This window comes from Eleutherodactylus coqui, chromosome 8 (assembly GCF_035609145.1).
Source record: "Eleutherodactylus coqui strain aEleCoq1 chromosome 8, aEleCoq1.hap1, whole genome shotgun sequence".
NCBI lineage: Eukaryota > Metazoa > Chordata > Amphibia > Anura > Eleutherodactylidae > Eleutherodactylus > Eleutherodactylus coqui.
In genome coordinates, this window is record NC_089844.1 from 136,347,614 (window position 1) to 136,488,678 (window position 141,065).

The window sequence follows — 141,065 nt, forward strand, 5'->3', positions numbered from 1 at the left end:
CATTTGTATAAAAATATTTTAGTTTGTGATCGGCGTCTCTTGCTCCTCTACTTGCCTTCTGAATTTTTTGTCATTGTTCTTTCTTTCCACTTCTAACAGATGTTTTCACTGTAACCTCGCATCGCAAATAATCTGCGATATCGCCCATTGTCTTCAATGGGGCCAGCGGCAGCAGCGCTCAGACAGTCAGAGGCAGCACTTTCTGGAGGCGGAGATTTTCACGCCCCGACCTCCAGAACACAGAAGACGACTGCTGGGGCTGAAGAGAAAAGCTGGAGGGCTCTTCCAGGTGAGTTATTTTATTTTTTTTACAGCTAGCCATGATTTTCAGGAAAGAGCTTACATTTCAAGCCATTCACCGAAAATCATTGCCACAGTGGTAGCCTTCATTCCATTGCCTTCAATGGGGCTGCAGCAGCGCCCGCCCCATTGAAAGCAATGGGGTAGCATCGCAGACCTCTGCCACAGCTGTGACAGGGCATCGCAATGTACTCCCTATGTTTTCAATGGGGCTAGAGCTGCTGGCGCTGGCCCCATTGAAAACAATGGGCGTTGCCGCAAATTTTTCCTTACGATGCGAGGTTACAGTGAAAACATCGCAAATGAGAATGAAAGCACTGAAATTCATTGGTTTCATTATCATGCGTTTTTCACTCACTCTCGCATCGCAAGGATAATGGATCGCCAGTGGATGTTCATCCTTACCTCTATAGGCATCTCATGACAGCGCGCCCAATAACAGCACATAAAAGACACCAAGTAGTCTAAGTATTTCAATATCTTTATGTACAATAGGAAAACAATACCAGCTTTTACAAATTCAAATGTACCCCCCTCCCCCCCAAAAAAACCCAGAAATCTGAACCCCCTTTTTTGCGCGCGAGGTAACAGCAGCGTTAAATAGCAACCACTTTTATTAAATAGCCATCACGGCAAAGGCGATAACGAGTGAATAACTTAAAATGTACAATATGGTACAAAAACCCCAAAACATCATTAAACCCGTTCTTGTCATTCAGAGGTTGAAGACGGTTGTGATACACTATACAGATTAATCTTATATACTAGATTATATTACAGACGCGTCCCAACAGCTTTTAGCATTTATTGTCATTGTTACAAACCTTCAGAAACCTTTTATCAGATCCCATTACACGTACAACCCAGAAGAAGCGCGGTCATATTATTATAGTGTACCTGAAACCTATACATGGTAGACGTCGCCATCCTGTGGCCGAATTAGTATTTGTGTATGTAGCTCACCCAGTTGTACAGGAGTTAAAAAAAAACAAAAAAAACAAACAAACATGGCTGCTTTCTTCAAAAAACTACCACTCGCTGCCTCCCCCATTGTCCTGATGTCAGTGCCAGTAGCTGCGAAATCTCCCATACTTTCCATGCGCCTCTCTGACTGCATCTTCCCAGCACATGCATTGTGATGAGGTGTGTACTCCTTGACTTCACCTGCGTATGTGCTGGAAGACCTAACCAGAGGGGTGCATGGAACGGGGGGGGGGGGGGGGGGGGGGGGGAGGAGAGTTGGACGTGGGGGTAGGAGATAGTGGAAGGAGAGGCCAGGTTAGGCAGTAACTGACTGAGGGCTCATGGCATCGCCTTTGCATAATTGGCGGGTAGCCTTCAAAGTAAGATTTGCAGAAAATACAACGATGCTTTTTTGTATACAATCACTCGTGTCCCGCTTGTCTTGCACCCCTTAACGTTATGGTGGCGGATTGAAAACGATTTTCCAGGTGACAGGTTCGCTTTATTGTAGTAAACCAGGTTTCTTAAGAGGCTCTAACCGCTGGTCTACTAAGGGTTATCAATTCTAATTTCCTTCTCATCTGCAGCTCCTGCGGCCGACCGTGTTTTACTCACTCCATCATTGTGATGGGTGATGAGGCGCACTAAACGGCCAAAGATAGAGCAGACAGCGCTTGAAAATCAGAGCTGGAAAGTGCCGTCCAGTGCCACGATCGAACGCATGTCTGAGAGCGTTATACCGCGGCGTTAAAAAAAACATGGTAATTGCAGTAGAAAAAGTGCCTGTGTGAGAGAGGCCTAAAGCAATAGGAACGTAAAACAGGAGTATTTATGTTATAGCACACTACATACTAACAGTCACATGTACGAGTTTCCACTGTCCGTATTTCTTACCTATACTCAAAGTGTCAGTTCATCTCCCACCATGGGGTTGTCAGGAGGCCCCTCTGCAGCCAGGTGGTAGATAAAGTGGCACTGTGTGTTTCTAGCGTTCCAGTCATTTCGGTCTAGCAATTAGTGGGATTATAGTAGTCTGACTAGACATTAGTATTATATAATAGTAATGTGCTATCGCTGTAAGGGTTGTTCCTAGTCTGAAGTCAGTCCCCTCCATCCAGCAGTATCATGTAAATGGCTGGTCAACCATCAGATGGGTTGTTCATCACCCAAACTCATCTGGGCTCTCCTCCCCTTAAACAAACCCATCCTAACGCTGATCTGGCTTCAGTGCCTTGTCCTCCAGATGGACTGCGCACGCATCGTTCTGCGGTTGCAGCCTGCGGACTGCGCACACATGTGACGTCATTTCGGACCATGAACAGCCAAATGCATTACGCCTGCAACAGATCCACAAGTGCGGCACAGGCGCAGTCTATCTGCAATGGACGGCAGAGACGTCAATCAGCATGTTTAGTGAAAGAAGGGGAAGAGTCCACGCAAGTTCAGGAGATGAAACGCCCCTCGGACGGTTAACCAGCAGCTGAGATACCGCGCAGGAAGCGTGGAGAAGATCTTCTGGATGGGAGGATCTGCTGTACAATATAAAGGTGCAGTCAGTTTCATCACTTTATCCCATACATTATTATAACAGGATTAGTTTATAAGCCTAGAATCAGGGGATAGACTTCCTTTAAGAGAAGGAGGTTGTGCAGCAGTTCCTTGCACAGTAGGGGGCGCTGCTATGCAGGTAATAACTACAGGCGCTCGCAGGACTAAAGGCCCTCTTACACAGGATGACTGTACCAATGCTTTCACACAGGGTCGCTCAGTGAATGGAGTCGGAGCGCGCTGGACATCCTTCTGACCGCCTCCATTCAACAATGATCCTAACAATGACCATGAAACCGCTGGCTCTAACGAGGGATCTACACAATTGTGCCATGTAAAAGGGCCTCCAGACAGCGCTATGGCCCTTCAACCTCAGGATAAGTGGGAATCCTTGCAGTCAGACCCTACTGATTAGAAACAGATGACATATCCCAGCGATAGGTTGTTATCATCATCTGTCATGTGGATAATCCTTTATACAATATGTCCCGGCAACTTTGTTGCAGAAGTCTCTGTGTCCATCCTCTTCATCTGAACAGGTTTGCAGAAATCCAGGCACATTCTCCAGAAATTACCCCATTGAGGTGGACGACACCTAAATGATTAGGTAACGGCAACTTTCCCCGGCAAAACCAGCCACTTGCCCGGAGGCCCAGAGAGCAGCAGCTCATATACTGAGAGGGTTCTCTACCTCCTTGCATCACTTTACTTGGGATCTCCTTCCCTATGGAACGCAGAGAGGAACAAGTAGCACGCTAGGCAGTAACTTACAGGGGGATCATAAGTAAAGTATCCCTATAGAGAGAAGTCTAGAGAGACATCTACTGGGTGTAATAGAACCAAACCTGGGAATAATAGCACTCGGGACACACGGAAGCCATCCATCAAGAGCGAGAGGAGAATTTTTCTGAATTTGACAAATGTGAAGAGTCCCAATAACACCAAGTGCTCTGGGAATATTGGTGAAATCTGAAGAAACAGGAAGTTTGGGAGTCCAACCTGGATGGGAACCAATCTGTCAACCAACAGAAGACACTGCTAGAGCTGTTGTTGTGGGGCCTAGGGAGAATCTGCAAGGAACAAGCAGCGCCCGTCCGACTTCATGATAGTTATGGCCCTTTTATATGGAACGATTGTCATGAAAAAAACTTGGATCGTGCAAAACTGAATGATAACGATAATTAGTTCGCTTATTATGTATCGCTCATTTTATGCAGGCATAAAAATAATCGGTCAGTTGTTTGCCTTTTACATGTAACGACTTAGAATCGTTCAGTCATTCCCATTCTGTGGTACAGTCCCCTGAAAGACCAAAGATGGAGTTAATGAGTGCATGACGGAAAATGTGAACAATTATCTGTGTGTGAGGGGTTAATTATAGTTTTCCCTCTTTCTCAAATAAATAAGAGGAAATACATTTAATTTCTCTTTTACTAATATCTGACTTTCTCTCTCTAATCTTGTTCTCACATGCCTTATCTGTCCCTCCTATGTCATCCTGTTCTGGGAACTTAGTCAACTTTCATAAAGTTGTCACAGAGTGTTGATATATTGTTCTTGTAGGAGATGTCTTTTGAAAGAAGTATTATTGACTCTTTTCTCCAGATGTCCAGCGACCTTGGACAGGCGCAGTGATTAAATCATTACGTAAACAAATTTCCTCTATATTTTCTGTACTCTGCTGAATAAACTCACTTCGCTTTTGGCATGTCATATGTGGTCATCCATTTGCGTCGTCTACGAGTACTCATATCTAAACCTTATTGGGAAGCAGACAGCATCAGCTGAACGGTCTGTTTAGACCCCCCACATTACTTGGCGCCTGAAACGTGGGACAGAGGCTAACTCCTTACCTGCAGCCGATATCTGACGACCCTACCTGCCGACCAGCCGGACCAGAGGCCACGGGACCCCAGATCTACAAAACACTGGTGTAAGGTAAGCCCTTGACTTGCCACTCCAGCTCTGGGCTCCCCTGACTTCAGTCCCGTGTTGACAGGAGGTGAGTCGCTACATGTTATATAGGACGCTTCTGCCTGTTATTTACAGTGGTCTTAGTAACCGTGCTAGACGGAAGAACCCTTGTGTGTATATTGCCATGCTGTCTGCTGTAGAAATTATTGCTTTTATTCTTGCTTTAACTGCCGGACTCATAATGTTAGCTGTAATTTGTAATAAGATTACTAAAAGCCGCCCAGCGAGGCAAGCCGTGGTCCCCCCCTATCCCCGTAAAAAGGTCTATGTGACAAATAAGTGTCCTGCCAGTTGCAAACTTGGCAGAAGGGGACTAAAAAAGGTCTGTGTGACCGTATGATTTACCCGAAGGAAGCTGTGTGCATCCTTATACTGCGTGATTGAGGTAAAAACAGGTAAGTCCATAAGTGTCCTGCCAGCCGTGGACCTGGCAGAAGGGACTAAAAGGTCTGTGTGACCGCCAGATTTACCAGAGGAAGCTGTGTGCATCCTCAACACTGTGTGATAGTGGTAAATCAAGAGGTAAGTCCAATAGTCAAAATGGGGTCCGACCAGTCTAAGACTTATCTGACACCCATCGAGATAATACGAGAAAGGGAAGGGAAAGACATCTGTAGGCAAGCCTATAAAATATATAGACAGATAGGACTTAAAAGGCGGGAATCTTTAATTATGAGTTCTGGCAATAGTACGGGAAAAAGCATGAAAGATATCAGAGACGCCGGTTTAGAAAAAGGAACAGGTTTGCAGAAAGCGTCTAAAGGGGCAGTAGTGAGCCCTGGAATTCCCCTACTGACCTCTATACAGGTACAACTTTTGGGTTGCGAGAAGCCTAGGTAGAACAGGACTAACTTTAAATACTAACTCCTGGGGAAATCTTTTGTAAAAGAGGAAAAATAGAGTCAGGGAAGGGATAAGAGGGCTTTAAGAACAGACAATATGGGAAACGTACAGGGCAAGGAGTATATGGAAAACAGCTAGAGAAATAGCAAAAGAGAGAAAGCAAGTTAGTTGTGGGGAGAGAATGTAGTAAGTTGTTGAGAAAAGCAGGTGTTTAGAATTTTGGGAGTCTTAGACCAGCAAGTTTGGGAAAGATTCAGAGATGGACAAAGGTTGGATAAAAGTATGTTAGACAGATGGATTGAGGCAAGTGTAGATACGGCAGTAATGGGTTATCAGAGAAAGGGAATCCTTTTAGTCTGTGTTCCTCTGTGACAAAGCCAGTTCATGCAGAATCTGTGGACAATTATGTGACAAATAACCATTATTGTTTGTCTTGTATGTCTTGATGTTATGTAATCTAATCTTTGTTGTACGTCTTAGTCTTCTTCATACAAGTGTAAGAACGTTATACCCCACTCACGTCTGTGGGGGCTTTTAAGAATACAAGGGTTAAAAATGCGGAAAAATGTTGCGCTGTTAGAAGCGCTTAGTTAAACACATAGAAAAGACAACATGCTATCACCTTCCGTCTGTGTTTCATATCCTCAGAGAAATATACCTCTTGTAATTACTAATGATTAATGCTGTTTAAAGTCTGAATGTTCTGGCCGCTTTCTAAAATCTTAGTTATTGTTCTGTTTCATAGAGAGATAAAATTCAAGGTCATAGAAAGAAGGAAGACAAGCGTTGATGAAGTAAGAAACTTGTAATGAATTACGTGAATTATACGGTCTTAAAATCCCTATATGTTTTCTATTTTTAAGGTATATTTTTGCTTTTTGTGTAAATGTCAGTTCTGTGATTGGTTGGACGTCTGTATCACTGCTAAATGCTGTTAGTACTGTACTGTCTCTGAGAGAATGTTCTGTAGGAGACACGCAAATGACCAGTATCAAAGGGGTGGAGCTAGATGATGTAAAAGTACGTAATGTTTCATCCCTCTCTTCTCTGAAAGGAGGCGTGAGAAGCTTGGGCAGTTAGGAAAAGTTTGGTTTTTTTTCAAATTTGATGAGACATTGCAGGCAGGATCAGATTAATAATGAATTTGCTTAAAGATCATATTCCAATGTGGATAGATGTTTGTGGATTATTCTGCCTTGTTGTAATTCATGTCTCTGTTTGTACTGATATCTTACAAGCCTTATCTGCATCCATCAAATTCTCACCAGATGGATCGGTACGGGTTGAGACCTCAGGTGACAGTTCAGAAGAGTTTTGTAAACTAACTGCTCTTGGTGGATCCAGCTCATGTATTTGTCTTGGCAGCTACTGCAGAAACTCAGCTTTCCACAGGTCCTGACGAATAGTAAGCCACCTCCAAGACAGAAATAGGGAAATTGAATATACCCCCTATGATGGTAAATCTGAAGCCAGGATACACACCCCTGGGTCAAACAGTATCCCTTTAGTTTCCCACAAGAAAAATGCAGATTGGGGAACAAGTGGGAGACTTGGTTCCGATGGGGCATTTGCGTGAGATACGTTCTCCAGCAAACACCCCTCTTTTTCCAGTAAAGAAAAGACGCTAAAGGGTCGCGATGCCTCACATGCTTCCTTGTGCTGGAAGGTCCTGAAAGCATATTGGGAACCGATGTGATGCGACCCTTGGGATGTTGTATCAAACTTCACCTGTCCGGTGAGGCTCGTATACACCCCGGGTCTGAAAGTCACCCGCCCTTCTGTCGGATGGCAGCAGACCTAGCGACACCTCTCCCTGTCCTCACTCTTACGCACGCAGAGGAACAAGCTCTTAGTGTCGTTCCTTCGAGCCTTTGGGCTACCAGTCAGATGGACCTCGGCAGACTGTCAGCCCCACCGGTAATGGTTTACCTAAAGGAAGGGGAAAAAGCCCCTTGGTCTGTCAGTACCCCCTGGCACATGCCCAGGAAGATGCAATTGCAGACACTCTCTTCTTTATGTCAACCTAAAGCCCTTAAGGAATGTGTCTCCCCAGCCAATACTCCTTTGTTCCCCGTTAAGAGAAAGAGTATAAAGGGCCAGCCAGACTGTCAGTATTTGCTTGTTCAGAGGAAAGCAGTACTGTTGGACAGTGCTGCCACAAGGGGCACGGAATAGTCCAAACCCAGTTCACCAGATGCATGAAGCTGGTATTAGATGCCTGGCCAATTCTCAAGGGCACCGCCCTCTTGTAATATGTTGATGACTTACTTTTGTGTGCTCCTGACCCAAATAGTTGCCTCAATGCATCAGTAAGCCTTTTGTGTTTCCTCCATCAGAGTAGAATGGCTGCAAAGCCAGCAGAGAGAAACTTCAGTTCTGCAAGTCTCACGTAGTGTTCCTGGGCCACTGCCTTGGTCCAGGTACCAAACACCTGACGCCGGAACGCAGGAAGGTGGTAAGTGACATGCAACTTCCCACCTCCCATGCTCAGTTGCGTACCTTCTTGGGACTGGACTCATACTGTCGGCCATGGATACGCTCTGCCTCCATGACCATGCAGCCTCTGTACGACTGTTTGGGTTCACGGCCATTTGCCCTGACCCCACAGGCCGTGTCAGCCCTCCATCAGCTGAAAGTACAGATAACCAGTGCACCCGCACTGGGGCTGCCAGACTATGACAAGCCTTTCCAAATGTATGTCACCGAGATGGCGGGACACGCCACCGCTGTACTGACACAAATGCATTGTGACAAAAAGCACCCTGTAGCATACTACAGTGCCCATCTTGACGCAGTGGCTAGAGGGTCTCTATCATGCGTCCGAGCGGTTCTAGCAGTTCAGGCGCTACTGGACAAAAGTTCTGACGTTGTCTTAGATCACACCATGGTGATCTACACCCCACATGACATACATGGTATCCTGACTCAGGTAAGCCGTCGTCATCTGTCTCTTGCCAGACAGATAAAAATGGAACTCGCAGTGCATTCCTCCTCGAACATCTCATTCCAAAAGGTGCACCACCTTGAATCCAGCCACCTTACTTCCATTAGGTGACGTAGATTCAAATGGGGGAGTAAGTACAGGGGATCAGTTGTTTTACAACTCCCTGACTGACGAGCAGGAGGCATTTGACACCGAAAGCCAGCATGACTGTGTGGCCCTTATGGCCCAGGAAACGGCCGGGTTCGCGCATGTCACAGACAAGCCCCTGCAGAACCCCCAGTTTGAGCTGTTTGTGGATGGATCCAGATACCTGAATGACGAAGGAAGGTTTGTAACAGGTTTTGAAGTAGTCACACTGAATGAGATACTTGTACAAAAACCACTGCCGCCACACATGTCAGCGCAGGAGGCTGAGCTCCGTGCTCTAACTGAGGCCTGTACGATTGCAGAAGGTACCACTGCTAACATCTACACTGATTCCAGGTACGCCTTTGGTATTGCACACGATTATGGACCCATCTGGCGGTCCAGGAGCTCTCACGGCACAAGGCAAGCCCATTAAGAATGGTGTATCAATAGGTAGATTAATGCAGGCCATCATGTTGCCAGAACAGGTGGCCATAATAAAGGTTAAAGCACACACGCAGGGGCAGTCACCGGAGAGCAAGGATAGGGCAGCCAAGGCTGCAGCTCTCCTGGACAGGACGCAAGACCCTGTGTGCTGTAAGTTGGATCTGGGTCCCACCACTCTTGTTGATGTGGGATTTGGCATCCTACAGGATGAAGTGGAGCAGTGGACCAAGGCAGGAGCTAGGTACGTAGATGATGTATGGAAATTGGGAGACAGTGTATTTACCAGCGGCTGCCTACCCCCACCTCGCCGTCCTAGCTCACGGAAAAGTGCATGCCTCTCGGAATGCCATGGTTTCTGTTGTGGACAAGGTATGGTATGCTCCAGGGTTCGACAGGTTGGCGAAGGCATATGTGAAGGCATGTGAAGTGTGCACCCTGCACAATCCAGGTACCCCCCCCCCCCCGGAAGTGCACACCCAGACCACTGTATCCTTTTCAGAGATTACAAATCGATTACATCCAGCCTCCCAAATCAGGCAGGTATGAGTACGTCCTTGTGTGCGTGGACCTGTCCAAAGCCACCGCACAATGCACAGCGACTAACTTGTGTCAGAACTTGTATGTAGATTTGGGGTACTAGAGACAATTGAGAGTGACAGAGGTACACATTTTACAGGTGAAGTGATGCGAGAGGTGATGTCAGCCCTTGGGGTGGAACAAGCGTTTCACACCCCATACCACCTGCAGAGTTCAGGCAAAGTGAAAAGACTAAATGGTACGCTTAAAGGGGTTGTCTCGCGAAAGCAAGTGGGGTTAAGTACTTCTGTATGGCCATATTAATGCACTTTGTAATATACATCATGCATTAAATATGAGCCATACAGAAGTTATTCACTTACCTGCTCCGTTGCTAGCGTCCCCGTCGCCATGGCTCCGTCTAATTTCGGTGTCTTCTTGCTTTTTTAGACGCGCTTGCGCAGATGGGTCTTCTCCCTTCGGCTCGGAAGCAGCGGCGATTTGGCTCCGCCCCCTTGTACGCGGCATCGCGTAGCTCCGCCCCGTCACATGCGCCGATTCCAGCCAATCAGGAGGCTGGAATCGGCACATGTGACGGGGCGGAGCTACGAGATGCCGCGTACAAGGGGGCGGAGCCAAATCACCGCTGCTTCCGAGCCGAGCCGAAGGGAGAAGACCCATCTGCGCAAGCGCGTCTAAAAAAGCAAGAAGACACCAAAATTAGACGGAGCCATGGCGACGGGGACGCTAGCAACGGAGCAGGTAAGTGAATAACTTCTGTATGGCTCATATTTAATGCACGATGTATATTACAAAGTGCATTAATATGGCCATACAGAAGTGTATAAGCCCACTTGCTTTCGCGAGACAATCCCTTTAAGTTAAAAGAAGTTTTGTTTGGCTCTGTGCCAAGATTGGGGCTGTATCATCCACAGGCCCTACAGCAGGGCTATGACACAGTAGCCGGATATGTAAAGCACCTGTGTGACCAATTAAAAGTAACACAGAATCTAGTCTTTTCTTCCATTCCAGACCCAGACAACTTAAAGGGATCTCACTCCCTACAACCCGGAGACTGGGTGGTCGTAAAGAGGCGTGTCCAGAAATCCCTAGGGCCCAGATTCGAGGGGCCCTATCAAGTCCTGCTGACCACACCTACTTTGGTAAAAGTTGAAGGAACTGTTGCTTGTTTTGGGACTAATGGGACTTTTCACGCCCTGCTTTGCCCCCCCCCTATGAGAAGGAAAATGAAGGACATTTTATTTATTATTGGACCTTTCGGACTCCTCACTCCATGCTTCGCCCCTATGAGAGGGTGCAAAATGACAATGCCCAGAACTACTTTGTTAGACACCACCAAATACTGATAGATGGACTAAACACCTCACAGGCGAAGGACTGTTGGACTTGCACACACGCACCTGGGTACCACTAGTCTTTTCCTGGCTGTTCCTGTTCCGCCGAAAGAATTGCTTACATGGACAAATGAAAACTCAGAAACCCAGGATAGCTGGTGGGGTAACACATTTAGTTCTTTGAACCCTGCCAATTGGTTCTCTGGTCCAGGAGGATGGTTTATGGGAATCCTACAAAGTATATTTCAAGTAGTGATTATTTTGCTCGTCATATATGCTGCTTTAAAGTTAATCATGTCTTGTATCACATGTTGTAGTGAAAAGGCTTTTGCTAAACTTTAACCCAGATGGACTTCGGGACCACCACATGATTCTAGGGAATCTGGCAGGAGCTGGCACCACTCGGGTGAACGTACCTGTCAGGGAACCAGGGAAAGCAGGAGTCGGGGGTCCCTGCAACGTAGCCCACAACCCCTGACCCTGCCTACTTGCCTCCACTCCTGGCTAACCCCAGGCGGGCAACTGGGCGATGGTCCCTACACTGGCTAGGGGAATGCTGGGGAAATCCACAATCCCTGGAAACAGAAAACAAATGGACAGACAAACAGACAACCACAGCAAAGCACAAGGGAAAACCGCAAACCAGTCCAGGAGCAAGCCAAGGTCAAGCACTAAAAGTCAGTCCGGAGAAACGCAGTACAGAAGGAGGAGACGAAGTCAGGTCAGGGGAAAAGCCGAGGTCACAACACTAGTAAACAGGAATCCAAGGTAACGCTGGTGAGTGCAAGGAAGCCTATACAAACACTGGCAGTGTCAGGAAGCAACTGAGGGGTTTAAATGCTGTCAGAGCTCCCGTCCCAGCAGCTGATTGGGGCGGAGCACCTGACAGCAGCAGGATGATCAGAAAGTGCTGGGGGAACCTCCCTCAGCACTAGCAGACCAGACTAGGTTAGTGGGGATGCAACAGGCTGCCATGGAAACAGGAACACAGCGCCGGGCAGCAGCCGCCATGCTCCTAGCACCTCTGCGCCGTGTAGGAGCCGGGCGGCCAGGAGTGATGACCAGCGTGGGAGTCTCCCTGCGACGCGCACTCGCAGCAGGGGTGACAGCGTCCGCCGTGCGGGCACGGCTACCCCGATAGCCGCCCATCCTGACAGTACCTAGCATGATGGTGGACCCAATGTCCAAATGGGGGAATGTGAGGGGTTAATTCTACTTTTCCCTTTTGCCTTGAATAAATAAGAGAAAAATAAGCTTTAATTTCTCTGTCTGAAATATTATCTTTCTGTATTTCTTTCTGTTCTTGTTCTCACATGAGTTCTTATCTATCCTCCCTTTTTCTTCCCTTCTGGGAAAGTATCCTTGAATACTTTTTACTTTAATAAACTGATCATAATATGTTGATGTACTGTCCTGGGAAACCGGGTGTCTTTGAAAGGAGTATTAATAATTGTCTCCTCCAGATGTCCAGCGACCTTGGACATGCGCAGTAATTAAATCACTATGTAAACAAATTTCCTCTATAACTTCTGTAACTCTGCTGAATATCGCATGTCATATGTGGTTGTCCATCTGCGTCGTCTATGAGTACTCATATCTAAGACTGATTCGGAAGCAGACAGCATAAGCTGAACGGTCTGATCAAAGACCCCCCCCCCCCCAACACTGTCAAGGAGACGTTACAGGTTTCGGAGGAGCCAGTGGAGGCAACCCCGGCTACAGTATCTTTCAAATGCCAGAAACGGCCTCGACAGGTGTTCCCGGACCACCAAGACTTTGCAGAGGTCATCGAAAAAGAGTGGCAAAACCCGGACAAGCGGTTTAGGCACCCGGGAAAAACCTGGGAGGTCACATATCCCTTCCCAGATAGCCTCGTAAAAAAAATGGTCGGCACCCCTAGCGGTGGATCCACCAGTGTCTCGTCTGTCCAGGGATACGGCTCTACCGTCAGCCGAGGTCGCGGCATTAACAAACCCTCAGGATGCACCTTCCTTTTGCCCAACTCCGATGCATGCGAGGGAGAGAGCGCTGCACCGCTTGGACCTGGTAAGGGCATTGAAGATATACGTAAAGAGAACTAGAGAGTTCCGGAGAACGGAGACACTTTTTGTGATTCCGGAGAGGCCCCGCAAGGGATCCGCGGCCTTGAAAGTAACCATTTCAAAATGGATAAGATCGTTGGTAACGGAGGCATACCGCACCTCAGGGCGCTCACTGCCATTTCGGATTATGGCCCACTGCACGCGGGCGGTGGTGGCCTCTTGGGCAGTTCGCCACGGGGCCTCAGCATTACAGGTGTGCAGGGCAGCCACTTGGACGTCCTTGCACACATTTTCAAAATTCTATAAAGTCCATACGTCTGCTTCTTCAGACGCCGCTCTTGGCCAGAAGATTTTGCAGGCAGCGGTCCTTTGAGTGCTTGTGACCATTCTTGTAAATAGCCCACCCCATTCTTTTGCGGGACTGCTTTTGGACGTCCCATGATCTGGCTGTAGCCCCCTATGATACGGACGAGAAACTGATATTTTTGGTATAACTTACCGTAAAATCTCTTTCTCGTCACGTTCATTTGGGAACACAGCACCCACCCCTTTCTTTAAAGAGCGGTTGCAGGAACTTTCTGTTCTTCGATCACAGATGGCGTAAGATTAGCCCAGAACATTATGTTTGGTGTGTAAAAAAAAAAAATAAAAAATCTCTGTTAATATAAATGTATTGTTTTTTGGTCATACTTTCATCGTGCTCAGATGAAAGCATCTAGCGGCCAGACTTGAAAACACCGGTCGATATACGCTTGTGTAAATAAGCCCTCAGGAAGAGGTCACAGAGCTCACCCCTTCAACACATGGTTCTAAACTCTGTTACATTGTTTATAGTTTTTGCTTTAACTGGTTTTTAACCTATTTCTAGTCTACTTGCTGCTCCTACTGCTTGCATACAAACTGGCTAGCTTGGTGCCTGCAGGAGGGAACAGCTGGTAGGAGGAGCTAACACTTTCTTGCTTAGTGTCTGCCTCCTAGTGGCAGTAGCTATACTCTATGGTCCTAAGCTGTCCCCCCCAATAGACAAGACAGATTTTATTTTAGAGGATTTAGTGCTTTTTGCTTTTATTTCCTATAGAGAGAAGTATATCAAACGCCATACCTTAAGTATGCACAACTTTAAAAAAAAAAAAACACAACATGGACCCAAAAGAAAATATATACACCAAATGTAAGGGAAACACAATAAAATAAAACACTGAAAGAGCATGGCATTCTGTTTGAGGTCCCACTGTCCACTTGTAGAGCCCTTGAGTGGCCAAAACGACAGAGAACCTCCACAAATGACCTCATTTTGAAAACTAGACCGCTTATCTAATTCATCTAGGGGTGTACTGCGTATTTTGACCCCACAGTTTTTGAATGAATCTAAGCAAAGCAGAAAGAAAATTGCGATTTTCATTTTTTTGGCAATTATCATTTCAAAAACATTTTTTTTTGTACAGCACACATCAGAATGAAGACTTTCACCCCAAAGTGGATCGCCCTGTTTGTCCTGTGTTCAGAGACATACCCATTGTGGTCCTAATTGTATGTCTGTATGCACAACAGGGCCCAAACTGAGCAAAGTATCAAACTTCAACTGTCTTAACTTTTACCTGATCGCCATTATCCACTGAGACCGCTCACCGCGGCCCTCGGTCACTGCTACAGGCTCTCGGCTACCTTTAGCAGCCAGGAGCAAGGAGATTTTACATTTCCCAGGCCCTCCCCAGCTACTGCACTTGAGTCTGCCATTTTGGCACTGGTGCATGCGCCAAAGCTAGGGAAAGGACCACGGATAAAGATCAGGGAACCTCACCAGAGACCTTAGGTACGTAACTCCCCTCATGGATCGGATCAGAGATGAAAAGTGAAACGTTAACTTTTTTTACTTTTATGTGATCGCTGTTATCCATTGGATAGCGACATTCACGTGTAAACTCCAGACTCTCAGCTATATTTGGTAGCCAGGAGCAGGGAGATTTTATATTACCCTGGCAATCCACGGCTTTTGTGCATGCGTCCACCATTTTGGAGATGGGCACATGCGCAGATGCTGGGGTAAGGTCTGCAGATAAATCCGGGGGCCTTAGGTATGTAATTTCATCTCCCCTCATGGATCTGATGCACGAGGGGAGATGAAACAAACTTTTTCTCTTTTTTAAACTTTTACGTGATCGCTGTTATCCATTGGATAGCAGTGATCATGTGACCGAGAACCACATACAGCGGCTCTTGGTGACAGCTCCCTGCTCTCAGCTACTCATACTAGCCGGGAGCAGAGAGTTTTTAAATTTCCTGAGCCTCCCTGCCCTGTGCACAGGCGCCGGCATCACGTCCTAGATGACCTGAACGCCGCAGGACATCTCGGAGGACGGGGGGTGAGTATTCTCTCTAGATGGCAGACAGCGCCGAACATTGCACAGTGGTCTAGATTGGTACTGCATGCTGAGTCTTATTAAAGGGTTCAAGACTTGGCCTGTATCACTGCGAGTCACTGTGCAGTATACCAAACTATCTGTTTCCTGCAGCCGAATGGCAAGAAGAGGGACAACCCCTCTAACTTAGTTGAAACAACTCTAACTGCTTCTTGTTTTGTCAGAATTACTGGAAATAAATTTGTGCTCCGTCACTTCACAGGAGCTTCTGATAATCATCTCATCCTCGTGGACCTGAGGAACAAGAAGACAGATGGAGGAAGAGCAGAGAAGATCCTTGAAGCCTGCACCATTGCTTGCAACAAGAACACCTGCCCAGGTGAGTGCACCTCTGTTGGAGGTGTGAAGTAAGCGATACAACTATGGAAACAGGGGGCAGCGGATCCGTATCCTGTGGATTCACGAGGAACTAAACCTGATTAATGTCAGTCAGAGGTTCAGATGTGAAATCTATTTTGAAGTCTGTCTAAGCCACGCAGACTGCACCATGTCATTGATGAATGTTTTTCGCTATCTGTGCCCTCGGCAGGTGACAAAAGTGCTCTTCGTCCAGGATCCCCTGCCTTGACTTACCGAGGATTCCGAGAAGACGACTTCAAGAAAGTTGCACATTTCATTCATCAAAGTGAGTAGTTCATGTTATGTGGATGTTCCTACACATGGGCTGCATTCAGACAACTCTAACGTGAATGGCAGATGCTCCCAAGTAGCCTTACTAAGAGTCGCTGCAGGAATATGCTTTATCAGGCATCTGATGAATTGTGTGAAGTTCACCGTATTTGGTGCACTTTATTTTGTGGTTATAGGAAAGTACTAAATCTGCCAGCATCCTGCTACAGTGGCTGGAATCAGAGTTCTCTACTACACCAAAATCCTAATGTTTCGGAGAAGAAAGATTAGCACATTATTTAAACCTCGTGGCGTGAAGACCATTGTTACGTATATACCTGCACCCATACGCAATTCTATTGCATATGGGCGGCGTGTATACGCATCATCGCGAAGCAACGTCATAGGTAATATAAACACAAAAACCCCCTTAAGGTGTACTCTTCATGACTGCCTGCGTGAGTACAAGGTCATGCACAGTGCAATTTTGCCACCATACGCAAAGCTACATAGGATCACGGCCAGTAAAATGCCGCAGAAGCCCTGTGGCGCTTAACGCTTTTGGCCGTGTGAGCCCGATCATACATGTAGATCACGGCTGATGCGATGGCTTCCGTGATGCCGCTGATCACACATAGTGGGTGACAAGGGGGCATATAAACAGTAACACTCCCCCAGAGAAATCTAAGGGAAGGTCCGGGGAACGTGGAGGCCAAGGAAGCAGTTCACTGACGTCACCATGTGCCTGACCAACCCATTTGTTTGGTAGTCGCCTATTGAGCTGACTTCTCACTGTGCCCCGTCCTGTTGGAAGATGAACCCTGGGATTTCCTGTTCCGGCTGCAGCAGAAGCCATATCCGTAGTGTCCAGGTACGAAATCCCTAATTGTTTCATCAAGAAAGAAGAAGGGGCCGTAGACTGTCCTGCAGGTTATAGCGCACAACACATTCTCCTCGGGGGAGTCCTTACGTACGTATTATAGTTATATTCTTGTACACAGAGGGCAGTATTATAGTAGTTCTATTTTTGTACAGAGGAGGCAGTATTATAGTAGTTATATTCTTGTACATAGGAAGCCGTAATGTAGTAGTTATATTCTTGTACATAGGGGACAGTATTATAGTAGTTCTATTCTTGTATATAGGGGGCAGTATTATAGTAGTTCTATTCTTGTACATAGGGGACAGTATTATAGTAGTTATATTCTTGTACATAGGGGACAGTATTATTGTAGTTATATTCTTGTACATAGGGGACAGTATTATAGTAGTTATATTCTTGTACATAGGGGACAGTATTATAGTAGTTATATTCTTGTACATAGGGAGCAGTATTATAGTAGTTATATTCTTGTACATAGGGGACAGTATTATTGTAGTTATATTCTTGTACATAGGGGACAGTATTATAGTAGTTCTATTCTTGTACATAGGGGACAGTATTATAGTAGTTATATTCTTGTACATAGGGGACAGTATTATTGTAGTTATATTCTTGTACATAGGGGACAGTATTATAGTAGTTATATTCTTGTACATAGGGGACAGTATTATAGTAGTTATATTCTTGTACATAGGGAGCAGTATTATAGTAGTTATATTCTTGTACATAGGGGGCAGTATTATAGTAGTTATATTCTTGTACATAGGGGGCAGTATTATAGTAGTTATATTCTTGTACATAGGGGACAGTATTATAGTAGTTATATTCTTGTACATAGGGAGCAGTATTATAGTAGTTATATTCTTGTACATAGGGGGCAGTATTATAGTAGTTATATTCTTGTACATAGGGAGCAGTATTATAGTAGTTATATTCTTGTACATAGGGAGCAGTATTATAGTAGTTATATTCTTGTACATAGGGGGCAGTATTATAGTAGTTATATTCTTGTACATAGGGGGCAGTATTATAGTAGTTATATTCTTGTACATAGGGAGCAGTATTATAGTAGTTATATTCTTGTACATAGGGAGCAGTATTATAGTAGTTATATTCTTGTACATAGGGGGCAGTATTATAGTAGTTATATTCTTGTACATAGGGGGCAGTATTATAGTAGTTATATTCTTGTACATAGGGGGCAGTATTATAGTAGTTATATTCTTGTACATAGGGGACAGTATTATAGTAGTTATATTCTTGTACATAGGGGACAGTATTATAGTAGTTATATTCTTGTACATAGGGAGCAGTATTATAGTAGTTATATTCTTGTACATAGGGAGCAGTATTATAGTAGTTATATTCTTGTACATAGGGAGCAGTATTATAGTAGTTATATTCTTGTACATAGGGGGCAGTATTATAGTAGTTATATTCTTGTACATAGGGGGCAGTATTATAGTAGTTATATTCTTGTACATAGGGGGCAGTATTATAGTAGTTATATTCTTGTACATAGGGGTCAGTATTATAGTAGTTATATTCTTGTACATAGGGGGCAGTATTATAGTAGTTATATTCTTGTACACAGGGGGCAGTATTATAGTAGTTATATTCTTGTACACAAGGGGCAGTATTATAGTAGTTATATTCTTGTACACAAGGGGCAGTATTATAGTAGTTATATTCTTGTACACAAGGGGCAGTATTATAGTAGTTATATTCTTGTACATAGGGGGCAGTATTATAGTAGTTATATTCTTGTACATAGGGGGCAGTATTATAGTAGTTATATTCTTGTACATAGGGAGCAGTATTATAGTATTATATTCTTGTACATAGGGAGCAGTATTATAGTATTATATTCTTGTACATAGGGAGCAGTATTATAGTAGTTATATTCTTGTACATAGGGGGCAGTATTATAGTAGTTATATTCTTGTACATAGGGGACAGTATTATAGTAGTTATATTCTTGTACATAGGGGACAGTATTATAGTAGTTATATTCTTGTACATAGGGAGCAGTATTATAGTAGTTATATTCTTGTACATAGGGAGCAGTATTATAGTAGTTATATTCTTGTACATAGGGAGCAGTATTATAGTAGTTATATTCTTGTACATAGGGGGCAGTATTATAGTAGTTATATTCTTGTACATAGGGGGCAGTATTATAGTAGTTATATTCTTGTACATAGGGGGCAGTATTATAGTAGTTATATTCTTGTACATAGGGGGCAGTATTATAGTAGTTATATTCTTGTACATAGGGGGCAGTATTATAGTAGTTATATTCTTGTACATAGGGGGCAGTATTATAGTAGTTATATTCTTGTACACAGGGGGCAGTATTATAGTAGTTATATTCTTGTACACAAGGGGCAGTATTATAGTAGTTATATTCTTGTACACAAGGGGCAGTATTATAGTAGTTATATTCTTGTACACAAGGGGCAGTATTATAGTAGTTATATTCTTGTACACAAGGGGCAGTATTATAGTAGTTATATTCTTGTACATAGGGGGCAGTATTATAGTAGTTATATTCTTGTACATAGGGGGCAGTATTATAGTAGTTATATTCTTGTACATAGGGGGCAGTATTATAGTAGTTATATTCTTGTACATAGGGAGCAGTATTATAGTATTATATTCTTGTACATAGGGAGCAGTATTATAGTATTATATTCTTGTACATAGGGAGCAGTATTATAGTATTATATTCTTGTACATAGGGCAGCAGTATTATAGTAGTTATATTAATGTATATAGGAGACAGTATTATAGTAGTTATATTCATGTACACAGGGGACAGTATTATAGTAGTCCAGCTTCACCGACCGGATTTCTATTGCAGAATTCGCAGTTGGTGTCCGCATAGAGTATCCGCAGCAAATTGCATGCATTGAAAGGTAGGTACTGTCGTTCCCCTCCCCACCATACTCGCAGAACTGAATTGCATATTCCATGAGCAGAGAGGGAAAAAAAAATATGCAGCTTGCTCTATTTTAGTCATCCCAATAATAATCGATCATGTGCTTTTACACATGGACATGGAGCAGATTGGAGATCTCAGCTCCATTCACTATGAACAAGTGTTCAGTTGCAGTGTCCAAGGAGTGGGCCCCACAACCAAGGAGATAGCGGGGTAGATAAAGACCTTGTGATGGGGCTCTACCATCTCCTTCCCTGGGAGCCGAACAAAGTTACTGGTGAGGAAGGTCACAGGGAAAGTAACTGGAGGTTACCTGTAGTCTTTGTCACGAGTGATGCCACCATTCCGTCCTCTGTGGTGTACCTTGACAGTAGAACTAGGCTGGCTATCCACGGACATTGCAATATGCCACCGGGGAGCAGCATTATGTCACCACAATTTTCCGCGATGAACCCATGTATACATGTGGTAGACTGTAAACTTGTGAAGCCACCATTCCTTACACACCGGTAGGATTTTCAGCGGAGAAATGAAGGAAGTCCACACACACACACAATTAACTTTTAGTACCTCAGTGACTGGGAATGGACAGTGACCGGAAAACTAGACTTGAAACTCGTCGGGTTACACACGCCACTGCAGGAGAAAGAATGTGAGGTCAGGAAGGAAACATAGAATGACACAGGTTCTACAGGCCAAGTTATCTGTAAGGTACCGCTACTGAAAGGGGAACACTCTGGAGGAGGATGGGAGTAGGAACACTCCACAGACACTCTGTATAGCGGATTCTCTGCTTCAGTCGCTCCTTAGAGGTGGTACCTGGAATAGCAGCCCTCAGGATACCTTTCCTCATCCTCCATCACTTCACCACATGAAGATTGAAGGTACCCCAAGTGGCCGGCACTCCACACTCAACCGTTGAAGATGATGAAAGACTGCTTTCCCACTCTCAGACATTCACATTTATAGGGTTTAACATAACACATTACAGGGCATAAAATGATACTTTTCCAGACATATCCCAGCCACATTCAGACATTAACCTCTCATATGCTGCAGCTGTGCAATACAAACAAGAGACTAGACATTTTGCACAGTGCATCTACACAAAAGACATTACATGTATGATAATTATGGAGGGGCCACTACATCAGGATTCAGTGTTTCAGCTCCTATGAGTCTATAACATTACTCGTAAAAGCAAAGAATGGGAGGTCAGACTGCTGCCAACATGTAGAGAAGTGGACGAGGAAGAAAGAGGGTTGGAGCAAAACCGATACAGTCATGTTTGTTGTGAACAATGATACTACATATGCGGTCAAGAGAGTGGAGTGGTAACTTCAATAATGGAGGTGCTGCCTGACCAGATGATGCACCACCTGGGTGGGCGTGATAGAGCAAGACAATAGGGAGAGATATAGTCAATACAATGAGTGAAATATAACGGACTTACCAATCAGTGGGTCCCAAAAAGGGTTAATAATGAGATCCTGTTTGCCTAGAAAGATTAGAAATATGTTGGGACAAAAACAAGCCCAATGCTATAGGTAGAAGATATGAATGGAATAATGGTGTAAGTTTAACAAGAATTAGGCTATCTGGATAGAAAAAGAGGAAATGGATGGTGTGAATTACTCCAGTAACAAGCGAGGTGGGAGGGTTAATTTGGGAATGTCATATGCCTGCATGGGGAACTGGGAAAGGGGAAAAGGAGAGGTGGCAATTAAATGAGAATACTATAAGAGCCATTTACCTGTGCCATTCAGCCAGAGCAGGGGCAGGAGAGGTTCTGGGGAGCAGAGAGCGAGTGAGGGTATATATGTAGGGGGAAGAGGGCGGGGAAATGGGTCCTTGCATTCTAATTGGTCCTGGGTCTAAGGGGGCAGGGAAATAAGGAATTGAAAAAATAAGGCTGAAGGGGATGTAGGGAAAGTGTGGAGCATGAACTGAAGGACACTGGTATTGGGGAAACAAAGAACTGGAATAGGTGAAAAATCAGGACTGGAAGGGCAGGGAACTCTGAAAATTAGAATGGCATAAAAACTGGAACATTGGCTGCTTTGGCATTCGGGTGTAATTTGCAAAGGGGGGAATGGACGGGGGTTAGGAGGGCGGAGTATATGATAATAGGGCATGCGGGGGGAGAGGGGTGGTGGGAAGAGGGGAGGGAGAAAAAAAAAGGGGTTTAAAGGAGCGGAGTGTGCAGTTACCTTCAACGATGTTTTCCAAGGCTTTCGTTAAGGTCTATGGGCATAAGTGTATTAAGTTTTTAAAGATCCAAAATATTTCCCTTCTTTTTAGCGTTACAAATCTATTGACTGTGTGGAGAGGGACCTATTCTAAAATAGTAATAGAAAATAACCCAAAATTATTGCTGTGGGCTAACGATGCATGTCTAGAGACGCTATGGTTTAAAAGGCCATTTGTACTGTTGGACCTGTGTTTGTTAATTCTGCATCTTAAGGCCCATTTACACGAGCAGATAATCGCGCAAAGATCACTCAAAGAACAGTCTGAGGACAGCTTTGAGCGATTATTTTGCATAAAAAATAATTGGTATTCAAGTAGCTTTTCAGCTACTTAAATGCCAATTATGTATGTTAATGAAGCCTTCCCTGAGCTCAGCCTAATAGCCTAAGGCTATTAGCTGGGCTCAGATCCTTTATTCTCCACAGGGGAAACCATGCTATCAGCACTCCCCGTGGAGAACGACTGATAAAACTGACTGCTAAAATCAAATCAGCTTGATTTTAATGATCAGCAAAAAGTGCCCGAAACTCGGGTGCCCTGCGCCCATTTACACGCACTGATTATTGCTAAAATGATCACCGATAAATAGGCCTTTAGGGTGCATTCAGACGACCGTATATCGGCCAGGTATTCACGCCCAGCCGATATACGGCGTCTCTCTCTGCAGGGGGAGGAGGCTGGAAGAATCGGGAGCAGTGCTCTGAGCTCCCGCCCCCTCTCCGCCCCTCGCCACTATTTGCAATGGGAGGGGGCGGAGTTAGGTTCCTGGACGTAGCTCCGCCTCCGTTCCACTCATATATATATATATATTTTCTGTGTACTTCCACTTTTATCACATATTTTTGCTGTATAGTCTTTGACTATACCTGTGGTTATTGATTTTTTTAAACAGATTTTTTTAATAGTCTTATGCATATTCATTTTTTCCATCTATCATTTTCTAAATATACTAATGTACTAAGGTGGTGTATGACTGTATGTGTGTGTGTATATATATATATATATATATATATATATATATATATATATAAAATTTATTTATGACTATATCATAACAAATGCGTATAATGTTTTGTCTTTTCTTCTACTCTTCCACCTTCTACCTCCTACTCTGCCTTCTAATGTGTACTTTATAGCCTGTATATTTTAAACACCAGCCGAACTGATGAAGGGTTCTCCCCGAAACATATTTTTATAAGCTGATCATGTACTCTATTAAATAAAAGGAGAAGTTTTCCACACCTTTGGTCACTTCCTACTTGCTATATTTTGGAGTGTTGCTCTTTTTCCACTGCCAGTTTTAGTCCTATTCTCTAACATGTAGAGGAAGCATCTATATGATATATTCTAAGAGGATGGGGCAGAGCATCAAATTCACAACAACCATTTCCTGGTACAGTCGAGCACTTGGTGGTCACAGTAACTGGACTTCCTCTGATCAGATTATTTGGGGTGACCCCTTTGTGCAGAAAATAAATTTACGGACTACTGAATATTTCACCAATCTTGCCTCGTTTAGAAGGTTTCACTGTGATGTATAAGGCATGAAGAAGATGATGTCTATAACTGTGAGTTGTGTGGGTAATGCCCTCCATTGCAGATCATGCAAGCGTGCAGGTAGTCGCCGCCTAAAGCTCATAGTCTTGTGACGGCACCGGAGTCTGCAGTGCAGCAGCTCGTACACATTTAGGTATGTCTCCTTCCTCATGTGGTTTGCTACATCCTGAGTGTGACCTGTGTCAGACGTGCAGCTCTTCTTCCTTCATTATATTTTTATAAATGCAAAACCCATGCCATACAGGGCCAGATGACAATGACTGTGGGGCAAGACAACTACTACGTCTTGAGAGCTTTCAGTAGGGTACCTTCACACGTAGCGGAAATGCTGCGGATTTTGCAATTTGGAATAATCTGCAGGATTTCTGTATCAAAACCCACCGCCGGTCATATGATGTAGAAGTGGTTGCATCACCTGACCGACAGCAGCGGGCTCGTTAATGGTTGTCGGGTGAGGGCTGTGCACTGAAGTGAGGGCTCAGTATTCCAGAGTGATATGGGCAGCGTAGCAAACTGAGATTAGCTACGGATCTGCAGCTGAAATAGTCAGAATCTGCACCAGTGGTGCACATTTTGATGCAGAAGTGCGTTGGATTTTGACATGGAAAATCTGCGGCATTTTTGCTACATGTGAACATACCTTTAACCCCCTTATGACGCGGCCCTTTTTCTTTTTCCATTTTCGTTTTTTCCTAACCCCTTTAAAAAAATCGTAACTCCTTTATTTATCCATCGACGTCGCTGTATGAGGGCTTGTTTTTTGCGGGACGAGTTGTATTTTTCAATGATGCTATTTAAAGTACCAGATAATGTACTGAAAAACGTTTAAAAAATTCTAAGTGGAGTAAAATTTTAAAAAAAACCACATTTCGCCATCTTTTAGTGCGTCTTGTTTCTACGGCGCACAAACAGCAAAATAAATGACATGATAACTTTATTCTATGCGTCGGTACGATTACTACGATACCAAACTTGTATAGGTTTTTTTTTTACTATACTCCTCTTTTTTTTTTTCAGACATTTAATTTTTTTCAATTATTTTCTGCCGTCATTTTGTGCGCACAATAACTTTTTATTTTTCCGCTGACGTAGTTCAGCGATGGCTCATTTTTTTGTGGGACGTCCTGTAGTTTCTGATAGTACCAATTTGTAGTACATACGACTTTTTGATCGTTTTTTATTGCGTTTTTTCTGGGAGACAGGGAAACTAAAAAAGTGTATCTCTGGCGTTCATTTTTTTTTTCAAACGATATTCACCGTGCGAGAAAAATAATGCGCTACTTTGATAGATCGGACTTTTACGGACGTGGCGATATCAAATACATATTTTTAATTTATTATTTAGATTTTTAATAATAGATATGGCAAAAGGGGGGCGATTTAAACTTTTGCAACTTTTTTTTTTCAATTAAAAAAAACTTTATTGATTCTTTCTTTTACATTGCTTTGAAGTCCCCCTGGGGGACTTTAATATGCGATGCTTTGATCACTCCTGCAGTATGACGTAATGCTATAGCATTACATCATACTGCTTTTTGACAGGCATCCCACGGGGATGGCTTTATAGGCAGTCTGTTAAGGCAGCCCTGGGGCCTTTCTAAAGGCCCCCGGCTGCCATGACACCTGCACGGCTCCCCCGATCTCACCGTGGGGGGGGGGGGGGGGGGCGTGTGGGATCCCCGAACATCGTTCAGGGGATTTAAATGCCGCTGTCACAATTGACAGCGGCATTTAAATGGTTAATAGCCACGATCGGCCGCTGGCGGCTATTGCCTGCGGGTGTCAGCTGTTATAAATAGCTGACGCCCGCACTGTATGAAGAGAGGTTGCCACGCAACCTCTTTTCATACATACCCCGCGACTCAATGACGTACCAGTATGTCATTGGTCGTTAAGGGGTTAATGTATTCCTATGGGATGCTGCTGCTTCACAGCAAAATGTGCAAGCTATGAAAACTGGTGCAAAGGATCATGGGAGTAGTTACTCATAGCACCAGATTTCAGCTATCATTTTGCAGAGGCTCTTTTGAAAATTAAAGAAGCAATCTTGTTTTGGGCAACTGATCCTTTTTACATTTACACAGAGGCGTAGTTTAAGGGTCATGGGCCTGGGTGCAAAGGTTTATCTTGGGCCCCCCAACCCTTTAATGCAGATGCGTAACTTGAAGCTCCCGGGCCCCAATGCAAACCTGTGACAGGGCCCCAACTGTAACGCATTATTCATATTACTAGGCTCCCTTATGGGCCCCCTAAGGCTCCTGTGCCCGAGTGCAACCGCATCCCCTGCTTCGCCTATAGTTACGCCAGTGTCTTTACATCAGTTCCATCTGATTTAGCACTCTTGCCCATTCAGCAGGTGCCCAATGTGCCTCTTTGCAGGGTAAAATAGTTTATGGGACATGGCACTAGGTCAGCGCTCCAACCATCCATTATCAGGGCTGTTCGGAGGCCTAGAAGTCGGACACATACAGATCTTATGTTTCAAAAGAATTTATTGAGATCTAACTAGTAAAATGGCAACATTCTGCCGCAAAGACCCCATGGAGGGGGAAAAGACAGTTTTCAATGGAGTACAGAGAGTTATCAGAATTTTAACAGAAAAAAAGGGAGAAAACAATAGAAAAAGTATGAATTGTATTCAGGGAATATTATAACTGACCCTATATATTATACAAGGAAGGGATATATCAAAGTGTCTCCTTTGTCTGGGAAGTTTCAGTCGAGTAGGTCCAGTTCAGCTTGTATATTACCGTTCATCTCCGGGTGATTTGTTAATCAATTCTCCCTATTAGGCCTTAGTCAGACGGGCGTTTTTTCGCGCGATTTGCGGATCGCATGACGGATGCGCATCCGCAAATCACGTGACCGGTGCCCGAAAATCGCCCGAAAATCTGCTCCTAGCCGCATTTCATTAGAAACGGGCCGGAGCTGTCCAGGGCATTGCATTCAATGGAGCCGGCAATACAGCCCGCTCCATTGAAAGCAATGCGCTGCGGGCGAGTGTGGGATGAATTGTCGGGAAGGGCTTAAATATATAAGCCCTTCCCTGCAATTCATCCAGAAAAGTGTTAAAATAAAAAATATATATATATACTTACCTGCTCCCGGCAGCCGGAGTTCCGCGCGGCCGGCCTGCAGTGGGTGTGAAGGGGGTGTGAGTCAGACCTGCCCCCTGATTGGCTCAGCGATTTCTGTTCTATAATTTATCGGACGAGCGCATAAAAAGCGCTCATGTGTCCGATACCATTGCAAAGCAATGGTTTTATAAAATCGCCGGACGCATGCGCATGCGCAAATCGCGGCAAACAACGCCCGTCTGACTAAGGCCTTAGAGTCTCACTAAATAATGGAGGTTTGGCACATTAACATAAGCAATCCAAGGATCCCATATACTTTCACACTGAATGATTTCATCCTGACGTATAGCAGTAAGTTTTTCGTTCCAAAGAGTTTTGTTTATGTGAAATATAAGTGGCTCAAATGGGGGTGCTGGTTTTCGGCACTGTTGTGCTATCGAGATATGTGCTGCCGTTGTAATGTACTGCAGAAGTTTAAAGGGGGCATTGCACATACCTGCAGGTTTGTCTCCTAGTAATAAGACAATGGGGTTGAGGCCAGGACTCTTCCCAGTAACAGAGGCTATGAGGTGAGAGACTGTTTTCCGGAAAGTCCGTGTAGTTGGGCAGGTCCACTAATGTAGTGTGTGAGCCCTCGTCATCACAGCCACAGAAACATAAACTGGAGACCTCTGGGTATGTAGCATGAAGCCTAGTGGGAACTAGATAAGCTCTGTGCAGCACTTTTAACCCCTTTCCACTCCATGACGTACCGGTACGTCATGGCAGGCTGGTACTTCGCGCAAAATGACGTACCGGTACGTCATCGGAATAGCGCAAGATCATGACTGACCTCGTGCTAGCTGGCAGCGGGAGCCGGCTGTCAGTCACAGCCGGCGTCCCGCTGCAACAGCGGGGGGCATCGGACATGCGGCCCCCGCTGTTAACCCCTTCCCTGCCGTGATCTAAGTAGAAAAGAAAAGAAAAATGTAAAAAAAAATGTTTAAAAAACCATTTTTTTGTGCTTTTTTAAATATTAGCATAAAAAAAGGTTAAAAAAAATTTAAAACCCCACATATTTGGTATTGACGCGTCCGTAATGACGTGTACAAAAAGTTGAACATGCTTTTTATTTTGTACGGCAGAAAGCGTAAAAAACCCGCTAAAAAACAGAGGCAAAATGCTAATTTTTTGCATTTTGCCTCCCAAAAAATGCAATAAAAGTGATCAAAAAAGCCATACATTCCCCAAAATGGTACCAATAAAAACTACCACTCGCATCGCATAAAATAAGCCCTCATAGAGCTCCGTACATAGAAAAATAAAAAAGTTACAGGACTTTGAATGCAGCTATAGAGAAAAAAAAAAAGATTTCCCAAAAAAAAGGGGTTTTATTGCAAAAAAGTGTAAAAACCTAAAAAAAATAACAATTTTGGTATGTCATTGGTGTGTCATTTATGCTGCATAATTAACGCTGTAAAAAAAAAAAAAACTATGTTAGAATTGATGCGTTTTCTCTCTCTGTTATCATAAAAAAAATAATAAAAGTTTTACGATATAGTCTATGTACCCAAAAGTGGCACCGATAAAAACTACAGTTCGCCACGCAAAAAACAAGCCCTTATACGGCCGCGTCGACGGAAAAATAAAAAAGTTATGGCTTTTGAAATATGGAGATGGAAAAATACCAAAAATCGCTTGGTCCTCAACGCCAAAATAGGCCATGTCATTAAGGGGTTAAGGATGTCTCGGTCAGAGAGACTTGCCCGCTGTTTTTGCTCATAGTCTCACAACAGTGGTGCCAACGCTCTAATGTCAGTGAGGAGTGTAATTCTGACTCCCATTGAAGCAAGAAGGGAAGCTTGGAGTCCTGTAACGTCTCATTCAGGATATTATAGAAGTGAGATGAGGTGCCTGGATGTATGGGGCAAAATTTACATATGGCTTCCATGCAGTTCATCTCTACTTTTGCCGATGATGGCATAATGGAGGACCAATAATGGAAGACCTGCATTGTTCTCCACCATTCTTCCGGAGGGGGTTTATAACAAGATCAATTTACCATGTATGAGAAAATCATATAAAGAGGTAAGCTTATTTGTTTGCCACCACATAAAGTGTGCAACATCTAAGGCAGGTGAAAAGGCCAGGTTATACAGCAGTGGGGTGAGAGGGGATGGGAAATTACTGGGGGACAATTTGAACCTAACCTGTCTCCACAACAAAATAGAGAAAAATGAAAATGGCGCTATGCTTCTAAAATTAGGCGGGAAGGGTAGTTTAGTCCAGAGTAGGGACGGCCAAATATAAGGAGAGAATTGCGTTGCCTCTGTGTAGGTCCATAGTGGGGCCTGGGAGCCAGCATAGATAAGTGGAATCTGCTCCAAGCGGGCTGCTTTATAATATTTAAAAATACATAAGGGACCACCAAACTTCTTATGCAGATACATTATGGATTTGGATATTCTGGGGTGTTTATGTGCCCAGATGAACGTTAATATTTTTCTTTGAAATAGTTGGAGATCCGTCAGGTACAGGAATGGGAAGTGTTCTGAACAGGTAGAGCAGTTTTGGTAGTAAGGTCATTTTTACCCTATGGATACCTCCCAACCGTGAAAGGTATGGGCATTCCCATCTGGTTAGATCTAGGCTTAGTTGGCGGAAAAGTGGCTCATAATTCCATTTATAAAGGGTTCCTAATGTGTTTGTAAGTTTAATTTCCAGATAAGAAAGATAGTGGTGCTGAGTTTTAAACTGAAAGTTAAGCTCAATCAGCTTTTGCGTATGGGAGGGAGTGTTACAGAAGAGGATTTCCGATTTTGATTGATTCATTTTAAGGCCTGAGATCAAACTAAATTTTTCAAGGAGTGTCAGCAAATTGAGAAGGGAGGTTAATGGTTTGGTTAAAGTTAAGAGTAAGTCATCAGCAAATAAACTGAGTTTATGGTTTATATTATCGTCCGATATACCAGTTATATTAGGATTTTCATGGATAGCAATAGCTAGAGGCTCTATTGCGAGTGCAAACAGTGCTGGAGAGAGCAGACATCCTTGACGGGTGCCTCTGAGAATTCGGATTGGGTTTGGGTGGGTTGATGGTATTTTAAGACACGCTGAGGGGTTAGAGTAAAGGGCGGATATTACATCTAAAAATGGACCATCAAATCCTAGTTTGCGAAGGACTAGGCGTAGGTAAGACCATGAAAGAGTCAAAAGCTTTTTCTATATCTAATGCTATAACAGACATTGGGGTTTTTGCATTGTTTGCGATATGATTATAAATAAGGCTGATAATTTTTTGTACATTATTGGGAGCTTGCCTACCTGGAATGAAACCCACTTGATCTCGATGTATTAATTGGGGTAATAATCTATTGACTCTGTTAGCAATTATTGAGGTAAAGAGTTTAAGATCAAATTTTTAAAATGGGAAATGGGCCTGTAATTAGAGGGAAGAGTGTGGTCTTTTCCTGGTTTGGGTATGGCTGTGATCAGGACTTGCAAAAAATCTGGATGGATGTGACCCCTGTGGAGAATATGGTTAAAGAGTTCAATTAGATGGGGTTTTAATACTATTTTTTATAGTACAGAGATTTAAAGCCATCAGGGCCCGGAGCTTTTCCTTGTTTACGACATTTAATGGCCCATTTTATATCCTCCACAGTTATATCAGAATTGAGATCTGACAGAGCTGTCTCAGTCAGGTGGGGTAGCTTGAGTTGGGAAAGAAAGTTTATATTATGGGCTTCTGGAGGGGCCTGTGGGGCTTTATACAATTTTTGATAGGATTGCTGAAATGTATTATAAATTTTATCAGGATTAGCAATAAGGCATCCAAGTCTAAGTTGTATTTTATGAATTGTATTAACCAATTGTTTCTCTGAGTTTCCTGGCTAGAAGTCGATCAGGTTTATTTGCGTATTGAAAATATGTTGCTTGAGTCCAAGCAAGTGCCTTTTCCGTTTTATGGGTCAGTACAGCATTTAGCTCTAATCTAGAATCCTGGATGGCCTTCTGCAGGTAATGTGAGGGATGTCGAATATAAGCTATTTCTAGTTTTTGGATTTTGTGTTCTATGTCGGTTTTGGCACAGGTTCTTTCTTTTTTTTGTTGCGATGCCAGGGAAATCAAGATGCCCCGAATCACAGGTTTGTGTGCTAGCCGGCAGATATCCACCTCCATGTCATCAGAGTTATTGTAATGGAAATATTCCTCTAGTTTCAGTTGAATGGTGGACACCAGAATAGGGTTAGTGAGGAGAACTTCGTTAACTCTCCATGTATATGGAATTCGTGTATGAGGGGTAAATAGAAACTCAGAAAGGACTACATCATGGTCTGACCATACATTTACTATATGGCGGGAAAAGGATAAGAGGGGAAGAGACAAAGAATTAGTGAGTATCCAGTCAGCCTAAAGTGGTGTCTGTGGGCTGGAGAATAGTAGGTGTAGCCTCTTTTATGTGGATTAAACTCTTGGCAGGTATCTGATAATGATAACATCTGAAAATTTCTTTAAACTTAATTCTCAAATTTCTATCTTGGGAAGGGGGGGAGTGGAGTTGATAATGGGGTCATGAGTAAAGTTAAAATCTCAACACCATATTATCCTACTGTAGTCTAAGGGTGTGAGGATGTCACATATTGATGAGAATTCTATTGGGGTATCATTTGTTGCATAAGTGTTTAGGATACAAAATGTATCATTATACAGCTCTCCTAACAGAATTAAATATCGACCCTGATCATCACACAATGATTTGGTGACCCCATGCGGATCTTAAAGCATGTGGCTCGGTGCAGCCACTCAATCTTGTGCACATCTTCCACTCAAGCTGCCGATTGAACCTAGGTCACACCCCACCATACTCTCGATTCCACCACTTCTAGAGTAGGCCAATAGACCTGTATTCACACACCCACACTTCTGTCCAAGAATTTAAGGGTTAACACAACCAAAAGCTTAGAGTCAGAGCCACAAGGTCCACACTTGCTAAAGTTTTTAGACTTTAATACAAAAAATGAAGTGCTTACAAAAAAGGATACAAGGAAGTCAAATCAATTCTGAAAATAAAATGGAGAAATACAGAAACCTGAAACTTACAGCAGTTCTGAATGTCTCTGTGTTCCTGAGGGTAGATAAAAAAATGGCGCACATTCAATCTGCAGGCTGCTCTCACATCAAATGTGACACATTTCTATTGTCCCACACAATCTATAATAGCAATATGTTGGTTTATAAGATGTGAATACCCTCTTTAAAGTTTTTGTTCTGGCTGGATGGAGGCAACCTGAACTAGAACCCGCACCGTCGTATCCCCTTCTACAACTGTTCTCAGTAAGAGATTCCAAGTAATCTTGCAGATATGATACCTTTACATGATGTTATAGTGAGCTTTCGGACCTACACAGGGTACACACATACATATGACAAGGCACAGACATGGTGTGATTAATTTGCACTTAAAACAATATCAGAACAAGATGAGTAGAGGAGTAAATACTTAATTAGTCCACTGATAAGGGATATGAAAGTTTTATGGTCCCTAAATTGGTTTTAGGGGGTCACCAGGCCTGTGTGTTATCTCTGCTATCTATAGATTTCTCATATTCTCCACTGATGCATGAACCAACTTGAGATGTTTATTCCTGTCTTGAGAATCAAAGGTGGTTATAAACTTGTACTCCCAAATTCTTCTATGATGAGATTTGAAGTTGCCTTTTAGGCCTCGTTCACATGAGTGGTATTTTAGCGCAGTATTGGCATGTGTAAAGATCGCCACTATACTGCACTAAAGATTGTGTGAATGGGTGAATTCCAGCTATTTTAATTAGCTGTGAAATTGCCCGTTTACATAATCGGAGCTGTGTGGTGCATGTTATCCAGCTCCCATAGGAGTTAATGGTCAGGTCTAGAGATGAGCGAACGTACTCGGATAAGCACTACTCGTCCGAGTAATGTGCTTTATCCGAGTATCTCGCCGCTCGTCCTGAAAGATTCGGGGCGCTCCGCTGCTGACAGGTGAGTCGCAGCGGGGAGCAGGGGAGAGTGGGCGGGAGAGAAGGAGAGAAAGATCTCCCCTCCGTTCCTCCCCTCTCTCCCCTGCAGCTCCCCGCTCCGCAGCGCGTCCCGAATTTTTCAGGATGAGCAGAGAGGTACTCGGATAAAGCACATTACTTGGACGAGTAGTGCTTTACCGAGTACGTTCGCTCATCTCTAGTCAGGTCCTATCTTTTCTCGCACCATGGACCTCAGATGCCAGCATTGCAGTTGCATATCCTATCTGGGTGCGAGTATTTAGCGCGTCTAAAATTCCTTTATCTGAACGCTTCTATAGGAAACCCTTGGTTCTAATAAAAGCACTTTCTTTGCGATCCTCTAATGTGCTAAAACAACACTCGTGTGAATCAGACCTTAATATAGGAACTTTCATATGTTCTATGTTGTGTCCATGACTAGAGAAATAATTTGCCACAAGTAATTCTGCCTTTTGTTCTCTAAGGGCTCATTTACACGAGCGCTGTGGGCGCACAGTATAGCCGTGCACAGAAAGCGCTTCTATAGGAACCATTGGTGAATGTGAATGGGCTAATTCAAGTAGCTGGAATTAACCCATTCACACGATCTTTAGTGCAGTATAGCCGTGATCTTGGCACACGGCTATACTGCGCGTCCACAGCGCTCGTCTAAACGAGCCCTAATCGTGTGGTGATGAGATCTCATCTTGGCTTTCAGTTTTTGTCCTGTTTCTCCAACGTAAAGCCCCCCAACAGGACATTTACTGCACATGATCAGGTACACAACATTGGACGAGGCACATGTGAATGTCCCTGGGATCTTATAGTCCTGCTGTGTGTTGGGGATCCGTATCCTGTCTGTGGTCTGTACCTGTGAGCAGGTCTTGCAGCTCCTTACATTACAGGGATAAGTTCCTTTTTGTGTGTCAGAGGGCAATGCACTCCTGATTATAAAGTTTCTCAAATTTGGAGGTTGCCTGTAACACAGAAGGGGAGGGTCCGGGAATGTGGTTCTCAAACGGTCACTCTTGTGTTCGGTATGATGGAGTTTCTTTTTGGTTTTTCTTAGTACCTCCAGCTGTGAATTGTCGGTCACTACTAGAGGCACACAACCGTTTTCTTACTTTTTTGTGTATTGGAGTAGTTGACCTCTAGGTATCTTGGTGGCTCTGGTGATTTGGTCATCAATTACTGTAGTATGTATCATATCTACAAGATTACTTGGTTTCACAGACTGAGAACAATCACATTTTGTTCTACTGGCTAACACCGTACCTAACTTTTTTCTTTTTAGCCGCTTCTATGGCACATACATGATTTGTTCATCATCACAGTTGAACATGGAAATGAATAATGATCTAAAATGGAAAGGAAGAAATTTCTAATATGTTGCAGTTCTTTACTGGAAACAAGTACCGTATTAAAAGACTTTCTGGATTATTAAATGCTGGATTACAGGAAGTTCACGGTAATACATATTTTTTATGAAACTTTTGACCTTCTGTACTCGCAGTACATGATTTCTTCTGTTTTTTGTAAATTGTTTCCAATCAAGGAGCTGTTCTTTATTCTCTTTTCTTCTCAGTGTAGTTTCAAGACCTAAAGACAGGAAGCCAGAGAGTGTAAGACGCTGAGCAGGAAGAGGCGAGATGCTGAGATCAGTGGACCAGACTGAAGAGCACAGACGCATAGCAGGGCTCTGAAGGTTGAGACATCACTGTAAGTCGGATGGCTGGAGAAAACCTGATGCGTTGGGAGCTGACAATGGGGACATGGTGATTACCAATTAGATAGAATCACAGCCAGTGATGGGTGACAGAGGTCTTGAATGTTGCAGAAATGTTGACAGTCAATCAAGGCCAATTAAATGAAGCAAGCAGAGACCAGCGGTGAAGATAGAAGACAGCCACTCATACATCACAGAATTCAGCAACACATCCTGGCTCATTGCCATCTGGTAAGATTACTTAGTAGCAAGGGAGTCCATAGAGTCTGGTAGCCCACCGTGGGGCTGGCACTACCAGATGAGCAATGTGAACCTGGGTAGCGTTTCACCACTGCAGCAAAAAAAGTTTAACCAGCCTAAGAGCCACTGTGCCCTCTCCCTCAAGGTATGAAAACATGGGTTTTACTGTTACTATCAGCTCTGATGGATCCCAGAAGGTGAGGGAAGTTGTTCCCGTTTGAGGGAATCATTCACGGTGGTGGCTTCTATTTGTAGATTTTTCGTTATGCAGGAATTCTGATGTATGATACTGTACTTCAGGTTACTGTCAATGTGGAGGTGGTGGAGGCGTCTCATTGCGGGTAATGGCTTTGGGCACTGCGAAACATGAAGGTCAAAAATTGCACCTATGGATTGGGGCTGTTATGGAATAGGCTGGCAGAAGGAGGAGGAAATCATTTTTTGTTTTGTGATAGACCTCCCTGTTCTGCATAAACCTTGTTTAGGTCCTATATCTTCTGATGTTCCTCTATACATGTAGTCTCCTGGCAGTATTGGGTTTTCTGTACATCAGTGGTCTACAACTTACAACTTTTGCTGAATTGCTTCTTCCATGATGGGCAGGGTATGTGTTGAGTTGTAGTTTTAAAACAGCAAGAAAGAAACTGGTTGGAGACCCCTGATGTAAAGTGTCATGATGGAAAACCCCTAATTTTATTACATATAGTAGTTTTATCTTTTACCTTCAACCCACCAGGAATGAGACTGACGGCCCACCATCTACCATACAGAAAAGTTACATTTGATTGAATTGCAAAACCCACTGAACCTCACGGATCCAGTTGGGGTTATTGCCCATTATCATGTCAGCATCTGGACCCATTGATGATTGTTCTGTTCCCTGGTGGGCTAGTTGAATCTGCAAAGGGAATTTAACTTTTCGCCTTGTTTATTAATTACTATAACCTGTGTCATTAGTGTATGAGAATTTGTACTATTGTAAGCTTAGAAGTATAAGAAATATTCCATCCCGTGTTCTAATTTTTGTTTCTTAATGGTTATGGTCAATTACATTTTGGATTGTATCATCTAGTATAATATATTCTTGATGACATTGCTGGGTCTGATTACTGTATCAGATGGAATGTTTCTCAGTATTATCCATTTTGAGAACATTTATTACTATTTCTTGGTGCCAAAGGGGCATTTTGACACCCTAAGGCCCAGGTGTGACTCCTACCTCTACACCCAATACAAGATGCATGCAAGTTCTAAGGTCTCCTAATTTTTTTCTAAAAGATTACTTACCCCAGAAAGCTCAAAGTGTTGTCACTTCTCAACACAATCTCCCTGTCAGGACAGTGTCCGGGATATGGGGGTCCCTGGGATATCCCGCAACCCCTGTCCCTGCCTACTTGCCCCCCTGGGCTAACCCCCAGGGCGACAACTGGGCGACGGTCCCTACCCTCACTAGGGAAGCGGGACACGGGAGACAAACAGACACTGAGACAAGCAACGGTAGAATGGTCAGACAATCCGGGTCGGCAACAAGAGGGTACGCAGTACGGAGGGGTCAGGCAAAACGTAGTCAAGTCCAAAAGCAGGTGTCAGAAAAGCCGAGGTCACAAGAGCAGTCAGGATAAACGCGGGTGCAGCTGGAGAACCAAACTAACACTGGCGAGGCCTGAGAGGAAAACACACCTATTTAAATGCTGTCAGCGCTCCCGCCCCAGAAGCTGATTGGGGCGGGGAGCCTGACAGCAGCAGGGCTAATCAGGGCGGTGCTGGGGACACGCCCCCAGTCTAGCTGCACAGACAGTTACTAGGGAAGCCAGCCTGGTAGTCAGGACACTAGAAGCACCAGCTGCCTCCCTAGCAACCCGGCGGCGACCAGTCTTACAGCGGCCCGGGGAGATCACAAGAACCGGGGTACCTCTGCGCCGCGCTCCTGCACCCCGGGTGGCCGGACCGGTGGTGCGGGCACGGCGGCCCCGAGAGTTGCCGGTTCTGACAGTACCCCCCCTTCTACGGGGGTACACCGGACCCCCATGGCCAGGTGCGGGCTTAAGCGGGAAAGCCCTGTGGAATGCCTGGACTAGGCGTGGCGCATGAACGTCCCTGGCAGGGACCCACGTCCTATCCTCAGGGCCAAATCCTCTCCAGTGGACCAGGTACTGCAGCCCACCTCTAACCCGTCGGGCATCCACAAGCCTTTCTACTTCATACTCCAGTTCCCCCTGTACCAGAGAGGGAGGAGGCGGGTTCTGGGTGGGGAGAACTGGAGTCACATACTTCTTAAGCAAGTTCTTGTGAAAAACCTTGTGGACCTTCCAGGGGTCAGGAAGTGCCAACTTATATGACACCGGGTTGATAACCTGAGAAACCGTAAATGGGCCAATGAACCGAGGAGCAAGTTTCAGGGAGGGAACCTTAAGTCTCAGATTCTTAGATGATAATAAAACCTGCTCCCCGACCACAAAAGGTGCAGAGATAGTACGTCTTTTATTTGCGTATTTACGCAGTTTCTCTTGGGAACCCTGAAGGTTCTTACGAACCTGGGCCCAAACTGTGCACAGTTCTTCGGCGGATATGTCGGCGGCCGGATTGTTCGAGACCAAAGGAGTAGAAAGCGAGAACCGGGGATGGAACCCATAGTTACAAAAAAAAGGTGACAGTTGGGTCGACGAGTTACCATGGTTGTTAATAGCAAATTCGGCGAGAGGTAAGTAGTTGGCCCACTGATGCTGGTTATCCGAGACAAACAGTCGCAGATACTGGATAAGTTCTTGGTTCATCCGTTCCGTTTGTCCGTTACTCTCGGGATGGAAAGCGGAGGAAAAGGACAAATTAACGTTTAGATTTTTACAGAAGGCTCGCCAGAAGCGAGCGACGAACTGAACCCCTCTATCAGACACAATATCCTCGGGGATCCCATGTAACCGAACAATCTCCTTGATGAACATCTCAGACAAAAGTTTGGCGTTAGGCAACTTGCCAAGTGGAACAAAATGAGACATTTTGGAGAAACGGTCAACTATTACCCAAATGACCGTATTCCCCAGCGAGGATGGCAGATCAGTAATAAAATCCATGGACAACTGGGACCATGGCCTGGACGGAATGGGCAAGGGCAGAAGAGGCCCCTCAGGACGTCTCCTGAGGTTCTTCCCCCTTGCGCAAACCGGGCACGCGGACACAAATACCCGTACATCCTTGGCCATGTGCGGCCACCAATAGAGTCTGGCCGCTAACTCCAGAGTACCCCTGATACCGGGGTGTCCAGCTAGGACTGAAGCATGTGTCTCCTCTAACACTTTCAATCTCAGTGACAACGGGACAAATAATTTGCCTTCCGGAAGGGCTTCAGGAGCAGATTGTTGAGCGGCGTGAATGAGAGGTGAAAGGTCGGAGGAGACAGCAGCGAGGACCACCCCAGGGGAGAGAATGCTCTCAGGCTCGGGCTCGGAAGGTTCCGGAGAACCAAAACTCCTAGACAGGGCATCAGCCTTGACATTCTTAGAACCGGGTCTATAGGTAACAACAAAATTGAACCGAGAGAAAAACAAGGCCCAGCGGGCTTGCCGAGCATTTAACCTCTTAGCGGAATCTAGATAAGTGAGGTTTTTATGGTCAGTGAGTACCGTAATCTGGTGATGGGCTCCTTCCAAAAAATGCCTCCACTCTTCAAAAGCCCACTTAATCGCCAGCAATTCCCGGTTGCCTATATCATAGTTCCGTTCGGTGGACGAAAACTTCCTAGAAAAATAGGCACACGGTCTAAGGTTGGTGAGAGTGGAGGGACCTTGGGACAGTACCGCTCCCACACCAAACTCAGAGGCATCTACCTCCACCACAAAAGGACTGGACAGATCCGGTTGTACTAGGACAGGTGCAGACGAGAACGCCGCCTTTAGGGTATTGAAGGCCCTCAGAGCCTCAGAAGACCAGGTCCTCACATCTGCCCCCTTTCTGGTGAGGTCCGTTAGAGGTTTAGCCACCACGGAGAAGTCTTTAATGAATTTGCGATAGTAGTTGGCGAAGCCGAGGAAGCGTTGAAGGGCTTTCAACGACCCTGGCTGGGCCCACTCCGTGATGGCCTTCACCTTTTCAGGATCCATCTGGAAGTCGCATGGCGTGATGATATACCCCAAAAATGATATCCTTTGTACCCCGAAAACACATTTCTCGAGTTTAGCAAACAGCTTGTTATGTCTGAGTCGAGCTAGCATAGTCTGAACGTGAGTATGGTGACTCGGCAAGTCGGAGGAAAAAATCAAAATGTCGTCTAGATATACAACCACGAACACCCCCATGATATCCTGAAACACTGAGTTCATGTACCCCTGAAAAATGGCGGGGGCGTTACACAATCCAAAAGGCATAACTAGGTATTCAAAATGCCCGAGGGGCGTATTGAAGGCGGTTTTCCACTCATCCCCCTCCCGAATGCGGATGAGGTTGTATGCTCCCCTGAGATCAAGTTTGGAAAACCATCGGGCACCAGCGACCTGGTTGAGGAGGTCAGGAATGAGTGGAAGAGCATACTGATTTCGGACTGTGATTTTATTTAGCTCTCTATAGTCAATACAGGGCCGGAGACCCCCATCCTTCTTCTCAACGAAGAAAAACCCGGCACCCACCGGGGATTCTGAGGGCCGGATGTGCCCCTTGGCCAGGCTGTCCTGGATGTAGTCCCTCATGGATTCTCTCTCTGGAACCGTAACGTTATAAATGCGGCCCTTAGGAAGTTTGGCCCCAGGAATCAAGTCTATTTTACAGTCCCATTCCCTATGAGGGGGCAGAGCTTCAGATAATTGTTTGGAGAACACGTCAGAAAACTCGGAGAGGTATTCTGGTAGGGGGCTCCCCTCGCAGGTGGAGATTCCCACCTTCACCGCACGAAGGTGGTTGGCACAGCGGGGACCCCACTTTACCAGTTCCAACGTGTCCCAATTTACTACCGGGTTGTGCTCCCGGAGCCAGGGGAGGCCTAGGACGACGTCCACAGACAAATCTCTCATCACTAGAAAGGTGCAGGTTTCCACGTGTAAGGCTCCTATAGTAAACCTTACTTCAGGGGTCACCAGATTAACCACCCCTGCTTGCAAAGGAGTGGAGTCCACTCCTGAAACCAGAATCGGAGTTTCTAAACGTAACAAAACCCCGGACAGTTGAGCAACGAAATTAAAGTTAACGAAATTAGCCGCAGCCCCCGAATCAACAAAGGCTTGCCCAGTACGGTGGAAAGCATGAAATTCTAGGGTGCAAGGCACTAACATTTTGGACAACACAGGGAGTACCTTGGCTCCTAGACAGTCCCCCCGACAACTGCCTAGGAGCGGGAGTTCTTCCTGCCGTGGCTTCTTAGCGCAGGTAGCAATGCGGTGACCCGGCTCCCCACAGTAGAAGCAGAGGTTCTTCTTCAGGCGGTGTTCCCGTCGTTGCTCGGGGTTCACGGCTCCCAGCTCCATGGCCTCGGTGGTGGGAGGGTAACAGGTCGGGTCAGTCGAAGAAGTAGACGTGGGGAGTGGGGTGGTCCGAGCGGCGTGTCTGGCCCTCAAACGTCGGTCGGCTCGAATAGCCAGCGACATGGCTTGCTCCAGGGTTTTAGGCTCTGGGTGGGCCACAAGTAGGTCCTTGAGACCCTCAGACAGACCGGTCAAAAATAAGTCTTTTAGGGCGGCATCGTTCCACCGGGATTCCGTACAATGTTGACGGAATTGGGAACAGTAGTCCTCCGCCATCTTACAACCCTGGCGCAGGGCCAGAAGTTTGGAGACTGCGTAGCCCGCCCGGTCGGGTTCGTCATAAATTTGACCCAGGGCGGAAAAAAAGGCGTCAAGGGATAGTCGGGCTGGAGAGCCAGCTGGTAGCGAGAAAGCCCAATTTTGGGGCTCTCCCCTCAGGCGGGTAATTACGATTCCCACTTTCTGGTATTCAGTACCAGAGGAGTGGGGGCGGAGATCAAAGTAGAGCTTGCAGCTCTCTCTAAATGCAAAAAACTGATCTCTCTCTCCGGAGAAGCAATCCGGAAGCGTGGCTCGAGGTTCTGACATCGTTCCTGGAGCGGACGAGGGCTGCATGGGACCTGCAGCTGCCACTTGTTCCCGTGGCTGCAAGCGGGCTGTTAGGTCCTGGGCAAGGGTCGTAAGGACCTGGACCTGGTTCGCTACAGCCGCCACGGCCTCCATCGAGGGGCTCAAAGTTGCCGGGCGGATGCAAGGGTCTGACCTTAGTTCGGCCAGTGTTACTGTCAGGACAGTGTCCGGGATATGGGGGTCCCTGGGATATCCCGCAACCCCTGTCCCTGCCTACTTGCCCCCCTGGGCTAACCCCCAGGGCGACAACTGGGCGACGGTCCCTACCCTCACTAGGGAAGCGGGACACGGGAGACAAACAGACACTGAGACAAGCAACGGTAGAATGGTCAGACAATCCGGGTCGGCAACAAGAGGGTACGCAGTACGGAGGGGTCAGGCAAAACGTAGTCAAGTCCAAAAGCAGGTGTCAGAAAAGCCGAGGTCACAAGAGCAGTCAGGATAAACGCGGGTGCAGCTGGAGAACCAAACTAACACTGGCGAGGCCTGAGAGGAAAACACACCTATTTAAATGCTGTCAGCGCTCCCGCCCCAGAAGCTGATTGGGGCGGGGAGCCTGACAGCAGCAGGGCTAATCAGGGCGGTGCTGGGGGCACGCCCCCAGTCTCACTGCACAGACAGTTACTAGGGAAGCCAGCCTGGTAGTCAAGCGACTAGAAGCACCAGCTGCCTCCCTAGCAACCCGGCGGCGACCAGTCTTACAGCGGCCCGGGGAGATCACAAGAACCGGGGTACCTCTGCGCCGCGCTCCTGCACCCCGGGTGGCCGGACCGGTGGTGCGGGCACGGCGGCCCCGAGAGTTGCCGGTTCTGACACTCCCTTCTGTCATCTTTTTCACAACGTTGACGCCATGATTGCATGGCTGCTGCAATTGCTTCTTTAGGAATCTGTTTTGCCCACTGAAAAATCACTGATTTCAAGAGCGGCAGAACTGGAAATTGTGAGACCACAGAGAGCGCAATTCATCCACGTCTAATCCATTGTGACAATTGAAAGAATGAAGGCCCCATTCATGCCATCATCATGGGTCAAGATTGCCTGACACATTGCCATTTGTACAGTCTTGTGATTGTTAGTCAAAATTCCGCACCCACCTGGAAAAAACTTTCTACATCTTCAGGTCTTCACTCAGGATGGTGTGCACAGATCCTGGAGAAATGCCAACTTTGCAGGCAATCTCTAGTCGTAACCAATCATGTTGTCGGACCGGCTTGTGCGAGGCTGAGGCTTGTTCATTCTTACAAGGCATTCAACCTTCTTTGAACTGTCTTACCCACAAACACACATTTTTCACGTCCATGATGCCTTCACATTTCTCACTCAACTGACAATAAATGTCGATGGGTGTCAATCCACGAAGAAGACGGAGGATTACACGTTCTTGGAACGTGAACGTGAACATTTTAACTACTAAAACCGCTTCTAACTTGAGCCGCTGTCACGCGGGGTCAGTGCACTGGACGGTGCTGCCATCTGTCTCACTCGAAGAATGCCACATCTTCTAAAATGTGTCCCAAGTATCTATCTGCTCCAATTCCTGAAAGTGTTTGCTACGGTTCTTTGAACACGGTATGATAGTATGCCATATAGTAGAATGTAGCCTAAAGAAAGTAACTCCCAAGGAACCATCCAACTTTTAGCAGGCTTTGCCAGAGTCCAGTGCAAAATGGATCTGGCATATATTTTATCAATCCTTTAAAGGTGTTGTCCCACCAAAAGAAGTTACCCCTATCCACAGAATAGGGGATAACTCACTAATCAGCGGGGATCCAACCGCTGGCATCTCCGCTGATCACAAGAACGAGGATCCTGAAAGTCATCATTGATCATGTGCACCACCGCTCCATTAATTTCAGTAGGACCACTGGAGATGGCGAAGTTCAAGTCCTTGATTATCTTTGGCAGTCCCATTGAAATGAATGGAGTCGCAGTGTACATGCTCGACTGCCCCTCCATTCATTCAAGGACCTTGAGGACCCCTATTCTCATTCTTAGACAGGTTCCTGTGGATAGGTGGTAATTTCTTTTGGTGGAACAGCATCTTTAAATACAGAAGCTATGACGCCTGTACTATTATCATATCATTAGCAATAGGGGTTGCAACTGCAACTTGGTCCCTAAGTTAGGGGGTCCCTGAGGCCCCCCTTACTACTTATATTGCTGCAAGGCTCCTCCACGCTCTCCATGTGGCTGAACAATTAGTGCACAGTAACATCTGCTTTACAAACAACAGTCTGGCACACACTCACATGTTGCTTGTTGCCCGACTCCTACGGTTGCAGCGCTGCACACTCTCACGTGATCCCCACGCTTGGTTCGGTCATTAAAGTTTTTGTGAAAGGGGGAAGGATACGGGTGGAAGGGAAGGGGGGGGGGCTTATTACACCGTGGAGTCATGGCGGCTCTATTTATAGGGACATAGGGGCTCTATTACCTTAAAGGCGAACATGGGGGCTTTATTACTTTATAGGGGTATTTTTACTATTGATGAGCAAGAGACATCCACTACTAGGATCCCCACTGATCAGCTGATTCCTAGTGCCGCTGTCACTATGGTCAACCAAGGAAGCATCTCCTATTGAATTCAATGGGAACTGCGCCTACAATACCAACTCGAGCCACTGCACTGTGATCAGCGCTTTCTATATCCTGACTGCAATGACAGTAGCCCCAGTAATCAGCTGATTGGCGGGAATCCGAGGGGCGGATCCTCACCAATCATCTATAAATGACCTGTCCGTCATCAATAGCAAAAATTTAAAAAGTCCTGAAATCCCTTTTTAAAGGGGCACATGGAGGCTGTATTACTTTAACAGGGCACAGGGGGTTTTATGTTAAACTTAAAAAGTCCTGCCTCTCATGTATAAAAATAATGAACAGTTGTATACTCACCTCTTCCAACTCCGCACAGCTCAACATACTCAGGTCTCCACTATGGCTTTGTCTGTGTCAAGTCTGTCAGTCTGTCTCATGTCCATCTATTTATTTTTTAGGGCGGACCACTGGCAAAGTAGCTGCAGGGATTGGAGGAATAGTGTGGGGCCCAAGTTGAACTTTTGCACCCGGGCCCAAGAGCTTTTAACTACGCCCGTGATTACAGTCTATATGTAGATAGTCTGTAGATTTCTGCAGTGCTTAGGATAATGGGATGGATGAAGATGGTAATACATAGAATTGTATAAATAGCGCTGGGCAGTATATGAAGCTGGCAATATCAATGGTAAATGGTCAAATGAGATAAAAGCATGCATGTAATTGGCTGTCACATGCAAAACCCAGATTGGTCCTTTCCCCTTTGTACTAGTTTTCCATACGTGACCCCCATTGAGGGGAAGCAGCTCTCTTACCTGTAAACTACCTTTGTGGACAATGCAAGAGAAGTGACTTGTAGGCTGCGGCGTCACGTATAACCGCACATAAGTTTAATTTAATTCTTCCTTTGCCAAGGTCTCATTATTATGAGTGTAATATCAGAAAACGGGAACCTAAAAACACAGTTTCTGACTAATCACTGCATGGATTCAACCATTTCATAACCGGGGTACTCTGATTCAATCACTAGTGGCCAAATACCGTTCAGTTTTAGATCTTTGTTTTATAATCTACAGTGTTTTATCCTTGGAGGATCAGTATTGAAATATTGTTTTGAGGTTTTTTTTGTTTGATTTGGGGGAAAAGTAAAAGAAGCTGTTTTTCATATGTTTTAAAATTGATTTTTAGTAGTATAAGGTGATGAAAAAGTTAATAAAAAGATCTTAAAGGGTTGTTCAAGATTATAAAAATATGGCTGCTGTCTTCCCAAAACAGCGCCACATATGTCCACAGGTTGTATGGGGTATTGCAGTTTAGCTCCACTCACTTCAATGGAGCTGAGCTGCAATCCCAGTCACACAATCCATAGACAGAAGTGGCGCTGTTTCGGGAAGGAAGCCGCCTTGTTTCTCTAGCCTCATATACTCTCTTTAATGTGGCTTCCCATTTCTGTTATAGTCGTGTATATAGGCGATGTGTAGTTTTGGGTTAGTTGGGGATGAGGATCTTGCTGTGGTTTGTGCATCAATTACGTTATTGTTTTGGATTTTTCTGTACACTGTGCCCCTCATAAGGGCATTGGAGATTTTGGGGGAGATTTATCAACACCTTTTTGGTGTAAAAAAAAAGTTGCACATTTTCAGCTGAGAGGTTTTGTACACACACTGACGCCACAGGTGAACGTATTTGAGCCCCCCACGGAATTTGAGCGATTGTGTCTATCTTCCACACTCCCCAGGCATATGATCTCTAGACTCTACAGTTTGCTGATGTCTTGGAGGCGGAGGATGAGGACCCTGATTATGTGGGGATGTGGGAGAGGAAGCTGGATAAGAACTTTTCCTCTGAGAATTGGAATAGGCTTGGCTCTTGATGCATAAGCTCTCCTCGGCGTGTAGAGTCCAAGACCTGAATTTCAGAATACTGTCCAGGTGGTATAGAACACGGATCGGCTCCAGAAGATGTCCTCCCAGACACCCTCCACTTGTTGGAGATGCAATAGCAGTAGAAGCACAATGACACATATCTGGTGGGGATGCCCTCCGGTGTCCAACCTTTGGAAGGAGGTGATAGAGCTCTACAACCATATCTGCCACGAGGGGGTGACCCTTACCCCAGAGCTGGCACTTCTCCCCATGTTCCCCGGACTGATGAGAGAAGCTAAGAGGTGCCTCTTCTGATTCTTCATCATAGCAGCTAGAAGGATCATCTTGAGATTGTGGCGCTCCACTACCACCCCGACCCGGATAATGTGGGTGGAGTAACTCTAGACGCTCATGCACTTTGAGGAGCTAGGGGCGGAGGAGCCAGAGGCTTGGGAGGAGAACTTTCACATCTGGTGGATGTGGGAGGCCTTCAGGTCCTCTGATGGGCTTGGAAGGTGGATAGATTCGGGCATCCCCTAACAGGGGAATTGGGCTCCAGATAGCAGGCCCTGCCAAGGAGGAGGCCTGGTCTTGGACCTCCGTCCCCTCCCCACTTGAACCTTCCCTATGTGTCTAATCCTGGGTGTGACACCTCCACCTTCCTTCCCGGTCTGTTTACTTGTCTGGTGGTTCTTCTGTTTACTTGTTTGGACCTTAACTTGGGGCTCATTGCCGGAGGAGTGGGCCCGTGGGAGTCTGGTCGGGGGGATGCTTACTGGGGGAGACAGGGAAGCCATAGTTATCAGAACTCATATACAATAGATCAAACGAACGCTCTGGATGCCTCCATCGATTTTAATGGGCAAATAAGTTTAATTAGTTTAATATGTACTATTTTTGTGTGCAATACGCACAAAAATGGAACATGCTGTATAATTTTTTGCGAAAATGAAATGCACGCACAAAATACACTCATGTGAACGAACCCATTGCGATGAATGTGTTCTATTCACTGAGTATTGTATGCGCAAATTTTGCACTCGTAATTCTCCGTGCAAATGTGTTTGTGTGAATAAACTCCAAGACTGGCGTTAGAAACTCTGGTCTTAACCAATTTCCCCCCCCTTTTTTCCCACATAGCTTTTTTCCTGGTGACTGGTGCTGGCATTTCAAGGGGAACCTAACCTCCCTGCTAAGAAGTGATCGAAGTCTGCTAAGACCCAGCAGTTTTACCCCATAGAGGGTACAAGGTGCTCAAAGTATCACGTGATCTTTGGGACTATTACCGATTAGCGTCACGTACACGGGGTTGTTCGCATTCATCAATGTGGAGATAAAAAGCCTCTCACTCTCCCTTTCAGGACTATCCATCACCCACTCTTGTGCCCATTTAAACTTGAAGGGGTTATACAGGATTAGAGAAAGATGCTGTATGGCTGCTGTCTTCCAGAAAAAGCACCACATTTGTCCACAGGTTGTGTCTAGTATTACAGCTGAGCTCCATTAACATGAATGAAACTCAGCTGTAATACCACAAACAACTTGTAGCCAGGTGGGGTGCTGTATTCTAATCCTGGATAACCCATTTATTAATAAGCTGCACCATTTTGAGAGCAACCTCAAGGGGCAAAAGTAGCTACATCGTTAAAGAGGATCAGTAATGTTTACCCACAAAGACTATCAATGGCATCTTGGGCTTCCTCATAAAGATAAAGTGACATTTACAGAATTGAGTCTTCACCTTTTATATCTGAGGATTTGGGTGCATGAGGTATCTTGTGTTTATTATGTTCATATCTTTTTTCCCTTCCATGTCCTGACTTATCTGAATGATCTTTGTTATGATAGGTCAGTGTCTGAGGGGTTTTATGTGCCATCAGCCTCAATGAAGAGATGACATGGACCTTGATCATGTTTGGAGTCCTGGAGCTTCATGGTATAGCGAAACAATGATATGGAAGGTTTGTAAATAGACTTATAGAAACTACAAGTTTTGTACCTTTTATGGGTACAGTATATGTCCTTTGCCAACTTATTTACAGTCATAACCCACCATGGATCCAAACCCAGTTCACCCACTGGTAGTGAAGTTACTTAGGAAAGTTTCTTTTGAAGCATCATTTCCCCATAATGAGAACAATACTGAAGTCTCTGGGTTCTGTATAGTCCCTGGTTCAGGGCAGGTTGCTCAACAACCACTATAGTTACCATTATTCATAAGGTCATATCTCAAATGTGTGATACATCACTGCTTAAATAGGCAAATTTATTGTGCTGGGGTCTTGGGCAGATAGTTAACAACAACTTGACTGAAGAGGACAACTTAAAGGGGTATTTCCATCTTGTAAAGTGATGGCATATCACTAGGTTATGCCATCATTTTATGATCACGGGGGTCCGTCTTCTGAAACCACAATCCACCTTGAGAATGAAGGGTCCAGAGCACTGATTCAGCACTGCATACCATTCACTGTTTTGCCCTGCACTGCAGTACTTTGGCCTCCTGCTGTGCAGGAAATGGCAGCACACCTTCATTCACTTCTCTGCACAGCCACGTGACTTGGAGTGCCGCTCTGCTTGGAAAGCTCAAAAGGGAAAGCAACACTAAATCAGCACTGTGGTCCCTTCATTCTTACGATTTATGGTGGTCCTAGAGGTCAGACCCCCATGATGGTAAAGTGGTGGAATAACCTAGCAATAAGATGGAAATACCCCATTAAAATGGATTGTCTCATTAGGGCGTATGGATGTCATAGTGGGGTATCCCACACTCTATGGGCCAGAAGGAGGGAAAATGTTCTTCAGGATTTCTTGCGTGCATGGGTTGGCTATCTTCCAGTTTATTTTATTGAACTTTTTGAGCTATCTAGGAATTTCTTAACTAATTCTTTGTAATCTGTTAGGCCTATGGATTGTCCGGTACAGGAGACAGTTGGCATCTTGTGCCTGTCCAGAATCCCTCCAGGAGATCACGACAAAGTTGCAAGAGCTGCAAATGCTGACTGCAGATGAGGTGAAACGCCTTCAGGAATTACCTTTGCCTAAGCGCGGAGAGACCCTTATTGACACTGTAGGCGGGAAGGGCAAGACATCTCTTCAAGCTCTCCAGCATTGCATAGAGAACAGTCATACCTGCCTGTATCTGCGGATGCGTCATTATGGTCAGTAATTTGCTAAATGTGAGTTGTAGGGTTCTGTTGAAGCATTCGTCATATTTACTTTTACCATATTTGTGTTCTTTACAGATCCTCTTGTTCGAAAACATTTGGACAACGTGGAGTATGATGATCTACATCCACTGCTGGCGCAGTTAGACTCTGTTCTAATGGTGGAAGGTCTGACAGATGCCCAACTTCAAGAACATGACATTGTACAACTAGAACTGGGGCAGGCCGGGCAAGGAGGCCATAAAATGCTGTCTCTTGAAAAAATGCTAATGCCATTGTCTCGAGTTAGTCTTCCCCCACGTATCACCCTAACTGTGGGGGTGGCAGGGGCTGGTAAGAGCACCCTCGTTAAACTCTTTGTGGAAAAGTGGGCACGTGGAAAGTTGTGTACAGAGATCAAATCTGTGTTGTCTCTAAATCTGTGGGAGCTGAATATTTATGATCGTCTTTCTGTAGAAAAGTTGGTACATATTGCTTGCCCGGGCACTACCACGCCACCTCCAAGTTCACTTCTCATTTTGGATGGCTTAGATGAACTACGAGCTCCACTCGATTTCTCAGACTCTATTGGCAGCACAGATCCCCAGAAAGAACTTCCTCCTGAGTGTCTCATTACCAATATCTTACGGGGTAACCTGCTTCCAGATGTCAGTGTGTGGATCACATCAAGACCGGGAGCAGCTTCGAAGATCCCTGGTGGGCTTGTGGATCGGATGACAGAAGTAGCTGGTTTAGGGTCAAATGAAATCAGGGATCTTCTAGATCAGCTGATACATGACACCAATGGCACCATGGAGAGGGTCTGGGATCACCTACAATGTCATCGTGCCTTGAAGGCCCTATGTTCGGTGCCCACATTGTGCCATATTATAGGACTTTCTCTTGGGTTTACATTGCATGCTCAAGACTCCATGCATCAACCTCTACCAGATACACTGTCTGCCATATTTTCTTGGTATTTGAAAGCCCAGTTTTGTGACTCAGAAGGATTAGAACAACCGACTAATGCCCGGAGAACGGTGGGCAATTTAGGAAAACTGGCATTTCAGGGACTGCTTAGGAAAAGGACCATTTTTTATGAATCAGATTTGAAATCTTGTGGGATCGAGACCCCTATTCTTCCTGGTAGCATATGTTCTCGATTGCTGATTTCTCATATTTCCCCCACATGTTCATCTTTTTCTTTTAGCCATCTTTTACTGCAAGAGTTTCTGGCAGCTATCCACTACTACTCTGCTGCTAAGCGTGCCATCTTTGACCTGTTTGCCGATGGAGGAGTTTCTTGGCCTAAGTTGGGCTTTCTCAATCACTATAAAAGTGCCATCCAACGTGTTTTACAAGCTGATGGAGTACAGTTCACAATTTTCCTTCGCTTCCTATCTGGACTTCTTTCATCACAGGTCCTACGGGTCTTAGCTGGATGTCTTCCAAGTAAAGAGGAACCAAGCAACCAACGTGGACCAGCTATAGATCATCTGCAGAGCTTGCTGAGTGCAGGAAAGACAATTTCCAGTGGGATGGTAAACTTGGTGTGCTGCCTCTATGAGATGGGGCACAGCGAGCTGATTAGTGCTATGGATGAGGCTCTGAAGACTGGAACTCTTAGGGGTCAATTGAATCCATTAACGTGTTCTGCTATTGCATATTTGCTACGAGTGTCAGTCAGCTATGCCCAAGAAACGAATCTCAACCAATGCCTGAATTATGGACTAGTGCAGAACTTCCTCCCACAACTCCAGTACTGTACTAACCTCCGGTAATTATTGCAAGTTTCGCAACTGCCCTGTAACATGCTCTTACATACGTGTTCTGGAGAGCTTCTATCTCATACCTTTTTTTGTACAGAATGGAGAATAACAACTTTAAAGACGATGTCATGGAACTGTTGGCCACCATCCTGCGTGCTAAAGACTGTGCCATCCAGAAAATCAGGTGACTGATCCATGAGCAAATATCAGTAATACAATTAATAAATTAGTATTCTGTAAAAGCCATGGTGGTGTGATTGGTGTAGGTCCAGCTATATCTTTGTATCTTCCACTGACCTCAATGTCCCAGGTCCTTGTCCCATTGGTAGCCACAAGTGAATAATAATGTCTTATCTCAATGTTCTTCATTTCTAGCCTTGCAGAAAACCAGTTGGGTAATCGTGGTATTAAAGTATTGGGGAAGGCTCTCATGGTGAACCGGACTCTTTCATCTCTTGAGTAAGTCATGATAAATCTGTTGGGAGTCAGTAGTATATTACTGAATAATAACCATATTATTAACTGCTTACATTTTCTGCCGTAGCCTGCACAGCAATATCATTGGACCCAATGGTGTCCGGGCTTTGGCCGAAGCTCTGAGGAACAATCAAGTACTTTTGAGTCTCAAGTGAGTATAATATGTACTATACCTAGCTATGCCATCCACCTCCCTCTTTGTACTGGCAGAGTGGTTATATGTTACATTCTGTACCAAGATTTCTATGCCAAGGAAAGGGAAGATTAGGAATGTCTCATTGCCAGTAAGGGTCATTGATGGCCAGGGTCAGTGTAACTTTGGATGGTGTCTCCATCTCCAAAAGGTGTACTATTATACAATTTTTGCAAACAACTATACCATGTCTAATTATCAGCATCATACTATATGCTGGCCAAATGGTGCTGGCTAAATAACGCCAATGGACAACTGATGCATCATATGCACACGTGGCCCACCGCTAAAGCCACCCTGTTTATGGCCATCTTGAATGCATAATGTCATGTATCTCTTTGTAATGTTGTAGTGCCTCCTCAAGCTTCATGTAAAACAGGAGATTTGGACCTCCATACTTAGTTTGTGTCTACTTGACTGTTTCTCACATAATTGGGGTCCTCCCTCTGTCTTTCTGGCAGTCTACAAAACAATCGCATTAAATCAGAAGGGGTTCAGCTCCTCGCTCAGGCTCTACGAATAAACCGCAAACTGAAGGCCCTGAAGTAAGTGATGTTATTTATGTGATACTTCAGTACAGTGTGTGGCACCTGGGCCCCAATGCAAAATGTGGAAAAAAGCCCCTACCAAGGTCTTATGAGGCAGATGGGCTTTTGCACCATCTCAGGCACTAGGACTTGAGTGAAAATACTAACTCTGCACTCCTATAGCTATATACTCATGAGTTATCTATGGGGCCCATATTTAAAGGTTTTGTACTGTACACCATTGCATTTTTTTAATCAATGTGTTTTTGGAAATTAGGACTTCTTGGAATTAGCTTTAATAAACAAATTTTGATTGCTTGATACCTAGATTGTTTTGTTTTCCAAGGTACTGCAGACTGGAGGGCTGAAATCTTAGCAAATTCTGTCAGTCAGAGTCAACTGACAGCTCCTTGCCTCACCTGCACCTCTGTTGTGAATGTGCATTTACTGCCTTTCCACTGAGCTATTACAGAAGCCTCTATGACGGTGCCAGAGGAGAGTGGAGAAGAGTAGAGCAGAGAAAGCTACTATTACAGAGGTCTATATGAGAATGCTGGGGGATAGTGGAAAAGACCAGCAGCTACTCAGAGGGAATGAGATAGCTGTGTATTTTTTAGAAGGAATGGTAGTGTTACACAGCCTCTGAAAGAGTGGGGAGGGAGCTACTCTTGTACAGGTTCATGAGAAAGAGCAGCTAATCAGTGCTGGTAAGACCTGCCAGCCAGAAGCTTGAATGTAGGAGAGCCTACAAGCTAAGTATGAGGCTTTCTAAATGCATGAGAAGGAAATCTCAATGCAAAAAGCAGATAAGTGTATGATTTTTTTTCTGCAGGGTCTTAGTAAGATATCTGTGTATTGATTTTTCATGCACAAAGGTTTTCATAGCCCTTTAGATGCTGAATCTATCCAGCACTATGAAGATCCTTTCTTGTCACCCAACAGTATTAAGAAGAACTGCATCGAAGCTGCAGGAGCTGAGAGCCTTGCATCCAGTCTGAAGGAGAACCAGGTACTCCAGGAGCTGTGGTGAGTGATCTTCTATGGTGTTCTGGTTCCTCATCTGTCTGTCCACCACACTGTGTTGTATTGAGGAAGTAATGATTTCACATCTATTGTTTTTTCTGTAGGTTATCAAGCAACAGCCTGGGTGACAAGGGAGCCGCATCTTTGGCTGAAGCTCTTACTGCAAACTCAAGTTTAACGATCCTTGAGTAAGTAATCTCACATTGGTGAATAAATGGAAGGAGGGATGGAGAGAAAACAGGACTGATATTTAGAAAAATATTAAAGGGTGTTAGGCAACTTTTGCCAAAAAATGGCATGACACCCTCGCTTCACCCTCCATATTCACCCCATCTTGCTCTGTGCAACTTTTTTTTACGAGTGTTTTGAGCAGTGGAAAACGAAGCAAAATTTCACAGCTGCACGTTGTACGTATGAATCCGCCATCACAAAAGAGGAGCAAAATGAACAACTTGTTAAAAAAAACAAACACTGGAGCTGAACGCAGCCTCCCCAACAACATTGGCTTGCATACAACCACAGGAGGGCTCTATACTAGCCCACCAGAAAAAGATTCCTGCTTCTTTTGGGTACCCCATCATATCCTGAGGATAGGCCCTCAGTAGTTTACAACTGGACAACCACTTTAATACCTCTGTCACCAGCTCAATAACCTCTGAAGTCCCAATGTCTGTTATGGCTACTTGTATGTTAATACCACTAGTTAGATTTTCATGTATTAACCCTTTCCAATCCATTGTCTGACGTCTGAAGACATTATTATTTAAGGCTGTACAGCTCCGATGTTGGAAGATGTCCCTTGAGGTTCCCTTACTGTATATTTCCAGCCTCTCTGCTGTCGGAGCCTATCCAACGTGTCACCTCATGCAGTACTGGCTTTAGCCAGCATATAGCGCTGTTGTATAACGGCAGAAAAAGAGTAAGCCCCCTAGGAAAACCAGGATACAAATTGGATTGGAAAGGGTTAAGGAGCATTAGGTGTTCATGAATTAATGCATAATTGGAATGAAATGAAAAACATAACATCTCTCAGCAGTAGCCAGCCTGCTTGTTGATGGTTTTCAAGTATCAATATCCACAAACTAAAAAGTAAATAGAAAGTGCAAGATGGTAATAATGATATATCTTAACATCTGTTGACCACATAGTTAATACAAATCAGAAGTGGAGAGCTACCTATAAGTGCTCTTAGGCGGCTGCTAGAGCCCACCCTTCTATGAGACGCACATTTCCTAACAGGGCAGATAGACAGTGCAAATAGGGTTACTGGGCAGCTAGTGTCAGACAATTTATGCAAATACTATTTTAGATTTGTGATTTGGCTGTAAAAAAATGAGCCAAATACCAAACAGGTCACAGTCACACGGATTGCATGGCAGTCTATGCTGCAAAGTCGTGTGCGACTGAAAGTCAAACAGTGTTGGATTTTTTGCAACAGTCATGTTGTAGTCATGTAAGGTCACAATGAGACCCTATTGACAATCATTAGATACAATGTTGCAATGCAACAACACGATCTTCATTTTGCTCAACCTGAGTTGCCATGTAGCTCTGGCCTCAAGGTCGCCATACATCTCCAATAGCTGTCAGCCAACAACCGGTTCTCCCCGCACCCCCATACAAATGAATGTTCATTTCAGTTGAGCATTCATATGTTTTCCATGGGGCGTAATCCGCTGGCAGACAGTTCTGGTGATGACTTATCTCCAGGAAGAACAAAAGGACCAAGTATTGAAATTCAACATCACCATTTCTTCTTTTGCCCGAAATCATCTGTATGGGGATATTCGGGGCCTCTATACACATGTGAGAATTCATTTAGTCCTCATATTCAGCAGGTTCAGACCACTGTCATCTACTACTGTATTGGGGCCTTTGTATGTGGTATTGAGGTAATTGAAAATAGGTGGCATGTCCCTTTAAAGGGAACTTTCTGAAACCTCACATTTTTAAGAAATTATACTATTCCTTATTTCCTCTTATTTAGAGCTAGTTTTGTTATTTTCTTACTTCTGCTGTAGCTTCTCATGTATTTTACAAACTGAAATCATTTCTGTTCAGCCTGCAGAGTAATTCTATCAGTAACTACGGCCTAAAGTCTCTGACCAGCGGTCTGAGCCGGAATCACAGTCTGAAACATCTTAAGTGAGTTTTCAACATTTATGAGCCTCATACACCGTAATATATCGATGTATATTATATATGCCCGTGTTTACCCCCTTGTTCCTCAGTTTGCGGGAAAACTCCATCAGCATTGAAGGTGCTTGGGCCTTGGCACAGTCTCTTCAAAAAAACACCACGTTGACACACTTGGAGTAAGTACGATCAACTACTGAAAAAGGTAACACAAAATAGAAAAATGCTTGCTTCGCATTTTCACTGTACTTTTTGGTGTCCGCACTAAGGTTGTACCCTAGATGTAAGCACAAAGTCCTGCTACTGATATAATTGTATGGCTCAGCTAAACGTCAAATGGTGTGAGTGCTGCTTATAGGAATAGCCATAAAAATTACACATAGCACATAATAGGGGGAGAAGGGTACACATAGTTACTTTCCAGTGGTGAGCATGGCACTTTACCTATTACCCACTGATTCCAATAGGGTGTAAGCACAACTTCTCCACTGGGAAAGTCAGCAATAAAATGTAGGGGAAGCTCGTTCTGAATATCGGTGTTCTATTAGTATACATCATATGTGATTTGGTTGAGCAGCAATACGTGGATCAAAGCCGCAGGAAGTTGTAATCATTTTCAGCCATACTGGATACTATAATGTTTGGTCACCAGGTTACTGAGTCTGCTCTTTTACTCTCTACATTTCTTGTCACCAGTCTACTGAGTCTGCTTTTTTCTTCCTGCACCTCTGGTCAGCAGGTTACTGAGTCTGCTTTTTCCTTTCTGTACCTCTAGTCAGCAGGTTACTGAGTCTGCTTTTTCCTTTCTGTACCTCTAGTCACCAGGTTACTGAGTCTGCTTTTTCCTTTCTGTACCTCTAGTCAGCAGGTTACTGAGTCTGCTTTTTCCTTTTTGTACCTCTAGTCAGCAGGTTACTGAGTCTGCTTTTTCCTTTCTGTACCTCTAGTCACCAGGTTACTGAGTCTGTTTTTTTCTTTCTGTACCTCTAGTCACCAGGTTACCGAGTCTGCTTTTTCCTTTCTGCACCTCTAGTCACCAGGTTACAGAGCCTGCTTTTTCATTCCTACACCTCTGGTCACACAGTCACTGAATCTGCTCTTTCCTCCCTGCATCTCTGGTCACCAAGTTACTGAGTCTGTCTATTCCTTCCTGCACCTTTGGTCCCCCAGTCACAGAGTTTGCCCTTTCTTCCCTGCACCCCTCAGTTTCATGTATGTTACACACATATGACAACTTGTATGCTGAAGAAGCAGAAATAATAAATTAAAGCAGTCTATTTGTGACCTTTACAGTCTGACGGCAAACCTGTTGCACGATGAAGGAATTGAAGCTCTTTCAGGAGCGCTGAGGGAAAATCGGAGTCTGGAGTCTCTACAGTAAGGTCTCACAATGGACATCAGCCATAAATGGGCCTTTTCCTAGTTTTCACCCTTTAAAGTAATATGAGTAATAATGTGTCATGTCTATGGCTGTTATCCTAGGGTCCTGTGTCTTGTCCTTCTTCTTCTTGGTCAGCCTGTAGTGTGGCGATCTCTATAGAAAAGCCTGGGGTCCATATCCCCTCTGCTTCTTCTTTGGGGGACAACTTATTAACATCTTTCTCTCCTTCAGTCTCCAGTGGAATTTTCTGCGGGCGGGGTCAGCGCGGTCACTTGCAGGAGCCCTTCGTGTTAACCGGTGTCTTCGTTGCCTGGAGTAAGTATGAGCAGAAACCAAATGTGGACACCATGGGTAAAGCTGTAGTCCTATAGACTTTGAATGGAGTGGTAGTGCACATGTGTGTGACCACCGCTCCATTCAAACTCCTGCAGACTGGGGGCTCAGTACCACCATTCTAGTGGTTGGTTGGGGTCCCAGCAGAAGGACCCTCAGCAATCATATATTTAAATACATTTTGAGGGATAACCACTTCCTGGTATGTCTAGAAGGGGCATGAACACCTCAGATTTTCTGCGACAGGATTGTGTGCAGGAAATTCACTGCAGCCGCAAAGTGGATGAGCATGTCAATCTGTACTGTGGATTATCACCACTGATTTTACCCTATGCAAAGCTTAGCCTATGGTGGATTCTAATGGCATGATATCCATTATCCGCTGCATAAAATACATCCCATGTGTCCATATCCTAAATGTCCTAGAGTTCTGCCTAGGGGTAGAAATTTCTGCACCAAAATCCACATTTATACATGCAGGTTATGGAGCAGAAATCCACAGCGTCTTTAGGGGCGTATTATGGAAATATTCCATTTTTGTGAAAGCACCCTAATAATAAATTGCGTAATAACTACTCCAATCTGATTAGTCTGCAGGAAAATGCCATCGGAGATGAGGGCACGTGTGCCCTGGCTGCTGCCCTGCAAGAGAACGGTGCGCTTACTGCTCTTTAGTAAGTCTTCTGAACAATGTTCTGGCTTTAAAAATGAACATAAGAAATGTGGATGATCATGTGAAAAAAAAAATGTGAAGAAGGCAAAGAATACGTGACATGAAGTCAGATGGTTATTATAAGAAAAAGGAAGCTATACAGAGCCCTATAGATTTGTATAGTGTTGCTTGACTCCAGTAGAACAGAGCTGTCATCTATCAATAAATCCCTGCCTTCTAATGCTGACATGACTCTGCAGAAACTGTCCCAATCTACAATGCAAAGCTGAAAAGTGAGCTGCTGCAGATTTTAAATGTCAGCCTATTGTGTGTATGAAAGGTGCTAGATCTAAGGATTTTGTTTTCTATATGGAAAGTCATAAAAATTAGAACAAACAGTATGATACTGAACACTTACCAGTGTGTAGTACTAGAGCATTCACAGGGTCACACACTTATGAATCCATTGGTAGTGTGTCATGTAAAGACACAATGATTCCAGTTGTTACCGATATGGAAGAACAGTTATCTTCAGATGTAGCAGTACTGCTGCAGATATTTTCTTTGACTGTCCCATTCATCCGGGATTGCAGAAAAACATGTGCTTCACGCCAAAATATCACCATTCAGGTGAATGGAACTGGAAATGCCTGCAGTAAATGTGTCATGTGTGAATATCCTTTATAGGTCAGCACAATATATTTTCTGCCATGTTTATCATTTCTTCATTATTTCACAGTCTTCAGGGTGCAGCAGTTGGACCTTCAGGGGCTCAGTCACTAGCCGAGGCGCTAATGGTGAATAAGACCCTGACCACACTTGAGTGAGTACCTCCAGGGAAGCAGAGGTTTTTGAGAGGAGGTGGGGTAAAGACAGGTTATTTGGCATATAGGCTAATGTTCACTAGCTGAAAAACAACTAAAGGGATATTCCCAGCATTTACTATTGATAACCTATCTCAGAATAGGCAGGGTTTGCCGCTTCAGATCCTCGCCAATCAGCTGATTTTCCAGCCTGCTATCAGTGCAGTGGGATGGACATCTGCATCAGTAGTCAGAACAGGAAGTGTAATAGAAGGCATCATCCCATTGATTTCAATGGGAGAAAAGCCTTATTATCACAATTCCAACTCTCACCATGATGTAGACGTCCAGCTCGGCTGCACTAACTGTGGCTAGAGGATCCTGAGCAGTGGACCCTTCCGATCAATTATTCATGATCTATGCTGAGGATAGGTAATCAATCGTAAATGCCTGGAATACCACTTTAGGAGGGGACTAGCTGTCTTTTTAGAGCACTATGATATTACAGGGTATAGACATTAGGGGGTTGTCTCGCGAAATCAAGTGGGGGTATACACTTCTGTATGGCCATATTAATGCACTTTGTAATATACATCGTGCATTAAATATGAGCCATACAGAAGTTATTCACTTACCTGCTCCATTGCTAGCGTCCTCGTCTCCATGGTTCCGTCTAAATTCGCTGGCAGCTTGCTTTTTTAGACGCGCTTGCGCAGTCCGGTCTTCTCCTTTCAGCACGAGCCGCTTCAGTGTGCTCCCCGCTACAGCTCTTCTGCGCATGCGCAGACGAGCTGTCACTTCTCGGGGGCGCGCTGGAGTGGCCATTCTGTACCATCCTCTGTTAGAGGAAGGTGCAGAGCTGCCGAGCTGTCCGGAGAAGCCGCCCAGCTGTCCCGCCGTCCAGCTGTCCCGCCGTCCTGGTAAGTGATGGGCCGGGGGGGCTGCCGCTGCGCCGGGGGTGGGCTGCCGCTGTGATGGGGGGCTGTCGCTGCGAGGGGGGGGGGCTGTTGCTGCGATGGGGGGGGCTGTCGCTGCGATGGGGGGGGCTGTCGCTGTGTTCCAGGGGGGGGCTGTCGCTGCGATGGGGGGGCTGCCGCTGTGCCGGGGGGGCTGTCGCTGCGATGGGGGGGGCTGCCGCTGTGCCGGGGGGGGCTGTCGCTGCGATGGGGGGGCTGCCGCTGTGCCAGGGGGGCTGTCGCTGCGATGGGGGGGCTGTCGCTGTGCCGGGGGGACTGTCGCTGTGCCGGGGGGGGCTGTCGCTGTGATGGGGGGGCTGTCGCTGTGATGGGGGGGCTGCCGCTGCGATGGGGGGGCTGCCGCTGTGCCGGGGGGGGGGGGGGCTGCGCCGGTTACCTGCTGCCTGGCGGTGGGTGACTGGTCGGCCGTGTTCACTCCAGGGGTCCGGTCGGCGGCTGCAGGGCGTCTGGTTGTCATGGAGACACAGCTGGTAGCGTCTCGGGAGCGCGCACGTCGGGCTGCAGCAAGCGAAGGGAAAAGAGCCGGCGGCCATCTTGGGAAAATTTTTATAAGTTGCTGAAACGCTGGAACGGTAAGTACAAACCAGCTAGAGACGTCATTTACAGGGGGGCTTAGTAATGTGTGCTTAATTAGGGGGACTGGGAAAAAAAAAATCCACTCCTGCCTCGAGACATCTCCTTTAAATAACTAGTGGGGTTGTTGATCCGGGTCTTGGGGTAGGAACTTTCAAACGTTGTTCCAGGGATTGTTCTGACTACCATTATGGAGTCTGGAAGGATCCCCCCAAAATGGGTTAAATTGGCTTCCGCCTCACTGTTTTTTGTTTTTTTTGCCTTCCTCTGGATCAACAAGGTGGGGTGGAAAGAGGCTGAACTGGATGGACATTGTCTTCTTTCAGCCTTGCATACTATGTTACTATGTAATACATTATTTCACAGTAGATGATTTAACACTTACAAGGGGCCATTATTTGCATGACAACCAACATCAAACATTGCAAATACATACATAGATGGAGCAGGGATAAACTTGTCATTTTGTAAAACTCATGTGACTGTCATAATGTAATCTTTTACATGGGACTGCAGGTAATCGGTCTTACCGAGTTATGCTGCAGACATAGAGAGTTGAATGCCCAGCTCAGCTCTGCTACATCTATCTTGATCATTCATCAATTTTATATCTCTCCTCAGTTTAAGAGGAAACAACATCGGTCTTCGAGGTGCTAAGTCCTTGGCGGCTGCTCTGAAGGTCAACAGCACCCTGCAGACTCTAAAGTAAGTACTACACATGGGAGGGTCCATAATGTAACACAGACCAATATAGACTCCGTAGTGTTAAATGACAACTTTCTATACCTAACAACCATCTTTGTTTTTACAGCTTGCAAGAAAACTCCATAGGACTAGATGGTGCCATATGTCTTGCCAATGCAGTTGCTGGAAACTCTTCTCTGGTTTCCCTCAGGTATATAAGCTCATACACGCCCATGTACTAGGATTTTCCTCTATCAGTCACTACAATGACTTTTTTTTTCTCACCTGGAGGACCCAGACACCCATTCGATATCCAGACATCCCATTGATTTCAATGGTACCAGCTTTATTTCTCCTGTGGTGGCGCTGTAGAGAAATTAAACACTTGCTGACCGGTTAAAAGGGTTGTACTAAGATAAGACCATAGGGTAGGTGATAAAAGTCTGATTGGTGGTGGATTCACTGCTTAGACCCCCACAATCCCATGCCCTCCTTCTCACTGCAGGCTCACTTGCACCTTCCCCAGTGACATCAGACTAAACGCAGTGATGGTCGCGCATGCGCGGTGCCACTCCATTCATTTTCAATAGGGCTGTCGGAGATACAAAATACAAACGCTGAGATATTTCCGTCAGTCCAACTGAAATGAATGGAGTGGTGGCAGCGCATCCGTAGCCTTCACTGCAAAGTCTATCTTGGTACAACCCATATAATCACAGATTACTAGGGGGTCCCAGAAGCAGGAAAACCCGTGAACAGGTTATTTTTAGGGGCCCTCCTATCAAAAGGATTGTCCAAAACTGAGAAACCCCTTATAAGAGTGTAGGAGAAGTTGAGATATTATTGTAAGGAAATCTTACTTGCCAAACTAATTGGTCTTTAATGTTTCTATCATTCAGTTTGCAGGGTAACCACATTGGTCAATCTGGAGCCAAAGTCATTTCAGATACACTGAAGAATGATGCTCCACACTGCAAAGTGAACATATGAGAAGCCTTCATGCAGCGCTGTACTCCCAGAGCTGAGAACTCAATAGGAACATTGGAGAAACCATCAGTAGGGCGATGAAACTGAGCAGAGTTCTACAAAACAAATATCAGCAACACCATTCACTTCTTCCACTGCAGGTTCAGTTTTGGGCATTACCCCTTTAAATTATTCACCAATTTCCCATTTTGGCCACCAAACCCAGAAACTTTTTGGAGAAAACTGGTTGTTAACATGCACCGCGTTCATCATAACAGAGTGAAGATCGGTAGAGGTAATATTTCCAACTAAGAAGCCTTTGATAAACCCTCACTGTGTTGATAGCGCAGCAGCAAAGTGTTGGGACCACAGCGCCAGGACCTTCGGCAATCACCACATGGAAAGGACGAAGAGAAAGACATTATACCCATGACCACGCAATGCAGCTGATCAGAGACTTGTGGTTGGGACAAGCTCAGATTCACCCCTTCACTGTGAGAAATATAGTGCTGTGCAATGTTCCACATCCAGGGGCCATGGTGCTCATCTCTTATAAGACATGCATAAGTGCCGAGTGCCAACCCTCTCACATCTATGAAGGCCATTCATCATACAAGCGCTGCGGAATAAGTTGGCGCTATACAAATAAAGATTATTATTATTATTATTATTATTATACTACAGGATTCATTAGTCATCATATTTGTAGGACACCAATGGTAAAACTAGTAGTGCAGAGGCTGCAGCCAGCCCCAGACCTGGAGTCTAAGGGTCCGTTCAGCCAGGTGCTTTTTCCGTGAGAGTTTTATGCATTACAAGATGCACGAAAATACAACATTTTTGTAATGGGTGTATTTACATAGGCAAATTTTCTCTTGTAGCGATGCTGCAAGATCAAAAATTGCAGCATGTCCTACTTTTCTTCAGGTCTGCAGAAATCTTGCCCATTATGTCCAAAGGGTGAGAAAAAAAAAAATGCATCGCACTCACATGTACATGCAGGTGTGGCGCATTTTAAAAGTTTTCCTATTGAAAGTATATGCGATTTTCATGCAAATCTCACAGAAAAAATCAAAACTTGAATAGCCCAATATTGGTCCAAGTTTCTTGATCCAATATCACACTCTCCCCTGTGTAAATACAGCTTAAAGGGGTTGTCCCGCGATAGCAAGTGGGGTTAAGCACTTCTGTATGGCCATATTAATGCACTTTGTAATATACATCGTGCATTAAATATGAGCCATACAGAAGTTATTCACTTACCCCCTCCGGTGCGCAGAAGCCCTGTGCGGCGCGAGCACGCCGGAGCGGCCCCTTCAGCGCAAGCGCGTCTAATCCAGGGAGAAGGCGGCTTTGGTCGGCGCCATGGAGACGGGGACGCCAGCACCGGAGGGGGTAAGTGAATAACTTCTGTATGGCCAAAATTTAATGCACGATGTATATTACAAAGTGCATTAGTATGGCCATACAGAAGTGCTTAACCCCACTTGCTGCCGCGGGACAACCCCTTTAAGGGGTTGACCTGAGATATAGACATGTGGATCCAACTACTGGTACTGCTACCAATAGTGAGAACAGGGTTTCTGTGTCCCCTGGTATGATTAGAGTAGTGCTCGAGCGAGCGCACTGCTGCTCCATTGGACTGCTGAAGAGAAGCAGAGTACAATGCATTTTGCGGCAGGCACAAAAAAGAATGGAGGAGCAGCATTCATATTAGACTGATGTTCCATTCATACCTGTGGACACAGGATGCCTGCTCCCATGGTCAGTGGAGTCCCAGGGGTCAGACACTTATCTCCTTTCCTGTGGATAAATTTAAAGTGACCCTCTGGTTTTGGGACAATATTCTGTCCCCCCAGGACCAGAGGGGATATATGTAGATGTTCTTCTCTGCTGCCCCTATGATCAGCCAGTTCCCAGTCCCACTGTTGGCCATACAAGATGGCCGACAAACTCTTTAGACTTCCTAGATCCCCCAGTGTACATTGGTTGTGTTAGACACTGATGGGCCAGAGGCTCATCACGGGAGCAGTGCAATCAGCTAGTTAGAAAATTGCGTTGGTCATCTTGGATGGTTGATAATGGGGAACCGGTGGACCAGAGGGAAAGCAGAGAAACACTTTTGTCCCGAAACCAGAAGGCTGCTTTAAATCTTGGGATAACCCCTTGAAGAGGTCCATCTGCTCTATGAGATGCTTATGTTATACTTGTGTGTATTGTACTAGTGATTGCCAGAAAGACACTGGTTCCCCATATACCTAAATCACCCCCTTATGAATGTAAGTAGTGGCACAGACTGAGTTACCATTGGAAATATGCCACTTTTTTGGTACAAATTGCACCAAACACTGACTTTAATGGTTTGCACCATATTTATCACGTTTTACACACTTTCAGGCACTTTTTAAACTCGTCTGAGAAAGGGGCGTATCTTTGTGAATACTGGGTGTAACCTAAATGCCACAATTTTTGGCATAAACTAAGCCCACTAATAGGTGGAATAGAGTAAGGCTCCTTTTACAGAGTGATTTATTATTTACATGATGACAGTTCGCTTCTTCGCTCGTGGAGCGTGATTATACAGGCAGATAAATTGTTCACAATCTCACGTGGAATTGCGTTTGCAAATTGTTCAATCACATTCACTGTCCCAGTAAGTAAACAACTAAACAATCGCTGTTTACACGCAAGGACATGCGAACAATTACATTTATGCCTGTATAAAATAAATGAGGAATGAGAAGTGAACACACTCTCAATCGCTGTTCAATCGTTGGCCATGTTTACACTGAAAGAGATCGGTCAAATTTGCAGGAACCAACAATTTTTTGGAACTATAATCGTTCTGTGTAAAAGGGCCCTTATGTTAGAAAACTGAAGATATGACAGATTTCTCATTCAGCAGAGGTCTGTGATAAGGCTGGAACGTCTTACATGAGGGACACCTGTACAGCTGCCATTGAGGTCAACTAGATTTATAGGGCATCACATAAAAGGTTATTGAAATGGATAGAGCAGAGAATGAAAACAATCTAAAAAAAAAAAGCCTAAAAATTTTTTCACTCCCTTTTCATATCCACTGGGGAAGATTTACTACTCCTGTCTAACAGTTAAGACAGTGTAAACTTAGAATAGACAGTCTTAAAAAGTGCCAGATTTATTACAGTGACTGCTGCTGATAAATCTGGCGACTCTTTAGAGTGTTTAGTCTAACTTTATACCATCTATTAGTTGGCTTAGTTTTTGCTATTTCTTTGTGGTAAAATGTTAGTGAATGATGGTGCATTTAGGCCACACCTCTTTCTCAGTAAGCCACACCACTTCCATGAAGCCACTCCCCCTTTCAGAGTAAAAAAAAATGTCTAAAACATAATTAATGTGGTGCAAGGCATATAAACCTGCCGCAGTGTCCATTCATCAGTAACATCCTCTGTAATGACCCCCTCCATTTTTATTATTTCGGTTTGTATTTAAGATACTAACAATTATTAGAATATTTTTATTTGTTTATTTTTTTAAACAAAATGTGAAAAAATTGGACATAATAAACACAAAGGAGAAATAAATACAAAGAATGTGGAGGTGAACGAGAGAGCGGTGGGAAACTGAATTAGCAGTCTTCAGATTGGCTCATTAAAGAGAACCAGGCGATCTCCATACCTGATTTAGTAAATACTTAAATTCCCCAAGAAATAATTGGAGAAACTTTTGTGCTGTTTCTGTTATTCCTCCTAGAAATGTATGTGCTGGCTGCACCCCTGCACAGCTGTCATGGGGTGACACACTCTATTGAGGAGAATGGTAAAACTAAGTTGTTAATTTAATCATAGATTTCCAGGAGGTATAACGGAGGAACCGCACAACACAGGGTTCAGAGAAAAGAGCTTTTAGAAGTGTTATCTTAGGGTGCGTTCACATGTCACTGATTTGCTGCGGATCTGCAGAAGATTTCAGCTATTCAGTTGGAAAGGGGTGGAATCTGCTGCAGGTCTGTGCCAAAATTCACAGCAAATCAGCAATGTGTAAATGCACCCTTAAAGGGACTATATGATCAATTATTTTTGCATTAATTAAAACCAGTTAGAGAAACATTTTCAATTTTTCTAATTTTTTGATTGTAGAGTTTTTTTTATTCAGTCGACTATGGGGGTGGCCATCTTTCCTGATTTACATTTAACAACATTTAGAGAGATGCTTTACAGCAGTCTCATGGCTTATTCACACAATGGACAGGAGACTCATTGACTTGTATGGGAGACTGTTCTAGGTGCACTCTATGGACTGCGCATTTTGCAGGGAGGGTGAGTAGATAGTCACAGCTTATAGCTCTTGTGAATGGAGGATCCTGTGTTATCTACATATAGGGGTTACCTCTCAGTGTAATCCTGCCTGTGATGTTAGTGAGATGACGGCTGCAAAGCTTTCTCTACAAATCAGGAAATGACAGACTAGTATTGAGCTCTGTGGTCTGTGTGAAAAATGAGGGTTTTAGGAGATATATATATATTTTTTATTTTTTAAATACAAATTGTGACCGAAAAAAAAAGAAAAATCCTAAAAAATATGTTTAACACAAAAATGTGATTTATAAAATAGGGCATTTTCTGATGGCACGTTCTCTTTAAGGGCATACAGATATTTAATAAGGAGAAGAGCGGAACGTTCCTCTGTAATAACCGCTGTGATGAGAAAGCGTCATGTTAGAAGTCATTATCACTCTCCACAAACGACTCATTTTGTCGCACTTGTCTTCTGAGTTTACCCAAATCTCTCTTAGGTCCCCTTGCCCTCATGATTTCTTCCTCTTCATCTTCGTCATCATCTTCATCCTCATTGTCCTCATCCTCCACATCCATTTCACTGTCTTCTAATGCATCCTGTGTGAAGGTGCAATTGTAAGTTATTAGCATAAGGATCTCCCAGAATGCAATGGTCTAAGCCTTATCTGACACCACTGCTGCATCTGCCAAGTCCTGTGGGTAAGGGGCATGTACCAACCTGCTTATGGCTGCCCAGAGCCTCAGTATTACTTATATTGGCAGGACTGGCTCCCGCCTCCACGTAATGACAGCAAGGAAATAAAAAGAAGACATGAGATATGAAGAGAGAGAGGAAGAACAAAAGAGCAGCCACAACTGAGAAAAGCAGAGAACTGGAATGGAGAATGGATAGAAATAAGCAGGTACCTGGTGACTCCTCACTGGGAAATCCAGACTATACTCTTCCCAGCATGGTACCCCACATTCCATAGTACTGACTGTATCTTATCATGCAGTAACATCTATTTAACCCAGCAAATACTGTATCTAACCCACTGCTAACAGTTAGTGGATGATCAAATATTCCAATCCACTGCTAACAGTTAAATGGAATATTTGATAATCCACTAACAAAAGCAACTGTACATACAAATGGACTTCCAGTATTGTTCTTTCATCCATGTTCTGGACTATAGGACTACATTTAGGTGCTTTAAAGGGTTTTCTAGGTTTAAACCATAGGCGACCTATCCTCAGAACAGGTCATCAGCAGTTGAGCGGCAGGGTTCTGCCACTCGGAATCCCTGCCAATCAGCTGTTCGCCAAGCTGCTGTCAGTTTGTATGGAGCCAAAAGTTGACCACTCTGTACACAATGCAGCACCCGGGTTGGTATTGCATTAAGTTCAGTAGGAGCTGTGCCTGCATTACCAACCTGGCCCGCTGTGCTGGGGCAAAGAGACCCTCTTGTATGTTCAATGGACATTTTATGTGCTCAGTCAGTATGACAGCCATGATTGTTTGCAAAGTACTAGATTCTGAAAGCAAACTACTAAGATGCTGACCTCTAAAATACATACAAAGATAAGTGCGGGTGAACATACCGATCTCCCAGTAGCCATATCACTGTTGCGATCTTACTGGTCTAGCCATAAACAAAAACCAGATGACATGGGAGTCTTGGGCTGAAATACTTGCTTGTCTGTTGCCAGCAACATGTGAATGGATTAATGCTATGACTGGTTATATGCTAATAGGTTGATATTATATGCTTATACGTTGATACAAATACAAGTTATGATTGGTTGTATGTTATCAAAGAACTTGCTGTTCTTGTGATTGGCCCGCTGTAGGGTGGTGTTTCTATTCAAAATAATATATAACTACTCAACAATAAACATGGGCAAGAATCTGCATGTGAACTCCATTAGTGTGTCATGTGTCTGATTCTTTGAGCTTGATATAATAACACTTATTTAATTTGTATCCCCACAACATATCAGCAGTGTCAATTGTGTTAACAAAACTTGGCACCCAACGTGGGGTATGGAAATTATCCTTTTTTTCTGTACTTTGCTGAGAATTGTATCCAAGAACTAACAGATTATAAGGAGCGCCAAAAACATGGTAAGAAGCTTATTCTTACACCTACGCTATCTGTCTTTCCTTGAGTAAAACTTCTCAATGTCTGGGTGAGTTGGACGGCACTAGTCTTTGCGTTGACAACCTGTGTCTAAAAATTCAAAGAGGGATATGATGTGTGGTAATTACTGAATGTCTTAATATGTATAGATGTGCCCTGTGTGTATGCTCTGTTGAATTGCAAATAACTGCCAGAGGCAACCTTTAATTGAGAAAGAAATGAAATTGGAGTATGAAATAGCATTGTTGGTTGGTTGCCCTAAGATTGCTTTTTTCAATGCTTGATGTGAAAAGCTGTGACTGACCAAAGAAAAGGATAACTGACTGCCCACTTCCTCTAAGACACAATATACGGGGTGCAGAGCGGAAACAACTAGACCTGTATAGTTTTAACGAGTTAAGGTTTCTAAAAGAGTGATAGGGTAAGAGTGAGTTATGGAAAACGCACTTGGAAGTGGAGGCAGGGTATCTCAGAGGTAGACAGCAAGGGAAATAGTGTAAGACAGAGAAGGCAAAAATGCAGTAAAAAGGTGTCAGAGAATGCTGAAAAAGAGTATGCAAGTGAAAATCGGGCATGTGTTCTGAGGATGATCGCAAGCATCGGATGACCGATAGTGGACAAACACATCAAGCCTCAGTGAGTTAAACCTCTCTTGCCTGTGTTTTGTTCACTGTCTGTCGACCTGTGTAGTTAGGATTCTAGTTTTCTACTTGCCAAAGGAAGCTTATCAGTCTGTGTGTGAATGAATAGATGTCCCTGCTGTTTGTGTAGTATGGATTTGCAATTTGTAAGGGGAAAAGCTTTTTTACGTAAAGTCCCTGCATACCAAATAGTTCCTGGACAGGCTGGTATAAACATAAGAGGCGGGCTTATGTATATAACATTCTCAATCTCCATAAAGTACTATTGCCACACACAATTAAGAGACCGTGGGAGTGGGTTTTGAGACGCAGACAACACGCACCCATATATCAAATAGACCTGACGTGCCCCAACTATCTGTCCATAGAACTTCACAACAGATTTTACGGTCAACTTTTAGTATAACCTTTGTCTTAAACTCCTATTACTAGAGAGGGTTAACGATTACTTAATCCTTCTCAAAGATGAGGAATTCTGGAGGGAGGGGCTGTCAGCTTCAGAGGACTGTATGGGAATTTGTGTTACTGCTGCATAGAAGAATTATGCCTAATGAATCAGACAGACTGTAGCACGTTGTATACAATGTGTACGAAGCTGTCAGCCTCCGACTCGATACACACCAACAGTGGCCTGGTGAACTGCTGATCGGTGGGGTCCTGAGTGCAAGACCACCACGGATCTATCACTGACAACGTATCCTGAGGATAGGTCATTAACCCTTTGCAATCCAATTTTGGATTCAGGGTTTCCTAGGGGGCTTTCTTTTTCTACAATTATACAATGGCGCCATCTGCTGGCTAGAGCCAGTACTGCAGTATGGGACACGCTGGAGAGGCCTCCGACAACAGAGCGGCCAGTAATATATAGTAAGAATACCCTGCTGGACGTCTTCCGACATCGAAGCTCTACAGTCTTCAATCAGAATGTCTTCAGACGTCAGACAGTGGATTGGAAAGGGTTAATAGCTCAGAACTGAGCAAACCCATTAAAGAAAGTGGTCTCAGAATTGACTTATCACCTGTCCACAGGATAGGTAATAAAACTCTGATTCATCAGGGTCTCACGGATCAGGCAGCCACCAATAATGAGAATTTGTGTTACTGCTGCATAGAAGAATTATGCCTAATGAATCAGACAGACTGTAGCATGTTGTATACAATGTGTACGAAGCTGTCAGCCTCCGACTCGACACACACCAACAGTGGCCTGGTGAACTGCTGATCGGCGGGGTCCGGAGTGGGAGACCACCATGGATCTATCATTGACAACCTATCCTGAGAATAGGTCATTAATAGCTCAGAACTGAGCAACCCCATTAAAGGGAGTGGTCTAAGAATCGACTTATCACCTATCCACAGGATAGGTAAGAAAACACTGATTGGTCAGGGTCTCACTGATCAGACTGCCACCAATAATGAGAATGGGGATCCCATGTGCCCTTTTTCTCCTCAGGAGCTTGCATGGAGTGAAGGCTAAGCATGCGCAGTGCTACACCATTCATTACCATTTGACCGCTGGATGTAGCCAAGTACAAGCCATCTCCAAGCAGTCCTACAGAGTTGAATTCAGTGGCAGTGCGTATTCTTGGCCAACGCTCCATTCACATAGGGAAAGCAGACTCTTTGTTTTTGTGATTGGTGGAGGGCAAGGGATACCTGTACCAAGAATCAGAAGGGGTCTCAGCAGTGTGCCATGTTTCATCAAAAATTGCTTAAAATTGAGCGCTGTGTGGACACACAAACTACTGGTTGTTCCATCAGGACAACGCCTGAAATGTAAAGAGGCCTGTACTAGTAATGCCCACCCACTAGAAGAAGATTCCTGTTTATTTTGGGTACCCCCTTGTATATCATGATGAAATCCTAGAAATGAGCAGCACACAGGTCACTGCATATAATACATTTCTGGTATATAGACATGGCGCTGATTTCTGGAATAAAAGGATATCTAATCTATGTCAATCCCATGTTCTGGTCACTTACCTCATCGCTGTCCCCTCCGTGCATGGTCCCCACAATACGACCTTCCCTGCCTGTAACAACATAAGTATTTAGTATCTATATCCTATAGTATGCTGTGTCCTCACAACCCAGCATATAACCATCTAGCTTTAGCTGTGCAAATACACCACAGAGAAAGGGTTAATTTTGCTAGCATGCAGTCCTGGGATTCCCCTGTATTCATGATGGTAGGACATGATACCATAAGTACTAGAGAATGGCACCTTGCATGGGAAGGCTGCGCCCCATCTGGAACTTCCCAAGTCTCCTGTCCTCATGCTCCATATCATCTGAGCCGTCGTCATCCTGGATTTCACTGTCCGAATCTTCATTGCTGTCTAGAAAGAAATGTACTACATTTATAATGAAGTCTTAGATGGCACTGCCAAAGCCGGCGCCACATCTATGCCAGGGTGCAAACGATAGTCCGTAGTATTGTAGGTGGGTATGTAACTGAATGGATTACAGGTAGTGTGTGATGACTGTATGTGACCTAGACATAGTGAGGTAATATATAGTGACAGGTAGCAGGGGCAGTATGTAACAGCAGGTATGTAACTTACAGGTAGCAGGGGCAGTAGTATGTAATGGCAGATATATAACTTATGGGCAGCGGGGGCAGTATGTAATGGCAGGTATATAACAGACTGCCCCATTGCCTGTATGTTATGGCAGGTATATAACTTACAGGCAGCGGGGGCAGTATGTAATGGCAGGCATATAACTTGCAGGCAGTGGGGGGCAGTATGTAATGGCAGATATATACCTTGCAGGCAGTGGGGGGCAGTATGTAATGGCAGGTATATAACTTGCAGGCAACAGGGGCAGTATGTAATGGCAGGTATATAACTTGCAGGCAACAGGGGCAGTATGTAATGGCAGGTATATAACTTACAGGCGGACGGGTAGAATGTAATGGCAGGGATATAACTTACAGATGTGTGTGTGGGGGCAGTATGTAATGGCGGGTGTATAACTTGCAGGCAGCGGGGGGCAGTATGTAATGGCAGGTGAGTGAATGATTTAGAGGTCCGTCTTACTTGCTGACTTCTGCAGCCTGATCTCCTCTTCTCTCAGCTTGCTCTGCATCAGCCTCAGTGTATTTTCCGCCTCCTGCAGGACATATCTCACATCATATTACTTATTCCATACACAAGCTTCCAAAAATTTGAGGGGCAAGTAATGCTTCCCATCTCAATGAGGAGCAGAATTCTTAGCGCTAGCTTATAAGTACATTAGTACATATGGAATTTGCACAGCAGAATTACATTTTTAAAGATTTGTCGACGGATAAAAGTGACAATCGGTGCCATCTCGCGAAGCCCGGGTTATTTCACATTTACTTATCAGGTCTTGACAAGATGTTATAGGTCAGTGACACTCTCATATAGGCATATGAATACATACAGCGGTGAGGGGTGGGCAGAGTCCGAGGCGGTGAGGGGTGGGCAGAATCCGAGGCGGTGAGGGGTGGGCAGAATCCGAGGCGATAAGGGGTGGGCGGAGTATGCAGCAGTACATGCTCAGCACTTAACATCTGCCCGGGCCAGAGAACTAAGAAGCAACATGATCTCCCTGGTCTCAGCAGAGATGAACCACACCAAGACCAGAGGTTCTCAGCGCCACTTCCTGTAATCTTTATTTAGGTACACAGCGCTATTTCTGACTAATACAGTTGATGATAAAGTGAACCGAACATCCCACCAACAAACCACAGGCCGGAGGAGATGTGACATCCTCTAATGTACAGTAAGCGAGTGGGACTAGATATGTTCTTCCTTGCTACAGTAAATAGTTCTGAACCTCCAAATGTGTATTTTCTGGATCATCTGAAGGGCACGTGGGAGCAATTTACACCAACCTCATGTAAAAATAACAGCTGGATGTCTAAACGGAACAACCATTTACTAATTATAACCTTTCTAAGTCAATCTTAGCCATTCTAATGACTTTGCTATTGTTCTTACTTGCATCATGATTGTAAAAAAAACAAAAACAAAAAAAACATCTAAAATGGTTGAAAATCAAATCGCGCTACTTGTCCCACCTATGATGGAAGACTCACTGCCTAACCTTCATAAATCGTCACTGCCCTGGCCATCAATGACTGCATACAGTAACAGTAAAGAGGTATGCTTTACAGCAGCCTCATGGACCACAGACACAATGGACAGAAGGGGACCCATTGACTTCTATAAGAGACAGTTATGGGCATACTCTGTGCAGGGAGGTAGAGGAGGTGAGGCATACAAAAGTTGCAATTTTGGCACACATGTCAAAATTGTGACCATTGGGGCTTTTATACTAGGCCCCGATACTTTTACAAGAAGTGGTCGGAGTCTAGTGTTAAGCGACATGGCCTCATTAGCCCATCACATTTTCTATGATCCATGCCATAAACTTGCATATATTATAGCAGAAACCTGTACCAGCTCCTAACACAGGATACTAAAGAAAAAAAAATGTAATTTTGACATTCCTGCCTTTTTATTTATTTTATGGCTTTCACTGTGCTGGATACATTTTTGATATTTTTTTTTTATAGTTCAGGGTTTTATTCATACGGCGATACCAAACCAAAGGATTTTTTAAATTGTTTAGTTTTTTTATTATGGGAAAAGGGGTTTTTAAACTTTAAATTGTTTATTTTTTTAACAGTAAAAAGAAATTAAATCTTTTTTTTGTACACTTTTATTTCGTCCCCACAAGGGTCTCATCTGATTGCTTGTACTATATATTGCGGTATATAGTGATTTTTAGTGTTGCCTATGAAGCCGTGCCATGGGCAGGGCTTAGTAGGCATTTATGTGTGGCAGTCCTGCGAGCCTTCAGTACTCTCTGGGCTGTTATACTAGCCCTTCAGGCCTATTTCATTGAAGGGGGTGCCAATGAAGCATGAAAAGGGGTTCCCCCCACCCCTGCTAGACGAAGGGCATCTAAACAATTAACTGCTGTGATCAGAGCCAACTTTGATCACGGTAGCTACCAGCGGCTGTCAGTTGTCAGAAACAGCCAATAGCCACTGTGTAAGGGGCAGATTTGGCTCTGGAGCTCGCTCCATACACCCTTCACAACCACACGACATAAATTTACATTATGTGGTTGTAAAGCGGTTAAGAGGCTTGGACCTCTTAGTATACGGTATTTGTCACTTTGAGCTCAGATCATAGTTTACTTAGACCAGCGTATGAAATACCAGTCCAAGTAATAGAGCGGCCTTCTGAGGGATATCTGCTCAGGGGGCTCATGCTTTATGGTAGCCAAAACAGGGGACACTAATACTCAAAGTCACCCTCCAGCACCTCCAGCAGTCCCACAGAGATTAGTGAAGCAGTAGTGCACATTGGTGACAGCTGCTCCACTCATAGGAGAGGACTCGGGACTCCAACCTTGTGATCAATGAGTCTCAGAGGTCGGAGACACTTATCAATACTGCTGATATGTGATAAGTTGCTTTTAATGGATTTTTCCACTATTGATATCTTTCCATGGATAGGGAATAAATATCATCACTGGGAAACCAATTTAAGGTCTCTAAGGAATTACAGAAGGTAAATTTGGTGTAGGTCTCCACAACTGCCTGTTCAGAGACCCTTTTGTGTGCTACTAGTAGTTCAAGGATTTGATCCTGTGGTGTACTTAATAATGAGGCAGATAATATAACTGCTATGTTGCCCATGGTGAGCAGAGGCTTAGCACTTACCTGTTTTATACCCGTGTTCTCTGCACCTGCCACTAGGGGAGCTCATTGCAAACAGATTTTTTCCCCTTACAGTTCCCATTAAAGGCGTTGTCTGGTTGTAAACTATTCATGGCTTATCCTCAGAATAAGTCATCACTAGTAGAGTGGTGGGGGGTCCATTGCCTGGACCTATGCCGATAAGCAGTTTGCCAGGCTGGTAAGCTTGTGCACGGAGCTGATTTCTGCAGTGGCTAGGCTTGGTATTGCAGACAAAGTTCCCATTCATTTAAATGGGAACTTGGCCTACAATACCAAGCCTGGCCACTACAGTAAGAATGGAGCTGTCTGCTTCCTGCAGAATTCAGTTTAGTACATGACTGTACCAGCCGGGCAAACAGCTGATCAGCAAAGGGCCCGAGCAATGGACCCCACCCATCTACTAGTGATGACTTATTCCCGAGAATTGGCCATCAATACTTTACAACCAAACAACCCCTTTTAGTTCAATACTAGCTGTAAAATTCATATCTAGGGAGCTTCCTTTAGTGGTGACAGCACGCAGAATTTTGTCATGAATCTCTGATTGTGTATTCCTACAGCAGGGGATTTGGAGCTCTGTGTGCCAACATGCACCTCCAACTCCATAAAGATATATTATGAAATTATGGTGAACATTAAGTAGTACATTTTAAAGAGCTCTCCATCTGGAGGGTGCCCATTACGAAATTTTCCTAGGATTTCCATGGATTGGTCCATCTCTTGTCTGTTAGGGTAAGTAAAGATCAGATATTAACCCCTTAGTGGCGAAGCCAAATTTTGGAAATCTGACGTGTTGTTCAACATAGCATAACTCCGTAAAGGTTTTGCATATCCAAGTGATTCTGACATTATTTTTTTTGCCACATGTTGTACTTCATTTAGGTTGTAAAAATAGACCGGTATAATTTGTGTACATTTATTAAAAGTACCAATATTGGGAAAATTTTGAAAAAAGTTTTCATTTTTTCACATTTTCAACTGTAATATCTCAAATATGTGCAAACATACTGTACAAATTTTTGATAGGATATATATTTCCATCTGTTTACTTTAATCTGGATGCACATTTGAAAAACTTTTGTGTTTTTTTTAACTATTTAGATGACGTACAAATTTAACATTACTTTTCAGCATTTTAAGGAACACTTTGTTTTCTTACACCAAGCCAAGATAGCAAAGGCTCATAGGTGTCAGAATGATAGATACCCCCACAAATGACCCCATTTTAAAAACTACACCCCTTAGTGTATTCACTGAGGGGTGTCATGAGTATTTTGACTCCACAGTTTTTTTTCAGGAATTAATTCAATTTAGAGGAGAAAAAAAATAAAATTTCATATTTTTGGAAATATGTCGTTCTAAAGACATACTTTTTTCCTATAGTGCACATGAAAATGAGGATTGACACCCCAAAATGGATACCCCTGTTTCTCCCGTGTTCAGAGACATACCCATTGTGGCCCTAATCTAAGGGCTGGATGCACAACGGGGCCCAAAACGAAAGGAGTAGTCGGTGGCTTTCAGAACATATATTTTGCTTGAAGACGTTTTAGGCCCCATAGCACTCTTGTAGAGCTCTTGAGCGGCCAAAACCATAGAGAACCCCCACAAATGACCCCATTTTGAAAACTAGACCCCTAAAGGAATTTATCTAGGGGAGTACTGCCCATTTTGACCCCACAGTTTTTGCATGAATTCAAGCAAAGCAAAAGGAAAAAAATTGTGATTTTCGTTTTTTTGGCAATTCTGTCATTTTAAAAACAGCTTTTTTTGTACAACACACATATGAATGAAGACTTGCACCCCAAAATGGATACCCTTGTTTGTCCCGTGTTCAGAGACATACCCACTGTGGCCCTAATCTTATGTCTGGCTGCACAACGGGGCCCAAAATATAAGGAGTAGTCGGTGGCTTTCAGAACAGAAATTTAGCATGAAGGTGATTTAGGCCCCATTGCACACTTGTAGAGCCCTTGAGCGGCCAAAACGACAGAGAACCCCAACAAATGATCCCATTTTGAAAACTAGACCCCTTAATGAATTCATCTAGGGGTGTACTGTGTATTTTTACACTACAATTTTTGAATAAATCTAAGCAAAGCAGTAGGAAAAAATTACAATTTTCATTTTTTTTGGCAGTTGTATCAATTTAAAAACTGTTTTTTTTGTACAGCACACATATAAATGAAGACTTTCACCCCAAAATGGATACCCCTGTTTGTCCCGTGTTCAGAACCATACCCCTTGTGGCCCTAATCTACTTACAGGAAACATGGCAAGGCCTGTAATGGAGGGAACACCCATTGGATTTCAGGGTACAAACGGAATAAATTCCAGGCCCCATTGCCCACTTGTACGGAATAAAAATTGACACGTTAAAAATATCCCCCCCCCCTCTGCGCCCTTTTCGGCGTTTCCCAAATCTTAGATAAAAGTAATAATGTGAACTGTGTAGTATTTCCGAAAACAGGAGTAATTACGGAGGCTGGTTGGGATGGGTACATGGGGCAATAAAACCGGGTATCCTCCCTCCTCTCATGCTTTTTGTGGGGTATTTCTTGACCTCAGTGGCGGGTATGGGGTGTAAAAAGTGGCGCTCTGTGAGTCTTCGTAAGCTTGCCGAGGTGCGGCGGTCTTACACAGAAGGCGCTCAACAAGCTGCTCCTGGAACTGCAGGAAGGCGAGCGTTCCCGGGGCTTCTTGTAAATTGCGTATTACAGGTAGTGGTCTGAATAACGCTGGGCTCACACGGCCAGATGTGGAATCCGCTTGTGGAGGCCCACAGCGGATCCCAGCTGTGAGACCGGCTGTGACCCTGCGTACGGCAGCGTAATGTACTGCACATAACTGCCTACTCACACAGGCGGTCATTTGCAGTACTTTTTTTTTGTTTGTATTTCCCGCACCGTCGATTAGCGATGACGCGGGTACCCGCAGCCCGTATACAACGTAGTTGCATATGGGCTGCAGGTATATCCATGACCATGGAGCACAATGGGCTCTATGTTGCGGATATCCGCGGTAAAATAGAACCTGCTGCGTTCTCTTTTCTGTGAGTGGATTACGCAATTCCGACCCACTAATGTGAGCGGAATTGTGTAATCCAATGCGATTGATCTGCGTATTACCGTGGATCAGACGCATGCGGAATCCGTAATTCCTATCCGGTCATGTGAGACCGGCTCAACAAGGTCACTGCTCCAGGCTCTTGGCGACCATTGGGAAGCAAGGAGATTTTAAATTTCCTGGGCTCCCCACCTCCTGCGCATGTGTCCGGTGTTTTGCCGGCAGTCGCATGTGCAGAATTCGGGAAAGTTCACGGAGGAGGATTGCGTCAGGGTGCAAATACGGAGGTCTCCAGTAAAAAGTTTCATCTCCTCTCACCGATCGCATCGGTGAGGGGAGATGAAGCTTCACCTTTGTTTTACTTTTACGTGATCGCCATTATCCATTGGATAACGGCGAACCACGTGATCATGAACCACTCACCGCCCCATACCCCCCCCCCCCCCCCCCCCCGTGAAATCTCCAGGCTCTCGGCTAAGTTTTGTAGCCAGGAGCCTGGAGGTGAAACTGGCACTTTTTTAAAAACTTGTTAAAATTTTTTCGCGATCGTCGCTATCCACTGGATAGCGCCGATCGTGGGCCTATGGACCGCTCACCATGGGCCCCCGTGACGTCTACTGGTTCCCGGCTACCTTCAGGAGCTGGGAGCCAAGAGATTTTGAATTTTCCGGGGCTCCCGGCCTTCTGCGCATGCGCGTGACGTCATACGTCTGGCATGCATGCGCAGAAGAGCGGCGACAGGTCCCGGAGGACCAGTGCACCGCGGGACACCTCTGACAAGGCGGGTGAGTAATCTCAGCTGCCCTGATGGATCCGATCCATCAGGGCAGCTGAATATCTAACTTTTTAAAAACTTTTTTTCACTTAATTGCGATCATCGCATTGCCAGAGGGGACTGCCTGCTGCCCAGGATGACAGCTCCATGCTGTCGGCTACCTGCGGGCACCAACAGCATGGAGCTGTCACGTCCTCAGCTAAGAGGGCTTTAATCCAAAGAGGATGTATGTTTTTACGTCCTCTAGGATTAAAGCCCACTTAGTGAGGAGGTAAAAAGGCAATGGAGCCGTCACTAAGGGGTTAAAAAAAAATGGTTGTGTTATTATATCTTAATACATATCAACTCCATCAGAATTATGTTAAAGTAAAGGATAGAGCCTACAGAAACTGGATTATGCCATGCTGCCAAGGTGTCTAATACCCCCCACTCCATGGTTTGCTGAGTATCACCTTTGAAATGCATAAAAACTTTTGGAATTGATGTATTTTGTGAATAAACCAAACACGGACAAGATCGCTGACGCTCATCAGGACTCATTACTATACCCTGACCACGGCCGGGTCCCTGAACTCCTGCCCTCAAGTCTACTAACAATAGCGCAGCACTTCTCATTATCTACATGTGAAAGCGTGCAGCGGGCATCATTACAGTGCGTGATGCCATTCAGCTTCCACAGGTTAACGGGTTAAATAAGAATGTGCTGTAGAATGTGATCTGCAGGGAATCTCACACCATCATCTAATTATAGTCTAATGCCGCAGTCACTTAGGTTAGGACGCAGGGATATTTAGTAGCATATTCGAGAATGATGAAGAACAGAGCTGTGGGAGAAGAAGAACAGAAGGATGATCGGTGACCTTCAAGACAAATGGAGGTCTTCTGTTTATCCTCAACAGCGCCATTCATCCTTCTGTTCTAATTCTCCAACAGCTCTGTACTTCCTCATTCTCAAATATGCTACCAAATTCTGAGTTAAAGGGATATTCCCATAATGGACTTTTATGGCATTTCCACAGGATATGAGATGTGGGTCCCACCTCTGGGATCTACCCCTATCTCATGATTTGGCATCCTCCAACCCATCATAGCTGTATATGGGGGTCTTATGCCACTTCCATAATTCCCGCAGAAGTAAATAGAGTGTCCACATGCAGTTACAGGGCATGTGGAGAGGTGTAGTCCTGCTGGGGAAACCACTTTAAAAAAGGGTTATGTCAAATGGACAACCCCTTCTCTATAATAAGCAGCCCCGACGATCAATTTAATCACTGTGGGTCCGGCTGTTAAAGGAGTTGTCCCATGAAATGAAAGCTATTCCCTACCCACAGGATTATATTAGCTGTGTGTGTCGGACTGCTGGAAACCCCATGGATCACAAGATCCCCAAATAAATAAAGCACTGTTCTATTCATTTCAATGGGACTCCCAGAGATAGCAGAGTTCTGTCTGGCGCTCCCATTGAAATAAATGGGTTGAAAGTTTGAATGTGTGAACACTTTATTTTTTCGGGGGATCTTTAGAACCCTTGCTGTCATGATCCCAGTGTCATGATCCACTAATCAGAAAGTTATACCCTATACTGTGGATGAAAGATAACATCATTTCATGGGACAACTTCTAGAAAATCCCATAGCAATCACTGGAAAAGACACAAGCGACCTAACGTTCCTCCATTGTACGGCACATCACCTATTTAAATGAATGGGAGACCATGTAAACCTAGCTGTCACCAAATCTGCCATAGGGAAAGTTGCTTTTTGCAGCGGTTTTCTGCTCTGGGTACCAAAAGGATGTTCTGGACACAGGGCACTCACTATGATGTCCATGTGCCATAATAGTATATATGTGTACATGGAAGGAAATACCAGCTGAAGTGTATCAGACATTAGTGGAAAGTATGCCATAGAGAGAATCCAATATCATTAGGGGGAAAAGAGCCCCACTAAGTAGTAACAGATGGAAATAAATACTACTTTTGATTTTTGCTCAGGGGTCCAATTACTTTTGGTAGGATAGTATATCTTCCTTTCCTACAGGAAATATTTCTTTAAAGCTCTGCAAGGAAAGAAAGGTAATACAGCTAACAGGACTGACCCCGCTCGTGCTGAGGATCTGAGGTTACAAATTAATTGCTGCTGCCTGATGAAAATTTTGGGGCACAGATTGGAAAATTTACTAGAAATCTTCTAAAAAAACCCTATTGAAATCAGAAATTTGTGGTTCAGTTTGCCTTTAATACTATATTTATATATGAATACCAAATACACAAAATGACTCTATAAATGCTGCACTGAACGGCGGGACCAACTACATCAGAGCAAGACTGACAAGCCTCTTACTGGGAACATGTAGTCAGAAGTGAAGAAAATGAGCTCCGGGCTACCGAGATGTAGCCTGCAGAATAAGACATCACTACCGCACAGCAAGTGACAGACCAAGTGATGGCTGCCAGGGAGCCAAACGAAAAGCGGATCATTGTGCCAGAAGGACTGCGTTATTAGGAAATGGTAGCATAGAGATATTAAAGACAAGTCATGTAAGGATAAGATGTGGGTACACAAAGAAGATGGGCCGCTTACTATAGGTATTCATTTCAAAGTAATAGGCACAACGGATATATTGGGGGAAACTCCAAATGATTAAGACTAGTTTAAGAGAATACCGCCATCTTTGTCACCATCTGAGCTGTTACCAGTCATACATGGTCCAAATTCATGAGCACATGTGAAGAGCAGAGAGTTCAGATGAGAAGATGCTCACGCTAGTCTCATTGAACATTTGGTATCATTCCTCCTCATAGGATTGTTGATAAAAGCCTGATCAGTGGGGGGGCTCATCCCTGATACCCCCACCGATCCTGAGAACAAGAGTCCCAAGACCTCCATCCTTACTGTCAGGATTGTAGACCGTGAGGAGATTGAATGGAGCAACAGTCGCGCATGCCTGGTGCCTCTCCATTCATTTTCAACGGGATCGCCAGCCATAGCTGAGCACTTGTACTCGACTAGATCGGTCAGCCCCACTGAAATGAATTGAGCGGCACTGAGCATGAGCAACCACCAGTCGTTCTGATGTCATTGTGGGTGGGTGCAGCGAGCCAGTAGTGAGAAGAGACACAAAGGACCCTCGTTCTTAGGATCAGTAGGTGTCCCAGTGGTGAGACACCCACCAATCAGACTTTTATCATCTATTCTATGACTAGGTAATAAAAGTCTACTGTGGTACAACCTCTTTAAACGAGGGAACGTGCAGGAAGGGTCTCTAAACCTTCTTTCCAAAGTATATTCTAGGGACATAGAATAAAAGAGAACCTGTCATCAACTCTAAACACCATAAACTAGGTTATGGTGCTTATAGTTTAGGTGATGGGGAGTCCAGGGAACTGTGTCTAATATTCACCCGGTGCCCTGTTGCTATGATGTCCCCCAGTGAAGTCAGTGTGTGCACGGCAAGCATGACTCACTTCAAAAGGCTGTACTCCCATTAATCTCCATCAAGCTGGTGTGCACATTGACTTTGCTAGAAGACTAAGCAGGAATGGAAGACTGGGCGAGTATGAGACACAGCACACCAGATTCCCTGTCACCTAAACTATAAGCACCAGAATTTAGTTTATGGTGCTTATAGTTGATCACAGGTTCCCTTTAAAAGATAAAAAATGTTAACTGTAGTCACCAGTAGGGGAGCTCTGGAGCTGAGTGCATACTGTAATAAAACTCTGCAGTGAGCTCCCTCTAGTAGTGACTACAGACAAGCAGAATTTATCAATTTTGTACATGAGGATCAGTCTAATAGAATGATAGGCTCTGTTCATACTTGTTGACGGTCAGAATAGCATTGCATGCTGTCCATTCAGTACAAAATAAAAAAACAGGACTTATGATAAGTCAATGGGGAAAAAATACTCATGGATCTTGTAAAAAGCCATGATACAAGTCTCACCTCAAAGCGTTCCTGCTCTACCCGATGATGGTCCTCCAGCTGCTGCTCCAGGAAGCAGAGGTTCCGGTACTTGTCCATATAGATCTCGTACTGCTTCTGGAGATCTTCCTCCAATTTCTCATATTCATCCATAAAGGCTGGTCTGAAAAACATGGACATGGAGTTCCATTAGATGCCCAATAATAACAACAACAACCAAGAGGGCTCAGTCGCACAAGCGATTTTTTCACACATGTGTAGTTGCGATTTAAAAATAAAAAAATCCCACATCGTGTGTAGAAAAATTGCGTGACCATTGACACCATTGACACTATTGTTCTATCTTTTGCAGGTGCGCATTTTAATAGCATGTAAAAATCGCACATGTGACCGCTTCCATTGGAAAGCATTGGTTCTATGTAGATGCGATTTAAAATCACACCTATACATGCGTGAAGAAAAAAAAAAAAAACACGCTCGTGTGACTGCGCCCTGAATGTGACAACTGATTTACAACTGGTCAAAGTAATGATGAGAAAGCAAGAACAGTCATGGCCATTAGGGCGCATGCAGATGACCGTATATCCGCCGGGTATTCATGCCGGCCGATATACGGCGTCTCTCTCTGCAGAGGGAGGAGGCTAGAAGACTCAGGAGCAATTCTCTGAGCTCCCGCCCTCTCTCCACCCCCCTGCACTATTTTCAATAAGGAGAGGCGGGACAGGGGCGGAGCTAATTCCTGAAACTTGGCCCCGCCCCACCTCTTCTCATTGCAAATAGTGCAGAGGGGCGGAGAGGGGGTGGAAAGGAGGCAGAGAGGGGGCGGGAGCTCAGAGCACTGCTCCCGACTCTTCCAGCCTCCTTCCCCTGCAGAGAGGGACGCCGTATATCGGCTGGGCGTGAATACCAAGCCGATATATGGTCGTCTGAATGCGCCCTTAATCCCATATAACTGTACTTTATTCACAATAAGACACAGAACACACATCAGAAGTTGAAAGTGAGAAGTTTTCCATTTCATTTTTAAAAAATAACTCATTTAGAAATTGATGGCAGCAACACATCTCAAAAAAGTTTCAGAAAAAAAGGTTTCTCAATGTAAAACTATGAAGACTTAGAATATCCCACCATCTGCAGTACATAACAACATCAAACCTCTCTAACGTGATCTTTTTATACACATTCATGTAACTTAGTAAAAAAATGAGCTGTTTTTTATGTTAGCCCTGTTCCAACTTTTTTGTTGCTGTCATTAGTTTCTAAATGAGTTATTCTTTTAAAAGAAATGGAAATAGGTCTCCCTTTCACCTTCTGATAGGTGTTCTCTTTTCTATAGTGAATAAGATACGGTTATATGAAATTTCCAAATGATTGCATTCTTTATTACTTTACATTTTACACAGCATCCGAGCATTTGTGGAATCGGGGTTCTATAATAAACGGTGCAGCTAGAAGTGACCGAGCATGAAAACGTGTTCACCTGACACTCTGCAGAGTCTGAAGTCTCGCTCGATTCCTCTCGAGCTCCTTTTTACGTTTCTCAATTTTGGACTCCAGGTTCACCTCGTCAGACGACCCATTACTCAGAAAGTCTCTCATCTTCTGATACTGTTCCTGAAATAAAGCAAATAAAAGGGATGAAGGAGACTCGGTATCTCTTAACCCCTTAGTGACCAAGCCTGTTTGCGCCTTAATGACCAGGCTAAATTTCGGAAATCTGACATGTGTCACTTTAGAATAAAATAACTCTGTAAAGGTTTTGCATAACCTAGTGATTCTGACATTGGTTTTTCGCCACATATTGCACTTCATTTAGGCGGTAAAACTAGACCGATAGAATTTGAATATTTATTAAAAACTCCAAAATCGGGAAACTTTTGAAAAAAAGAATTGTAATTTTTTCACATTTTTAACTGCAATATCTCAAATATGTGCAAACATACTGTAGAAATTCTTGATAAGATATATATTTCCATCAGTTTACTTTATTCTGGAAGCACATTGGAAAAACTTTACTTTTTTTCTAACCATTTAAGAGACGTACAAATTTAACATTGATTAACATTTTGAGGAACATTTTGTTTTCCGGCACCAAGCCAAGATTGCAAAGGTTCATAGGGGTCAGAATTATAGATACCCCCACAAATGCCCCCATTGTAAAAAATACACATCTTAATCTATTCACTGAGGAGTGTCATAAGTATTTTGACCCCTCAGTTTCTTTTCAAGAGTTAATGCAATTTAGAGGAAAAAAAAATAAAATTTCATATTTTTACAAATGTAATTTTACAGACAGGATTTTTTTCTATATTGCACATGAAAATGAGATTTTGTGCCCCAAAATGGATACCCTAGTTCAGTAATGGAGAACCTTTAAGAGAGCGAGTGCCCAAACTGCAGCCGAAAACCCACTTATTTATTGCAAAGTGCCAACACGTCAGGGGGCGGGGCTTATCACGACATATGATTTTACCCCGTCGTTCTACAAAGGACAGAGCGGCTTCAAAATAGACCGGGTGCAGATTTTAACTGCTTTTTGGATGCGGAAATGCTGCAGAATGTCCTCAGCGGAAAATACTGTGGAAAATTCTGCAGCATTTCCGCATCCAAAAAGCAGTCAAAATCTGCACCCTGTCTATTTTGAAACAACTCTGCCCATTTCCGCCACATGTAAACATACCCCAGCGATAATAGTGACATTCCACAGCGGCCCCCCAGCAGTAATAATAGTGACATACCCCAGCGGACCCCCAGCAGTAATAAAAGTGACATACCCCAGCGGACCCCCAGCAGTAATAATGCCCCCCCAGTGGTCCCCCAACAGTAATAATGCCCCCCCAGTGGTCCCCCAGCAGTCACAATGCCACCCCCAGCGGTCCCCCAGCAATAATAATGCCCCCCTCCCCCCAAGCGGTTCTCCCAGTAGTAATAATGCCCCCCAGTGGTTCCCCCAGCAGTCATAATGCAGCCCCCCAGCGGTTCTCCCGGCAGTCATAATGCCTCCCCTCCCCCCCCAGCGATTCTCCCGGCAGTCATAATGCCTCCCCTCCCCCCCCAGCGATTCTCCCGGCAGTCATAATGCCTCCCCTTCCCCCCCAGCGATTCTCCCAGCAGTAATCATGCCTCCCCCCCCCCCCCAGCGATTCTCCCAGCAGTCATCATGCCTCCCCTCCCCCCCCAGCGATTCTCCCAGCAGTCATAATGCCCCCCTTTCCCCCCAGCGATTCTCCCAGCAGTCATCATGCCTCCCCTCCCCCCAGCGATTCTCCCAGCAGTCATACTGCCTCCCCTTCCCCCCAGTGATTCTACCAGCAGTCATACTGCCTCCCCTTCCCCCCAGCGATTCTACCAGCAGTCATAATGCCTCCCCTCCTCCCCAGCGATTCTTCCAGCGATTCTCCCAGCAGTCATAATGCCCGCCCCAAGCCCCACATACTTACCCCTCCTCCTCATGGGAGCGCCGTTCCTCTCCTGCCTGATCCCAGGGGCACACTGACTGCAGTGTGCTGTTGGATGCCTCCTCCCCCTGTTCTTGCGGAACCAAGTAGGAGACATCGGGGGACGGCGGAGGAGGATCCTGGCTGCACACTGACTCACAGTGTGCGCCGGGATCAGCACAGATAGCAGCGCTGAGTGAATGTCGGCAGGGGAGCCGCGGCCCCTGCAGGCATTCACTAATGTGGTGAGCGGCCGATGGTGACGCGTGCCAGCAGGGAGGGCGCTGCATGCCGCCTCTGGCACGCGTGCCATAGGTTCGCCACCACTGCCCTAGTTTGACCTGTGTTCAAAAACATACCCAGTGTGGCTCTAATCCTATGTCCGTATGCACAACAGGGCCCAAACTGAAAAGAGCAGCAGGTGGCTTTCAGTACAGACATTTTGCTTGAAGGTGATGTAGGCCCCATTGCCCACTTATAGAGCCCTTGAGCAGCCAAAACATCAGAGAACCCCCACAAATGACCATTTTGAAAACTAGACCCCTTAACGAATTCATCTAGGGATCTACTGCTTATTTTGACCCCACAGCTTTTGAATGAATCTAAGCAAAGCAGAAGGAAAAAAATTACAATTTTGTTTGCAATTCTGTCATTTTAAAAACTATTTTTTTTGCACAGCACACATAGGAATAAAGACTTTCACCGGATAATGGATACCCCTGTTTGTCCTGTGCTCAGAGACATACCCAATGTAACCCTAATATTATTTCTGTATGCACCACAGGGCCCAAACCGAAAGGAGCATTAAACTTCAACTGTTTCTTAACCTTTAGGTGATCGCCATTATCCATTGGATAACAGCGATCATGTGACTGAGGACGGCTCACAGCGGCCCTCAGTCACTGCTCCAAGCTTTTAGCTACCTTTAGTAGGGAGGAGCAAGGAGATTTCAAATTTCCTGGGCCCTTCCCAGCTTCTGCGTTTGCGTCTGCCATTTTGCCAATTGGTGCATGCACCGAAGTTGGGAAAGGTCCGCGGATAAAGATACCGTCAGAGGATATCGCCGGAGGCCTTAGGTAAGTAATTTCACCTCCCCTCACTGTGACCGGAGGTGAAATTTAAACTTTTACGCGATCGCCATTTTCCATTGGATATCGGCGATTACATGACCAAGGACTGCGTACCGCGCCATCCCCGTGAAATCTCCAGGCTCTCAGCTATGTTTAGTAGCCAGGAGCATGGAGATTTTAAATTACCCCGGCAATCTCTGGCTTTTGCGCATGTGTCCGCCATTTTGGCGCCGGGTGTGTGTGCAGAAGGCGAGGCAAGATCCACAAATAAATCCAGGGGCCTTAGCTACGTAATTTCATCTCCCCTCACCGATATGATTCATGAAGGGAGTTGAAACTTAAGACTTTTTTTTTACTTCACATGATTGCCGTAATCCATTGGATAACGCCAATCATGTGACTGGGAACCCCATACAGCGGTTCCCGGGGACATCTCCCTGCTCTCGGCTACACATGCTAGCCAGGAGCAGAGAGATTTTAAATCTCTTGGGCTGCCCGGCCTTCTCTAAGAGACAGCCGAGGACCCAGAGGAGAAGACCTAAGTATTTTATAACCGCTCTGTCTTCTCCTTTTCAGCCTCCATAGTGCTTAACTAGCACTTAGTGTAGTGAATAGAGGAAACGGCAGTGCCATTTCCTTTATTAGACCAGGTAATCACATGATCACTGGCAACCTCTAGCATGGCAGAGGGGAACGTTTTCCCCTGCAAGTGAATCCTATGGATGTAGTTCCTATGGATGCCACAGTCACAGTGGAAAACAGCAGAAAAAAAATAATAGTAATTACATTGCGAATATTCTCCAGCGGTGTTATGTGACGTCATGGGGAAAATACATAGTAAAAGAAAATATAAAAAGTAAGTAAAAAAAATTATATAGAAAGGAATAAAAATATATGGTAAAAAAAACAACAACTGCCCACACCAACTTCAACCACTAAACCATCATCACAGCCGCCCTGCAATCTGTGACTATACAAATGATATAAAAAAATATCCAAAACAAAATGAATGACCCATTCCTATCATTTATTCCAGAGTCAAACAACTAATTAAAAATTTTAAAAAAAAGCACTATAAGTTTAAATAAAAAATCTTTTCTATCAACTTTTTGTACACATTACCCCTAATATAGATTGTGAGCCGCTATGAGGACAGAACCAAATATCAAGTGATGTAAAATGTTGCATAATATGTATGCGCTATACAAACAAAAAGTGATTTTTTTAAATTTAAAGGAAAAAAAAAAAACCTGAAAAAAATTCAATGAAAAAAGGTTTTTAAAAACAACCCTTAATGTTACAGGGAGAGAAAAAACAGCAAAACTCATTTTGGTCGTACAAGAAAATAAAAATAGAGCCATAAAACTTACTCATACATTACAATTGCCTAAAATTGTCTGTCCCCTTTAGGATTGTAACACTCTGGTCTTTAAGGGGTGAATGGCGCTGAGCTGCAATACCGCACTTTGTAAACGGACAACGGTGGTGCTATTCCTGTAAGAAAGCAGCCATGAATTTTTCCATCTCGAGCAACCCTTTTTAATTAGATCGGTTACACCTTTATAAAGGAAGTACACTCCCCATCCCACAAAATAATTTGTCCCCTATCCACAGAGCTTTAGCGCTCAGTTATCTCTAGTGGTCCGATTGAAATGAACAGAGCGCTAGCGAGTATGTGAAACTATCACTCTATTCAATCAGAGGTCCTCCAGATCTCCTGATCAGAGTTTTCCAGCCATCAAAACCCCCAAGGATCAGGTAGTTAGGACTGTAAGGCCCAATATCCACGGGCGGATCTGAATTGCGGGACGATCCCATAGGGAAGCATGGGGTGTCCGCACTTCAATTAACACCTGCAGATTTGATTTGCGGATGCCACGCGTGGAAAAGAAACTTGAGTATGCTCCATTTTACCGTGGACTCTGCGCAGATGGGTTTCATAGATCTCAATGGATGCGAGGGATCCGCAATTCAATTGCCGATGCATTGCAGATTTGTAGGCAGATACCTCTCTGGTTGCTTGGAGACCAAGCAGGGAGGAGGTGGAAGGCAGACACTTTTGGAAGATCCGCAGTGCATCCACGTACATCTGCGTGGAGAAAAAAAAATTTGCAACCGCGATCGCTGGCAAGAATTTAAAAATAATTTCTGCACTGACACGCAGGTCTTCCGCTGCGGAATCCACACATGCCGTGGACATGAGGCCTAGATGATTCAATCGAATTTGTGGGCAGTTTAAAATTATGAGGCAAATATGTCCCTTGGTCCTCAAAGGGTTAAAGGAATTCTACCACCAAATACATTTATACACAATTCACAGGATAAGGAATAAAGATCTGATGTCTGAGGGTCCGACCGCTGGGACATCCAAAGATCTCAATGACTGTGCCCCCAAATGCCCTATGAGTGTGCATGTTCAAGCACTGCTCCATTCACTACTATAGTGCTCAGCTATAACCATTAGTCCCATGCATGTGCACCACCGCTATATCACATAGAGGACTTATGAAGTAATGCTCTAGTGATTGCAGGGGAGGTTCAAATTGTCGGACCCCCAACAATCATATATTTTATTTTCTCTTTTGTAGATAAGGTGCTAAATGTATATAGTGGGAAAACTGCTCTAAAAGGAGCAACCCGACAACTACCAATCAAAGTATACCGACTAGATAACAGCACTGCCTGATTGGTTGGGGTCCAACTGAGTCACTTTTCCAGTACACATTTGAAGGCACACAAACCATAGAAAATGAATATGAAATTATATATATATATATATATATATATATATATATATATATATATACACACACACACACTTATATGTATCCTAGCACAGTAATTCTCAACCAGGGCGCCATGGCACCCTGCTGTGCTGTGAGAAGTACAAGAGAGAAAGAGAAGGCTAGAAAGAGAGAAGAGGCTAGAGAAAGAAGACAAGGGTGAGAGAAAATACTTTTTTTACACCGTTGCTGCGAGATACAAATTTTTTGATGATGCGTGTCGCAAACCAAAAATGGTCGGGAAACACTGCCCTAGCAATTCATTTATCGAAAAGTCATAACCTTGCAGGCATTCCATCATATTTCCCCATGTAAGTGCATGAACACGCACACAATAAGCCCATTTACGGTCACCAGAAATCAAAGGCAGAAAACATCCAACTACAATCCCCTGGGATATCAGTAGAAGAGCCACCAATCATCTGATATCACAGCAGGTGGAAAGTGAAGATCCTGTATACCGTACATCATTATTACTTGTAGCTTCAAACAAAGCCTCTAGTAAATATGAAGGACTATTTTATATACCCGGCTTCGCCTGACTTAATTTGGTACAGGTGTTTACCTGTTGTTCGCATGGAAAATTTTATGAAGTCATGGTTGCTTCAGTGCAACCGAGGAATAAAATATGTATATACATAGATTCTCCTCAGAGTGCATGTACCGATGTCCCTCTGCAAAATGTGCCACGCCTCCCACTCTCCTCACTTTTTACCATTAAAAGGTAACATCTCTTTTATTCAAATTTAACCCTAGACTGGAGGTTGCAGCCCCTTCTTAGCCATAAAGGCATGCTCCATCCTTGTAGTCCATGGCCGCTTCCTTATGTACTTTACAGCCTTTCAGTATATGCACGCAGAGGCCAATTATATTCTCCTCAGTATATACACAGAGAGGTGAGGTAGATTCTTCTTAGTATATGCACATAGAGGTCAGTTATATTCTCCTCAGTATATACACAGAGAGGTGAGGTGGATTCTTCTCAGTATATACACATAGAGGTCAGTTATATTCTCCTCAGTATATACACAGAGAGGTGAGGTAGATTCTTCTCAGTATATACACATAGAGGTCAGTTATATTCTCCTCGGTATATACACAGAGAGGTGAGGTAAATTCTTCTCAGTATATACACATAGAGGTCAGTTATATTCTCCTCAGTATATACACAGAGAGGTGAGGTAGATTCTCCTCAGTATATACACAGAGAGGTGAGGTAGATTCTTCTCAGTATATACACATAGAGGTCAGTTATATTCTCCTCAGTATATACACAGAGAGGTGAGGTAGATTCTTCTCAGTATATACACATAGAGTTCAGTTATATTCTCCTCAGTATATACACAGAGAGGTGAGGTAGATTCTTCTCAGTATATACACATAGAGGTCAGTTATACTCTCCTCAGTATATACACAGAGAGGTGAGGTAGATTCTCCTCAGTATATATACACACAGAGGTGAGGTAGATTTTCCTCAGTATATACACAGAAGGGTGAGGTAGATTCTCCTCAGTATATACACAAAGAGGTGAGGTGGATTCTCCTCAGTATATACACAGACAGATGGGGTAGATTGTTCTCCTCAGTATATACATATAGAGGTCAGTTATATTCTCATCAGTATATACACAAGAGGTGAGGTAGATTCTCCTCAGTATATAGACACAGAGGTGAGGTAGATTCTCCTCAGTATATAGACACAGAGGTGAGGTAGATTCTCCTCAGTATATAGACACAGAGGTGAGGTAGATTCTCCTCAGTATATACACACAGAGGTGAGGTAGATTCTCCTCAGTATATACACACAGAGGTGAGGTAGATTCTCCTCAGTATATACACACAGAGGTGAGGTAGATTCTCCTCAGTATATATAAACACAGAGGTGAGGTAGATTCTCCTCAGTATATACACACACAGAGGTGAGGTAGATTCTCCTCAGTATATACAAAGAGGTGAGGTAGATTCTCCTCAGTATATACACAAAGAGGTGAGGTAGATTCTCCTCAGTATATACACAAAGAGGTGAGGTAGATTCTCCTCAGTATATACACAGACAGATGAGGTAGATTGTTCTCCTCAGTATATTGTTGGGGGTGGTCAAACTCTGACCGTTGAGCGGATGCTGTCTGCTTCCAGATTATTTTCAGATATGAGTACTCATAGACAACGCAAATTAGACAGTCACATGCACCATGGATTGTCAAAAAAAGCGAAGTGAAGTTTATTCAGAGTATTACAGAAGTTATAGGGAAAAGTTTGCTGATGTATGATTTGATTACTGCGCATGCCCCAGGCATGCTCAAGGCTACATAACATCTGCAGATTTTTAATTGAACAATATATCTTTCAATAATATTTCTTACATCAATGTCCGGTGACAACTGTATCAAAACATAATGTCCTTGGACGCGCTTCTCGGAACATGAACAAGAAAACAGGATAACATATATGGGAGGATGGTTAGTAAAAGTTCAGGGTCGTATAGCGGGAACAGAACAGATAAGGAGTGAGCTTGTAAGAAGAAGAAATTAAATGTATTTTCTTATTTTTATTAAAAGGGGAAGAAAGTCTAGAATTAACCCCTTACAATATACACATAGAGGTCAGTTATATTCTCCTCAGTATATACACAAAGAGGTGAGGTAGATTCTCCTCAGTATATATACACACAGAGGTGAGGTAGATTCTTCTCAGTATATACACAAAGAGGCGAGGTAGATTCTCCTCAGTATATACACACAGAGGTGAGGTAGATTCTCCTCAGTATATATACACACACACACACAGAGGTGGGGTAGATTCTCCTCATTATATATACACACACACACAGAGGTGAGGTAGATTCTCCTCATTATACACACACACACACACAGAGGTGAGGTAGATTCTCCTCATTATACACATACACACACACACACACACACTCACACACACACACACACACACACACACACACACACACACACACACACACACACACAGAGGTGAGGTAGATTCTGCTCAGTATATACACACAGAGGTGAGGTAGATTCTGCTCAGTATATACACACAGAGGTGAGGTAGATTCTCCTCAGTATATACACACAGAGGTGAGGTAGATTCTCCTCATTATATATACACACACACACACACACACACACAGAGGTGAGGTAGATTCTGCTCAGTATATACACACAGAGGTGAGGTAGATTCTCCTCAGTATATACACACAGAGGTGAGGTAGATTCTCCTCAGTATATACACACACACACACACACACACACACACACACAAAGAGGTGAGGTAGATTCTCCTCATTATATACACACACACACACACAGAGGTGAGGTAGATTCTCCTCATTATATACACACACACACACACACACACACACACACACAGAGGTGAGGTAGATTCTCCTCATTATATACACACACACACACACACACACACACACAGAGGTGAGGTAGATTCTCCTCATTATATATACACACACACACACACACACACAGAGGTGAGGTAGATTCTGCTCAGTATATACACACAGAGGTGAGGTAGATTCTCCTCAGTATACACACACAGAGGTGAGGTAGATTCTCCTCAGTATATATATATACACACACACACACACACACACACACACACAGAGGTGAGGTAGATTCTGCTCAGTATATACACACAGAGGTGAGGTAGATTCTCCTCAGTATACACACACAGAGGTGAGGTAGATTCTCCTCAGTATATATACACACACAGGTGAGGTAGATTCTCCTCAGTATATACACAAAGAGGTGAGGTAGATTCTGCTCAGTATATACACAGAGAAGTGAGGTAGATTCTCCTCAGTATATACACGAAGAGGTGAGGTAGATTCTTCTCAGTATATGCACATAGAGGTCAGTTATATTCTCCTCATTATATACACAGAGAGGTCAGTTATATTCTACTCAGTAGATATACACAGAGGTCAGTTATATCCTCCCCAGAATATATACACAGAGGTCAGTTATATCTTCCCCAGTATATACACAGAGGTCAGTTATTTCCTCCCCAGTAATACATACATAGAGGTCAGTAATATTCTCCCCAGTATAAGCACACAAAGGTCAGTTATATTCTCTTCAGTATAGGTACACAGAGGTCAGTTATATTCTCCTCAGTATATATACCCACACAGAGGTCAGTTATTTCCTCCCCAGTAATATATACATACAGGTCAGTAATATTCTCTTCAGTATAGGCACACAAAGACCAGTTATATTCACCTTAGTATAGACACATAGAGGTCAGTTATATTCTTCTCAGTCTATACAAACAGAGGTCAGGTAGATTCTCCAGTATAAAATAATTTTCCTAGGCGTTATGGTTTCTTGTCTCATGTATTGTCGATTTTCACACTTAGAATTGAATATTGAAGTTGCGACCCCTTTACCTTTCCTAGTTAGGATGTAAAGAATGGCCGTGCAAAATTTCACATTTGTGCAGTGCAGATGCACTTGGAATTGAATAATCAAGTTCTGACCCTTTTACTTTCCCTATTTAGGACCTAAACAAAGGCTGTGCCAAATTTCAAGTTTGCACGACACCGGGAAGTTAGAGAATTAGATAAGGTACAATACATAGGGGGTCAATAACTTTTGTGCTTAGAATTGAATAATCAAGTTCTGACCATTTTAATTTTCCAATTAATGACCTAAAAATGGTTGTGCCAAGTTTCATATTTGTGCAGTACAGATGTAAGTTATTAGTTACTTTACATAAGTAGTCACTTACTTTTGCACTTAGAATTGAATAATCAAGTTGTGACCCCTTTACTTTTCCTATTTAGGAAAACTAAAGAATGGTCATGCCAAATTTCGCATTTGTACGATACCAGGAAGTTGGAGAAACAGTCGCGAGTCAGTGAGTGAGTGAGGGCTTTCGCCTAATATATATATATATATATTAGCAGATGAAGGGTAATCTGAAGTCACCTCTATCATTAGGAACTCTACTTTTTTCCCCAACTCCCCAACTTCAGCTCAGTATTGGTTCAGTCACTAATTATAGTCGAAGGAAATTGTAGCGCAGGATGCGGCTTTTCATAACAGATGTCAGTAGTGAAGAAAGGATGGTGTCAGGAGGCAGGAGAGAAGAGGGGAGGGCAGGATTTTAGCTGGATGGCTGCATACAGAAGGTGCTTTCACAATGAAGAGAAGATTGTCATCTTTAGTGCTGCTTCTAACTATATGTATGTAATTCAAGCAGTATATATATTGTGAATGCGCTCTCATACAAAAGTCTACTGCCCCATATCCCCTGAATGGCCACTTAATTACAGACCCCCATCTACTTGCGTGTTGGACCTCCTTTGGCCTTCAGAACTGCAGCGATTCATTGTGGCATAAATTCCACTAGGTGTTGAAATCGTTCAGCAGAAATATTGGCCCCTGCGGGCAGGAAGCTTCTTGTAGGTGCTGACATGTTCTGACCAGCTGACAGGAAGGGGTCATCAATTCATGCTGCTTGTGCCAAATTCTAACCTCCCATTGGCAACAGAAATCTGTATGCATCTGACCAGGCGATGTTTTCCCACTGCTCAGTGATCCAATTTCCACACCCACTGTAGTCTCACCTTTCTGTTTCTTCTAAGGTTTCTTCACACGGATGTATATGTGTTTTTGTGGAATGAACTATGCTTCTCTGCATATTGGCATATTTTATTACACTATTTCCGCCCACAGAGGATGTTCATTTGCTCGTAGCAAACAAGACACCTCTTGAAATGGCTATTTAGTTCCAGATAGGTTCTTTTTCCAGTGTAATTATGCAGGATATTACGTATCCGCTCGTCTATTGTGCCCGCATTTGCAGACCCCCACCTCCACCCCATTGACTTCTATGGGGCCATTTGATGCGCAAATTTGCAAAGAAGTAGAGCCTACTGCAGGGGTTGTTTTGCGTGTCCAAAATGCGCGCAGAAAATGGAAATGTGAACAAACCCATTGAAATACGCCCTTGTGTAGGAGCCCTTGTACAGCAATGGAGTTGGAATTGGTTGCTTGCGGAGTAATGACAAGTTGTGTGTTCATACACGTTACTTGGAGCACCAGTATTGCATTCAGCTGCAATTTTCTTGACTGTGCACTGCCTATTCATCAGAAAAACACTTGACATCTTCCTCTAACCCTCTTCAGCGACAAGCTGTTTCTGTCCACAGGATCCCTTTCACTGATGCTTTTTCTTGATCATGTCTATAGAAGATCATGCCTATAGACCTCTATGCAGTAGTCTTCAGCTGCCGAAAGGAGCGGAAACGCAGCAAAGACGATAGGAGGGGCACAGTGCTCAGGTAAGCAATCATCGAGGTTCTCAGCAGCGAGACCACTACTGATCAAAACTTTTAACATGTCTCTATGATATGTCTAAGTTAGCTAAAATGGCAGTTATTGCGTAGCTAAGTTCCGCCCCAATCCCGCCCCTCCCATTGCAAACAGCAGCGAAGAGCGGAGAGGGGGGCGGGAGCTCAGTGCACTAGCTCCCGTACCATCCTGCCTCCTCCCCTTGCAGAGAGGAGCAGAGTATATCAACGGGGGTGGGGGGAAACCCAACTGATATACACCTGTCTGAATAAGCCCCTAGGTGCATTTTTAACCCCGTAATGACATAACTAATTTTAGCCTTAAGAGCCACTAAATAGTTTCCCCTTTCGTGTTCCATTAGTCATAACATTTTTATTCTTTCGCCACGGTCATATAACACCTTGTATTTTGTGGGACGAGTTCTAATTTTTCCGGGAGCCAATTTTGGGTACATATACTGCATTGAATAACTTTTGCGGATGGCAATGGAAAAAAAAACAAACTTTATTTTTATGGCCTTCACCATGATAGAAATACCTTTATTCTAGGACGATTACAATTATGACAACACCAAATTTATAGAGGCTTCATGCTTTATTACTTTTTCACAATATAAACACTTAAAAAATACTTTATGTGATCCAATATTCCAGGATCATAACTTTTTTATTTTTCAATCATACTGAGGTATATACAACTGTCATTTAGGCACTGTGCAGTAGAGAGAGCAAGGAAGGAGGTGGGGAAAAACCAGTGGTAGCAGAGAAGGTCTGTGATTCTCCTGTCTCAGGAGGGAGGGACATGAATTTTTGTTCATGCTGTTATCCCCTGCCCCATCCATCAGAGAACATATTTGCTCTCTGATTGTCACATGTGGAGGTCTTTTTTCCACAGAAAGGGAGTGAAGTGATGAGGACTTGCTCATCTAACCACGCTTCAGCATCATTTAACCCTGCAGATGCTGCAGCCATTACTGACCATGGCATCTAAAGATTTATAAGGCTTTAAATATTGCAAAAAAGGCAAACAAAAAAACCCAAAACAAAACTACACATAATCAGTACTGCTACATCTGTAACATTATTTATCTATTTATTGAAAGCCAAGCCAGAATCCATACACAGAGTGCTATGGATTCTGGCTTGGCTTTCAATTCCCAGTCATTGTTAAAAGGCTTGTATAAAGAGTCTAACATTGACTTGCAGGAATGCTGTCTTCTAATAGGTGGCGCTGCAGAGGTATTGTTCCATCTCCCTTATCTGCATATTACCCAGAGGAGCATGAATGGCCTTATAAGTCTCCTCACTCACCTTCTAGGTGCTCTCCCTAAGGAGAAAAGCTAGCATTCCTTTCATGCAGAATGAACAGCGCTCAGCCAAAACTGCTGGGAGGTTAAGGCTTTACCACTTAAGACATTTATCCTCTATCCACAGGATATGAAGTGCCTGATTGCTGGGGGTCCGACTGCTGGGACACTCAGTAATCCAGAGACCCGCACTTGTGAATGTATAGGCGGTGTGCATGCTTAATTAATTCACGTTCCATTCACTTCTCTGGAATAGACAGATTGCCAAGTAGATCAATTTCTGCCTATCCTATAGAAGTGAATTGAGCAGTGGTCAAGCATCCACATTGCCAATCCATTAACAGGGACATTCGGGGCCACAGTCTCAGGATCACCGAGGATCCCAGCAGTCAGAACCCCAGAGATGAGACATTTATCCTCTTTCCTTTGCATAGGGGATACCGGTCTATGGTCATTAAAGCTCTTTAAATCCCAATGTTATCCTTTAACATAGTAACATCGTATGCAAGGCTTAAAAAAGAAAAATGTCCATCCAGTTTAGCCTGTTTTAACCCCCACCCCCACTTGTTGATCCAGAGGAAGGCAAAAATTTCCCAATGAGGCAGAAGCCAATTTACCCTATTTATACTTGGTATAACTCTGGGTATCAGATTTGTTTGGAGTGTTCCTTTAACAGGCAGATATAGCTTCTTCCCAAATTTACAGAAAAAAATGCAATACATAAAACCCAAATGACCTGAAGCTGAATGACTCATTTTGTACTTGTTCTCGGAGTAGGTGGGTTGTGATGGCCATTTCTTAAGTATACAGTACTCATTTAGTCTGAAGTATGATGTTATCCCTTTACCGCACACACAACACTTTAATACAGACCTGGATAAGCACCTATCACAGGAGTTTTGAGTGGATAGGTTTATTTTTCAAGGACCAATCTAGTGGCGGATAAGAATTACATTTATTCCCCATGTCTGTCTGAATGGCGGCCGGCTAATTAAATGTTCCAATAGCTCCTCTGGGAACATTGTGTAAGTGTACAAAGACTATAATAAAGACAATAAGCTCCAGCAGGGAGCACTGGCATTCAACAAGCTTAAGCCCGGCATGTGGTTGTTTTTATATTTCTTCTTGGTTGTTATTGTTGTTGTTAGCTGTTTAGTCGTTCACGACCCTCGGCAACCCTACAGGCTCCTTCCCTCCATGTTTTTCGGTTTTGCACTGCTTCTTTCAGTTGTGTGATATCAATGCCAGTATCAGCTCTGAAAGTATCGGCCATTGTGTCCTTTGGCAGCCGGATCTTCTTTTGCCACTGATCTGTCCAAGCATTACAGATTTTTCTAGCAACTCTGCTTGCATTATATGGCCAACATACGTGAGTCTGAGCCTGGCCAACTTGTCTTCTGTGAGTCCTAGTCAGGTCATCTTCCCCACCAGTGATATATCAGGTCTTATACGATTCAGGACTTCTCTGTTTGTTACTCTCGCTGCCCAGGGCATACGCAGCAGCTTTCGACGATACCACAGCTCCAACGCATCAATCCTCTTATCAGCTTTTTTCACAGTCCAGCTTTCACATCTGTACATGGCTCTGGGGAAAACGGTGGTTTGCATTATCCTGCGTTTAGTTACAATGCCGATATCCCTACTTTTTCAGATTTTGTCCATGTTTAGCATCGCACTTCGCCCCAATGCTATCCTACGTTTTATCTCTGGCATAGATTCTCCAGCCTGGTCAATTTTTGAGCCAAGGAAGATGAAGCCTCACACGCATTCTATGGCCTCATTACCGATTTTGATTTGAATTTGGCCATTTTCTGCAGTTGTCATAATTTTAGTCTTCTTTACATTCAGGTAGAGGCCCATTTTTTCACTTTCAGTTTTAATCTTAAATATCAGCTGCTTCAGACCGGCTTCTGTTTCTGCAAGCAGAATTGTGTCATCCGCATAACAGAGATTGTTGAGGTTTCTTCCGCCTATTTTCACCCCAATTCATCTAGGTCAATCTTACGCAGTATCACTTTTGCATATAGGTTAAACAAGAAGGGCGTGAGGATGCAGCCCTGTCAGATTCCTTTGTCCATCCCAAGCCAATCTGTGTCCCCATAGTCACAGTGGCTTCTTGATTGGTATAAAATGATTTTATTAGCTTGAGTAGATGTGCCGATATGCCCAGCTGTTGTAGGGCATGCCATAGCTTGTCATGGTCAGCGCAGTCAAAGGCCTTGATGTATTTGATGAAGCACATGTAGATATTCTTTTGGTATTCTCAAGCTTTTTCCATTGTCCATTGCAGGTTTGCAATATGGTGCCGGGTCCTTGCTGCAATCCTGCCTGCACATCAGGGAGCGCCGCTTCAACTACTGATCTGTCTTTCTTGTTTAATTTTGAGAAGGATCTTGCTTGCATGCGGAATGAGGCCTTTTGGTCGGTAGTTGAATCAATTCTGGGAGTCGCCTTTCTTTGGTAGAGGGGTGAAGACAGATCTTTTCCAGTCCTGTGGCCATTGTGTGGATGCCCATAATGTCTGGCGCTGTGATGGATTTTACTGGTACTGGCAGCAATAGTATGTTACTATGCCTGGTTTATTTTTGGCTACTTGTTTCATTGCCATAACCACTTCTGACTCCATAACGGAGGGCTCCACGTCCACAGGCTCCACCTCATGCAGTGGTCCAGGTATGTGGCTGCAGCCATATAGTTCCTCTAAGTATTCCCTTCACCTATCCTTGATACTCTGTTAGTCATTCAGTTCCTTCCTATTTTTGCCTTTGATTGTGTTGTTGGGTGCCAAGAAAGGTTTTTGGGCCATCTTGACCTGTGAGAATAGGCCTCGCATATGACTTTTCACGGCTTCTGCTTAGAGTTGTTTGCAACGCTCATTCCAGTCCATTTCCTTATCTTTCCTTGCCGTTCGTGGAACTTCGTCTTTGTTGCCGGTCGCCTTTGCTGCTCTTTTAGCAGCTATTCTGAGGGTTTACTCAAACAACCAACAGCATAGTTTTTCCTACTTCTTATAGGTAAGATGTTTATGTTGCATAAGCCATGTGTTTGCTATCCTGCACCGATTTTCTTGCCAGAACTTAATAAGGCGATCACCGGCTTCATTTCTTTCCCCAAGCCCAAATCTTCCTGTGATGGTTGCTTCTGGCTGGCTGCCAACTTTGGAATTGAAGTTGCCCATAATGTAAATGATGTCATTCTTTGGCACTTCTTTTACAGTTTTCTGGACGTCGGCATAAAAATCTTCAATGGTTTCCTTCTCAGCATCAGTCATTGGGGCATAGACCTGTAAGACTGAGATGTTCACTGGCTTACCACATATCCGGATAGCGATAATACGGTCGCCGATTGTTCTAAAACTTTCTACCGCCTTTGAGGTCTACTTGTTTATAATAAAGGCTACTCCATTCCTCTTGATTTCCTCGTATCTGGCATAGTGCAATGTGAAGTCATCGGACTGAAAATATCCATTACCTGTCCAGTGCAATTTGCTAATTCCAAGAATATCAATGTAAAGTCTTGTCATTTCTTGTTTCACAATGTACAATTTCCCTAGACTCATACCACGCACATTCTATGTTGCTAGTATGTGAGCTTTGGTACAGCGCAGTCCTTTCCTTTCATCACGAGGTGCATCAGCAGCTGGGCTTCCCGAGGGCTTTCCCCCAGTTACATCATGAGGACTACTTGTACTCAGACCTTGCTCTTCCCCAGTAACATTTAGAGAATCCTCTGGCCTGGGGGGCCTGCCATCAGATACCATATCTGAATAATTTGAAAGCTCTTTCTTAGGGTATCCAAGGCGATGTTTTTACAGTGTAGGTCGCCAGGTCTTTCCCTAAGCCTGCTTATTTATCTGGGCTTGGGATTGGTGTATATGGATGACTCCCACATGGCTGGGATCTTCTTGGTATATTTGCTAAACAATATCTGGTAGAAAGGGCAGATGTAGTGTAGAAGCACGTACGTGTTGTTCAGGTTCCGTGGTCCATAGAGGTGTTATAAACATAAGAGGACCTCACTAGAACAGTATTGGGACCCCTAATTGCTACGTAGGTGCAGGTCCAATAAGTGGGACCAACATCTCTCAAACATTTATGTCACATCATGTGAATAATTGCTTGTATTTTGTAGAAATTAACCACAGTGCCTATCCATTCACCTAATGGAGTTGTCCACATCTAAACTATTGAGGACCTAAGCTCAGGATAGGTTATAGTTGATCACCGGGGGCCATGACTCAGGAACTCCAGATATCAGCTATTTGCCAGGCTGCCGTCAGTGTATTTGCAGCCAAAAGTTGAACACGTTAATATTGCAGGCACCCTTTCTATTGAAGCTGACAGCTTTGTACACATTGCAATAGCCCAGGTCGGTATTACATTGAATTCAATATGAACACTGCCTGTAACACCAACGTATGGAGCTGTCCACTTCTGGCTCCATACACACCGAGAGCTGCCCGGTGAACAGCTGTCCACCAGAGGGTCCCGAGTAGCAGACCCCCTTCAAAGATCAACTATTGATGACCTATCCATAGGATAGATCATCAATTGTGCAGGAGTGGACAAACCCTTTAAAGAGGTTTTAACATCAAAAACACTTGTTGCTTGTTCTGTGGATAGGGAATAAATGTCTAATCGCTGGAGGTCCTACCTCAGGGACTCCGACGGCGATCCAAAGAACTGTGTCGATGAATGCCCCATGTGAGTGGAGTGGCAGTGAGCATGCTTGACTGGCACTCAACTCATGTCAATGGAACAGAGAGAGAGACAATCGAGTGTATTGATCTCCACCTGTCCCATAGAAGTGAAGAGAGCAGCAGTTCAGCATGTAGATTACCACTCCATTCATATGGGGCATTTGGCAGTGCTAATCTTAGGATCCCCTGGGTACCAACAGCCATAACTGCAACGATCAAACATTTATTCTGTATCGTATGGTGTATAGTAAATGTTAGCTTGCCCGATCATGGGACAGTGTGATCACCTGATGAACGAGCAAATTCTTATTCATGGGGTGATTGCATCTTTATTTGGCACCAAAGATAACCATGGTCAGCAACCTATTTCCCTGTGTAAACGGGTGATGCATTGCCAACAGCAATGAAGCAGTATGGGGAACGAACGATCGATCACATGAATGATCGATCATTCCTCATACATCCTGAATTGGCCACTGTGACATTCAGACAAATGAGCGCTGATAAACAAGATAAAGTCGTATAAAAGGACTCTTACCAAGACTTCTCTGATTGACACCCTCAGCACCTTCTCTGTCTCATTAATTTCCAGAGGACGGGCGATAGCGGCAGCTCTCAAATCCTGAAAGCAGACAAACAAACAACGAAACGTTCAATTACTTATAACGCAGAAGGGAGTCATAATTTCCTTCATCTTCGGCCACCAGTGTGTTTCTCACGGTCCAGAAATCAATTATGTAAATGCCTTATGCAGGGTACAAAAGGCAAAAGTGGAATTTTGCAAAGAGCGGCAAATGCTTAATTGCAAAAGCGCCGTTGGATACAATGTAATGAAATCAAATGAAATCAAGGTGAAAAAAAAAAAAGATTCGGACACATTTCTGAAAGATTAAGTGCTTGTTTTGTACGGGCACAGGGAGAGGGGTCATTCAGCTCTGCTAGTTTTTAAAGTGCAGGATGATGACAATTAAGAAATAGATGACATGAACAGGAGATTTCTGTGGGTTGACACCTATGAGCCAAAAAACGCTGTGTTGTCACTTGGATAACACAAGAAGAGGGACATTTTAAGCCTCCCACTGAAGCATCAATAATTAAAAATTATATATATATCCTTCCGGTTAACCTAAAATCCAGATAATAAGTCTTAATGAAGCAAACCTACAGAAAGCAACAGGAGGCCTTGAATTCGCTTGTGGAGTCCATGTGACGGCAAACTAATACCAAATATCAGTTTTAATAGTGCAACAGTTCAAGGTTTTTTCCGGGACCCCAATATTGATGGTCTATCTTTAGGCTAGGCTATCATTATCTGATTGATGAGGGTCCGCTGCTTGGGACCTCTGCCAATCAGCATTTTGCAAAAGCCATGGAGCTTTGGGGGAGGGCTACAGCTTCTTCATTGCATAGCAGGCACAGTGCTGTACATTTAATAGTAGTGTTGCATAGTATAGTAGTGCCATCCTATTCACTTGAATGGGTCTGAGCTGCTCTCAGGCCCTGTGATCGAAAAATGTGACGTCACTGGCCTGAGAAACGGCCGTAGCGCTCCAATCAGCTGGTTGAAGTGGTCTCTGTTTATCAAAAAGGAAGGGGTGTGGTTATCAGCAGCTCACAAATCAGCATGACTCTTCTTGGCCAGATGACTCTTCTCTGCTACACTACATACTGATCAGGCTGAGACGATGGTGATAAGGTCACTTTAATTATAAATGGAATTCCCAATCAAGGAGAGACCGGTGGGATAAGAAGACTCATTAGATCTGTGTCTTCCTTGTTCTTTTTCATCCATGTTCCAGTAGATTTATTGCAGGATACATCCGGACCTCCTGGTCAGACGGCAGAGATTATTCCACTGCATACTGGGTCATACATGATGGAGACATGTATATTACAGTCAGGAATCTAGGTCAGGCTTAGGACACCGCTGATCTCTAGCTGCATCATTGGATGTTTTTTTAAGTGCCTCATGATAGCACCTATTACATATGTAGACATAATGACAAGAGGCTCCTGGGGCAATCAATTTATCCTCGGAAATGCTGCGTGCGGCTTTTAAAACTATGACCAGAGTAATTTTAGGATGTTGTGCACTTTGTCCGAGCCATATCAAGTAAGATTAGGCTTACAATATAAACCAGACCTAGGATAGGCATACAGTGGCTAGGGAACCATACGTGGTGAGCCACAAGACCCCTGGGCAGTCAAAGACCAGCTATACAAGTGTCTAGAACTGAGTGGGACAGTCTTGGATTACCGGCAATGTCTTCGAACACAACACACGTGATCCTTCAATTCCATCTTGTCTTCACTAGTACCAATCTCAGGCTGCATAGATTGGAGCAGGAAGAGATAACTACATCCCACTGGCTGCTGTTCACTGTCAAAGAGGTTTTTTGAAGCTATTCCCTATCCACAAGATAGGGAATATCTTGCTGATTGGTGGGAGTCTGACCACTGGGAAACCCAACCAATCCAGAGAAATAGCCTCTGGAGTGTTCCTGATTTATGGCAGTGGTGGTTACACATGCATGCTACTCTATTCAATGGATGTAGCAGATTTTAAGTGCTCAGTAATCTGCAGCGATCCCATTCATTTCAATAGAATCGCATGGACATTGCCGGGGACTTTTACTAGGCTGTCTCTGGAAGTTCCAATAAAGAGGATGGCGCGTGGAATGCATGAGTGAGCACTTGCTGCCAAGATTCAGGAACACACCAAGGGCGATTTCTTTGAATCGGTGGGGATCCCAGTAGTCGAATGCCCACTGATCAAAAAGTTATGTCCTATCTTGTAAATAGGGGATAGCTTCAAATTACCAAAATACCCCTTCCAGGTCCTTTTCCAGGATGGCAAGAAAATTGAGGGGATAAGTGCTTTATATTGTGGGCATTGTGGCTGGCACATTTGTATGGTGGGCATTGTTGTGGTAGCCATTACTGGTATGTAATAGGAACTATTAATGGTCATTGCTTAGAGGCTGACAAAATATCATGACATTATTAATTCTGTAATAATGTAATTACTGTGCTGGCAATGCTACTGGCACCAAAATGGAAAATGCCTTTTATTGAGAATACTGAGTAATCACCCACAGTGCAGGGAGAAAAAGTAAGTGAACCAATGTATTAATGACTTCTCGAAAAGCTAATTGGCAAAAGGTGCTTCAATTAAGCAGATGAAACTGGAAGTGCAGGTTTCACAGGTGCTTTGCACATTAAATAATGACCCACAGAGCCTGGTTACTGACAAATCTGTTTCAAGAAATATTGGTTAGCATGAACCCTTCCTTGAAGCAAATAACCTTCAGTAGATGCGTTATAGAGATGCATGAACCTGAAAAAGACTACAAAAGCTAAAGACCTAAGTGTACATCAATTCACGGTGATATAAATTTTCAACAATAGAGAAAATTCAGGTCTATTCTACTCTCCCTAGGACAGGGGATGTTAAAATCACATTAAAGGGAGCCTGTCAACTCCCAACAGCACCATAAACTAAGTTATGATGCTATTAATGCATGGATGATAGACTTGTATGGGAGAGCACGTGCACGGCAATCTGAGAAGAATCACATTACTGCACGATCTTCCGCCGGTAACAATGCAATAACCAGGAAGCGGGTGAGTATAAAAAAATACATCACCTGGCTCCCTGTCAACTCCCTAACAGCATCATAACTTAATTTATGTTGCTGTAGGGAGATGACAGGTTCAGTTTAAGAGCACAAAGGACAATCCCGAGAAAGAACCCAAGGGGAACAGCCACTGCTGTCCAAAAAATATTACAGCCCATCTCAGGTTTGCCCCAAAACATGTGGTTGTTGCACAATGCTTCTGGAAAATGTTCTCTGGCAGATGAGACAAAAGTGGAACGTTTTAGCACAAATGCACAATGCTATACTTAGAGGAAAAAGAACATTGCGCCAACCTCATCTCATCTGTGAAGCCTGGTAGAGGGAGCATCATAGTTTGGGTCTACTTTGCTGCCTCAGGGATTGGATGCCTTGTGATCATTAAGGAAACAGAAGAATGTAAGGGCAGCCGTCCATGTCCTCAGGCTGAAGAGACTTTTGGTGATGTGCGATTTGGGTCAGTGTCTTGTTACAACCAAATCACCAAAAGAATGGTTGAAAAAGAACATTTATGTTTTAAAATGGGCAAATCAGAGTCCTTACCTTAACTCTATGGAGCTGCAGTGGTATCAACTGAAGAGGAAAGTGCACTCAAGGCATCCCAGAAATAGTGATGAACTGAAATACATTTGTGGAGAGGAATGGGCCAAAATTCCTCTACAACATTGCTAATCTTATCTATAGTTACAGGAAATATGTTTGGTGGAGGTAATTGCTGTGAAATGGCGATGTACAGGTTATTAAAGTCAAGGGTTCACTTACTTTTTCTCACTGCAGTGTGGATGTTACTCAATGTGCTCAAATAAGGACATGAATGGGCCAACTGTTTGTATGTTATTAGTTACATTGTCTTTGTCTATAATTGTAACTTTGAGAAGAAGACCTCATTTAGGAATGAATGCAAAAATCCAAATGATCCTACGACAGTCGGTCACCCAAAGCAGTGGTATAAAGTACAATGACAGCTCAGCGATATGTTCAGGATATCCTGCAATCACATGTGTTCCTCTAATGGCGGCTTCCAAGAGGCAGCAGGATAATGCTCGGCCGCACACACAAGGGGATCACAGGATGTCCCCACAGCATTGTCACATCTCCATGGCTGCCTGGTCGGAAGATTTATCGCAAATAGAACATGCATGAGACCATCTGGGACACAAACTTCAACAGCCTACAAGTTGGCACAATCTAGAGGCTTAGTTACAGCAAACATGAGCCGATATGCCGCAGGACACCATACGGAACCTGTATGCCTCCAAGCCCCTCATATCACATCTGGCATCCAAGCTAAAGGCGGTACAACAGTGTACTAGAGCCTCCCTTCAAGTGGTCATTTTTCACAGTAAATGATCGTTTTGCTCTGATATTCTAATCACTTACTTATATCACCATTATCATCACACATAGAAAGTTTTATTTGATTCCGGCAACTTCTTCTAGGGAGGCATTGTTTTTTTGACAAGGAGTGTAGTTACATCTCTACACAAGGTGCTTCAAATTAAAAAGTTCTGTGGCCTGAAAGTCTTACTGGCCTCTACAGACGGCTTCCTATGACGTTCTTCTGGAACCGCTGACATTAAGCATTGTCTATTTAAATCTCGAGTGTATGGCAGGAATTGGGGGAAGCGTCATAATGCGTAGGACTGTGGGAAATGCCATCCATCACACCAAGGTGTATCTCATTAGCTGGTGTGTCATGGTCTCATGGTGGCATCATGGCGGTCTTTGGGTGAACAGGCTGACGCACTGCTTTGCATTGCCGTCTACAATATCTAATTATACACATTTCTGTGTCACAGATTACCATGGGGCTAGTTTGTGTCTTCTCCACAGGTACAATAATAAAACTGGTAGTTATGGTTAACCCTTCTCCTGCTGAAAAGCAATTTTTTCTAACACTAAAAAAAAGAATTTAAGTTTTAGAGGAACGGGAGTGAAAAACTGTAGCAAGGAACAATAGGTTGAGGAACTTACACATTTTGCTACCTGTAGTTAAAGGGTTTATCTAATTTCAGAAAACCCCTTTAATATGGAAGCCATGTTAGTTAGTCCTGAGACCTGATCTTAGAGACAACCTGGCAGTAAAAAAATGAATCTTCAACCCCCTTTACCATCATGCAACATAGCTACGATTCCCTGATTCACCACCCTAGACCACCAGGAATGGTGTAATTAACCGCTTCACCACCCTAGACCCACAGAGTTGTTACTATAACATTTTTCACCACTCAAGATGACATTGGATGTTACTAATAAACATTTTACCTCCGTAGACCAACAGGAGTCATATAATTAACCACTTCACCACCTTAGAACTATGGGAAAGTGACCATTTAACTTTTCACCACCCAAAACATCTATGGATGTTACCACCCTGGACGACCAAGGAAATTACCAGCAAACTTTTCACCACTCATGATGTTACCAGTAAAATTTTAATTACTCTACGCCAACGGGAATTGAACAATTTTCCACTCCACTAGACCCACAAGGATGTTGCTATTAAACTATTTGCAACTCAAAAGAACAGTGAATGTGACCAATATCCTTTTTACCACTCTAGACTACCATGGATCATGCACAATTAACCTCTGCACTACCCTAGACCCCCAGGAATGTTAATATTAAAGATTTTACCACTTAAGACAACTGTGGATGTTACTAATAATCTTTTCACCCTCCTAGGTGACCAGGTTTGTTATCAATAACCTATTCAGCACTCCAAACCACAAGCAATATGACTAGTAACATCCTCTTAATCCTAAACACCAGGAATAAAGTGTATTAAAGCAACCCTCCGGTTTTGGAAGAACATTCTGTCCTGTGACTGGAGGAGCAGAGGGGTATATTTATTACCTGCAGTTGCTCTTCTCCACTTTCCCTCCAATCTGCCGATTCCAGGTCCTGATTTTGGCTACCCAAGATGACAGACACAATATTCAGACTACCTAAGCCCCACAGTACATAGCTAGTGTTAGACTACCAATGTGCTATACTTGCTCTCTGACTGGTCACAGCTGCTCACGTGATCAGCATTGGCCAATCTCAGAGTACAGCACGGTGTATGTTGTCCAGTGTCCAGAAAATTGCTGTAGAAATCTTGGACAGCCGAAAACAGGGCTCGAAACCAGTGGATAGGACGGGCAGTGGAAGCCTCTCCGGTTCCAAGACAGAATTTTGTCCTGAAACTGGATGGTTTCTTTAACCTCTTTTAACCAGCTTTTCATTGAAGATACATTGATGAATGTGCCCTATTGTCTATATAAAAGGGAGTTCATTACTTACTCTGAGGTCAGCTTCCTTGCCTAAGATGTCATATAGCAAAGCTCCTTTAGAGGTGATTTCGGATGCAAGTTGTCTGGCCATCTTCAAGTCAGTGATCTGGAGAAAAGGCGACATGCAGCGATAAGCAAGACTGTTAACATCTGGAATTAATACTAGCAACTCTTCCAAATTGGACACAATAATGAAATGAAAATAGCTGTAAATGGGTTTTCAAAGAGTGAAAAGTAGTGGCGGTATCACCACTGACTGATTGGTCGAGTGGTCACATGCACAATGAACGTCATGTGACCACTGCAGCTACTCCTATGATTGGAGCAGCCAGGATCGGGGCTCCTGTGCTGGACCAGGGGCGATGTCTAACAGGTGACTACAGCATATTCTTTCTATTCTAGCCCATTAACTGCTCATGGAATATTTTATTGATTCTCAGAAAACCTGAACGGCGCCCTGCGATAAGATCAAAAGCTGCCATTTGGTTGTCGTGGTAACTCAGAGCCTTCTGAAGGTCCCCAGATCTGTCATGTATTTCTGCCTATTAAGATGGAAATATCATATACTGCAATACTAAAGGGACGGCTCAGTCACACGGGCGCATCGGCGCCCGTGTTCCTGCATGATAAGACGGCCGCACGGCAGGTGCGGATGACTCTCCGCACCGCCGGAAGAAAGAACACATGACCGGCTCCATTACAGTTCACACAAGTGATTCTGCAGAGCTTTCCTAGAGCCCTGGATAGCATATTGCAAAAACTACAAGTTAATCCAGGTGTCCGTCCCTTACCCCCACCTCTCCGAAAGAATTAGAAATACTCACTTTAGTTCCCAAGTCAAACTTAAATGTGGACGTGTCGTCATCCCCAATCTGAAGGTTATCGATGCTCTTGGTTTTCATAGCATTGTACAGCACGGTGGTGACCTTCAGCAGCTCCTTCACAGAATAGCCGTCCGCCTGGTACAACTTCTTGGTGTTCAGCTTGATGTAAGCCTTAGTGGCCTGAAATAAGATGAAATAAACCTCATATCTAAGAATTAGAGCTACTTCTCTAGCATTGGGGCTCATGCATATGGCTATATTATGGAGCTGTAATATCACACCTATAGACATGTATGGGCCCATAATGCATCTCTGCACAATTCCAATTTTATAAACTTTACAACTTTAGGCCACCAATCAGGCAGCTGACATATCATCTATGGGCAGCATGTAACCTCAATGGTTGAGATCTGCTGTTTAATTGTGTGCATCAGACCTTACTGACTGCTCGCATTTTTCGTTTGTCTATTGCTTACCTTCATACAGAGTCTATAGCACTATGTGGAATAATTAGCATTTTCATGTAGGCACTGAATGGTGATGTTGTTAAAGCCCCAGACCCTTTCACAATTGGAGCTTCCCTGTTTGGAAATTAGACCCATGACCGCGGAGGGCAACATAAAATCATGTAAAAAGTATTATGTGGATCAGTATCAGTGTGAACCCACGTTAGATGGGAAAATCCATTGATCTGAGTGACTTTCGAGGTCATTGGTGCTGGTCTAGCCAGGGCTAGGATTTCGCTGCCAACCTTGTGGGGTTTTCTTGTACAGCAGTGTGGAGAGTACACAGAGAATGGTGTAATCGAGGAAAAACAAGCATTTAGCCAAAGGCGATCCTATGGATGCAAATAACATGCTGCTAAAAGGGGTCAGAGGAGGATGTCAAGAATCGCTCTAATGAAATAGCGCTGCATAGTTAAGAGCAGCAAAATACAACACAGGCGCTCTAACTAACATATCCGAACACACAACTCATTAGCACACATGGGCTATAACAACAGATTGACAGTTGCAACGCCACTGCTAACAGAAACAGAAAGGTGAGACCTCAGTGGCAAAAGAGCGCAAAACTTGTATCACTGAACAGTAAGAATATCTCCTGGTCAGATTAATCCAGATTTCGGTTGTACCGTGCTGATGGGAGATCAGAATTTGGCACAAGCAGCATGAATCGATGACCCCTTCCTGTCAGCTGGTCAGAACATGTCAGCACCGCCATCCAATTTGTGGCATGTCCATATGAGCTTTTATCCTAGCAGAACGATTTCCTTACTTAGTGAAATCTATGCATGATGAATTTCTGCAGCTCTGACGGTCAAAGAAGGTCTAACGCAGATGGGGGTCTCGAATAATGTGGCCATTCAGAGCCATTTTTGCTTCAAATTAATCCACTTATCATAACTAGAGATGAGCGAGCGTACTCGGAAAGCACTACTCGCTCGAGTAATTTGCTTTATCCGAGTATCGCTGTGTTCGTCCCTGAAGATTCGGGTGCCGCTGCGGCTGACAGGTGAGTCGCAGCGGGGAGCAGGGGAGAGCGGGCGGGAGAGAGGGAGAGAAAGATCTCCCCTCCGTTCCTCCCAGCTCTCCCCTGCAGCTCCCCGCTCCGTGCCGGCACCCGAATCTTCAGGGACGAGCACAGCGATACTCGGATAAAGCAAATTACTCGAGCGAGTAGTGCTTTTCCGAGTACGCTCGCTCATCTCTAATCATAATGTTACTTTCAAATCCCAAATTCTGCGTTGATTAGTTTCTTCATCTACCATTACAGCAGTCAGAGTTCAGCTTTTCAATAGAGAGCTCCTACAGAACACGGATAGAAAAGGGGTTGCGATACGTTTTCATCTTATTCTAGAAGCAAACCTAGAAGTCTACAGGCTGTCGGCATCAATTAGCGGCTTTACATGATTTGCTACCAGGCTCCTGGGATATGAAATGAAAGAGAAAGTTTCACCTGATGCAAATAAAGCAAAGTGAGAGATAAACTAGTCGATGTAATAATTCATGGAACGATGGCACTGATTATAATACGGATGCACTTGGTAGAAGAACCCCACACCAGGAGAGCCCAACCTGCAAAACACATAGTCCTGCTGCGTCCTGCGCAGAACTACCCAGGAAGATTCTGCCTAATTGCATATATCTCGACAGAAATGTGATGTTGATGGCAGGAGGTGATGTAAGAAGCCTATGGGGAAATATATGAAAGAGTCTACATTTGTTTCCATCGGAATATAGTGTAGATAGATATGCACCCCGGTGAGAAGATTCATTATGTGAAAGAAGAACATCTACTTTATTCTATCTGTGCGACACATTTCAATAAGCTGCATACATAGAATTGCAAAGGCCACCCGGGACACAATGGTACAGGATCTGCATTAACTTTAAAGCAATCGCATCGTTACATAATGTAGAATCCACCACAGAGATGTATAAAAAAACATATATTCAAATGAAAGTCCAATTATGTTTCAGATTCATAACTTAGAACAAAATGCAAGTTTTAGCCCAAATTACGGTGACTATGGCCTCCTTCCCACGTGCGGATTTGCACTGCAAAATCCGGAGCGGGATTCCGCAGCAAATCCAGCCCATAGCATACTACGGCAAAACACGATTTCCTGTCCACGAGTGGAAATCGATTGCAATTTTCCGGTCGCGGGTGAGGAATCACAGCATGCTGCGATGTTGTGCGGGATACCCACGGCCGTCCTACATTGAACACCCAATGTCCACCGTCGGCTTTGATTTGAGGGAGATCCACAAAACAAGTCCCCAAAGCAGCTAAAAGTATGCAGATGTGATTTTTTTTCCTGGCGTGCGGATCGCAAGTGCAGGAAGAATCGCAGCATGCTCCATTTTCCTGCGGATCCCTCAGGGACGGCTTCCATTGTAGTCAATGGAAGCCGTCCGATCCATGGCTCACCCACAGCAGACACTGCGGACGTGCTGCGGATCCGCAGGAAAGCAGGAAATTTAAAAACAAAAAAGAAAGCACTGCGCATGCGCCGAGCACGTTGGCGGGCGCTCCCGGATGCATCCGCAGTGCTGAAGAAAGAAGATCTGGCCAGCACGGAGGAGACCCACGCTGGATCCGGAGAGGTAAGAAACTGTCTTTTTTATGTGCATGGTCGCAGGTATGGCTGGATTCCGCGGCGGGATTCAGCATTGGAATTCGTGCAAGCAAGTGGACATGAAGCCGAAGTCAATGGGAGCTGCCCGCCCCGCGGCACTTTCACAGTGAGCACTGCAGAAGTGTCGCGGCATCCACATCATCGCAGAGCATTGGCAGCTACTGCGCATGCGCAACGGAGTGCCGGGTGGCAGATCTGCAGCGCTGTGCAGAAGCCGCCGGACAGGTATACAGGGGTCACTGGCTGGGCACGGGGGTCGAACTCCGCTGTGGGAATCCCGCATGTGGTGTCCAACCCGCTCGTAGGAAGGAGGCCTATGAAGCACAAAACCAGAGTCACTATAAAGTACACAGCAGGCATTATGCTAAACCCTCACCTCTATAGATGTCATGTTATAATAGCCAGCATCGCTTTATAAGGCTGGTTATAAGACAGGGTCCCACCATGCAGAAAACACTGAGCAATGTTTCGATAATTCATACTTTCTTCTTGGAATAGCCACATAGCCATACATTGAATGGCCACTTCATTAGAGGCCCCCATCTAGTAGCGCAGAAATGCGGTAATTCTCCAAGGTATACTACATACATTACACTAGGCGTTAGAACTCGAAAATGGCGATACTCGCTCGAGTAATTTGCCTTAATGAGTACGCTCGCTCATCTCTAGTCAGGAACATCAGATCTCTCTCTCTATATTGATATAAAACCTCAGATCTGTTTATATTGGGCCTTCGTGCCCTATGGTTGTATATTGGGCCTGTATGCCCTATGATTGTACGCTTATATTGAGTCTTAGAGCACACTAGTCATTCATCAGACTTAAAGGGTGCTTTATAACCGTCCTGATGATGCAGTGACTTTATAGCGCTGCGGAAACGCGTCGACGGATTAACACTCGATAGAGAGACCTCTGACTGATGGTCATCTTTATCAGTCACACAGTGATAGCTGAACATCGAGCTGATTTATACCAGCGCCAATCTGATAGTCTTCACACTGTCCCTCGATCACTAATGATGTGACTATCAGGGGGCCAGTTTCTATTATGCAACCTGAATACACTGCAGCCCCACTATAAATTAATGCAGAGGCTCTGAACAGCATATATAGAGACATCTGCATTGTGGCTTTAATCATATGGCTGCAAGCACCTTGAGAAAGGGCATGAGACAACTTTCTCACTTACCTGACCAATTCCATTAAATTCATAATCATACGGATGGTATAGCGATATTTAGATCTAATTAGGACATTTTGAAAATTTACTGACTTTATAGTTCAGTGACATCCTATCTGTCCTCCGTACTTTTACTTTTGCCTCGTGTGTCACTCCTTTCGCCCAAAATGTTTCATTTTTGACAGGCAGACTTGTAGTTTAACCCTTTGCAATCCAATTTTGGATTCGGGGTTTCCTAGGTGGCTTTCTCTTTCCGCCATTATACAATGGCGCCATCTGCTGGCTAAAGCCAGTACTGCGGTATGGGACATGCTGGAGAGGCCCCTGACAACAGAGCGGCCAGTAATATACAGTAAGAATACCCTGCTGGACGTCTTCTGACATCGGAAGCTGTACAGCCTTCAATCAGAATGTCTTTAGACGTCAGACAGTGGATTGGAAAGGGTTAATCACCTACAGCGCCCTTCTTTTTCTTCTTCTGTTTGTGTTTATAGCAGGGTAGCCATGGTGCAATAAATATATTACTTGGCAACCCTTATAGCACTTAGTACTTACATCTTAGTGCACTGTGGCCTATTATAGGGTTCTGCATCTATTAGAAAAATAGGTTAGAGGTACCATTATATTAAGTTCCTCCCCCTAATTTAAATTTATGTGTGTCGGTTTTAGTGGGAAAAATTTTAATTAATATTTATATCAATAAAAGTTACATTTTAATTAGTCTAGGTTCCCCACAGTGATTAGTTTTTGCTTTGGAGCCTTCTGTCTCAGTGATTCCCCCTACTTTTAATTCTTGCTCAGCTGCCCAATTACCTTTGGTAGGATACTGTATGTCTAAAATAAGTTAAGGCTTCAGTCTGATCATTCATGTCTCAAGTGGAAGAAAGGGCTTGAATTTTCCTTGACGTCATCCATATTTTCCTTGTCCCATTTCTTTACTCTTCAACTTGGTTATGCATACGGAATCCCGTTAACTACCATCTCACACATCATTACACTTGAAGACTTTCCTAGATCTTTCAACCTTGACAAGTCTGCATGGCACTCTATGACAGCTGGATCCTTCGCAGTACAGATAACTCTGCCAAGCAGACAAAGCTGTCAACTGCTCAATGTCTTCACCTTCAACTCTAAGGCCGTCATCTGTCCTGTTATCCAAACCTTAGAGAACCTGTCACTACAGCAGAACTATTAAAATAATGACCTCAGCACGATCGTCTAAGAGCGGCTTTAAACATGTCGGAGATGTGTGGAATGTCTGCAGCGGATTTTGCTGTGCAGGTTCCGCAGCATTTATAGTACAAGCCGGGTGGAGAAGATTTCAAAAATCTCCTTGGCACAATATGGAATATTTCTGTAATGAATTGTAAATCTGCAGAATGTCTATTATGGGCTCATTCACACGGGGGACTGTCACCGCGTATTGCGCATATTTTCTGTGTGTAACATACGGTGGATGGAAGCAATGAAAGTCTATGGACAGAGGATACAGTCCTAGCTTGGTACAACATCTTTAAAATGCCCATTCACATTCAGTAGCTGCTGCCAGCTATTCCCCCAACTCCTCCAGACAGATGAATGTCCAGTTTGGTTGAGTGTTCATGTGTTTTCCATTGGGACAGCGGAGAAAGCCACAGCCAGACAGCTCTTGTGGTGGATTGACTCTGGGAAGAGAATAGGGATCATGTGCCGTAATCCACTGTGTCTGATCCTTCTATCCCAACATCATCTATTGAGGAAGGTCGGGAGCCCCTCCCCATGCACATAAAACAGTCCGACCGTTCGGATGTCATTTATCTAATGTGTATGCAGTTCCTTAAGGAAGTAAAAAGGTAAAAAAGTTGCATGACCCAACCATGTCCATGCAATACCCATTGTGGATATGTTCCCATAAAAGTTATGACTCAGTACTGACCACCCCAACTCTGTAATTGTTGGCATCCATTCTCAGACTTGAGAAGCGCCAAGCCCCAATTGGCATATTTCCCTGTCGGGATCCCATTTGAAGACTACAGGCTGCAAATGTTGGTCAACGGTTGGACTTGGAAGGAAACTGTAGACGTTTCTGAATTCAATCTCATATCTCATCTATGTTTATTACAGCATGTCAGTAGAGTATAACTCACTTATTGGCTTGAGCACACTACATGTTACTAATGTACCATATACTCATAGAATTAAAGTCCCCGTGAGGACAGCTGGGAGGCTTTGGATACAGCCATGGTTGGCTGATTTCATATCTAGTGCACATATTTAGGAGGAGGAATATCTATATAGGATTGTCTACCATACATTGGTTCTAAAATGCAAATATCTACAAGGCTTGTGTAAAAAGTGGGCATACGTGAAAAGGCCTTCATCAAATACAGTAAAACCTCTACTAACGCGCTTTACCTGAAACCGTTGCTATTTCCAAAGGAATCAATTATATCTAATTAAATTCATTCTAGACCTTCCAAAAATGCACCAAATCACATTTAATGGAGAATAAATATGGTCTTTAATACCAAAAAACAATAATAAATGAATATAAAAGACTATTGTAAAGAATAAATGAACATTTAACATGTTATTGAACATGTTACTGTGTGTTATCTGTGGTGTTACATAGGACTGCAGGTGACATCTACTACATCATCTGTCCTCAGCGTTATCACTGTGTTCTCTGTGCTGTTACATAGGACTGCAGGTGACATCTGCTGTACTACAGTACATCATCTGTCCTCTGCGTTATCACTGTATTCTCTGTGCTGTTACATAGGACTGCAGGAGACATCATTATCTGTCCTCAGCATTATCCCTGTATTCTCTGTGCTGTTACATAGGACTGCAGGATACATCATTATCTGTCCTCAGCGTTATCGCTGTGATCTCTGTGCTGTTACATAGGACTGCAGGTGATATCTGCTGTACTACAGTACATCATCTGTCCTCTGTGTTATCCCTGTATTCTCTGTGGTGCTACATAGGATTGCAGGTGACAACTGCTGTACTACAGTACATCATCTGTCCTCTGCGTTATCACTGTATACTCTGTGCTGTTACATAGGACTGCAGGTGACATCATTATCTGTCCTCAGCGTTATCACTGTGTTCTCTCTGCTGTTGGAGTGCAATTGTACAATACTGTACTATACTAGTGTATTACCTGTTGCAGATGATGGAGAATGCATTAGCAGCAGGAGGAGGAGGAGATCATGTGGGTTCAGCAGCAAGATCATGTGGGCAGTCACACACCAACGTTATTAGGGGCAACCAATGTTACTAGAGACAAACTTTTGGCTAAAATGACCAGCCTTACTCGAAATCGGCTTTAGTAGATGTCAATGCTAACAGAAGTTTTACTGTATTAGAATGAGACCAGAGGACTAAGAAAAATATTAGACAAAAATCTTACCATGAACTGTGCAACTGCCTTAATGAAGAAGACTCTGTCCTGCTCTGTGTCCACATCCACAGGTAAGGTCATGTTAGGCTCATACCTGGAGCGAAGGGAAAATGAGAATAAAATGATATAAATGGTAAAAGGATATCTCACAACACACCTGACTGAAACTCATTATGCAACAGATATATTATGTATGATTAAATACACATAAAGAGTTGTTTAACTTTATGAAGGCATCTGTACTGATTGCAAGTTATACCTTATATGACACTCCACACTCATTATCCTGCTGGTGAAGTCACTGTGCACATACATTACTTATCCTGCACTGCTCCGGAGTTACATCCTGTATTATACTCCAGAGCTGCACTCACTATTCTGCTGGTGGAGTCACTGCGTACATACATTACTTATCCTGCACTGCTCCGGAGTTACATCCTGTATTATACTCCAGAGCTGCACTCACTATTCTGCTGGTGGAGTCACTGTGCACATACATTACTTATCCTGTACTGATCCTGAGTTACATCCTGTATTATACCCCAGAGCTGCACTCACTATTCTGCTGGTGGAGTCACTGTGCACATACATTACTTATCCTGTACTGATCCTGAGTTACATCCTGTATTATACTCCAGAGCTGCACTCACTATTCTGCTGGTGGAATCACTGTGCACATACATTACTTATCCTGTACTGATCCTGAGTTACATCCTGTATTATACTCCAGAGCTGCACTCACTATTCGTCTGGTGGAGTCACTGTGTACATACATTACTTATCCTGTGCTGATCCCTAATTACATCCTGTATTATACTCCAGAGCTGCACTCACTATTCTGCTGGTGCAGTCACTGTGTACATACATTACTTATCCTGTACTGATCCTGAGTTACATCCTGTATTATACTCCAGAGCTGCACTCACTATCCTGCTAGTGGAGTCACTGTGTACATACATTACTTATCCTGTACTGATCCCTAATTACATCCTGTATTAGGCCTCCTTCACACGGACGGATTTCCGCCGCGTAATTCGTGGCGAAAATCCGCTGCGTTGCCCGCAGCTATTAGGTTCTATTGAACCTAATAGCTCAGGGCACACGGTGCGGAATTCCGCACCGTGAAATCTCCCGTCCTCACCTGCGGCATGCTCTATTTGCCGCGGGTGTACGCGCAGACGGCTTCCATTGCAGTCAATGGAAGCCGTCCGTTCACGCTATCTTCCGCTGTAGCACAGCGGAAGATAGCGTGAAAACGCTTCCCCGCCTACCGCCGCCGAATCATATGAAGAGTCATATGTCATATGGGCGGGTCATGTGACGTGGCCGGCGTGTCCCATGACGCGGCGGCGGTGGGCAGTGAAGCGTCATGCGGGAGCGAGGACGCCGGATCCGCAGGTAAGTATGGGGTCTCTATGCCCAATCACAGCCATTCATTGACTGTCTCAGCCAATCAGAGCCAGCAGATGCTAGGTGAGCATTGATTTTTTTTCCCATCTAGTGTAGCTAGGACTGATTTTCAGGTAGGGCTTATATTGTAAGTCCTTCCCCCCAAAAAAATCGGTGTGCGGTTAATGCCAAGTTTTGCCGCGTTCTCAGCAGGGCTGAAAACGTCCAAAAATAAAACATGCATCGCTGTCAAAGCATCCCCATTGAAATAAATGGGTGCGTTGTACAGCGTTTAGCGCAGCGCTAGATGCTGTACAAAAACAGCTGTGTGAGGGAGGCCTTACCTGAGAAAAAGGCATCAGTACTGAAGTCCTGGCAAACCCCTTACAGACCTCCACTTTATATACTAAAGGCATATACTGTACCTTTTCACCAACCAAATAAGAACTTCTGAGACCAGAGGAAAGTTGGGGCTGCGGAAGTTCTCCATGGAGATGAGGCGAGGGTAACCGAGCGCCCGCATCATTTCTGTGAAGTCTGAGACAGAGCAGGAAATGGTTAGATTTATTCTTGGGCGATTGCCTCAACATAGAAAATAGAAAAACTTTCTCTGCTAACTTTTTGCCATACATTTTATTTATGGCCAATGCTCACACATATACAACATGCAGCAGCCGGGAGATACCGAAGAACCTGATACTGGAATGGTTACGCTGGCACAATCTGACAATTGGGGAGGGGTATGTGGGAGGAGCATTACTTATGCCAATCCGTCAGCAGAATACAGGCTGCTACTTACAGCAACTAAGCTACTCTGACTCTTTAGATACTGGCATGATCGTAGGCATTGAGCGCTGATTGGTGCCATCTACCACAGGCCTATTCAAACTCTACAGGGATGATTCCTCCCTCATAGACTTTCATTAATGTCAGCCGCACACCCCCCATCTACACACCAAGATGTGCTGCCAGTAAGGCCTTATTCACACGAGCGTCTTACCGCGATAAATCACCAGGCCGAAGATCCCGCCCATCTGAAGCACTGGATATCAATGCATTCATTCAGATGGGCGATTTTGCGGTGCGTAAAAATCGGCTGTCCAGAAAAAAAGTTTGCACTGCGAACTGTAGTTTTTATTGGTACCATTTTTGGGTGTAGATAATGTATTTTAAGCCTTTTTTTTTCGATCAGGTTGATAAAACACATCGATTCTGCCATTGTTTTTTTTTTTACAATGCTAAATCGTACAGCATAAATTAAACAATCCATTTTTTTCTGCGGGTTGGCATGATTATAACAATACCAACAATATTATTTTTTTTTAGGTTTTTCCACTTTTGCACAATGAAAACCCTTTTTGGGGGGAATTCTTAGTATTTGTACATTACATTCAAAGTCCCATAACATTTTTATTTTTCCATGGATGGAGCTTTTTTGCGTGAAGAGCTGGAGTTTTTATTTGCGCCATTTTTTGGGTGTGCATACAGCTTTTTTGATGACTTTTATTGCGTTTTTGGGGAGGTAAAAGGAACAAAATAAGCATTTTGCCGCAGTTTTTAAGAGGGTTTTTTCACATTTTATGCCATGCAGGATAAACAGTGTTCAATTTATGTTACAGGTCGCTATGGATACGATGATACCAAGTGTGTGTGTGTGTGTGTGTGTGTGTGTGTGGGGGGGGGGGGGGTATTTCAAATTTATTATACAAATAGGGGAAAATGTGTAAAAACTGGGGTTATTTTTTTACACAGTGTTTAGTGTTAAATGTTTTGTGTGCGTCACGCAAAACCTGCACGAAATTCTCGTTTGTGTGAATAAGCCCTAGGGGTACGTTCACACGTAGCAGATTTTGGTGCATAATTTGCGCTGCGGATTTTGGTCCGGAACCACTATAAATCCACGATTTGGTACGGATTTTGACACATTTTTGGAGTTCAGAGGTGAAGCCGGCTGCAGATCCACATCGACGTTGTGGATTTTACCATTGATTTCAATGGTTTCGTTTTGACTCGCGCGAGCCTCACCTTGCCCTATAGTTTTTCTACGTGCCAGAACGGATAGGACGTATCTTCCTGCATTTTTTTTACTCCGCGCAATAGCGCAAAATTAAAACGGGAAAATAAACGAATTTTGATTTGTCTAAGCACAAATACGCTCGGTAGCGGCGAGTGTATTTGCGCACGCACCTGTCTGTTAAAGCCCTAAGGGGTCATTCCCAGGGCCGTATGCGGAAAACGCTGTGTGATCCGTGGGAAGCAGCGGTGAGCCGGCGATCGCTGCATACAGAACGGATTATGCAACTTGTTCCTTTTTATTACCTTTTTTATTAATGACCCGCTCTGCCTCATAGCGGCGTTGCATAAGCAGTACCGCACGTATGCGGCGTATATGACAATCAATGTACTTTCATTGCTGTCTGCACCTTGATATACGCTATTGTCGTCCAAAAACAGGACCACAACGGGACGCGGCGCGGCTTTTTTTTTAAACTTGGACTGAAAATCGTACGGAAGTATCATTTATGTGCATGTACACTCAGGCCGGATTCACACTGTCGTATTTGCACAAACAAAATTTGCGCGCCCAATACGCAGTAAATAGGACCCTTTGATTTTCATGGATTTGTTAACAAGCGTGCATTTTGCGTACGGAATTTGGTTGTGCAAAAAAATACGCATCATGTTCCATTGTCCTGTGCCATTGCGCAGGGAAATAGAATATATGCTTTTGCGGTATGAGAAATCCTTTTTTGCGTGCGCATCTGCGTATTTTACGGTAGTTTTTGCACCCGCAAGGCATGTTTATTTGCTCGCAGTAAACAAAGTCGCACCAATTGAAATGGCTAAAGCGTTCCAGACGTGTTCTTTATCCAGCAGAATTCCGCAGTGTTTCACGTATCTCCTTGCGTATTGCATTTGCGCACCCCTACTGACTTCCATGGGGACCTTTGGTGCGCAAATACACCGAAAAATAGAGCATGTTCTCCTTCTCTTTTTTTTTTTTTTTTGCACAACCGAAATCTTGTGCGCAAAATACGGAAATGTGAACAAACTCATTGAAATGAATGAGATCTATTCTCTGCAAAAATTGCGCACAGAAATACACCCGTGTGGAGCCGGCCTTACTCTGAGGAACATGAAGAATAACGATAACGCTACTGCGGTAAATGTGCGTTTCACGAGAAGCGTCGGACAGCGGGGTTCCCTCAGGTAAATCACATCATCTCCATAACACATACTGGGGGTATGTCACAATAACATGATATCTAATTCCAACCCACTGCCATTAGTGCATGACCTTATTACAGTATGATGTCACTGTAAGCAGCTCACAAGCCGTGATGTCATGGAAAAAATAGCCTAACTACAATACAGGATGACATCATACAACCAGTGCAGAGGACTGGAACTGCTGCCCTTATTAACCAATCAGATTGCAGCATTCATCGTGGGGTATAGTAAGCCGCGGTAGGATAGGCTGCCCTGCATTTCGAACGAGAAAGACGTAAAATGACATCAGAGAGCTCTCCAGTGACGTCATATACTCAGTGCTATAATGGCCGAGCAAAAGAGTCAACTACAGAAAACACTTATTTATCGCCATAACATAAGGCAGGAAGGAGTGGGGGGGAACACCGCCGCACTTACTTCTCAAATCCCGGTAAGACATGGCGCTCCGAGAAAGAAGACCGAAGCGACTAGGCCGTAACCAGGTAAAGGCGTTTCGCTGCCATGACAACTGCAGCTCCGACGGAAGCTCACACAGTCCAGAAAGGAAAAGCGCAGAAGATCAGCGCATGCGCACTATGAAATCAGCGAACATACCTGATGTGAAGCCTCCGACACTCATTTGGGTTGAGACTAGACTGGAGGGGTAAAAAGAGGAGAAAGTAATCTTCCCTGTCCTTTACCAAACTGGTTAAAATGGACTGTTTTTTTTTAGGTGACAACCCGTTTTTTCCACTTTTGATTTTTCTTCCCCACTTAAAAAAAATCACAACTCTTTTTTATCTTTCAATCAACATAGCAGTCCAAGGACTTGTTTTTACGTGACCAGTTGTATTTTCAAAAATACTATGTAATGTATTGTATAATGTACGTAAAAATCTTTAAAAACATTTCTTAAGTGGAGTGAAATGGAAAAAAAACCCAACTGCACCCTCTTTGGGGGTTTTGTTTTTCCGGCATCCACACCGCAGCGAACATAACAGTAACCTTATTTTCCGGGTCAGTACGATTACAATGATGCTAAATTTATATAGTTTCTTTTTCTGTACTACTTCTAAAAAATAAAATATCCTTTCAAAAAATAATTTTCTGTCGCAATTCTTCTGATCGCCGTAGCGTTTTAAACTCTTTTTGTCACCGGGTATGTGAGAGGGCACGGTTTTTTATGAGATTGTCGCGGGAGATGGTATAATGACGCCGGTTCAGGGTACTATGCAGACAAAGAAGTTAGAAGAAAACACAATATTTATGGTAAACTAAAGAACTAAAATAAATAGTAAGTGACTGTTACCACCTGTAGCTAAGGGCTAAGGCCGCCTGCAAACGGGCGGAAATTCTGCGGCGGGATTCCCCGCAGAATTTCCGCCCCTGGACGCCTGCATAGGATTGCATTACAATACGCAATCCTATGCAGAGGGCTGCGGTTTGTCTGCACAAAATTCCGCGCAGCAAACTAACCACGGCACGTTCTAATTCTGGGCGGGCTCGCAGAGCCCCGCCCAGAAACGTCATTCACCGGCTGCCGGCTTTGCTCTGCGCATGTGCCGGCGGCCCGGCCGCCGGCACATGAAAGGAGCCGGAGCTGCGGGAGTGGGTGAGTCCGCGGTGCTCAGGTCAGGTCCCGCTGCGAGAATTCTCGCAGCCGGATCCGACCCTGCCGTCTGCAGGCGGCCTAATGCCCACAGACGGATTATCGCTGCAGAATTCACGGCCAGATGCCCGCCGCAAATTCCGCAGCAATGTCCGTCCATAGACATGCCGTGTTAAAAGAGTCGGCCTTGCCCACGAGCAGAAATCAATTCGCGGGGGGGAATGTTCTATTTTGTGCAGAGAATCGCACGGACAGCTTCCTTTGCAGTCAATGGAAGCCGTCCGTCCTGCGATATTCTGCGCAGTGGGCACTGCGTAGTGTCGCGGGAGTCCGTGTCATAGCCCAGCGAAGGCGGGTCAGGCCCTGCGTATGTGCACCAGCTTGCCGGGCGAGACATCGCGGCAGATCGGGACAGGTGAGTGTAGTGACTCTGGGGATCGCCGGGTCTAATTCCGCTGCGAGATTTCGCAGTCGGAATCTGACCCGGCTTGAGGCCTTAGGCCGCCTGCACACGGCAGAGTCGGATTCCACATGCGGCCAGGCAGCCTTTTTACCAGATCTTCGCCTCTCCGATCTTCTCCTCTATAGTTACGCCCCTGCCAGTGGGGAAACCTATTAGACATAAGCGAGCGTGTTTAGACACTGCGGTTTTTGACACACAAGTATTAATTACAAATAGATTCACTAAACGAGGTTATCCAGGTTGGATTTTAAATAGAGCTAGGCATATGGTTCGGGGTATAGATAGAGAATCTCTGTTTTGTTTCCAGCATGTGAAATCGGCGAGCCGGAAAAAGTAGCACATACGCTGCAGATTCCGGCCAGCTGCTTTTACACTCGCCGGAAAAGACAGATCTTGCTCTATCGCTTGGCTGCGATCAGCCGGCTGCTCCCATAGAAGCCTATGGGAGCTACTGGCAAGGGAAAGGGGTGGGACTTTAGCACAACTAGAGCTGCTGAAGCACCTCCCTTTGCCAGCGGCTTCCATAGGCTTCTATGGGAGATACTATTGCAGCGCATAGGGAGGAGGACAGAGTCTAGCATCACTAAACTCTTTTCCCCAGGCTGACGGAATTCTGGGCTGCGGCATATATACGCCGCATCCGCCTGTGTGAATGTGCGAGAAAATGCGAGATTTAGCAGCGACTTGGTCACGACTTCCTCTCGTTCATGCGATTTTCAGCCATGTGAATAAAGCATAAGAGAGAAAAAAACGTGATGTCACCATTAGGGCGGCTTCAGACGACACTCGTGGTAGCATGACTTTTTGCTCTGTGAATGTCATGTAATTGTATGCGTTTGTTAGTGAAATGAATATGACTCCATGTTCTATCTCATGCGTAAACATTTTGTAAGCCAGTAGCCATCTTCTGTGCCTCTTTTCAATGTATTCATTTGTCCTCTTTCTGGAGGATTAAATGGTTATTTAATATACCTTGAGTGAATCACTAAGGCCTCATGTCCACGGGGAAAATCAGATCCGCTGCAGATTCTACATGTAGAATCTGCAGCGGGTCCCTCCTGCCCCGCGGACATGAGCGCCGAAAATAAGAATTTAAAAGTATTTACCATCCGGCGCGGGCGGAGAAGATCAGCTGTTTCTCACGGCCGGATCTTCATTTTCGGCCGGCGGATGAATTCCTGACGCCGGCGGCACGTCGCCGGCACGTCGCCGACGTGCCGCGCGCATGCGCCGGGCACATCCGCCGAGCCGAAGCAAGGAAGATGCGGCCGTGAGGAACAGCTGACCTTCCCCGCCCGCGCCGGATGGTAAATACTTTAAATTCCTATTTTAGGTCTCCCGCGGATCCGGACGGCTTCCATAGGCTTCAATAGAAGCCCGCGGGAGCCGTCCCCGCGGGAGACCCGCACGAAAATGGAGCATGGTCCGGATTTTTCCATGCTCCATTTTTTTTTAAATCACTTTTATTGACGATCCGCGGGTATTTATCTACCCGCGGGTGGTCAATGCATCCCTATGGGATGCGGATCCGCATGCAGGAAATCCGCTGCGGATCCTAAATCCTATTTTGCCCGTGGACATGAGCCCTAAGACTTTTGTTCCAGGAGATAGCTAAGTGGCATTTAGACTGGCCGGCGGGTCAAACTGACATGTTCCTAGCTGTTCACATATGTTCCTAAACATTCTCTCTAAACAACTGATTAGATTTACTGTTCTAAGAAGTTAATCATGTAAGATTATTTCTGTGCTTGCGTGCGTTTGCCTGGCATTTTAGATATTACATTCCTTATCTTGCATATTCATATTGTGTTTGTTCCTTTTAACCAATGGTAATAAATGAGTTAAATAGATTTGAATTATTGTAATTGAAGCATGTGCCCCTATAAAAGCTGCTGCCTGTCAATCAATAAACAGATTACTTTGGATTACATTCCTAGCTGTGTGGTTTAACGTTAAAGGGGTTGTCCCGCGGCAGCAAGTGGGTCTATACACTTCTGTATGGCCATATAAATGCACTTTGTAATGTACATTGTGCATTAATTATGAGCCATACAGAAGTTATAAAAAGTTTTTTACTTACCTGCTCCGTTGCTAGTGTCCTCGTTCCCATGGAGCCGACTAATTTTCGCCCTCCGATGGCCAAATTAGCCGCGCTTGCGCAGTCCGGGTCTTCTGCTCTCTTCAATGGAGCCGCTCGTGCAGAATGCCGGCTCCGTGTAGCTCCGCCCCGTCACGTGCCGATTCCAGCCAATCAGGAGGCTGGAATCGGCAATGGACTGCACAGAAGAGCTGCGGTCCACGGAGGGAGCAGACCCCGGCGGCCATCTTCAGCAGGTAAGTATGAAGACGCCGGACCGCCGGGATTCAGGTAAGCACTCTCCGTTTTTTTTAACCCCTGCATCGGGGTTGTCTCGCGCCGAACGGGGGGGGGGGGGGTTAAAAAAAAAAAAAACCCGTTTCGGCGCGGGACAACCCCTTTAATCTCCTGAGCTTAGTTTAACCACTAAGAATTTGGACCCCAAAAGCATATTGTATAGTAAATATTGTTGTTTGCACTAACACATTTTAGCGCATTGTACTGTACTTTTTGCGCTGACGGGGACCGCTCACATCAGTACAGGACACACAGCGTGATTCAAAAGGTGCATCCCAATTATTCTATTATCAATTTTCCTGTGAAATTGCGCAGTTCCTCCTATGGTGGCATAGGTGTACAGATGCGAACAAAAATAAAACATGCGAGTGAAATGTGCGTTCAGAAAAGAACAGTGAGGATGGACTTTATTCTCTGTGCAATGCGCGTGCAAATTTTGCGTGCGCAAATGCGGTCGTCTGAAGAAGCCGCCCTAATGGAAATTTTAAGTGTGGAAGGAATTTTTGCAAGGCTGCAGGTTCACATTTACACTGAACAGATTCACCAATGCGGAAACACGTTTTTTTTTTCTATTTAAGTTATAATATATGTTGCAACTGCGAATATATTGTATATGTCACTGAATGCTCAGTGTGCCAGCTGCTAAATATGTATCAGGAGCCGCTAAGTACTTTATCTCCCAGCATAATCATGAGTTTACCTACTTCCCACACTATGGGATTGAAAGGGTTTCTAACCCCATATAGAGGTGATGGAAAGAGGAAGCTGTTACACAGAGAAGCTTTTTGGACTTTTCAGTTGCACATTAGATTTCCATCTGGTTTAACCCTTTGCAATCCAATTTTGGATTCAGGGTTTCCTAGGGAGTTTTCTCTTTCTGCCATTATACAATGGCGCCATCTGCTGGCTAGAGCCAGTACTGCGGTATGGCCCCTGACAACAGAACAACCAGTAACCTACAGTAACAATACCCTGCCGGACGTCTTCCGACATCAGAGCTGTACAGCCTTCAATCAGAATGTCTTCAGATGTCAGACAGTGGATTGGAAAGGGTTAAATTACAAGAACAATTTATTATACATTTACTGTTTTTTACCTTGACTTCTCCTCTCATTTCTTCGGAAACTCATGGTGTTATGAAACTATTTACAAATCATGTAATCTGTATTGCTTGAGTGGGTAGCATTGCTTTTAAAGCCGAGTTCTTGTTATTCCCTTGTACGCAATGATTAAGAGTGGTAACGCTGGAAACGCGTAGGAACTGTTATGGACACACTGCCTGGATCATTTTTATGATGTAATGAATAAAAGTTAATTTTTTACAGAAGTGCTGGAATTTTTTTCAAGGAAATTTTGAATACAACTTTTATAACATGGCAGGCTTAGATACAGCAGCTCAGCACTATGTAGTATATTCCAAGTATAAGTATAATAATAATCTTTATTTGTATAGCGCTAACTTATTCCCCAGTGCTTTTGATGTACATGGAAGCTCAAAGAGTACAAAGGTTACAGGTGGTATTCAAAGATTTTTGAAACAAAAGGGGGGGGGGGGTGATACATAGGGTACAGGGTAGGGGGTACGGTGTGTGATAAGTGCAAAGGGTACAGGGCGAAAAATTTTCATGATAGGCATATTATGGTGCATGTTACGGATGTCTTGGGGTAGAGCGCTCCATAGGGTCGGTGCAGCTCTGGTGAAGTCCTGGAGGCGAGCATGTAAGGTCTGTATTAAAGGGATGTTTAGTCTGGATGTGTTAGTGGATCGGAGCGCCTGCGACGGGTGGTATATGAACAGGAGGGAAGCGATGTACGGTGGTGCAGCACCACGGAGAGCTTTGTGGATGAGGGTGAGGAGTTTGAATTGAGTTCTGTACTGTATGGGCAGCCAGTGCAGCGATCGACATAGTGCGGTGGCATCTGAGAAGCGGCTGGATAGATAGATGAATCTAGCTGCTCCATTTAGTATGGATTGGAGAGGAGAGAGTCTGGAGCGGGGAAGGCCGAGGAGCAGCGGGTTGCAGTAGTCGAGTCTGGAATGGATGAGGGCGACAACGAGTGTCTTTAGCGTGTCCGTGGTCAGGAATGATCGGATTTTGGCAATATTACTGAGGTGCAGACGGCATGTTGGGGTCAGAGATTGGATGTGGGGGATGAAAGAGAGTTCAGGGTCCAGTGTGACCCCCAAGGCAGCAAGTGTGCTGTGTGGGGGTTATGGTGGTGTCAGACACTGAAATAGAGATGTTGGGGGGAGGTCGGCTGGTTGAGTGTGGAAAGACAAGACGATCAGTTTTGGAGAGGTTAAGTTTGCGAAAAAGGGGGGACATGGTGTTAGAGACAGCGAATAGGGACAGGGATGTTTTGGAGGAAAGATGCAGAGATGTCACGTGAGGAGATGTAGAGCTGAGTGTCATCAGCATAAAGGTGGTACTGGAGGCCAAAACTGTGGATGGTTTGTACGATTGGGGCTTTGTAGATAGAGAAAAGAAGGGTCCAAGGAGTAAGCCTTGGGGGACCCCAACAGTGAGAGGAAGTGGTAAGGAGGTAGAGCCAGCAAAAGAGACGCTGAAAGAGCAGTCAGAGAGATGAGAGGAGAACCAGGAGAGAGCAGTGTCCCTTATATTAAATAATAGTAACAATTACCTATATAGCAGTGCTCCCAAAAGTCCAGACGTCCTATTGATCTCCGCTTTTTTTAAAGGAGTATTCCCATCTCAGACTTTTATGGCATATCCATAGGACATGTCATAAAAGTCATATAGGTGCGGGTCCAAGAGTTGAGACTCCCATCTGTCTCCTGTTCCGACCCCGATTGCCACTGGCTTTGCTGTACAATGTTGTTAGAATTACAAAAATAGCTGGACAGGCTTTTCTATGCTGTTTCTGTAACTCCCATGGAAGTTAATGGGAGTTACGGAAACAGCGTAACACTGCTTCCAGCTAATTCATATAGAGCTTTGTCCCTATCACAGCCATGTTTGATTAAGATGAAAGCACCCTTTAAATTTGAGAATTGATGGTCATTTCAGCTCTCCGACCACCACCAATTCCATCCTCTGACCTGCTGGAAATTAAAAGATGATTTAATGTGACTTCCCGCTATAAAGGGAGTTTGTTAAAGATAAAAAAGTGGGTGTTATTACCCCACTAAATGGCCTCAAGCTCCTATGTAAGAGGATACACACTATGTGAAAAGTGTTCATTTTGCTGTTTAACTGTGTGTTCACTTACAACCCCATGCATTCCTACCAAGCAAAACTTGGGGGTCATAGATTACTGACATAATCCCACTATTCTGGGATGCCATGTTTTTCTGCAGATCAGTGCAGGCATTAGTAAATGTAGAACTAGACTACTGCAGCTTCATGTGGACACTCTGACTGGTGGCACAGTAACATATTGGGGGCACTGGGGTCGATTAGTACTGCTATTGTGGCACTCTGGGGCTAGAATTTTTTTATGTTAAAGTAAGTGAACCCTTGAGTTTAATAACCTGTAGATCCTCCTTTAGCAGCAATCACCTCCATCAAACATTTCTCGTAGCTACAAATACGATTTGTACAAAGTTGTGGAGGAAATTTTGGACCATTCCTCCCTACAAGTGTGTTTTAATTCATCAATTAGGATTCATCAACTAGGATGCCTTGAATGTAGAGCATTGTTCCCTCAATGATCGCAAGGCATTCAGGGCTTGAGGCATCAAAGCAGCCTCCAAACTATGATGCACCCAACACCTGGCTTCACAGTTGCATGAGGTTTTGATGTTAGTGTACAGTGTTCTTTTCCCCCCATGTTGTGCATTTGTGCTAAAAAGGTTTTTGTCTCATCCATCCATAGAGTATTTACCCAGAAGCATGGTGGAATACTTGACATGGGGGCTGTGGTTTTTTGGACAGCAGTAGCTTCCTTTGTGGCGTCCTTCCGTGCTCGGCATTCTTCAACAGTGTTTTTCTAAAGTGGACACATGAACAGAAGATTTTTGCTGTTACCTTTGGGTTCTTTTTCACCTATTGTAGGATTCCCCGTTGTGCTCTTGGAATGATACTGACAGGGTGCTTAATCTTTAGGCAGAGTAGAACAGTCCTGTATTTTCTTCATTTGCAGATAATTTGTCAATCTGTGGATTGATGTACACCCAGATCTTTGGTGAACCATTTCCAGTTTCATGCATCTTTATAACACATCTTCTGAAAGATGTGTGCATCAAGGCATGGTTCACACTAATCAGTCTTTCTTGTGAAGAACAGATCTGTCAGTAATCAGGCTTTGTGCGCCTTTATTTAATGGGCAAAGCACCTGTGAAAACGTGAACTCCAATCTCATCTCCTTAATTAAAACAGTTTTGTCCAATTAGCTCTTGGAAAAGTTAATAATGCAGAGGTTCACTTTCTTTTTCTCCCTACAGTGTGGATGATTACTCAATGTGCTCCTTAAAAGACATGAACAACACAACTGTTTATGTGTTATTAGTTGCATTGTTTTTATCTACAATTGTGAATTAGATAACAATCCAACCACTTTTTATTAGTAATCAGTACATAAATGCAAGTAATTCTAAGGGCTCATGCCCACGAGCGACGCAGGATACGCCCGCAGATTTACGCTGCAGGGGTACCTCGATTAAAAGCAAAAAAGCGCCTGCTGGTGATGGTGAATTCCTGCGGTCTCCATTATTGCTATGTTAATGGAGACCTCCCATGGCGTAAATCCACGGAAAATAGAACATGCCATGATTTTTTCCCACTGCGGGAATCCGCGGTAGAATTCCGCATGTGAGCATTGGCAGGCAGAAAGCTATTAGGTTTAATAGAACCTAATAGCTGCGGAATTCACACGCATTTTTCCGCAGGGGGGAACGTGCAGTGATTCCGTCCGTGGGCATTCACCCTAAAGGGTTCAATTAGGCCCAATGCCCACGGACGGATCGCTGTGGAATTTGCGGCCAGTTGCCCGCTGCGAATTCCGCAGCAATGTCCGTCCATTGCATGCCATCTTAAAAGATTCTTCCATTCCCACGAGCGGAAATCAATGGCGATTTTCCGCTCATGGGGAAGAATCATAGCTAGCTCTATTTTGTGTGGAAAAATCACACGGACAGCTCTCATTGCAAATTGCCGCAAATCCGGGTCATCGACGGCACATCATGCCCCGCACTGGCCGAGACACTCGCGGCAGATCTGGACTAGTGAGTATGGGTCTCTGGGGGTCACTCCTGGGGTACTGGGTCTGATTCTGCTGCTAGATTTCGCAGCTGGAATTCAACCCGGCCGTGGGCATCAGGCCTTATATTTGTATAAGGCCAAAGGCCAATTAGGGACTGAGGCATCCTGGAATCGGAGCAGAAATGGTTTTAAAAGGTCTTTTGGGCATATCAGAGTATTGGCCTATTAGGTAGGTATTTAATAAATGTTCTTTATGTTCACTACAGGGTCAGTGGTGAGCAGGCTGGAAGGTGCTGGGGAAACGTTGGAGCCCTGGTACTGGTTCGTGATTGGTCTGATGAAAATGGCGGGAAGATGCCTGAGGGATCCTTCTGTGAAGCTCAGGCCCTAGAACAACAGCTGATTGGTGGGAGTAAACTGATATAAGGAGGTGCTGACAGGACCGGGGCTTCAGTTTTTTATACAGCACCACAATATTGTCCTCCCGCCCTCTTGTTTAGCTTCCTACTTGTCGCGGCATGTTTAAATGAGGGAATGCCGCCCGCCACCTGCGGGGGGTATAAAGATGGATTAAAGATTGGTTATTGGTGTAGAGTTGAGTAGGTAGGACTCAGTCTATGTTATATAAGTTTGGTTTTTTAGTTATTAAAATTTATAAGGTAACCCAGTTTAAAATAAATGCCGCGGCCTTTCAAATCCACGCTGGCGTCTGTGTGTTTTTATTTCAGGTACATGTTTAGATATTAGTATAGAGCACAGGATTCCATGCAATCACAGGTTAACTGCAAGTAAATCAATTAATCTTCATCGTCTGTAGGAAAGCAATTAGTGATGATTAGCCCAGTGTGGAGCAACCTGCAGTTCCGCAGCTGCTTATAAGGCAGCAGGGTAAGAACAGATGCAGATTTCCAAAACTCCGTCTATTAGACCTCTCTGCTCCCATCACCCAGTATTCATCGCGTTCACAATCAATTACTTATATTTACACCGTAGTGTCTGATGCCAATTCCTAAAAAAGAGAGATTTCTGCATAATATATATCAGTTACATTTTTGCGTTGTAAGAATTGGTTTAACGCATGGCAATGATGGTTCACCTAGTTGCAGATGTGCACAGCGGTGCATAAGCCACTGCTCTAACCTTTAGCTCTCAGCTTGGGACCCCCTCTAAGGCTTCTTTCACATGAGCGCATATCGGCCGGCCGTTTTCACATGCATCAGATCACATGGGCGTATTTCGGAGACATAAAACCGCGTGGCCAAGCCAATATAGTGCCGGGCGTTTTTACGTTGGGCCCAAAAGATAGTCCTGGAACTATCTTTTGGGCCGGGAATACGTCAGCCGTCTGCCCATGGCAGCGGCTGTAGGTGGCAGGGAGTTTAGCAGTGTCCCTCTGATCTCCTCCATCCTTAGCCATCAATGGGAGGAGGCGGGGCAGACCTGTGCTTAGCTCCACCCCGTCATACCCACTCCCATTGCACAGAATGAGTGGGGAGGAACAAGAGCTGAGCCTGTGATGGGGACGGAGGGGAAATGGGTGATGGCCTGGTGAGCCTCACTAGGCCATATGAATGGGCGCACAAACACTTGATTTGTGCGCCTGTTCACCAGATTTTACTCTCCCAAGATAGCGTATATCGGCCGGACGTGAAAATGGCTGGCCGATATCCGCTCATGTGAAAGAAGCCTAAGAGCTACTTATAAGGTGCAAATTCAGAATACCCAAGTAATATGCAATTAAAGGGAACCTGTTACCGCCCTACAAGCATCATAAGCTAAGTTATGGTGCTGTTAGGGAAGGTGATGAGGAGCGAGGGAATGTATTTTTCACCTATAGAAGGTTGCACACCAGTGGGAAATTTCTCTTTTCCGATTACTGTGCGCTTGTTCTCCCCTGGAAGCCTACTGTGACTTTCTGGGATACAAAGGGGGTACTGTGACTTTGTGGGGGTACAGAGAGAGCCCAGTGACATAACTGAACTGCACAACTGATGTATTTGTTGCATCATTTATGCCATCCATTCCATATGATGATTATGGAACCTCTGAGCATTTGCACTTCTTAGGGTGATCCGCCATCCAAAAAAGGACAAGTTTTGTATTCTTCCAAAACAGACGTAAGCACCTTTTCGAGAAAAACATTGAGATGTATTATGTTGAGAAGCAGATTCCAGTTTTGTGGATGCTTTGTCTAAGAGATATAGATGTGACGACAAAACCCTGCTCTAGGCATGAAATCATCAGATCCCATAATGGAAAACATTTTCAATGTACTGTCAATGTTCAAGGATGTATGACTAGTTAATATAATATTGAATACATGGTTACAAAGAGTTTCATTCCAGGTGGGTTTTACCATGTTACTTACATTAACGACCTTCATTAGGTTCTTGCAGATGCTCCTTCATTGGAGATCTCGGTTGCCTGGATACTTGGGCATCTACCATGACAATGAAGTGCTGAGATCCAAATATTCTGCACAAATGTCACTTGGTAAGGATGTAGTAAGCTCCAGCCTTCACCCCTCCATTATTCTGACAATTACCAACTACATGATGAGATACAACCCCCTATTTTAATTTACAGTAAGGACTGCATACATCCTGAAATATCTAACTTTAAAGGGCTCGGCTCACCAACATTCATGACTCATCCACAGTAAAAATAATGTAGGATTAGAGTTACTTTGACCTCTGGGACCCCCAATCTTCAAGAGAGAAGATTTTGAAGTGCATTACCACTTTATTCTCTGTTTATGACAGCGATGGAGATAGCCAAGTACAGGACTCTGTCAGTACTATCTGTACTTGCATCAGAGAAGGAGAGAGAGAAACTTGGAGGCAGTACTATCTGCGCCTACAACATTTACAGCAAGAGACAGGGAGCAGTATTCTCTGTACCTGCATCCTTTCTAGGGAGAGACAAGGATGCAGTACTATCGGGACCTATATCATTTATAGGGAGAGATAGGGTTATAGTACTATCGAGACCTTCATCATTTATAGAGAGAGACAGGGAGGCAGTACTATCTGTACTTACATCAGGGAAGGAGAGAGAGAAACTTGAAGGCAGTACTATCTGTGCCCACAACATTTACAGCAAGAGACAGGGAGCAGTATTCTCTGTACCAGCATCCTTTCTAGTGAGAGACAAGGATGCAGTACTATTGGGACCTATATTATTTGTAGGGAGAGACAGGGTTATAGTACTATCGAGACCTTCATCATTTATAGAGAGAGACAGGGAGGCAGTACTATATGTACTTACATCAGGGAAGGAGAGAGAGAAACTTGGAGGCAGTACTTACATCAGGGAAGGAGAGGGAGAAACTTGGAGGCAGTACTAACTGTGCCCACAACATTTACAGGGAGAAACAGTAAGAACCATTATCTGTGCCTGCATTATTTATAGGGAGAGTCAGGGAGACAGTATTATTTGCTCCTACAGCATTTACAAGAACCACATCCCTCCTACTTTTGCTTTGTGTGGCAGTCTTGTACCCTTGGCATTCTGTTCATGAGTCATGAATATCAGGAGGAGCTGTGCTATTGGTGCCACCCAGACCGGGTGCAACATGTCAATAAAAATGTGGTGATGATCAGTAAGTGCTGCTGTATCTTTGGTTACACTCCATAATTCTTCACTCCGAACATTTGCTGGATATCCTTCACCTCTGTCAACACACACATTTCAAGTAGCTTCTCCTGAAATAATGTTCCTCATGTTCCACGACAGAATATCGACCGTCTCGCACATAATTGCACATTGCGTGGGCGGCAGCAGAGCATTGATTTTCTTATTGATGGCCAAGTAGGACTTACGTCAGGAATGCTCCCCAACTGCACTCTCATAGGAGCAAATAATGATACTGACATGAATTCACCCCAGCATGGGACAAACACGAGGAAATGTAAGTCTCTGAGTCATCCACTTCTAGGACATCTTAAATCATCCTAATTTGATCATTTCTGAGTGATGCTGGTTTTCTTGATAGGTAATGATCCGTTTACACCAAACGATCATCGTTGGAAGGAGCGAATGACGTCAGAATTTAGCTCATTCGCTCGTGCAGCCTGGCAGATATATCAGATTCAATCCCCCAGCCACCAGAAAGACACAAGAAGACTGATGGGGACCAGGGAGAAGAGCCGGACAGCGCTTCTAGGTGAGTTAACCATTTTCTACAGCTAGGGATTATTTTTGGGGTAGGGCTTATATTTAAAGTCCCCTCCGGAAAATCAGCACTGCAGGGGTTTCCTTCATCTCATTGCTTTCAATGGGGCGGCAGCAGCGCCGGCCCCATTGAAAGCAATGGGATAGCATCGCGGTCCTCTATCAAAACTGTGACAGCTGTGGCAGGGGATTCTTTCATCCCTACGGGGAATCCCATCATCACTGAACACTGTGACAGTGCTGTCACAGTGTTCAGTGATAAGGGGACTTTCGTGGAGCAGCTGCTCCCGTGAACAAGCAAAGTTTCATGCGCTGTGCATATGAAATTTTGCCCGTTCACGCATTATTCTGCTTAAGCGAACATAGGCGCGTACATAGGTGCGCAAAAAAAATGCTCGTCTGACTGAGACCTTAGTGACAAAGCCTGTTTGCACCTTAATGACGAAGCCAAATTTTGGAAATCTGACGTGTCAGTTTAACATAGAATAACTCCGTAAAGGCTTTACATATCCCAGTGATTCTGACATTGTTTTTTCGCCACATGTTGTACTTCATTTAGGTGGAAAAAATAGGCCAATAGAATTTGTGTACATTTATTAAAAGTGCCAAAATTGGGAAAATTTTGAAAAAACGTTTTTTTCATATTTTCACTTGCAATATCTCAAATATGTGCAAGCATACTATAGAAATTTTTGAGAAGATACATATTTCCATCTGCTTACTTTATTCTGGACGCACATTTGAAAAAGTTTAGTTTTTTTAACCATTTAGGAGACATACAAATTTAACATTAATTATCAACATTTTGAGGAAGACTTTGTTCCTACACCAAGCCAAGATTGCAAAGGCTCATAGGTGTCAGAATGATAGATACCCCCACAAATGACCCCATTTAAAAAACTACACCTCTTTTCACTGAGGGAGGTCAGGAGTATTTTGACCCCACAGATCTTTTTCAGGAGTTAATGCAATTTAGAGGAGAAAAAATAAAATTTCATATTTTTGCAAATATGTAATTTTAAAGACATATTTTTTTCTATAGTGCACATGAAAATGAGGATTTTCACCCCAAAATGGATACCCCTCATTGTGGCCTTAATCTTATGTCTGTATGCACAACAGGGCCAAAACGAAAGGAGCAGCCGGTTACTTCCAGAACAGACCTTTTGCTTGAAGGTGATTTAGGCCCCGTAGCACACTTGTAGAGCCCCTGAGCGGCCAAAGCAATGGAAGACCCCCACAAATGACCCTATTTTGAAAACTAGACCCCTTAATGAATTCATCTAAGGATGTACTGCGTATTTTGACCCATTCTTTTTGAATGAATCTAAGCAAAACAGAAGGAAAAATTATGATTTTTATTTTTTTGGCAATTGTGTCATTTTAAAAACTGTTTTTTTTGTACTGCACACATATGAAGACTTTCACCTCAAAATGGATACCCCTGTTTGTCCTGTGTTCAGAAACATACCCGTTGTGGCCCTAATCTTATGTTTCTATGCACAACTGGGCCCAACACAGAAAGGAGCATTAAACGTCAACTGTTTTTTAACTTTTACGTGATCGCCATTACCCATTGGATAACGTCGATCACGTGACTGGAGACCGCTCACTGGGGCCCTTGGTCACAGCTTCAGGCTCTCAGCTACCTTTAGTAGCCTGGAGCAAGGAGATTTTCAATTTCCCGGGCCTTCCCTAGCTTGTGCACTTGCGTCTGCCATTTTGCCAACGGGCACATATGCCGAAGCTGGGGAATGGTCCGCGGATAAAGATCCCAACGGGGGGACATCGCCGGAGGCCTTAGGTGAGTAATTTCATCTCCCCTCACAGATTGGATCTGTGACGAGAGCTGAGACTTTAACTATATTTTTACTTTTACGTGATCGCCGTTACCCAATGGATAACAGCTATCACATGACCAAGGGTACATGGTCCCCCGTGAAATCTCCAGGCTCTTGGCTACGTTTGGTAGAAGAGGAGGCCAGTCTCCCACAGGAACCATTCTGCATGCACAGTTTTATGTGGGGCACCTTCTTGGCACAGTATATTTGTGGGGCACCTTTTTGGCATGGTATATTTGTGGGGCACCTTCTTGGCACAGTATATTTGGGCTTCGCCAATCCATGTGGCAACCTGGAGCTGTAATGGGGGGGCCGCGATATGCGACGCCCATTCATGCAATCGCCATTAACCGATGTATAAAAGCAATCGCATGAAAGTAAATGTAGAAAACAAATTCTGGTGAGTCAAGTAAAGTATGTGTGTAGGACTATCGGTGGCTTCACACAAGCGCATGCAAATACGCATGCTTCAGCGCAATGTATTTGCGCTGTGAACGAGGTAGCTTTGCTCACGTATCAGCATATTTTAATGTACTTTTTTGTGCAAGCAGGGCATGTTTATTTGCGCACGGCAGAGGAACACATCCCAATTTAAAAGGCTATTTAGCCTAATGAGGTCCAGATGTGTTCTCTGTTTCATGGAATTGAGCAGCATATTGCGCATTTGTGCACGCATTGAGCACGCAGTTGCGCACCTTCCATGGGGATCCTTGGTTCGCAAATGCGCACAAAAATAGAGTAGGTCCATAAATGCTACGTCACTAGTGACGTAGCATTCACTGGCTGTGTTGGAAGTAAATGTTCCAGAATGTAAGTGACGTCTGCCATGGGTCACGTGACAGGCATAGAGATTGGAAAAACAGGGAAAATTGATGGTAGCAGGGAGTAAGGTCCATTTTGATAAAGTTATTTTAAGGGCATTATCAAATGATCGTATTTGTGCGTGTTTTTGTGCGCATAAAATATACGTGCGCAACGAACAGGGAATAGAAACCCATTGATGTTAATGTGTTTGTTTTCATGAATGCGTTTTTTGTGCAAATTTTGTGCACGTGCAAAAAAATAGGTGCAACTCTATTTAGCTTCGTATTGTGGCACCAGTGGCCCAATAGAAGTCTATAAGAGAAGTGCAAATGAGCACTCAGTATGCTTGTAAATGCACAATACACTGTGTAATTCTGTAGTAGACATGGTGATTAATTAACGTAAAATGTCTATTCATTTGTATAAACTAGATGTATTATGCAGCTGTAGTGATTTAACTTTGTAGAGGCATGGTGAAAGATGTGTGCTATAACATTAGCCTAATGTAAAGCTCCTTTGCAGCCTCTTAAGGGTTAAAGTCACATTGCTATACTGTAAGACTGAAGAACTGTATCCATTTTGGGCGTTTTCCCAGCCCCACCCTCAAATTCTGAGACAAAGAAGCTAGTTTTTGCCTGACCACAAGTTGAGGAGACAATGGCTGACTTGTACACTGGACCTGAGAGGGGTGTGAGGAGGGGCGGGGGATTCTATATGGCCCAACGAATGAAAACCTATATATGTTATTGATGTAATATGTTATACGCCCATAAAGGGCAGGTATTATGTGTTTCAATAAACCTGAGGCTCTGAGCATTGTACGTCCAGATCCAGTGTTAGACCCGAGACCTATAGCTTGTGTCTAACTGGTTATTGCAAAGCTTGCACATGCCACACTACATAATGAGGAAGCTGCTGCAGAAAATAGCATCCAGTACAATTCCACGGCAAAAAGAATACATCTGGACCTCGGGCTATAAAACCTTTTAAATCACAGAAGGGGTGTGTCGCTTGCGCGTGTGTACTGACCCTGCGTGCGCAAAACGTACAGTAGTTTGCGCAGATATGTGTGCAAATCTACCTCATTAAACCTCACTCACTGCGCAAATACGCTGTGCTGAAGTGCATATGCTCATCTGAAACCACCGTAAATGATAAAACCCCTTTAAATTAGTGTATTTAGACTCATATTTTTTTATGCAGACTAATGTTGCAGCATGTCCTATTTTGGTCCATATTCACGGACCAAAATCTCCTGTTAAGGGCTTATTCAGACGAACGTATATCGGCCAGGTATTCACGCCGGCCGATATATGGCGTCCCTCTCTGCAGGGGAAGGAGGCTGGAAGAGCCGGGAGCAGTGCTCTGAGCTCCCACCCCTTCTCCGCCCCTCCGCCGGAGCTAAGTTCTGGGAGTTAGCTCCGCTCCCGTCCCACCCCCCATTGCAAATAGTGCTGAGGGGTGGAGAAGGGACGGGAGCTCAGAGCTGGGCAGCTGGCCGGCCAGAATTCCTATATAAACGCGGTCAAAAGAATAAATTTGTTATTAGCCTATATAAATCTTTTAGTGAAAAAACAACATTTTATTTCAAGTACTAACTAATTTCTGTAATAATGTAATATAGAACGGTATGAATATCGCCTAATCTTTCTATTTCGAATTCTGCTGCTGCTGATTTTTAATGGCAGGTCTGACTGACTTCAGTATAAGTCGAGGGGAGATTTTCAGCCCATTATTTGGGCTGAAAATCTCGACTTATACTCAAGTATATACGGTATTTAAAACTTTTTATGGATTTTAACCCCTAAGGACACGGCCTATTTTCGTGTTGAGGACCAAACGATTTTTGGTATTTTTTCATCTCCATTTTTCAAAAGCCATAACTTTTTTATTTTTCCGTCGACGCGGCCGTATAAGGGCTTGTTTTTTGCGCCGCGAACTGTAGTTTTTATTGGTGCCATTTTTAGGTACATAGACTACATTGTAAAACTTTTATAATTTTTTTATGATCGTAGGGAGAGAAAACACATCAATTTTGCCATAGATTTATATATTTTTTTAAAAGCGTTAATTATGCAGCATAAATGACACACTACATTTTTTTTCTGCGAGACGGTACGGTTACAACGATACCAAAATTCTTATATTTTTTTTCAGGTTTTTCCACTTTTCCACAATAAAAACCCTTTTTTTGGAAATAATTTTTTTTTAAACTTACTGCATTCAAAATCCTATCATTTTTTTATCTTTACATGGAAGGAGCTTTATGAGGGCTTATTGTTTGTGAGACTAGCTGTAGTTTTTATTGGAACAATTTTGGGGTACATACGGGTTTTTTTTTAAATCCCTTTTATTGCGTTTTCTGGGAGGCAAAATGCTAAAAATTAGCAATTTGCCTCAGTTTTTCAGTGTTTTTTTAACGCTTTTTGCCGTGCAGGATAAAAAGCATGATTTATTGTACGTGTCTTTATGGACACGACGATACCAAATATGTGTTGTTTTTTTTAATGCTAATATGAGAAAAAGCATAAAAAAGGTTTTTTAAATTTTTTTTATTTTTTGTACATTATTTTGATTTTTTTTTTACACCATCTGTGTCCCTCTGAGGCACTTACACTGCAGCACTGATGATCGCTACGATAAGGCATGGCAGGACTTCTCTTCTGCCATTCCTTATCGCTTATTACAGCGATCATAGGCAATGGCAATACAGGATGCCATAGCAACCAGCCGGGCTCTCTGCGATAACATAGCGAGAGACGGCTGAAGTCACTACTTAGATCGCGGCAGGCAAGGGGTTAACAGCAGGGGGGGGGCGCATCTCCAATGCACCCCCGCTGTCGCAGCGGGAGGCTGGCTACTAGTGACAGCCAGCATCTGCTGCAGGATAGCGCGAGATCTGCTATGATCTCGCGCTATCCCTATGACGTAAGGGTACGTCATTTTTCAGGAAGTACCCCGCTTTCATGATGTACCCTTACATCATGGGGAGGGAAGGGGTTAATGGATTTGGAGCGTTAATGCCTTATTAACTAAATAATCTTACAGATCTACTTATGTTATAATCTTACAGAAATATATTACGAAAAGTTATACAATGCCTAATGTTCATTACTGCGCGGCGCAGACAAATACGCATTTGGTACATTTGAACACTCGTCATTATCGGAGAAAGTATATTATAACTCGGTATTATGCAAGCATCAGCAAAAATAAATGACAGGATCATTTTATATCCATATGAAGGGTGATTTTAATAAAAACTATAAATCCGGACTCGTCCAGACTCATTTTGTGGGTCTAGTGGAAAAACAAGTATCCAGATTTAGAGAGCTCTTATTTTTAGCTCCACTTACCTCCTATTATTTAAAAACTGATAATTTTAATAGCAAACTAACAGAATTCTGAAATCCATCCCATAAGTAACTATTATCAGTAATCACTTCTTATATAAAACATAAATAACCGGATTACACAGAGATCGGGCAAAACGAAGAATAAAAACAGCAAATTCACAATCAGAAATCTAAGAACAAGATGCGACTTGAAACGATTGTATCAGACGAGTGGTGATCGGAAAAACCCT

The 141,065-nt window shown here is 44.2% G+C and overlaps 2 protein-coding genes across 2 annotated transcripts; one reads left to right on the plus strand and one right to left on the minus strand.

Moving 5' to 3' along the window:
* Window positions 1-34,470: 34,470 nt before the first annotated feature.
* On the plus strand, window positions 34,471-61,480 carry NLRC3 (NLR family CARD domain containing 3). The gene is made up of 19 exons (XM_066577520.1): window positions 34,471-34,748; window positions 47,080-47,192; window positions 48,135-48,392; window positions 48,477-50,154; window positions 50,244-50,330; window positions 50,522-50,605; window positions 50,691-50,774; window positions 51,278-51,361; window positions 52,286-52,369; window positions 52,471-52,554; window positions 54,428-54,511; window positions 54,598-54,681; window positions 55,796-55,879; window positions 56,115-56,198; window positions 56,807-56,890; window positions 57,608-57,691; window positions 59,843-59,926; window positions 60,033-60,116; window positions 60,805-61,480. Exons 2-19 carry the CDS (start codon window positions 47,186-47,188, stop codon window positions 60,893-60,895), a joined length of 3,213 nt encoding a protein of 1,070 aa, XP_066433617.1. The 5' UTR covers window positions 34,471-34,748; window positions 47,080-47,185; the 3' UTR covers window positions 60,896-61,480.
* A 2,889-nt stretch (window positions 61,481-64,369) lies between these two features.
* On the minus strand, window positions 64,370-121,583 carry CLUAP1 (clusterin associated protein 1). The gene is made up of 12 exons (XM_066576505.1): window positions 121,492-121,583; window positions 118,269-118,380; window positions 116,464-116,548; window positions 108,749-108,928; window positions 107,935-108,030; window positions 101,553-101,636; window positions 82,880-83,013; window positions 81,421-81,562; window positions 70,954-71,026; window positions 70,138-70,251; window positions 69,896-69,945; window positions 64,370-65,748 (listed from the first exon to the last, which is right to left on the minus strand). Exons 1-12 carry the CDS (start codon window positions 121,511-121,513, stop codon window positions 65,572-65,574), a joined length of 1,269 nt encoding a protein of 422 aa, XP_066432602.1. The 5' UTR covers window positions 121,514-121,583; the 3' UTR covers window positions 64,370-65,571.
* Between the last annotated feature and the right edge of the window lie 19,482 nt (window positions 121,584-141,065).

Excerpts from the sequence above, each read along its gene's own strand:
- NLRC3 (XM_066577520.1), top strand. Across the intron at positions 52,555-54,427 it reads TCAAGTTTAACGATCCTTGA|CCTGCAGAGTAATTCTATCA; the intron begins GTAAGTAATCTC and ends ATTTCTGTTCAG. Across the intron at positions 59,927-60,032 it reads AGCACCCTGCAGACTCTAAA|CTTGCAAGAAAACTCCATAG; the intron begins GTAAGTACTACA and ends TTGTTTTTACAG.
- CLUAP1 (XM_066576505.1), bottom strand. The coding sequence starts at position 121,513 with ATGTCTTACCGGGATTTGAGAA. Across the intron at positions 108,929-116,463 it reads AGGCAGTTGCACAGTTCATG|GCCACTAAGGCTTACATCAA; the intron begins GTAAGATTTTTG and ends ATCTTATTTCAG. Across the intron at positions 65,749-69,895 it reads ACGGAGGGGACAGCGATGAG|GATGCATTAGAAGACAGTGA; the intron begins GTAAGTGACCAG and ends ACCTTCACACAG.